The sequence below is a fragment of the Dipteris shenzhenensis genome, chromosome 22, assembly GCF_047967505.1.
Source record: "Dipteris shenzhenensis isolate YYH24624 ecotype China chromosome 22, Dip_SZ_1.0, whole genome shotgun sequence".
Classification (NCBI taxonomy): domain Eukaryota; kingdom Viridiplantae; phylum Streptophyta; class Polypodiopsida; order Gleicheniales; family Dipteridaceae; genus Dipteris; species Dipteris shenzhenensis.
This window is the reverse complement of record NC_141617.1, coordinates 46,087,687-46,231,865: the sequence shown is the minus strand read 5'-3', so window position 1 is coordinate 46,231,865 and position 144,179 is coordinate 46,087,687. Positions and strand designations below refer to the sequence as shown.

Genomic DNA, 144,179 nt, shown 5'->3' with positions numbered 1-144,179 from the left:
ATGTTGTCGGTCTTAGGGGCTTCTTGGGTTGGGTGACTTTTGGCCTTTTGCTTGCTACTGACATCGAGATAACTAGAATGGATTGAGAAAGTGCATGGGAGGGGTTGGGAGAGCAAGGGTAGGGTGGGGGTTGAGGGGCATGTGGGAGTGGGTGTGGGAGCGGAGAGATCCTAAAAGAATGGCATGAAAATGCAATCGAATTTCTTTATTTAAGGCCCAAAACCTAATTTTTAAAAGAAGAATAAAACTTTAAAGTGAAAACCTTGAATTAAAAACTTGTAATTAACATGCATAATCTCATTTATTTCCTTTCGTAATATTTGTCCATTAAACTAAATTCAAAGCCTCTAGACTAACTTTATTGTAGATCACATAACTAAAATTTAAAAAAAAAATAAGACTTATGCATGGGAAGATGCACACCATCAAGTTCATCTAACTCCACCTATATGGACAATGGACAAGGATGGCTTGTATTTGCTCCATGTGATACAATATACACATATTTAATAGTCTTGAGATCAGCACAACAAATGCAATTTTGCATAATTCGATCCAAAGCCCTTCAAGTAGCTCACCATTGTTATGATCTTTGATCACACTTGGGATATTGGTTTGGTCAAGGAACCAATTCAAATGTGTATGTGACTCTTTGTGCACCTACAAAACCAACTCATATTTTATTTCAAAATATTCTACGCATTTTAACTTGACCGTGTCCTGCACAAGTCTTTGAAAATCCATCACAAAATTGTTGTTGACTATGAGTTTTAATTCTCTACATTGTCCAACCTACCCTATCATAGTTATGTACTATGTACATGCTGAGGGTCTCCCACTAGAGCATGCTGAGCCTTATCCACATCGATTGGTTTTAAAAGCATGGCTTTAAATTTTGTTCCCACAAAATAACATGCATAAATATGAGTCGATATGCCCTTGTACTTTATGCTTGTAGTATCATAGACTCCCTATGCATTAATTGCATTAAATTATTCAACAACTTTGTTCATTGACTTAGATCTTGTATCTAATTTTAAACATTTGAATCTGGGATGTTGAATAGCAGATTCTTATAGTCTTTCCGTAAACACATCCGCTCATAGAACCAGAGTGTTCATCATGGATAAAAACAAGTTCTAAAACAATCCTACAACTCTCACTTGATGCTTTAAGTGACCACTTTTCTTGGATATTTCATCCATTAGATACAATTTCCTCTTATGAAGTCTTGGCCCATAGGAGTATCTTTCATGCATGCTAATGCTTTTGCAATTTTCTGATCTCATACTTTAAAGATGCATTTTTCTTCTATAAGTGAGTTGCATCTCTCCCAACTGAGTATCTAACGTTGGAATTTTTATTTGTAGTTCCTAAATTTTCTTCTTTATGCCAGCATATCGTGTTTTTTTCTCAAAAGTTGATTCCAAGACTCTAACATTAGAGTTTTACTGTCTCTTTTGTTAAAAAAAGATTGACATTGAGTGTGAAGGCTACTTGCTCCATGAGCATTTAACCTTTGGGAGTCTCCTAACAAACCACTCGCACTCTTACATATAGAAACTTAATAAAGTTGGATCCTGAAAAGAATGCAGCTACATATATCTTCCCATCTAACCACAAATCCATATGTGTTTTTCCTTGAATTTAAAGACTTACTGAATCACTTTCACTTGCTAAGGAGGATTCTTTCCTCTTTAGAAATGATGCATTCTCTGCATCGATTTGAAAATGAATGTCCATCTTTTTCTTACTTCTAGTGTCCTCCAAACAACATACAGACCTGACATGTTTCATGTTTGTATCAAATTAAACAAAAATAAAAACCCAATTGCATACAAAATCTACTAATTGAAATTTACATATTCAAGAACATATATACTTTGCAACAAGTAATGGAAAGTGTGTAGAGAAACAATAATTAAAATATGTCCATAGTGACAACAAGAAGAGAGAAAACAGAATTGCAGTGACAACAAGATGAGATTTATGAATGATCAAAGAGGAGTGATGAAAGATCTCAACTCTAGTAAGTTCATAGGATTAGTGAGAGGGTACAAGGATGACACTCGAGTAGAGGAACTTCAACGAGAGACCTAAGGAGATATCACAAATAGCTCTATTAGGCCATCCATGTTGCAAAAATAGATAATGATAAGCTAAGATTCAAGAGCTCAAGTTTTGGTTTGATATACTTGAAACTGGTTCCAAAACACTATAGCAAACAAAGAATGAAGGGATGAAAGCTAAGGTTTCATGACTTAGGTAGATGGGAAGAGGTGTCTCATATCCTCTTGTTCCACCTACATATCATAGAGTCAATATCCTCTTATTCCACCTACATTTTGTAGGGCCAATATCAACCCACTTGGCAACCTTGTTGCAGAGAGTAATCATTGATAGAGGATCTTCCATAGTAGGAATCTAATTTCCCAAACTGGGACTGCTTCTAGATGGCTTGATTAGCCTAGATCCACAGTCAACCTCCCCTTTGGAGGTTTCAAATCATGTTAAGTCCGATGGGTAGCTACTATAACTATCATCCTCAAGCTAGGACCTTTACTTTGAGGCCAACTGGCAATTGTATGCCACTTATCGCCTGCCATGCCAAAGATTTCTAAAGTAGATTTGCTTCACCAAGATTTAGCCTAAACCTTTATGTGGGATCATGGAAACAAACCCAATCAGCCTTAGCAATGCCCCACAGATTCTTCGAGATGCATATCTCTTTTTGGTATGCCTTGGAAATGTCCAACCAATGTAATGGTTGACTTCCCTTTCTTCACCACTTGGCCCCATTAAATATTTTTGGAATACTTCTATCCCCTCGAAAGCCCTTGTGATCTTTTGAATCTCCAACCAATTTGAAATTTTTAACCACTACTAGTGGGGTAATTTAATGGTCCTTCACCTTGAAAGGAGTTTTATTACAACTCCCTCCTTAGAGGTACTGCTATAGTGGAGGATTGGATTCTCCTTTGTGAATTTCTACGCATAATCCTAAAAAAAGGCTAATTGAGTTGGGGTGCTTTCATGGAGATCATGCTTTTCTAAGGGTCTTTACACATTGAGGCTCTGCTCACCTTAGACACTCCTCATAGCCAATGGGACCCATGGGCCATGGAGAGCACTCAGGCTTTATGCACTACCTACCACACTCTCCTCCTTGTGTCCTACTGGGTTGCCCCATGTCAATCCCAAAATCTGCCCATCTAAGGGTAGCCAAGGTTGGGTGACCATGGATGGGCACCTCCAATGGGTTTCTTTTGTGCTAGAAGAATCCAATAAATGGGCTCTCCCATTTTTGGCTTGCCCTAGTGGGGAAAGGCTTTAGTGAAGCATCGATTCCTGTGGAGATGGTAAAATTAATTGATTTTTTTTTGTTTGTTGCATGTAAATATTTCTATATTCTTCTTTAGTGAAAAGTAGTAGCAGATTTGCAGGGCCCAGGATGCTACAAATTGACGACGGCAGTTGGCAGTAGGACTTTAATATGAGGCTGAGCATGTGGGAGCCGTGCGCACGTTATCTATAGTGCAGAATTGCATAGTCTTGTGGCACAGCGGGTTTCAGATCTGCTATAGCGGTGCAACCTACTAGGCTACTACTACTCGGATACTCAGAGTCAAAGTTCAGAGGTGGATAAAAAGGGATAGCTTTGGGACTCATGTAATACGTAGTAAGCTTTTTCTTACGGAATGGTGGAAGGTTGCGTGCCAATTCGCCCTTCAAAGCTTTTGTGAAAGTACAGCCCAGCGCGTTCTTCAAAGCTACCCCAGATTCCTTGTTGGGCCATTGCCTAGAGCAGTGAGAGCACTTCTGCAAAAGAGTGCACAATTTAATTTACCTTGGGTTCTAGGATCTTCAAGGGTGACTTCTTGGAAGAAGAATTCAACGAATCGACGCCTTCGTACATTCATTGACCTGTAGGTTGCATGCACAGGCAAAGTTTAAAGCTTTGTAAAAGCCACATCATATAAGGTTTCCAAGACCCTAGAAAAAGCCAACTCGTCGATAGCTTTTCTACCCCTCTTCTTCCTAAGGTTCTAAAACTTTTTTACCCCCTTGTTCTTTCCAATCTTCCTAACCTCGCCAATCTCAAAGAAGAAGATTGGAGATTGGTTCGAGGAGTTTGAGATTTCAAAGCAAGGAGTTCGAGATAGAAGAAAGCATAAAAGTGGAATCGAAACTGAAGATCACTTGTGAAGTAAAGGACATGTCGATTTTGAAGACGAATCCAAGGCCTTGAACAAATACTAGGGAAGCGGGCATCACATTTTTCTCTCTGACATAAAGCACTATGCTTATAATTTCCTCTCTTGAAGAAAGAGGATTATAAAGGGGCCAAGCAAGAAAATCTTTGCATCAAATGTTTGGGCAAAGACCATGCTGCTTGGAACTGCCCTAAAAATAAACAAGCCAGAGCTAACGCCCCAAATAGACCCACACAAAAACAAGTGTCAAGTACATGCGGTGCAAGTGTTGTCGCTTAATGGTACTGAAAAGTACACTGAGGTAGAGGTCTAATATGAGGATAGCACCGACATGCATTGTCTATCATCAGCAATGTGGTAGCCCACCTTTGGTTCTCATGATTTAATAAAGTTTGGGACAGCATGATACATGGTGTGGAGGTGGATATTCAAGGTTATCAGTTATGCAAACCCCCACCGTAGAAAGTTGGAGTTTGAAGTAGATAAGAAAGTCTACCTTAAGATACCTGAATCTTCAAAATCTCGAAAGACAGGTAAATGTTTGAAGTTGTCTCCTAGGTATTGTGGACCATTCATAATACTTAAGAGGATTGGAGAACTTGCTTACAAATTAGCCTTATATGAGAGATGTAGAGTACATCCACTTTTTTATGTTAGTAGGCTAAAAAGAAAGTTAGGAGATGATGATAATCTCATTGGAAATCAAGTCCTAGTTGAACTCATTGAACTTGCATCTTTACCACATGAACCAGAAGAATTTTAGATAGACAAGAAAAAAGAACACGACACACAATATGGCAAGAATGTCTAGTTAAGTGGAAAGATAGATCTGAAGAGAGTTCAACATGGGAAAGGGTAAGCAATCTCTAGAGGAGGTTTCCCAATTTTGTTTTCGAGGACGTAAACCATTCTTAAGGGGTGGGAATGTTACGTCAACCATAATCCTGGAGCCATGCGGTGTAGTTATGGGGTGAGGCGGGAAACCAAGAGGGCTTGACACTGCAACGGTGGATGTAAATAAGTGTGGCTAGGCATAAGTGAGGCCTAGCATTAGAGAGGGATGCCAAGAAGGGGTAAAGACTAAGGTCACGAGTCACGAGAGACGAGCTCATGAGTAGAATCTGTGGCTGGGAGGATTAGCATAAAAAAGTCCTCTATGTTTGAGGTGATGCAACAGCTTCCCTATGATCCCATGTGTCTCTCTAAGTTTCGCAATGGGTGCTGCAGAAGAGGAGATGTGCACGTTTGCTTTTCACATACCCAAGAGACGATGCACGGAGGTGATCGACGTATAGGTGTCAATGTTTGTATTGATTCGCCAACGCTTCTCCACGATATTAAATGTGTTTTGGAGGTCTCCATGTTGGGCTGCGCTTGAATTGATCCATCGAAGTACGCAAGCCATGGTTTACATCAGTGTCAGAAATGTTGACTATAAAACGGACCAGGCTATTGATGTATCTCTCATCTACGCTCTTTTTGCATGAGGATTACCGAAAAGCGAGCGACCCAAAAAAAGAGATTGATACAAAACAATAAAAGATTTATAAATCCCCTATTAATTGAGATCATCAATGCAACCTTCCACACAAGTGGGGTATTCTAAAGGGCTTCTTAAATGCATTAGCCTAGATTACATGCATATGCATATGCTTATCTTTTTAACTCTATTGACACTTTGAACAATTCTTTCACTCTTACATCCCTCTAATCCAACCAATGTAGCAAATCGACCAAAAATTCATATTTTGGTATATGAAATTTTATAGATGGTGCAAAAAGACATGATAATCATCTAAATCACGCCTTGCCATTTGATGTGATATGTAACATGACCCCATTTGGACTTGTAAATCAAAAGATATAGGGATGTGAACATGTCATCTTTTGGGCCATAATAGGGAGCTAGTTAACGCGCTCCTTGTTTTGGTCCAAAAGATGATATTTTCACATGATTATATCCTTACAAATTGTCTAATTTTGGTTTTTTGGCCCAAAAGATGAGTTTTTAACATCCTTGCATCTTTTGATTGTCCAAAACAAATGGCATAATGTTACATATTACATCAAATAACAAGGCATGATTTAAATGAAAATGATGCCCTTTTACACCATTTTTAAAAAAAAAGTACATCAGAATATGAATTTTGTGAATTTTGGGCCAATTTATTGCACCAATTTTAAAGCAAGGTCTCCCATAATACGGAGAAAGAAGACACCGTCTATTTTGGCAAAAACAATAGGCAAACTTCAAAATCCTCTACCTTTTAATTCCACTCAAGGGGTCACTCTTCATAAACCCATAAAGCATATGTGAGCAAGCATGGGTTAAAAATTACCCCTACTCTTGCATTTTTACATTTTCTCACGTAATTGGATTAACCCTTGTACGTGTTTACATTGTCAAACTCAAAATTGTGATGCTCCTTCATGAATCTACATAAACAAATTACGTTAAGTTGCTATTTTATAATCCCCTCATGCAGATAAATGGCATGTAGGTCCCACCATTAGAAAAATACCCCTCGATGCACTAATGTGCTATGTTACATGTTTATGAATGACCCCCGGGGTAATTTTCAAACCGAAATAGGGTCATGTCAACATAGTCCTTAACTTTAGACGACTCAATTTTAAGAAATGTGACACCCCTACTTTCTACTTCAAGCAATTATTTTATGGGATATTTAACATTCTTTCTTTGCTTGCTTGATTTTCCTACTCCTTTAACAAATTCTCGCTCGCTCTTTTGGGCTTACTCACTTTTTCCCGCTCGCTCTATTGACTCTCTCTTTTTGCACCTAAACCCATTCAGCATCGTCCTCCTAATGGCCTCCAATTGACATGTCCCTGCTGAATCGATGGAAAGCGGTAGTATGAAGTTCGAACAGGGTATCCATTGCTTCGGCTTCATGTATTACTTCCTTCCTACTTTCTGAAATATGCTGGGCTTCATAGTTTGATACATTGTAAAAGTGCAGTTGTGTGATCTTTCTTTGCATTTGTTTTTTTGCAGAAGTTCTTGAAATCTACTCATGTTGGACTTGCTGAAGAAAAGTTGGAAGACACAATTGGTAGGATTGGACATATATGTACGATTGCGTGACAGAAAGATTATTGATTTTATAGCAAGATTCGTGCGTAGGACTGACATGAAAAAGTCTTTTGTGGTTGGCCAGGTGAACCATGTTCAGGCCAAATGAAGGAGGAAGTAGAGACTTCCGAGTTTGGCATGGCGGACTGTGAGGAATCCAACACGAATATGGTAGGCAAGATGGTGGAAGATAGCCATGAAAGTGGTAAGTGATTTTGATGTGTGCAGGTCAATATTTTCCTATGTTCTTTTCTTTGTTTTGAATTTGAGGCCTGACTTCATTCCATCCAGGAGGCTTTTCTGATCCGCTCTGAACTGCTCAACGGACTGATGTTTGTCTTGGGAAATGACCAATGAAGGACGAAGGACCTTCGTTCTGTGGGAACCAGTGTATGCAAGGTATAAACTGTGTTTCCTTGCATTGCATCTTTGCGTGTGCTGGGTCCAGTGCACTTCGCTACATGTTTCGCTAATTTTTGTCTGTTGTTGCAGCTTCTTCTACGTACTTCCATCTTATCCACTCTGTAGATGTGCTTGGGCATCCAGAAAATGGAGCTGGTTCTTCTCGACACATCAAAGCAGCCCAGCACAAACATTGCACGGACAAGAAGGAGAAGAAGACGTTGAAGAGGGCATTTCAGAGCGTGGCCAAATTCACCTATGAAGAAGGTATGTTCTACTGTCTTGCCATTCGTCGACACTTATTGGAGTTCCCCTGGGTTTTAGAATTAAAGACCTTTCTGCGAATGCTTTCTATTAAGCGATCTCATTGCCTGCAAAAAAACTGTACCCCCCGATTAGCCGATCTCGAATGCTTTCTATTAGGTGATCTCATTGCCTACGCAAACTCTCTAGCCCCGGATTAGGCGATCTCCTTGCCCTCACAAGTTCTCTACCCCCCCATCCCTGTTTGTCTTTCATTTGCAGGCTATTTCTTTAAGAATCCTCGACTGTCTGGGTACTATACGAAGCACAGTGGATGTTCTCATCTGTTGACTATTTTGTAACTGGGTGCAGGTGGCTGTGATGATCACAGGATCAAACGCATGCTTCTTCTGAATCTTGCGGAAGTATGGAAGTTAGGTGATTTTATTGGGCATTGATTGCATATTGAGGGAATTTACAAAGTTACTTTGTATAATCCTTGGAATTGTTATTAAGCTTGATGAATGTGAAATTGTTACGGAAAGAAAGATTGAAAGAGTGGCCATCATGCTTATGAATAGATCTCTTGATCCATACAATAACAAAAGCAGACTCTAGATATTTCAGTCTACAATCAGAGAAGCACATTTGGTGGTTGGGTGCATTTGAGGTAAGCACAAACTTGGACTTTAAATGGTTTTCCATATTTAAAATGTTTTAATGTCTAATTCTATTTATATTGCATTAATGCGTTAATAGAGATGGCTTTTCTAACTGCAAGTTATAACAGAGTACCAGTCAAAAGTAATTGCAGTGATTGTGTTCAGCATTTCCTATACATTTTGTTTACTTGATTCCAAATAACAAAGAGAAAGAACTCCAACAATTGTCCCTCAATTGTCATACTTGGTATTACAATTGCTTTTCTCATGAGCCAATTTTCCAACTTTGATGTGCTAATTCGTTAAGTTGGTCAATTGCTTCTTTTAAAATAAGTGGGATTTGTTTGAAAATTTGTTTTATTCGTTGGATATCACGCTTTTAATTCAATTCTTTTCCTAATAGAACTTTAGGGCAGCGTCTTACTTCAATTTCTTGTGCCCATTTCCAGAATCAAAAAGGCTCCAAAAAGGTCATGCATGAATATGGATTGCAGCGATGATGCAACTTCAAATGCACAAATTAGAGATAGGCCATCCAATAGACCACCTCTATATAGTGACCAATATAGTGCCGGACCCATTGTTCCTTTAGGGAAGAACTTTGTCGTTGGAGGAAACTCGCTTCCCATACTATCCATAGATATATTATGTGAGTTTATACATCATTGTTTTGCCTTTGATGCAAGTTGTTGTTGGCCAAGTATGGGACATTCAGAGCACGAAATCCAAACTACCCAATATGCATCCGTGCCGATCTAACTAATCAATGCAACTACGACACTATAACTCTTGTTATTCCGCACGCATTTGTGGGGCAATATAGGGAATACTTGGAGGTCAACTCTTTTAATGTATCGAGGGAGCCACTGTTCTCCCAAAGGTGACTCATGAGGGTGGAACAACAAGTTATTCTCTACATATTAATGCCACCAGAATGGTCATCCGTGGTGGGGAGCCCTTCAAGGGTAGTATTTCATTCCTACTAGAAACCACAATTGCATTGTATTTCCCTTCAGCTTCATCAACTATAAAGTTTGGTCTGGGCAATGTATCTACTGTGGTGGGGACGATTGCCTTTATTGTAATCAAAGTAGACTCAAAGGGTGGCTCAAACGATCAAATAATCAGTATAAATGGGCTCGCAATGAGGACAAAGCAGTTGTAAGTCCACTGAACTACGTTAATTTGTAGAGTAGCAACAACATTATAGTTTCTGCTCTCTATTTCATGAAAGCAACAAAAGCCTTTCACTTTGCTAACACTGTTTTTATGAATAGTTGACCTTCGCGAACGAACGCAAGAGTGTGCAAGCAGAGTTGATCCAGGAGTTTCATGATAATGGCATAGTCATGCTTACTCTTAGAAATGTTTCATATATTGGTGCACGCGATTCACTATGTGTGTTTGACTTCACAATCTGGGGTAATGTTCCAGAGGGCACTCAGAGAAAGGATCTAAAGTAGGTTTTCATCAATCAAGTGTTTGGTTTGGGATATTGGCGAAACTTAAGCATTGGAATGTTCTTTGCAATGGTTTAGGCATTTGTGGTTCACAATCTCACCTATATCACAAATTTTGCAGGTTCACAATATTCTACATGTTGTTGGGCTAAATGGGTAGTTGCTAGATTACAGTTGCTCCGTTTGCTTTGGAAATCGTGTTAGCAGAGACCTAGCTAGACCTTTCTATTTCACGTGTGATGCTCCACATGTAGTTCTATGCACACCATCGCTAAAGGGTAGAATTATTATGGAAGATGGGTCCGATATTTCAATTTAAATTAGAGGTTCTCATGTTGATGATGCCTATGCTTGGAGGTTCCACTCATCGCTCACTACAATGACAACATTCAACATGTTTGCCTGATGCTTTTGGAGTTAAAGCCCACCAGCCACTTCACCATCAATAGCTCTGGTCACATTATAGTTTTCGATGCAGAGTGATTGTATTTTCCATCGTTTAGTTTGGTAGTTTTGATTATGTGAGAGAGGTGTTGAACCCTTCATTTTGGCTTGCCTTACTTACAAGGTCTCTATTGTATTCATCTTTTGCTTGGTATGACAATAAAGAGGCTACAAGAACCTCATTTTGGCTCGGAAAAAATTTCTCCCACACACGCCATTACGTGCTTTACGTAAACTTTTGTGATGTTATCTTAACACATTTGAAACATGCAAAGATAAGATAATATTTGACATCGCTATGGAATACGCAAAGCAACTAGAAGAATTTGATCTTGACAAAACAAATGCATTTAATGATGCTAATGAATTTAACACAGATATAATCAAGTGTGTGCAACAATTCGTCCCAAACAATACATAAAAGAATTGTTCAGCATGTTGTGCAAATCAATTGCAAGGTCCATCTCATTGGAAAAATCACCATGGTTCTTACTTGCTAGAGTTCTTCATGAAATATAGCACATGTCCATTACATGACATCTTGTTGCACTATTTGTTTGTACGGCCTTATTATCTAGGTTGATAATTTATGATTCTCCTTTTCATTTGTCACAGCAATTGCACGTACACTTCAAAAGTAGTTGTAAATAGTCACACGTTTTGAGGTTGGCACATCGCTACTAAAGCAATCCCATGTGATTTTAGTTGATGAGTCAACACATCCTATGGCCATCTCTCCCCTCTTCACAAGAATCACTAAGAGGAAGTATGTGTTATGGGCAAGTGAAGATGAGAATCAACGCACAATTTCCCAAATGATTCAGCAAGGGATATAGTAAACAGATTCTTATTAATGTGTTCATGCACGAGCCACACAGTAACAGGAACAGTCAATAAAATATTTAGACTCAGAGGTAGTGGCACAAGTGCTCATCAATAAAATGGGCAGTACTTTCTGGGCTTTATCGAAATCCAAGAAGACATTCACTATGCTTCATTGCATTCCGTATTGTCCCTCATAGGATAACTCCCATATTTGGGAGAATGGAAACCTGATCGAAATGAGGCGGGCTTTGATGTTGTTTAATAATGACATGTAATGCATTTGTTATGCCAGAGTCATGTTTTGTATTACTAAAGGACGGAACCTTCTGCCTCTTTATTTGCTTTGCACATACTCCACACAAGTAATGTTTACTAGATGTAAGTTGAGCAGACATGGCATGATGTGATTGTAAGAATCCCCTCTGCGTTTCGTCAATGATGTCAATTTTCTTTGAAATGTCAATATTTTGCATCAAATACATTCATATTGAGGGGCATCCGCGACTTTTATTTTGTATAGTTTGATTTTAGACATTGTTCTTCTAATCCTCTTTGTTCTTCTGACTGATTGTTCAAGCAATTAGTCTGCATTTGTGTCTGCATGAGGAAGATGCAAAGACCATTTGTGTCTTCGAATTAGTTCATCTTATGCTTGTTGACCACAGCATTCATAAAGTCCATAAAGCAAAAATTAGAGCACAACCACCGCTACCTATGTGGACTTGTGCACCCATCCTTGACAATGCATGCATTGAAAGAGCTCCTAGGATCACCATTGTATGAGAAAAACCACATAAAGCTAAATTCAACTCGGTTGCATCACACCACTGAACAGAGGCATTTTGATGAAAACAACGAATGCAACATCTTCAACCTTTGCAACCAAACCAAGGATGACTTAGACACAGACACTCTTGTACATGGAATCTACATCAACAACCAAGTAATCAACTTTGAAGACAGATTGATCAATGTTGCACCTTCAGAGGGCTTCTCACCACTAGGCTTTTTTAAAGACACCCATTGCGAGGAACTTGCATTCCCAAATCTATTTAATAGACATCCTAGATTGTATACAATCACAACAACTACATCGTACCAAAGTATAGCACACTAGGAATTAAAAAATAAGGACCAAAGGTTTGCACTATCAATTCAGAACTTGTTCTTTAAAGCGGTGAAAATAGTGACGAAACAAGTACTGTCCTCCACATGGGTGAGAATGCGAAAGGACAGCTAAAAGGAAGAACACTGTGTGACACAAATATCGAGAAGCTGGCACAATCAAACATTGGATACAAGGACTTTGTATGCCTACGAACTTTGATGGACTACAAAAACAAATTAACGAAGAATCTCTTTGCGATGGGACTTTGTATGCCTACGAACTTTGATGGACTACAAAAACAAATTAAAGAAGAATCTCTTTGCGATGATACGACAATTGGGTGCACCCACAATTTTCGTCACACTATCAACATCGGAAAGGTTGTGGGATCCTCTAGTGCAATGCCTAAAACTTTTATGAAGCCCAAACACACCGTTTCAATCTCTCGAAAGCCCCACAGAGATAAGAGACTTAGTACATTTTGATCCCATCACCACAGCACAATACTATGTCCACCGCTTTGAGGCACTAAAACAACTCCTTCAAAAAGACAATGACATCATTAGAGAAGTAATGGACTACTTCTTTGTAGTAGAGTTCCAAAATAGAGGAAGTCAACATGACCATGGATTGCTATGGATAAAAGATGCACCATCTTTAAACAATTGCACAGTTGACAAACTCACAAACTTCATAGACCAATACATAACAAAAGGAAATCCAAACACAACACAAGCATAAAGAATCCTACTACCACTAACAAATGAGAGTGACACCGTTCAACATGCAGCAAACATGAAGTGAATTGCCACGGTACTAGAAGAACCTAATATACTTGATTTGGACTTTGGATCGTTTCTATAGCAACTAGTCTTACTTACGATCTTCTCACGATAATAAAAAACATAAAACTAAGAATACTTAATGTCTACAAACACCCAAAAACAAAACCACAAAAGCTTCTACAATGCTTTCAGGGAATATATGATATAAAAAATACAAACACAACAACTTACATCATCAACGACCTCAACATTGACTCCAAAAACAAACTAGCCAACGAACATTTCTAAAAGAATTCATGTGTCAAAGACAAATGAATCAAGTAATAAGTTCACCGATAACTATATATGGATCCTCTATAGACCACATCTAAACAAACAACAGCGCACAAAATTTAATCTCGGGGACAAACTTTGTGTATTGGTTCGATGACTCGATTATTTACACAACCCTTCCAACACAAATTTAATTAAAATTATGAGGGCAAGCCTAGTGAATATAATTCACCTTGTTAAATGCATGTTTGGGCAGGCAAGTATTTTGTAAAGGGGCTACCCATGACAACGTACCAGTGTTCACCGAAAACTTGCAAACCACATACAATGAACCTGCAACATTTTCATTTTCACACGTAAAATATATTTTCTCAATTCTATAAAATTTGCAAAATTTTAGGCAATTTAGCTAAAAAATCAGCAAATTCTTGAGAAAAACCTTAAAAATTTGAAACCCCAATTTTTAAGTGCCCAACAATGGGCACTCTTTACTCTTTTAGGAGGTATTAAAGCGTTTTTTGTCCGCACAAAGGCACGAACCATAGTTGTCCATGTCTACTGCCATGGTCGGAGTCATTGGTCGGAAGTTGCAACTGAAGAAAATTATACCCACATTCATATACTCTTGTAGCAAGAGCAGGCGACAGACTTCTGCTATGGCGGAACTTCGTGTTGCAGCCTCTCCAGTGGTTAAATGATGAGATTCAACAGCGTAAGTATCTCCTTGTTTCAATCATGAGACCATAGTCTTCATTACGCTTTGAGTGAATATGATATGATGTTCGTGGGTGTTGCAGAAAATTCAGAGGTACGTGGACTTCGTAGGTTGCAATACAAAGGCTCGACCGTGGCTTGAACTGAGGCAACCCGAAACACCATGCGGTTGGGTTACATGGGCACGATGTCCCCTTCAACTATGTGTGGAGCCTGGAAGCAATTCTATCGGGTATGATTGTCTAGCTCTGCAGCGAAATTGTCGGTCCCCTCTTCTTTCTTTGTGCAGCCACGTTTTGTGTTTTGTGATCTTGACGGAGCAGTTGATTTTGAAAATCCTCTTACATAGTACTGCTATTGCTATTGCTTGATGCTGCTTATAATGTTTGATTATAAGATTCAGTGGGCATTGTGGAGATTTTGGGCCTGCTGCAAATCTGAGCAGATTGTGCAAAGAAGGACGAGTGGACGACGCGTTGAACCTCTTGCAGAAGCGTGGGGCTTCTATATCGAGAGACGTCATTTATGCTCTTCTGCAGGGATGCACGAAAAGGAACGATCTAGCAGCTTGCAGGCGAGTGCATTTGCTCATGGTGAGCGCTGGACTTGATTCAGTTACTGTTTTAGGGGACCATCTCATCCGCCTGTTTACCTCTTGTGGGAGCTTGCGAGATGCCAACAAAGTATTTTATAAATTATGGAAACCGACAGTATACACGTGGAATGCCATAATCTCCGCACATGCAAAGCTCAGAGAAGGAAAAAAAGCTCTTGAGTTGTATTACATGATGGAGCAGAAGGGCATAAAGCCAGACAAAGTTACTTTTTTATGCATCTTAAAAGCATGTAGCAGCATTGGCGCCCTACAAGAGGGAAAACAGATTCATGAACAGATAATTAATCGTGGATTGGGGTCAGATACGGTCATTGGAAACACTCTTATTGACATGTATGCCAAATGTGGCAACCTACAAGAGGCACATAAAGTCTTTGAAAGATTGTTGGAACCGGATGTTGTATCATGGGGGGCTATGATTACAGGCTACATCCAATATGGACTTGCTCTTCCTGCTCTTACTCTTTTTGAGGAAATGCAACAGCAGGGCATCAAGCCAAGCAATGTTACGTTTATATGTGCATTGAAAGCATGTGGCTCTTTAGGTAATGTAAGGCAGGCCACGTTAATTCATGACCAATTGATTCAAAGTGGACTCGAATCGGATGTAGTCCTTGGGAACTCTTTGGTTGATATGTATTCCAAGCTTGGGAGTCTTGAGGAGGCATACCATGTATTTCAGAGGTTAACAGATCGTGATGAGGTATCTTGGGGTACGATGATCGCAGGCTATGTGATGCATGAGGATGGCCTTTCAGCACTGGAGCTTTTCGATGAAATGCAACGGCAGGGTTTAAAGCCAAATGCAGGTACACTTTCATGCATTCTGAAGGCTTGTGGCAGCCTTGGGGACGTAGGGCAAGGCAGGAGGATACATAATCAGATACTTGTAACTGGTCTCAAATCAGATTTGGTGGTTAGCAGCAGTCTTATTGATATGTATGCCAAATGTGGGAAACTAGAGGAGGCACGAAAAATTTTTAACGAGCTGTCAGGGAGAGATTTGGTTTCTTGGGGTGCAATGATTGCAGGGTACGCTGCAATGGGCAAGTATCTTCCTGCTCTTGAACTTTTTGAGGAAATGCAGAAGGAAGGTGTAAAGCCAGACAAAGTAATAATCTTGTGTAGTTTGAAAGCATGTGGCAATTTAGAAGACATAGAGCAGGGACGACTGATACACAATCAAATCATCAGCAAGGAACTGAAATCAGATGTGATGATTGGGAGCGCCCTTATTGACATGTATGCAAAATGTGGGAGCCTAAATGAGGCACGTGGAGTGTTTGGTGAATTGCCAAGTCCAGATGTGGTGTCATGGTGTGCACTAATTGCAGGATATGCTACACATGGGCATGGCCTTGTTGCATTGTCACTGTTTGAGGAAATGCAACAGCGCGGCATGAACCCAAACAGAGTCACATTTTTGTGCATCTTGAAAGCATGTGGCAGCACAGGGGCTATCAGGAAAGGCAGGGTGATACATGACCAGATCATCAGAAGTGGGCTTCAGGTAGATGTGGTTGTTGGCAACAGTCTTATTGATATGTATTCTAAGTTTGGGGATCTAAAAGAGGCACGCAAAGTGTTTGATGTTTTGCCAAATCAAGATATCGTCCCCTGGGGTACTATGATAGCAGGATATGTCTTGCATGGACATGGGCTTGCTGCTCTTGAATTCTTTGAGAAAATGAAGTCAGAGGGTATTAAGCCAGACGGTTTTATATTTTCATCCATGGTGAAACTCTATGGTAGCCTTGGATCCTTAGAAAAGGGTAGGGTTATACATGACCAGATCTTAGCACAGGGACTTGAGACAGATTTGGTTGTTGGCAACACACTTATTGACATGTATGCCAAGCTTGGGAACTTAGAAGAGGCATTCAGAGTGTTTGATAAACTGCTGAATCGAGATTCGGCATCATGGAGTACCATGCTTTCAGCCTACGTGACAGAAGGGCATTGTCTTTATGCTTTGGAACTTTTTAAGCAAATGCTCAAGGAGGCAATAAAGCCAAGCAAAACAACATTGTTCTGTAGCCTGAAAGCCTGTGGTAGTATAGGAGCCCTAGGACAGGGCCAGGCCATCCACAATCTGATAATCAGAAATGAACTTGAATTAGATGAAACCATTGGCAGCTCCCTCGTTGACATGTATGCCAAATGTGGGAGCCTAAACGAGGCACAAAGAGTCTTTAACAACCTCCTGAATCAAGATGTGGTTTCATGGGGTGCAATGTTTGCAGCATATGCCCGATGTGGTGACAGCAGGCTTGCTAGAGAATGTCTTTTAGACATGCAACAGCAAGGATTGAACCCGGACAGTGGAATTTTTACAAGTATTCTTGTTGCCTATGCTCATGCAGGCCTTGTACGGGAAGGCTGTTGGTTCTTTGAATGCATGGTCAAAGACTGGGGGATTATACCAGGTCTTCAGCACTATAGCTGCATTATTGACCTTCTTGGGCGCACAGGATGCTTCAACAAGACTGAGGACTTGCTCCGAAGTATGCCAGTCCTACCGGATAATATTGTCTGGATGTCTTTATTAACTAGCTGCAGAACTTACAGCAATGTAGAGCTAGGAAGACGATGTTTTGAGCAACTTCTTCGATCCGGCTCCAGCGATGCTTCTGCATATGTGCTTATGTCAAATATCTATGCAGATGCCTGCATGTGGGAGGATGTTTATGAAATTCAAGAACTTAAGAAAGACGTGGATGCAAAGAAGCAGCTCGGGATTGCTTGGGTCGAGATTTGCAATGGGGTACACCAGTTCATCGTTGGAGGCCAAAGCCACCCTCAAAGTGATGGTGTTGATGCAAAATTAAACAGCTTAGGTACACACATGAGGGAGAATGGATATGTGCCACAATTGGACCTGGTGCTTGATCCGATAATGGACAATATGAAGGAATATGGCTTTTCAAGATCTAGTGAGAAGTTTGTCATGCCTTTTGGGCTTGATAGCACTTTCAAGTGGATAAATGTTGCAATGACCAACAGTCTTGAAGTTTGTACTGATTGGCATAATGCAACGAAGGTTATGTCCAATTTTGAAACTGGAGATATTGCAATGATTGATGAATGCCGACTTCAACACTTTAATGATGGTTTTTGCTCTTGTGAATATGTATGTTTTTAGTTGTGTGCATGTTGAGATAATGATTGTTTGCAAAGCTTGGTTATTCTGTAAAACTTGGCATCCTTATTGAAAAAAGTTTACATAACTTTTATAGGGCTTAGGACTATAGTTGTGGCCCAGGCTTTCAGCTTCTATGCATCAGATATACCTCCCCTGACACCCCACCCAAGAGTGTTAATTGGCATGCCTCCCAAAAGAGGAACAATTGCGACTTTCCCAAACACCCCCTGCTTCCCTTTCCTCTTGCTCCCCTCATCCAACCACCCCCCCTCCTGTCACAAGGTTGACATCGACACGCCTCACACGCTGCCGTTTTCCCCTTCTCCCATCTTGAAGCTAACGTGTCTAGCCCAGGCACCATTTTCCCCTCACGCCTTGTGTGCTCATATCTCATGTACACCCCTTTCCCACAAAGAGCCGTTTGTGCATGTTCATGTTATGTTGATGTTTGCAATGCGTCGTTTATGGAGTGCTCGATGCTTAGTTCGGAATGTTATCGAGCATCGTAAGAGAGACTGGCGAGAGAGAACAAATGGCAGTCACATGATGAGACTTGGGTATAAAAGCACTATTGTATTGATTTCTTTGTTGAGTACATGGCCCTTTTTATAGGCTGGGCAAACCCTCTCTTATGACATTATAGGTGAGGTCATATGGACCTTCCACCTCAGACTCCTACCCAATCACGACTACCACAATGACGTGTGGCTCTAAAGCTCCCACAGATACTCTAGTGGGGGACATTCACTCTAGGATTTCACACACTAAGGCTTCGATATCCAACATGAGACACACTCGCATGAGACACACTCGCAGAAGCATAAACGGTGCGAAACAGCAAACTGTGCATATAATTGCGGATGGGGTTTTTGAGGATATGGCCTGTCGTGAGTGTTTACCGTGACCCATGGTGATAGGAGCTACTAGGCTGCCTCACGCCCAACGACTACTATATGGGGATTGGCTCGTCTGAAAGGTGCCCTGTGTATAACGGGGTGCTAACCTCGGTTTGACCCAACTTGGCCTGAAACGCAACGTTTGTTTTAGAGAGAGAAAATCATGCGCAGACCAAGAGGGCGGACTGAGGGAAGGCGCTCTAGCCTCCATTACCCGATGGGGAGAGTCGGGTGAAATCTGGCGTTTACAATGTAACCAGAATCAGAAAGCAAAATACAAAGTAAGTGCTTTCCATATGAAGAAGCTTGAGATGTGAGTCTGAGTTGCAAACTTTGCTTTTTGGACAAGTTGTACTCCGGCGCCTTGGGTGTCGCCTATCTACGCGCACGGTTTTTCTACATGCCCAGGTCCATTTGGTGCACGAAATGGCTCTGTCTCAACTTGTCTTAGTTCTCCTCACTGCCGGTGAGTCGTTGCCAGTACTCTGCTTGTGCTCGCTAGGGTAAACCAGTCTGGAAGTGCACAGCAGGGTCTTGGTTTGCCACTGTAGAGGTCTCTGCTCCTCAAAGTCGAATTATGAAGAGAGGTGTTGTAGAATGACCAGTCCCTCCTCTAAGACAATCTCAAAAGGCACCCGGATGGTCCGACGATGACTGTCCTCTGGTAACCGTCCACAGCTCAAGTTGACAGACATATGTGAGCTTCATACACATCATGGATGAGGCAATGCACCTCATCTCGTGACTCAAGCAGGTTCCTTTCAATTGCGAACGAATCTATTGGCATACCCTGAACGGTAGATCTCAATGCCAAATGATGTCTAGCCCACACACCGTTTTTCCCTTACGCCTTACGTGCTCACGTTTCATGCACCCCCTTCCCACGAAGTGCCGTTTATACCGTTTGTGCATGTTCATGTTATGTCAACTGATGTTTGCAATGTGCTGTTTATGGAGTGTTGGAAGCTTCGGAATGCACGCGACACACTCGCTGAAGCATAATCACGGCACTGTGCATATAGTTGCGAGTATGGTTTTGAAGATATGGCCTGCCGTTAGTGCTTACTGCAACCCGTGGTGATAGGAGCGACTAGGATGGGGGCTGCTTCATCTGAAAGGCGCCTGGTGCGTAACAACGTGATACCCTTGTTTTTAACCGACGTGATTTGAAATGCATCGTTCATTGTTGGGCACATGTTCCCTTCCGTTTAGAGAGTTGCCTCCCTCAAGGAATCACAATCATGGGCGCATGCTTGCCTGAAGTTTGTTGGATTCTGCCTCAAGTTTGTTGGAATTATGGGCACGTGCCCCATGAGAGCAAGAAGGGATGAGGGGCAGCTTCTCATGGGTTGCTAGATCCTTGCCTGCCCTTACCTGCCCATGCAGTCCGATTGCAAGGGTTAGGCAAGGTTTGGCATTCCGTTTGCCACATCAGCCAAAGCTGCCTGAACTTTTTGAAAAAGCTGTCATGTGCCCAAGGTGAGAGAGAAAATCATGCAACTCAAGACTCCATTGCACGAACCTGACAAAATGTTCTTATAATGTACCACAATCGAAAGCAAAATAGAAAGCGATTGCTTTCCAAATTAAGAAACTTGAGATGGGAGTCTAAGATGTGAACTTTCCTTTTCGGGTAAGTGGCGTGCTGGTGGCTTGGGTGTCACCTCTCTACGTGCCCTATGCATGAAACAGCTCCACCTCAACTCATCCTAGTCCTCTTCACTATTGGTGATCCATTGTCGATGCTCTGCTTGTGCTTGCCAAGTTGAACCAATCTAGAAGCGCACAACAAGGTCTTGGTTCGCTAGTCTAGATATCTCTACTCAACGTTGAATTCTGAAGAGATGGGTTGTAGAATGACCAATCCCTCCTCTGGGATGTGTGCCCTAGGATCTTGAAAGACATCCATTCACATGGGCACCGCTTGGGTTGGGTACTCCAAAACATTAGACATCGTTTCCGCTTCCTTTATCCTAGTGTTGTGTCAAGGAACCATCGTCTCAGCAGGTACATGCAGATCATGGGCACTCCATTGCCCATGTCGCATGGTGCCGACATGAACGTTCCATAACTCATGCTCACAATGCCGTTTCGTGAGCCCGCACATTCACGCTAGGCACTCCGTTGCCAAGCTCACATACACTAAGCTTGTGGGAGAGACGTATTATCTCCACGTTAGCTTTGGACACTTCATGGATGAGGCAATGCACCTCATCTTGTGACTTAGCTAGGTTCCTTTCTAGTGTGTTTGAATCTCTCTACATATCCTAAATGTTAGATCTCAATACAAAAAGTTCAACATGGATGGTAGACTCACCGTCAACAGCAAGCCCTTCAAAGCTCGCAAGTCGTTCCTCCAAGGAATTGACTTGTGCCCTTGTCTATACTAAATGCCCTTGTCTACATTAGCTAGAGGAAATCATGCATAGACCAAGATATCAAGAGGCGGAGTGAGGGAAGGCGCTCAAGCCTCCATTACGTGAGCTTTCCCGATCGGGGAAGTCAGGCAAAATCTGTCATTTACGATGTTACCAAAATCGAAAAGAAAAATATACAAGTTATTTCCTTATGAAGAAACTTGAGACGAGAGTCAGAGATGTAAACTTTTTTTTTGGTAAGTGGTGTGCCGATGCCCTAGGTGTCACTCTTTACGTGCATTATTTTGTGCACGAAGTGGCTTTGTATCCTCTCGTCCTAGTCCAACTCACACTGTCGGTGATCGTTGTCGGTCCTCTACTTGTGCTTGCTAGGGTAAAGCATGTAGTGGAAGTTGGTTTACCAGTCTAGAGATCTCTACTCCTTAAAATCGAATTCTGAAGAGATGTGTTATAGATATGACCAATCCCTCCTCTAGCACATGTCCCCTTGGCACCCTTTCACATGGGCACCCCTTGGGTTGGGTACTTGGAAACCTTAGGCACCTTTCCACTTCCATTAGCCTAGTGTCGATTGAGAGCACCTAGCCAATGTCATCATGTCAAGGAACCATTGTCCCGAGTATGTGTGGATCATGGACACTCCATTGCCTATGTTGCATGGCGTGAGCATGAAACATTCCATAGCTCATGCTCATGAAGTGATATGTACATATGTGTAGCCGTTTCAATGGTAGTGACAAAATTGAGTGGGCCGACATGTGTGGTGCTTGCCCTTTCAAACATCAAAACCATATGGTGTCCTCGTTAAACACCCCCCCCCCCTCGGCCCCTCCCCCTCCTACCAACCCACCTAGAGCCAAGTAGCCAACTATGTGTGACCTGTTGTACAAATGTTTGCTTGGTCTCCCCTCATCCTCCCTAGTGTTTGCCTGTTTCTCGGTCGTATGCAGGCATCACTTTATTTTCAAAGACCTTAGACATCCAGCTTGCAACTTCATGAGTTGACTTTCAACCACCTACTCCTTGTCCACCCCTTTTACTTTGCCTTCCTCTCTTCTTGATATGGCACTAAAATGCTTAGCCATGGAATAGCTTAAAGGTAGGTATAAGCAGTAGTTGAGATTGGGGCTGGCAATGATGGATTTGAAACATCTCTAAGGACTGACTTACTAGGAAAGTGATTCAAGACTACCTTTTAGTAGGACATTGTCCTAGCTTAAGGTGCGAAGGCATATAAATGCACGAGGGGCATTGTACTACCAACATGGGTTCTAGTTTCTTGGGCAATATGGCTTGATTGGATTGACCAAGCAATGAGAAATTCTCTAAATGTTTATTGTGTGGAAAATAAGCCTACAGAGTGTGGAGGGCAAACAACTTAACTTTTATATATAACACTCTTTAGGGTTAGGGCTTCACAGTCTTTACCACTCTTAAATGTGTTCTACATTAACACATGATGTTGAAAACACCTTTACTCCATATCAACATCATGATCATAAAGGACTGAAAATCAAACATGATCACAAATTCATGATTTACCAAAACCATAGAAACCAAGAACAAGGGAACAAGTGGGAGAGAGAAGAGAAAGAGAGAGTGACACTGAATGGGGTCCAATATGCCCCCCCTAGATGGTGGCTCTTGCTTCCCATCTAGAGTATTGAGAATTATAATTCCAAAAAGCAAAGAGCCAATACTAGTCAAAAGCATCCCTTGTCCATAATTAGAGGGGTTGTTCAACATAGCTCCATGAGCTTAAAATATCACAAGGCTTAATATGCTGTCATCCACGATTAATACAGTAAATTAACCTAGGGCTTAATATTCATTACTTTACAATATGGCCCTGGCCTTTGGCAACCATTCGATACTTTAATCAATCCAAATCACCTTCACCATCTCCATTCCTCATTATCCAACTCATCATATGTACTCAAGCTGCCAATTGTGTTAGTTGTTACAATCAATTGATGAATCATCACACCAACTAATCCCAACACAATTGTATGCTTGATTTATAGACATCAAAATACACACCTTGCAGCCAATTGCAATAACACCAGTAACACTAGTGACATTAGTATTGACATGGAATCACCCACAATATTAACCATCTAGCCTGGCAAAACACAAATACTTAGGCGTCCCCAACTAAACCTCATAAAGCATCCACTAGGACCCTCGTCGCGTCCAGTGCCCTCCTATGGAATACTTTGCCATAATCACACGACAAAAATAAAATAATTTCCATAGCGAGAAATATCAAAAATACAATTTCATAACAAATCTCCCCCAAATGATTTATGCGATAGGGATAATGAATGATTGGCTTGTTCTATTTTAGTTCCTAAATAGCAGGGTTTTATCAATCTTGGCAAGGTAACTTGATTTTGTTCTTGGTGGATATGTTTCAGCATGTTACTATTGTCCTCTTGGATTGAATATTTGTGCTTGATTTAGTTCACTTGTGTGTGTAGCATCTAACATTTGATTGTCTCTCGTGATCTTTGATCGATTGCTTGCCTTTGATGCATTGGATTGATCTCATATAAGTGTATTACTGAATTAGTAAATGTTGAATGTGGTAGAATTAATGATGGCACTATTTCACATATGGGTTGTATTACAACTTTGATTTGTTCTATATCCAAGATTTTGTGTTTGGATTGTCTCTAGTGTGCTTGGCTGATTTGCTTTTACAACTTCTCTTCCACACTACTATCGCTTGTGGTTCTTATTGATTGAGTTCTTCTCCTATGGTTTCTTCTTTGCATAATATCCACTTGTCTTGATAGTCTAAATCATGTTATACACATTGCTCCTTGTTGGATTTATTTGGGTGGGGTGGTTCTGTTGACGCCTACTTGGGATGCTACTGGAGCTACTAAAAGGGCATGCATGTCTTGAATCAAGACCTTGGGAGTGCATCCTTGCCTTCCATTCTTGCAAATGACGGGATGGAAAAAACTCTTGACCGATCCCTCGGTGTCCCGGCCTATGAATGCCACCACCCAGGTGGATGAAGATTGATTACTGACTACTAAGGATGGGGAGCTGTAATCCTTGAAGATGAAAGGGGAAGGAATCAATTAAGAAGCAGGCTACAAAGTTGCACTACGAAGCACAGAGCATCATGCAGCAATGCACGAAGCATGACCAAGATGAGACGACGAGCTGAACCACAAAGCACAAAAAAATGAAGTGAATAAGGCACAACTAAGATTCCACAACAAAGGGAATGCGGGCTGATGACACATTCACTCTATGAAGACAACGAGAGATAGCTTGGATCTTTCCTAGGCATAGTGACCTCTATTGTGGAAGAGAATGCCTTTCGTCCTTCCGTGCTACTTACTTTGTAGGTCCGAGTATTTCTTGAGACTTTGGATTTGAACAGGGTCTATGTGACTATTGAAGGGCATTTAGAGCTTGGACAATGCGGGGCTTTAGGCCCTTGAAAGACTCTTTGTGGGGAAGGTCCATCGAGAGGCGGGTAGGCAACCAGCAGCAATTGGGAGCCTACTCCATCGATTGATGTCTTCCCGGCCAGCAAAGGTAGCCGCAAGCCATAATTATAATTCCAATAGGTAATAATGGCAAATTCTAGAAGATTTTGCCAGTTTAGCCGATCTTTTCTAGATGACTGGCGACCTTGACGGAGCTTAAAGGCACTCCCACTCGAGAAGATAAGAGCCTTGCCGGGGAAGAGCTTTTGCATATGACTTTTGCTATTTTCACTACTCGTAAAGGTTTCAGCCAATGACCTTATATTCTCAACCAAAATTCGCCCATAAAATCCACTACTCAACCACACCATGAACTAGTTAGCCACCTACATGTGCCAACGTAGCCTACGCATGGTCACCATGTGTAACACACATATGTCACTCCCCTATTCGTGCATGTTATCCCTCATTACAACTCCACTCTCCTCTCCATGCACTCCACTTGTTAAGAGGAATGGTATGATATGGATTATTCTCACTTATGCGGTATTAAAAAGTTGGTTATTAATGGACTACTCTCACTAGGTGTTTGAAAGTTGGTTATTAATGGACTACTCTCACTAGGTGTTTGAAAAGGGCAACAGTAGATGTTGCAATTTGTTTACTATGACATTGAAAATTGGTCTAGTAGTATAGTAGGATAGATGTTTGATAGGCAAAACACACACTAGTATATCCATTGTAAGATAAGAAAAATCTAAGAAAAATCTTACAACTAATGGCTATACTTGGATTGATTTGTTTTGGCTGATTGAAGTCTCAAGCTTGATTGTGGCATGAGGATTATGGGACCAACCCCTTTCCTTAATTGCTATGCTGTGATGCTTGCACAACATCAAGTTATTGGATGCATCCATTGCCCATGGTGTGGAAGATTGGCAAAGAAATGCAATTCCTCTTCACATATTTGATATTCACATGAAGTCTCCATATGGTAGAGGTAATCTATCTACAAGCTCAGAATGTTAATTATCATTAGAAGCATGTTATTTTGATACTTGGGATTGATACCCTCGACCAACTGATCGAGCATCTTCCACTTGATACACTCTATGACTGTCCTCAACCTACCGGTCTAAAAACTCTTCCATGACTATGGAAATTTGACCACCCTCCAACAACTGGTTAGAGAAAATTGATATTTTTACTTACTTTTCACTTACTAGTTAGAAAGGATTAATGAGACACTGGTATATCCATTTAAGTTTATGTTTTAGTTTATGACTTAATCTAGGGTAGTAGTCCGACCCAATTCATTGTGATGGGCAGACTACTGCCCTCACTTGGATTTTGTGTCAGACCTACGGGAATGCGGTTGGTGGGAAACACACACACACACACACACACACACACACACACACACACACACACACACACACACACACACACACACACACACACACACACACACACACACACACACACAAACAAACACACACACACACACACACACACACACACACACACACACACACACACATCCCCTTCAGGATGCTTCTGATGTTGGAATTATCCACATTTGGATAACCCATGCAAACATTACTGGCTCTGACCCCATGTTGCGGAAAGAAATACCTATTAACTTCTCATGCCCTCTGATGGGATTAGGCTTATTGATAATGAAGCATGCAAAGATGAGGCCCAAGCTTGTAGTGAGATTGTGTTTATGCAACTGCTTGCAACTACGTATAAAAACGCTTAGTAGACACTTTGAACCAGTCAATCAGTTCCTTTTCTTCTCAACTTGCTATTCACAAAGGCAACATACGTTTGGGGAATGTTCCCAACACTCTTCTTCAGCCCTATGAACTCTAATAAGAACCTAAAGAATGAGAAAAGTTGTGTGTCGACCATTTTATAGATGAGCAATAACTACCTTCTTGAAAAAAATTGTCACAATGTTTGTTATTGGTGGGGAGTGGTAGACTCTTCAAACTTGGTAGCAAAATGAAAACATCCTAATAAAGCTCACGTGTAATAAGGCACATACCATCCATATAAGAAAAGGATGTGGTTAGCTATAGTAAGCTCTCCATTACATTATGTGCTATGGCTAGGTCCCATACTTCAATCCAAGTGAACTTTGCATGATTTTGCTTTAGGTCTTTGCCAGCATAAGGTCCACAGCGTGTGGAGGTGCAAAGTAAGAGCACTACTTATGCCTAGACAAAGCTTTTCACTAGATTTTGAGCTAATCAAAATTGCATATGGAAGGGCTCATGGTGATGTAAATGAGTGTTGTTGCTACAGGGAAGATAGCAGTGTGGGATGACAAAGTGAAGCACAATGATGCAAGAGAACTTTGATGAAGGGAGATAAGGTTTGGGCTTGAGAGGGATGAAGAAGCATTCGAAAGGGACAAACAGAGCATTGAATGCTTCATTGAGTTTGCCTGGCTCAACAAGTCATTTTGGAATGAGTGCCATCAAAATCAATGGTGCATGTGGTGCTTTGGAGCTTGTGCATGTCATTACCATAATCTTCCCTAGATAAGTTGCCATTAAGACCTATCTCTTGATGTGGACTTTGAATAGGCATGCAGGTTTTGGTTATTATGATCACTTAGTTCTTGGCTTGATAGGGTTTCACTTGGCTACTATTGGAGCTCTTGAGGATGACATGTCTCTGCAAATTCTCTAGTCATAATGTCCCATTGTCAAATACCTCAATGAGCTTCTATGGTCCATTCCATCCAAGCTTAAGATTGGGTTGGAGAGGTCCAATTACTTGGTGTTATATAATAGGACAAGCTTGCCTTCTTAAAGTGCTTGGAAACAATGTGCCTATCATGCCAAGCTTTCCTCCTCCTTTGGATCACTTAATCTCACCATGCTATTGCAATCTCTCTTGATTGCCTTGGGTTTCCCCAGTTGGTGCTATACCGCCACTCAAAGACTTGGGAATAAAAGGTCTAAAGGCAGCATTGCTTTCAGGTAGAATGCCATCCTAAAGGGAGTTAGATTTGTGGTTACTTTGAATGATGTCCGATATGCCCATAGTACAGCATGCAGCTTGGTGTCCCAATCTCATTGATGCATTCTCATTGTCTTGGTAAGAATAGACTTAAGAATTAGGTTAGTAGATTGGACATTGCACTAAGGATAATAAGTCGTGACAACTTGATGTATCACCATACCTATACAAACCTAAGTATTGAGAACTAAAAAACTAAAAAACCGATGGCATAAGGAGTAATTAAAATGATAAAACTATGAAGCTACTTGAGATTAGGTTTTACTCTTTTAGTTAATATAAGATAGTTTTTAAAGCAACATAAAAAAAATGAAAAGCTAAATCTAAGATAGTTTGAAAGCTAGTTAAATGTAAGCTAATCTAAGCTAAACCTAAAAAGATAAAAATAGACCTACAACTTTTTGTGAAGATAGTGGGAGAGAAGGAAGGAGTCTCACTTGCGGCTTTCTCACATACACAATGGGGGAATACACACAAAGGTGGAGGCTAAAAACAGTTTTCCTCTTCTTAGTTGTGAAAGCCAAAAGAACTCTAGTACAAAGAAATAGAAGAACCCTATATGTGGATCTCAAACCAAACTCAGCTAACTAAGGTGGCATACTAATTGAGCCACGAACTAGAGTACATAAGGATAGCTGTCATCCACCTATTATTCATGGGCGGTGTATCAACCGCAGCTGCAGCTAACAAGTCGGTGACATAAATGCACAATGGCCACCCTGGCATATCACGAGTGGAGCTTGATATCTCAACACTCCCCCTCAAGCTCAATCCCAATTCCTGCACACCAAGCAGGTCTTTGAACTTGCACAGCTTCTCTGCGCCTAATGCCTTTGTGAATATGTCAGCTATCTGATCCTCTGTGCTGACATAAACTAGATCAATAAGACCTAGTAAAACCTTCTCCTGCACATAGTGATAATGCACCCCAATGTGCTTTGTTCTAGCATGATAGACTGGGTTATTTACCAAGTGTATACTACTCATGTTGTCACAATATATGACAACTGGCCCATCTGTAGACTGATGCATATCATAAAGTAGCTTATGCAACCAAGCTACCTCACATGCAACCATTGCTACACCCTTGTACTCAGCCTTTGTGCTCGACAAGGCAACTGTAGGCTGTTTCTTGCTGCTCCAAGTGACTGCAGCACTCCCAAAAGAGAACACATATCCACTAGTAGATCATCTATTAGAAATACTACCAGCCCAATCAGCATCAGTGTATCCATGCAACTGTATCTGAGCTGTATCTGAACCCCAGTCTCATAAAATAGTCCATACTGCAATGTGGACTTCACATACCTGAGTATGCATCTAGCCGCATCCAAATGTGGTTTCCTTGGAGCCTGCATAAAGTGACTTACCAATCCAACAGCATAGCTCAAATCTGGCCTAGTAATAATCATATAAATCAAACTTCCTACTATGCGTCTGTACATAGTAGGGTCTTCCAGAACTTACCTGCATCTGTGCTCAGCTTCACATTCTGCTCCAAAGGAACTGAAACAGGCTTATAGTCTGTCATCCCATATTTGGACAGCATGTCCAATCCATACTGCCTCTGCAAGCGCCGTATCCCACTTGGTGATCTTATCACCTCAATGCCCAAGAAATAACTCAGCTCTCCCAAATCTTTCATCTCAAACTTCTGCTTCAATAGCATTTTCACATGAAGGATATCTTCATCACTATCACCTGTGATGATCAAATCATCAACATAAATGACAAGCAGCATAATACCTTTCTCTGTTTTTCTCAGATAAAGTGAGAAATTTGTCTTGGAAATCTGAAAGCCAATAGTGACAAGATATTGTCCTATCTTGTCAGACCATGCTCTAGGTGCTTGCTTCAAGCTATACAAGGCTTTCTTCAACCTGCAAACAAACTCAGGATGAACAGCATGAACATAACCTGGTGGCTCCTCCATAAAGACCTCTTCTTGCAAGTCACCATGCAAGAAGGCATTCTTTACATCCATCTGATGTAAAGACCATCCCTTTGATGCAGCCATAGTAATGAGTAATGACTACTCTTACAGTTGCCATCCTTGCAACTGGACTGAATGTTTCTTCATAATCAATGCCATATGTCTGTGCATACCCCTTGACAACTAAACTTGCCTTATATCTATTCACAGAACCATCTGCATTGTGCTTTATCTTATAAACCCACTTACAGCCAATTGCATTCTTGTCTTTAGGCAAAGGCACCAATTCCCATGTAGCATTTGCTTCCAAGGGATCCATTTCTTCATCCATGGCTTTCTCTCATTTGTCTTTTCCCATGGCTTGCTCAAAAGACGTGGGTTCTAGTTCTTGTATCACTTTGACCATATAGGCATAGTGAATGGTTGTAAATCCATCATATTTCAGCCTATCCACAAGATACCTAGCTCTGGTAGAACTACACAAAATAGGCTCACTTCTAGGTGCTCTCAAAACATCCATGGTCTTCCTTACTCCAGGTGTAACAACAGAAGGAATACCCAACTCATCATCAATGCTCTATTCTGAGCCACTGGATTCACCATCCACATAAGAGTGACTTGCATTCACATTAAACATGGGCTGATCTACCTTCTCGTTTCCTTTTTGTGATACCTGCATACCACTATCTACATTGCTTTGAGGAGATTCTCCTGATCTCAATCTGCCTGTCCATGGTGAAGCATGTGAACCACTGCTAGAGGACACTGCAGGTCCACTAATATTTTGTGATTGCTGCTGTGAATTCTGTGCAACATTACCATTATGTGCATCTACATCATCAATCACATTTACTGATTTATACCAGCTGCTCATCTCATCAAAAACAACATCTCTGCTCACTGGAAACTTACGAGTAGAAGGGTTATAGCATCTATACCCTTTCTGCTGCAGAGAATAACCAATAAAGATGCACTTCTTAGCTTTTGGATCCAACTTGGACCTCAACTCATTTGGCACATGAATATAGGCAATGCAACCAAAATTTTTCAAATGAGAAATATATGGTTTCCTACCAGTATACATCTCCTCTGGCGTCATGCCATGTATTGCTGTAGTGAGAGTCTTGTTCATTATGTAAACCGTTGTAGCAACTGCTTCAGCCCAATAATAATCTGGTAGGTCTTTTTCATTTAGCATGGCCCGAGATACCTCTTCAATATGCTTGTTTTTCCTTTCTGCAAGTCCATTTTGCTATGGGGTATGACTGCATGAATATTGCTGCTTTATGCCATGTTCCTGCAGGAACCTTGCAAACTCATTTGAGAGGTACTCTCCCCCTCCATCTGACCTTAGGCATTTTATTTATAGGCCTGTTTCTTTTTCAACCATAGCTTTAAAAGCTTTGAAATGCCCAAACACTTCACTTTTCTTTTTCATAAAATATACCCAAACTTTTCTGCTGTAGTCATCAATAAAAGTGACAAAATAATGACAGCCCCCAATAGATGCAGCTTGAGTAGTCCATACATCAGAGTGGATTAATTCCAATGGCTTCTTACTCTCTTGAACATGTCTAGGAAATGGTTTCCTTGCCTGTTTTCTAAATTGATAGGCTTCACATACCTTATGCATTTTTGCAACCTTGAATTTAGGCAATCTTGCAACAATATTTTGGGCCTACATTGATTTAAGTCACTGTACATTAACATGACCAATGCGTTTATGCCAGATATCAATATCTGCAACTACACCGGTCCCATGTGCAAACATTGCTGCACTCAATTCAGGCATTTCCACATCCAACGTAAACATCCTACCCTTCTTCTTTCCTTTTGCTATCAAGTGACGATTATTTTTCATATCCTCAACAAAGCATCCATGAGGATTAAATCTGACCTACAAGCCCTGCTCAACCATTTTACCAATAGAAACCAGGTTCTTGGTGATATTCGGGACATGAAATACATCAGACAGGTATTTCTTTTTCCGATCCTGCATAGACAAAGGAATTTTACCAATCTGCATAATAGGATGTGTAGTATCATCACCAGTCTCCAAAAATCCTGGTCTTTCCATTTTCCTTGCATCCTACATCCATTCTGCATGACCTGTCATGCGGTTTGATGCACCTGAGTCAACATACCACACATCATTGCTTTCTTCTGCACTTGTCACAGAATTGGTCATGTGTTGCACCATAAACAGATGCTCATTTTTGTCATCACCCTGTCTACTAGAAGATGCATAATTCCCTTGCTGCAATTTTCCATTCATGATGTCATTCTGCTTTTTATAGTAGTCTTTAGCCATATGACCCATTTTACCACAGTAGTAGCATTCAACATTGCTGTTTGCATTTTGGTCTCTCTGCCATCCACCACGACCTCTTTGGCTCCGCCTCCCTCTAGAGTTACCACGTCCTCCTCCATAGGACTGGTTTTCTTGAGTTTACTGCATATTCTGATTTTTACCATAGCCTCCAGATCGGCCTGCTCTACCTTTGCCTCTACCTCTTCCAGCATTTGAGTAGAAGACAGTTTCTTTTGAAGTTCCTCCTGAAGAAGATGCACCACCATTTCTCTGCTCTTCAGAAATTAGAAGAGCAATCAACTCCTCAAAATCAGGAAATTTTTCACGGATGGCAATGGATGTCTGGCACTGTGCAAAATCCTTTCCTAGACCATTCAAGGTCACATAAACTAAATCATCATCTTCCACTGGTGACCCAATGGAAGTAAGTGCATCTGCAATTTTCTTCACCTTCATATGGTAGTCATTGATGCTCATATTTTCTCTCTGCACATTGTGCAACTCTTGCTTGAGTTGCATTTTCCTGGCTTGCGTATTTGTGCTGTACATTTTTGCCAAAGTACCCCATGCCTCCTTTGGCATACTTGCATCCTGAATATGCACAATCATAGAATCTGAAATACTGATAGACAGCAAGTACATAACTTTTATGGCTCTCTCATGCCATCCTTTAAATGCTTGCCTTTCCTGTTTATTGGGAACATTAGGAAGAACTGCTTCTTCTTCATTTCCTGTAATGAACTCCCAATAGCCTTTTCCCATAAGGAAATTCGTCATTCTAAACTTCCATGCTTGGAAGTTGTTCTTGTCAATCTTTTCAGTGACAATCTGTGAAAGAGAATCAGAAGCCATTACAGAACACTGCAAAATATTCTGTCACTACAAAAAACACAGCTTCTGCCTCACAAGGGCAAATCTGCAAAACTAATGAAAGTGGAATTAGACCACACAGTCACTTCCTAGTGACGATTTTCCATCAACAGGCAATAAGGATGATTCTCTAACTCCTAATATCTCTGCACATAGGCATACGATGCAATTTCTACGACAACTTTTCACTGACCTACAGAGCAGTGGTCGCACAACAAAAACAGGGCCTTTTTCTCAGTGCTTGCGGAGAACTTTGGCCTCCAAAATGGGCCTCGAAATGGCCTCGAATCAAAAAAATAAAGTCACCAAGGGATTTGCACTGTCCCGCACCATATACTATCCTCTCGCCATATTATGAAGGGCGTGTCAATCTGAGACAATGCACTCTTGCACTTTCCGGCTGTGCTATCTACAGAGATTTGCTCCCAAACTTGAAAAAGGAAAGCAACATTGGTCCTCTTACCAGGACACCACAAACTTGGTTTGATTTCTTGAGCTCCTTACCACGAACCAGGCTCTGATATTATGTGAAGATAGTGGGAGAGAAGGAAGGAGTCTCACTTGCGGCTTCCTCACATACACAAAGGGGGAATACAGACAAAGGTGGAGGCTGAAAATAGTTTTCCTCTTCTTAGTTGTGAAAACTAAAAGAACTCTAGTATAAAGAAATAGAACCCTATATGTGGGTCTCAAACCAAACTCAGCTAACTAAGGTGGCATACTAACTGAGCCACGAACTAGAGTACATAAGGATAGCTGTCATCTAGCTATTATTCATGGGCGGTGTACCAACCGCATCTGCAGCTAAAAAGTCGGTGACATAAATGCACAATGGTCACCCTGGCATATCATGAGTGGAGCTCGATATCTCAACACTTTTGGGACTGATGGGAATGGAGATTTCAAATCATCAAAGTTTGATGCATACTACAAATGAATTGGGATTAAGCATCAATTGATGGTGGCTGAGGACATAGTAGTAGAATGTGTGGCAAATTGGAAGAATTGGCTCATTCTCAAGATGGAATTGAGAATGTTGAGGGGGAAGGATCTTGAATACTCTTTCTAGGAAAGGCAAACAATATGACTATGCATATCCCCTAAACAAACTTTAACAAAGGCAGTGGAAGGACACCTTTGGAGGCATATTCTAGAAAGAGACTAGTGTTTTGAGTCCATATTCATGGTGACACCAAGAAAAAGCTCAACCAATAGAGCTAGAAATGAATCCTCATTAACTATAGTAAGGAATACAAGGCTTATCAGTTGTAGAACCCAAAAATTAAAAATGATTATCAATTAAGATGTATTCTTCCAAGAGACTCAACTCCCCAAATAGTAGAGCATCCCCAAGATCACACATTCTATAGGCATGGGACCAATCCCAAAAGTAGACCCGAATCCACTAGGACAAAAGAAATAGAATCAAATATAAATCAAGGGGATTTGATGTTTGGATATGATACCTTGATTTCAAGAAAAAGTGCAACCAAACATTGTACCGTCAAAGATTAAAGTTTTTCACTACAGATTGATCAAATTACAAAATACAATTAATGCATTGTTCACAACTATTAACCAATGCATTGATCATTATCTATGGCATAACAACCATTAAGTAGCACTACTTACCTTATTATTTAGCACTACCAAACTAACAATCAAGCCATCCAAGAGGTATTAAATAGCAACCTAGGAGCTAGGGCATTATCTAGTTCAAGATATGAATATAAGGTGGCATAAACTAGCATTAAATAGTAGTCTTGGAGGTACTAAATACTAGCCTTGGAGATACTAGATACTATTTGAGGAGCTACCACTATGAATATGCGGTACTTGAAATAAATAGTAGTCTTTGTGGTACTACATAGTAGCCAAGGAGCTACCAATATGCATCAACTATTCTTACAAGTAATATGTGGCACCAACAAGCACTATCAATTAGCACTAATAGGAAACCTAGCACTGACTAGCATTATCAACAACATCATATGAGACTATTAAGGATGACGTAAATTTCCCTATACCATAAGGGAATAGGGTGAAAACCTAATCCTAACCCTAAGGGTTCATGATATATATTCACCTTTATGTTCAATAGAACATAGTGTAAAATTAGCTATCTTGTGCACTCCACTTTCTCCCCTTGATCCTCCAACATGGAATTAAAGAAACATATACTCTATCCATTGTGAGAGAGTGCAAGCCCTTGCCCTTTTAAGGTCCAAGCCCTCCTCCTTGAGGCATATTCATATCTTTAAGAACTCGACTTGGAGATTAATGAGGAAGATGTTTGCACCAAAACTAAAATAGAATCAGGGTGAGTCTGTCCAAGACTTGGTGTTGCAGATGCGAGCTCTTATTAATTAGTTGACTACTGTGCCACATGACAAGTCCATGAGAGCTTGGTTGATTATGGGATGCACTCAAGTGGACTTGTGCAAGCCGGAGATAGTAAATTTGACTAAGATATATGAGGAATTACTTGAGCGAGGTGCCGCTCTGTAAAAGAGTGAAGGCATTAAGGGCAAGATGAAGAAGAAAGATGCAGACAGTGACACTAAAGAAACCTTAGCAAAGAAAGATAAGCTTAAGTCTAAGCTAAAAACAACATTGAAGGAATTGGGCATTCGAGGGAAGCCAAGCAGTAATGAAAAATGGTGCAATAAGTGTTCTAGGAATGGACACTTAGAAGATTTCAAAACCAAGTATTGCAACACTTGCACTAAGTTTAGGAATGATGACTACTCGAGCTCTTATTAATTAGTTGACTACTGTGCCACATGACAAGTCCATGAGAGCTTGGTTGATTATGGGATGCACTCAAGTGGACTTGTACAAGCCAGAGATAGTAAATTTGACTAAGATATATGAGGAATTACTTGAGCGAGGTGCCGCTCTGTAAAAGAGTGAAGGCATTAAGGGCAAGATGAAGAAGAAAGATGCAGACAGTGACACTAAAGAAACCTTAGCAAAGAAAGATAAGCTTAAGTCTAAGCTAAAAACAACATTGAAGGAATTGGGCATTCGAGGGAAGCCAAGCAGTAATGAAAAATGGTGCAATAAGTGTTCTAGGAATGGACACTTAGAAGATTTCAAAACCAAGTATTGCAACACTTGCACTAAGTTTAGGAATGATGACTTGGATTGTTGGTTCAATGGCAAAAATTGTTAGGTATCTACCAACTAGATGACGACTGATACTCGGCCTACCAATGGCAAACCAGCACATCTCGAGTAGAATAAGGACAAATGTAAAAATTGTAAGAAGAAGAATATCGACCCTTCAAAGATCCAATGTTTTTGTTGTGGAGAGAATCATATTTGTTCTGACTGGTCCAATTTGGGTTGAACATGTGAAGTTCCTTTAAAAAAATATGGAATGAAAGGAAGTGGATACAGAGTGCTGAGCAGTCATAGCCAAGTTACCAGAAACAATGGAAGCCCAAGTGGTTACCATGTCGAAGGGTCCAATTGCAACCTCTATAGACAGTGGTGTTTTTGACAAAGATGTTAATTGGAAGGTAAAAAGATATTAATTGGAGATTTTCTACTAAAATTTCTAAGGAATTGAAGGGCAAGGCACCAATAGTTGAAATGCCTTCCGAGCAATTTCAACCCCTCTCCTTTGAGCTATATATATATATATATATGGAGAGCTATTACCTAACTTAGGTGGTTTGAGCACAAAGGAAACGGAGAGTGGACTTGGCCTCAAAAAACAATTCTTCAAGAAGGGGTAACTGGTGCTGATTTCCAATAGCCGCATGGGACGGATGCCAAGCATGTTAAATATGCAGTGGTCTAGCCCATTCTAGATTTTTTAGTATTACGGCTCAACTTCATTTTACTTGGTAGATCTTCAAGGCCGGGTGTTATTGCTTCCAGTGAATGGTTTCTATTTGCGGAGATATCATCATGAGGGGCACCTTCAATGCCCATTTCCTATGGCACGTGAGGTACTTATTCCTTGGATCAGAGTGGGAGCACAGTATCCAATGGATGGCTCTTGCAATCCATGTCATGATGGGCACTTAACTACTAGTGATATCTCAAGTTTAGCATCAGCCACACCATGCATGTCTCAACCGGTGCTTCAATCAGCTAAGCCCTATTCATCCTAGTGAGATCCTAGTGTTCACTCATAGTACCCCACACTTATGCTCCCTCATCTATTCTATCGTGCTCTCATCCTCAATGTTCTCCTCACCTCTTCTTCAGTCCTTCTCCTTTGCCTTCTCTTACCTCGCCTTTAGATCTCACCCTCATGGGCATGGTGTTGGTGTAGCTCAACAGCGTGACACCAATTCTAGCTCTCACTTATGAAGTCATCGATTGGTGGTTGAGCCAACTTTTCCTATGAAGTTTTTCCAGCATCGATTGGGTGCATATCGTTATCCACTTGTAGAAAGTTCATCTTTGCAATAGCTTGCACAAGGGGGATCGGATGCAGACATTAGATGGGCTATGCACTTTGATGGTGGAATTGATATACGAGCGACTCTTTCTACCCATGGACGAGGAGACACAGAACTTCCCCACTCTAGGATCAACGGCGATGGATGTGGAGTTTGGGTGATTGGTCAAAGGAGAGTATCACCTCAATAATCGCGAGAGCACACTGGTTCAAGAAGGCTACCATTGGATCTTATAGGCCTTGTTTCTAGAGGCAAAGGCGTATACGATCTCCATATATATATATATATATATATATATATATACATATATAGATATAGCTAAAAATATGGAGACTAAAGTGTGGAATAGGAGCCGAGCACTTCATCAAATTCTAGTGCAGAGCTAGCGGAAATATTCAAGAGTCTAGAAATCAACATTACATTTGTTAAATCAATGTTGATAGCCTGTAAATCTGTGAAATCTTTGCCCAGAAAATCAAAAAATATGTAAAGAGCAACCGAAGGAGATTGATTCTTTGCTTACTATTCTTGTCATTGATACACTTGTGGTGGATGAAGAAGTACCAGTTATCACTATTAAAGTCAAGAAGCAAACCATACCAGGTGGGCTGTAGTTTAAGGGTGAATATTATTTTTGAAGATATTGCAAAGCGGCTAAAGTTTAAGACATTCAAACCGTCTCCATTCCAAGTGCGAATGACAAATCAACAACCAGTTGATCCCAAAGGTATGTTACATGATGATGTTATTTCAATAGGAGGCATTTATTACACGGTTAGTCTTATTGTGATTTCCATGGAGCAAAATGCCTATCATATTGTGTTAGGATGACGTTGGCTTAAGAATGCAAAGGTACTACACAATTGGGGATCAGAGGACATGATCATCAAGATTGATGGGAAAGATATGTGCATTTCCACTAGCCCTAGGAAGGTACTGAGTAGTTATCAGCCTAAAGATTTGGAAGTTATAGACCCATTTCCCCAAGATGTAGAATCACGCTTGATGAATTACATATCCTTCTTGTCAGTGAAATTGATATTTTCCAAGTGGCTATTGATATTAAGCAAACATGAGCAAATTGCAAAACAAAAAGATATGTTTCCAAGTAGCTTCACTAAAGACATTGACGGAGAAAGAGAATTGGCAAAGACACCAGTCACTATCACATGCCTTGGAACTGAGCAGTTAGTTCAAGAACCAACTCAAGAACTCATCCTTGGCACAAAAGACAAGCCTACAATGGTGGTGGTTAGTGCTAATGTTTCTTTTGAGAAACTCCAGGTTGTCAAAGAACTTTTCACCAAGTACAAAGATGTGTTTTCCTAGAATTATACTAATCTTCAAGGAGAACCCCTTGAATTATGCCATCATAAGAATTCCTTTGGTACTAGATGCCAAACCGATCTGGCAACAAATGATACAGAATGAATTCGAATTGTGCCAAGCAAGTGAAAGATGAGTTAGATCAACTTCTTCGGGTAATCTTCATCTATGCTATTGACTGCAGTGATTGGTTATTTTCCATTGTGGTAGTGCCAAAGAGAAATGGTAAACTCCAAGTATGTGTGGATTATCAGAATAAATGCTCAAACTACTCTTGATCCATTTCCAATAACATTCGTAGATGGGATCTTAGATCAGGTTGCAGGACATGAAATGTATTCATTTATGGATGGTTACAGTGGCTACAATCAAATCACTATAGCTCTAGAAGGTCAATCTACGATTTCCTTTGTTATAGAATGGGGTGTTTATGCAACCCGAGTGATGCCTTTTGGTTTGAGAAATGCACCATCAACCTTTCAAAAGTTTATGATAGAGACTTTCAAAGATTATCTAACTGAACTTATGCCCATTTATTTGGATGATTTTTGTGTCCATTCTACAGAGAAAGATCATCTCTGCTTTCTAGAAAAAGTATTCCAGAGATGCAGACAAGTAGGGATTTTGCTTAATCTAGCTAAGAGTGTTTTCTTTGTCCAAGTTGGTATTTTGCTCAGACATGTGATTTCACAAGGTGGTATCAAAACCAAACCAAGTAAAATTCATGCCATATAGTAAATGCCAGTGCTTGAGAATTTGACCCAATTACATTCTTTTGTGGACTTTTTACACGTGATTTATAAAAGATTTTGCCGAGATCGTTGTTTTATTATATGAATTAACTAAGAAGGATACCATGTTGTATTTCAAGACTTGAAAAGTCGAGTTGCAACTACACCCATTTTAAGGCAACCTAAATGGGATATCATTTTATATGTACATGTTGCTTTCTTTGGATATGCGTTAGGATTGATTGGACCTTCGTTAGTTAAAGTATGGCAGGAGAGTATGCAGCATCAACAATTGCATGAGCATATCAATGGAGGCATAATCAAGCTTATACCCAAGAAAGGAAGCAAGGATGAGCAAAAAAATTGGAGACCTCTCACCATGTTAAACTGTAGTTACAAGATATTTGCAACACTAAGGATTAGGAGCATGAGCACTTGGATTCTTCAAGAACAAAAAGGGTTTATTAATGGGGAATCTTCTTGAAGCAATCATTAATCTATGGAAAGGGATTCAAGAAGCCATCATTGCCAAAGAAATTGGGCAAGAAGCTCTTGCACTAAGGATTCAAAGGAGCATGAGCACTTGGATTCTTGAAGCCATCATTGCCAGAGAACTTGGGCAATACATATGCTTCCTAAAAGCAAACTTTGATAAGGCATATGACAAATTGGAATGGGGTTTCCTTTTGCAATCCTTGCAAGACATGGGGCTTGGTCAAGCTTATGTATCTTATGTCAAAATATTACTCAGTAATGCAACTGTAAAAGCCTGTGTCAAAGGTGAACTGACTCATGATTTAAGCTTGAAGAGATCCATTAGACAAGGTTGTCCTTTAGCCCCACAACTTTTTGTTAGCAACAGATGCTTTGGGGTGGCTATTATAGGATGAGGTTGGAAAGGACAATTTAAAAGGGATTGCTTTGCCTTTTGGTAAGCAGCTTTTGTCTCAACAATCTACTGATGACACAAACCCAACTCCAAAGAACACTACTCAAGATGTGAAAGGATTGCTCAATTGCCTGAATATCTTCTGTAAGCTTCTCGATCAGTGCTAAATGACTCAAAAACAAGGTACTACACATTCAAAGGAAATGATTAAGAATCTCTTAGTCAATTGGGGTATCACACAATTCCCAAAGGAATTTTCTTTAGGTTGCTTGGTATCCCAATGGGTTTTAAAGTGACAATGAAGGACGGGTGGGACTAGTTCCTAAACAATTTAAAAGAGAAGATTGAGAGATGAAGAGGGTACTCAACAAATTTAGCAAGAAGAAAAATGGTATTAAACCACTGTATTTACCTAGTGGCAATCTTCTATCTTATCTATTAGTAACCCTCTAAGGTAGGACTAGAGAAGTTTATTAGAATCTACAGATCTTTTCCTTGGAGTGGGAGACAGTACCAAAAGAAGATATTCCAAGGTAAGGTGGTCCTTCTGCACAAGGCCCCAAGGAGGAAGGAGGTCTAGGTGTGGTGGATATTCAACAGGTTGCCTACGAGCATTCAGCTTCCTGGGTCATTAAAGCGATTCTAACCCGTGACATGGATTGGATTCAACTCCTACTAAGGAATTCTACCCAAGTTAGACCTACTAGGGCCCCCAAGTGAAAGAGCCACCCTAGACCCTCTACCCTATGCAACCCTAAATCCTACCTCACCAAGGAAAGTCAACTAATGGAGTCTATATGAAAAGCATATGAGACCATTAAGGCCCAGATTAGATTCACTACTAGCAAAGGATCTTTTATGATCCTAGAGTCTGTTTGGGTCTCTGTCAATTTTAAAGATAATCCCTTTAGAGATAATGGCCTCAAAGCTAGTTAGCTCTTTAAAAAAGGACTACAAAACTGGATAGCTCTTGATAAAAGAAGAGTTCATATGCAGAACTTGGTTGGAAATGAGAAGGAAATACAAACTCCAACAAAAAATAAAATTTGATAATGGGAAGGACGGGTTATGATCTGAAAGCACTCAGTGGAAAGGGGGATCTTCCTATGCTAGCTCGATAGAGTCTACTTAGATTTTTCAAATTATTACTCCCTCCAATGATATTGAGGAAGTACTCAGAGTGTTGAACACTAGGTGAAAGGTCTTAGATACTAAAGATAAGAAAAAAAATAGATTTATATATATCTAGGATAAGATACCAGAAAAGATATCCAACTTATTATGGTTAACTCTACACAAGGCTATCTGGACTAATTGCAAGGAAAAGGGTATAGGTAAGGAGATGGGATGTGGAGGTACACGAGGCATAAAGACGACATCTTTCACCTCTTTGTAGCAATGATATCCCAATGCCAAAAGGATCTGTAAAGAATTCAAATACTGGTAGAAGAACCCATTAAGTAAAAAGCTTTCTTTAGCCAAAAGGATCTGTAAACAATGATATCCCAATGCCAAAAGGATCTGTAAAGAATTCAAATACTAATAGAAGAACCCATTAAGTGAAAAGCTTTCTTTAGCCAAAAGGATCTGTAAAGAATTCAAATACTGGTAGAAGAACCCATTAAGTAAAAAGCTTTCTTTATGAAGATGTAAGAAAGGTCAAGTAGGACCTTTGGGTACAAATCACAGCATATGCTTTATAGTTTATCTGGTTGGTTAGAACTAATTTATAGTTCAATGGTATAATCAACCTAGTTAGGAATGCATTTTTGAATTCCTTTAGTTGGAATAGCTCATCTTTTATGTCTCGAAGTCTAATCTGAGTCCTACTATGTAAGGTTTTACTAGAACTATCATTACAAAAACAAGAAATCTTTAACTTCAATGATGCTCATGACTATCGAACCTGCCAAATCGCTTTCTTTAGTACACTTTTTTTACTAAGCCTTTTTGGTCTTTTTCGAACACCCGTTTTTAATGTTTCAAATGCCGTTTTGAAGGTTTTGACCTGCTTCAGGTGTGTCGATGATGTCAGAAGTACCAAATTATACTCCATGTGTCAGATATAATAAAGTAGATCAAGTATCCTCATTGAATGCAAACTTGACAATATTTCTTTTTTCTTTTTGATATTTTTTCGACGTTACGTTGACTCTCCTTTGATTGATGGACGACTATTTTCCTTCCAAGCTAAAACACCCAAAAATGAGTTTTCTTTTTTCCTAATGTCTAGACCAACACATCCTTAGAGGAAATTAAACTCCACTAAGCCAAGTGAGAGCCCTTGATAAGAATACTCAAGTAGTTCCTAATAGAGTGAATCCCTTCGGATCTATCATCAGTTTACGTTCATACTTTTGTTATTGAACAATCCATCATGTTAGTGATTCACTTGCAGAGTGCTCTCTTTTGGATCTAGGATACTTGTAGTTTACTTGTGTACACATGCCACCGTTTCAAAGTCACATTATTGACTATTTTTTGCATTGGTTCTTGCACATACATCAACCTTAAACAACCTCTTGGCTATTTTTGACACATTGTTGTTCCATCATGATTGAGGACTCATCCCATATTCATGCACATTGGAATATGCTTTACAAAACAATTTCTTTTCAGAGGGAGTATTCTAGAGTGTGTATCATAACTAAGCAAGCGAAGCACAAGCTCCACTAAGGCAACTCATGTTTCCTAGATTTTAGCACAACTTAGGTTTATGAATGCAAACATATCAACATTCATTCTTTACACATTCAATAACATTCCACATTAAAGCACCGTAGAGTTTCTCATGTCTTGACGAAAGATGGGTAAGCCACTAAGAGCCCCAGGGGTTCTTTAGCATGGAGCCACTTACATTTTGATGATATTCTAGTCATGACCCCAGAAGAAAAACTTGAATGGAAAGCACAACTATAGCAAGAGTTTCTTGATAAGGCTACAGAATTGTCCAGTACTCAAGTAATGACTCGGACACCATTGGCACGACAGCTACTATTGCAACATTCATCAACACAAATTCATTCTAGTAATGTACAACCACTATTGCCACGACACCTACTATTGCAAAATTCATCAACACAAAAAGCACTACATGCTTGCAAGGACCAAACTCCACTTTTTGATCATGCAGATCTGCAGGTATGTCCTTAAGGCCCTTCCATCTACATCAATACAGCTCGATTTTTGTAGTGATGTACACCAATCACATGCTTGCAAGAATTAACCTCCATGCAAGCACGTGATTGTCGTACATCAACATAGCTTGATTTTTGTAGTGACATACAACAATCACATGCTTGCATGAATTAACCTCATGCTGAAAACTGTCTTAACATGACATACTATGAAAGCATCATGTCTCCATAATTGTCTGTTCAACACAAAAACAATGAACAATACCAGGCATCTGTCATATGCTAGAATCTAGCAGCATTTGTCCCCTTGTAAGCTTCATTAACACACAATGTATACTCTTAAAAGGAATGGTGTGGGTATGACCTTACTGTTAATGCTCTCAAAGCACATCCTTTGTCTTACGTAAAATGCTTAAACATCAATTAGCTCTATACTTTCAGTATCTGGCCCATGCAATGGGATAATAAGTTGATTGCAATGTCTCTTTTTCTGGACACTATTTTTGACTTCAATGTATCAACACTATATATCTAAATGATATACTAAATAAAAGACATTATGCTGTATTCATTTTCTTTGTCGAATAAGCATGGCCAAACAAACAAGGAAACACACATATGTGAAACATAAAAAAGCAGACTACTTGCCAATGACATTATCATACAATGTTTATAACAGTGAATAATCAGCTAGAAAGTAATTTTTGCTGCTTGACACTCATCGCTTTCTTCAAAATCCCTTCAATTGTTGGTATATCCTGCACCAACAAGCCATCAAAGCCAGAACCTTGATTATATGCAATACATAAAGTGTTGAGAAAATCATCATCAGCAAGAAGCTTTAGTGCATGCAGTTCTCTTCTAACAGAAAAATTTGGAGCTGCTGCTGCTCCCTGACTCCCCTTGCTGCCCCCTCTCAGCCTCTCCCTGCCTCCCTCCCCGCCCCTCTCTCCTCCCTCCCTTCAGCCCCCTCCCTGCCTCCCCTCTCCCTCAGCCCCCTCCTTGTCTCCCTACCCCAGCCCCCTCAGCCCCCTTCCCCCGCCCCCTACCCCCGCACCCTCAGTCCCCTCCCCTGCCATCTACCCCCGCCCCCTTCCCCCACGCCCTCTCACCCTCTACCCCCGCCCCCTCAGCCCCTACCTCCACCCCCTTCCCCCGCCTCTCTCAGCCCCTTCCCCCGCCCCCTATTTCCGCCTCCCTGCCCCTTCATCCCTCTGCCTCACTCCTCCCCTCTCCTTTCAGCCCCCCCCCCCCCTCTTTTTTCCTAGCCTCTTCTAGCCTCTCTCTCAGCCTCACCCTCTGCCTTCACCCTCTTCTCTATCCTAACAGCTTCTTCAGTCGGACCGAGCTCAACAGTGTTCACGGCCTTCCCACCCCGATTGACGATGGCTCTGCCTTCAGCCTATCATCACCCGCTTCCACCAGCCGCGAAAACCATCACATTCTCAAAAGATGAGTTGCAGCAGTTCAGAAAAGATACAGAGCAGGAGAGCTCGACATTGCTCTTTGCTCGCATCAGGAACTAGATGCTCGCCGCTTTACCTGGAGACCTTGCAGGGTACCTCACAAATGTTCGCCTACTTGGTCGAGGTTTCTTTCACGTTGTTTTTTATTCCCCGGATGCAGCAGGTACAGTGCTTCAGGCCAGTCCTTTGGCACCCAGCTTCACGGGGATTTTCTTGACACCTTTCTCGTTGGGTTTTGACCTTGTGGAGGAGGATGGCCGGACGTTTTCACTCTTCCTCAAATTCCCCGGCCTCCCTCAGGTGTACCATCAACTCTCATCTTCCATTGGAGCCACTTTCGGGATGGTCACCGAGATCCCCCCCCCTTCTGGGGATACCTTCTTCAACAACAGAGACAGTCAGGTCGGACGGGGTACCACGTGTTAGGGTCGTCGTCTCTGATCCTAACATTATGGATGACCACATCATACTCTAGCATCCAGATGGCTCATTCTTTGGGCCGAGAGTTGAGATCGCTGGGAGACAAGATCAGCGTAGGATCGGCAGGACCCCTAGGCACCTTGCCAAAGACTGCCCAAGGAAGAGAAAAAAGAAAAGGCCTAAAAGATCCACGGGTGTAGCGCCTCATAGCACCACCTTGACTGAACCTACTTCACGATATATCACACATCCTACCACGTCTCGCACTGCTGGACCTTCCACCTCTCGCCCAGGACCCTCGGCTACAGCCTCTCGTCTTGGGCCTTCGTTTACAGCGCGAACGGAACCTTCAGCACGTCCTATTCTAGTTGTCCCCCGTTGGGTGTCCACCTCAAGATGCTACTGATGGCGCCACGGACCCTCCCTTACAGGCATGAGATATTCCTGTCCTAATTCCTTGTCTTGATGAGGTTGCTCCTGTCCCTTCAGATGTTCATGTGAAGGAGCTTTCTCCTATGGAGCAAGTCGTTGCTGAAACCCGTGCCTTACTCCAGGCTAATGCTACTTTTTTTGCCGAACTCCATCAGCAACAGCAGCCCCCTTTCTCTCTTGCTCCTACTTCTTCACCTCTTGATAGAGGCAAGGGGATTATCGCTTCTACTCCTTCATCCGCAGGGATCCTCCGCACACCCGCGCCAGGAGCATCATTCAAGAATTCTTTTATAGTTCTGGCAGACATGGCAGAGTTTGAGTTAGAGGAGGAGTTTGTACCCTCTACCCTTGTGGAGCACCTTGTTCAAATCACCGTGGATAGAGCTTTCCCTTCTGCAGGTGTGGGAGTGCTTTTCCCAATTGACTTCCCTCCTCTTGATAGGGGGAATTTTTCCCAGGAGAGGGATATCTCCATACCAAGTCAGGTAAGGTTTTTCATCCAGCCTCTTCCTCTCGCCGATGAGGATTGTCAATTGGAACGTTCAAGCCCTCGGAGGTGTACCTCATCGCCGCCGTAGGCAGCTGATTTGTAACCAACTTCATCCAGGTGTTACTAGGGACCCCATTGATATTCTCATGATTAACTAGATGTCAGGGATTGTGCCAAGTGGGGTAAGCTTCTCTCAGGGCATACTTTTTGGTCACTCGCCTTAGGCACCAAGGGAGGTACTTGCATTTCTGTTTCTTCTTCGGTGCTATCCTTGGTGATTGGACATGGGATCATAGTTCCCTCTAGAGCTCCGTGGATCATTCTTTTGATTGGTGGGCATAAGTTTGGTTTCTTAAACCTTTATGCCCCCAATTCAAGAGGGGACTATGTCCTTCTATGGAAGAAGCTACTTTCGTGGTCATGCATTGCAGAGTCTTGGATCATTGGGGGTAAGTTCAACATGGTTGAAATGCCCAAAGATAAAAGAGGAGGTAGGAAAGGTGGTATCCATTCCCTAGACAGAGCAGCCTTGGATGCCTTCCTTTTTCGGTACAATGGCAGAGATGCATGGCATGATGATGCTTTGCACACTCAGCCACAATCACTCATGTTTTCTTGGTCGAACAGGAGGTTGCAGATGCCTGTCCACGCACGGATTGACAAATTTTATGTGGATGATTGGGCTCTGAACAGAGGTGGGACAGTATGCATTACACCTAGGGTGTCCACTCAAGATTACTTTCCAGTTGTTCTGGTTTTCTCAGATCCTCATGTGAGGAGTCGCTCTGCCAGTATCAGGATTCCAAATACCTTGTACGCAGAGGAAGATCTCACAGAGGCAGTGTTGCGGACTTGGTTATCTCACATGCACGATGGAAAGCTTTCCCCGTCAAATATAGCTGCAATCCTATCAAATATTAGTGACTTTTATCATTCAGTTGCTCGTATCAGGAGAGGTGAGATCCTCAGGCGAGAGATAGGTATCCGCCAGCAGTTGGCTGCTCTTCAGAGGGAAGAACAAAAGAGGCCTACAGATGCTTGGGTTCAGGAGCGCCTTGCTGCAGCAAGGACTCAACAGCAATCATTGTTAGATCAGAGAGCATAGTATGCCAAACATGCCAGAGAGTCATTTTGGACTCAGACGGGAGGTAGGGTCAACAAGCAGTTCTTCTCTACTCTTGGTCCCCCATGCATGGTAAGGAGAGCGTTTCACAGCTTATTAACTCAGACACAGTTTTACAGACACATCCAAATGTCGTCTTGCAGGTAGCCACAGATTTCTATGCCTCCCTTCTTACAGCAAATCCTGACACACAGGCCAAAGATGATGCTCGAGTTGTTATTTGGCAGCACTTACCTATGTTGGTGACTGGAGATATGACAGTCTCACTTGATGCAGCATTCACCAATATAGAGTTCAAGATTGCTCTCTCTACACTTCACAAGGGCAAGTGCCCCGGTTTAGATGGGCTTACACCCTCTTTCTTTATTTCATTTTCGGATCAGATTGGGGATCACATTACCTCAGCCCTGCAGGGCGTTTGGGACTCGGGTGAGATGCCAGACTCACTAACGGAGAGCCTCATTCATCTTATTCCAAAAGGGGGATGCATGAATTTAGTGTCTCACTGGAGACCGATCACTCTGTACAAAATCTTAGCAAAAGCAATCAACCTACGTCTACATCCCTTTCTTCTAGATCATATACATGATACGCAGACGGGATTTGTGCATGGCAGGAGCATCTTCGATGACATCTTCTCATTTTGGGAGGCTTCTAACTGGGCCATGCATAATGGCCATAGGCTTGCCATTCTACTCCTGGACTTTGAGAAAGCTTATGACAGAGTAGACTGGGGCTTTCTAGAGGGTACCCTCGCTCGCTTTGAATTCACAGATGCATGGATCAGAGGAGTGTCAGCTCTCTACAAATCAGCCCATAGCCAAGTTCTCATTGGTGGAGTCAAGGAAGACAGGTTTCAGTTCCAGATCGGTCTGTCAAGGATGCCCTTTAACCCCTTTTCTCTTTATTTGTGGCCGAAGCTATGAGCTATTACCTTAGAGCTCAAGCTGATATTATAGGGCTGAGTATTCCGTTGAGGCATGAGGATGAGCTATTGGACAGTGAGTTGGCAGATGATACGGCTGTTTTTTTGGATGCCACACCACAAACACTTACCTCGTTCAAGACAGCCTTGGATTTGTTTTGCACTGCAGCAAGGGCTCAACAAATCCAATGGCTTAGTGATGAGGACACTCTAGACTAGGGGATTGACATAGGATTCACCTGGATTCAGAGGAGTGTTTTCATGAGGTACCTAGGATGCCAGATTGGGGTGGGCATCTCTCCAACACAGCAGTTTTCTCCCATGTTGGAGAGCATCAACAGGAAACTCATTTTTTGGAGTTCTGTCAGACTTGACCTTGCATCCAGAGTAGTGGTTGTGAATCAGGTGACTTCCTGGTTTGTTTGCTTATGTTGGTGCAGATCTAGAGGTTGTATATCTCAGCTCATGAGACCTATCAGGAACTTCCTTTGAAGTGGGTTAGATGGCACCTCAGATGTGGTAGCCAAGGTGTCTTCAGAGACCCTCATTCTCCCCACACGGGAAGGAGGTGTCAATATTATTGATCCGAACTTGCAGTGTATGGCCTTGCTCTGCAAGTTTATAGTGAGAGGATTGATGTCTGGACAGAAGGATTCAATCTCATTTATGTCAGTGAACTATGAAAATCTACTTATTTCAGTAAGTCAAGACAAAGCGAAGTTGTTGGATGCATATCTTCGTTAGGGATATAAGAGTCGTAGAGAATCTGAGGTCCTTTGGCATAGGTGGAAACCTTGAACCTAAGACCTTCCAAGGACACACAGCATTGTAGAGAATTCACTGAACAACCTATAAATAACACAGTAAATGTAGAAGAAACAACTGTAATACAAAGCTGTACCTGAGCTCCAGAAAATGAATAACTATTATCAACGATGAAAAAGGGAACAGAATCGATTTCTCTCTCAGATTTAGCAACTCTATCTTGCTCAATGACCTCCTTCTTCCCTTGATCTGACATCTGCATATAAGAAAGTTAGTTCTCGAAGGTAAAACCACAATGGGAAAACCACGATGGGAAAACTATCACAGAATTCATCAACAGGTCCAAGATCACGAGCAGATAGATACATACAAGAAACTCCCTTGCCGTAGGAAGTCCCAGGTCTTCAGCAGCAGAACACAGGACCTCCATGTCAGATATGTTCTTCCCTTCTTCGTAAGTCATTACAAAAAGCTTCTGCTTTGCTTCCCCAGATTTACCAACAGTGTCTGCAAGAAGCACTAGTCTGCAAAGCAAATACTGCATCCTCACTTATCAGTTATCCCCACATCCTTTCCCTAAAATCCAATAGCTTGCTAGGTAAGACGTTCCCACAAACAGAGACAAAGGTTGGCATCATGTGCCTTACTTTGACAGAATGCTTGATGCCTCATCGCCAAGACACTTTTTGGACTCTGATATCTTGTGCAGGAATTACAGAATGACATTTTGTATTTTGACCATAGTAGTAATATTTGCACCACGTTCTTGACACCCACACTATCATGGGGGTAAGACACATACAGCAGACACCCATGATTCATCCCCTCGGGTTGATGTTGTGGGAAGCATCAAACTAAAGGAGGGAGGAATGATGTGGATTGACCATAGTCGATACTGCATCCATGGCCACCCTTGGGTGGGAAAATGGATTTGTAAATGAATGGGTGAGTGTGATTGAGTGCATAATATATGAGCTGATGTCCTAACTGATGTATGGTAGCCCTCAGAATCAAGGAATTAGGAGCGTGAGGTGTGTGTGAGAAGTTGCCAAGTAGCCCAACTACTCTACGGAAAGGTCCTATATGTGTACCTCTTTGTAAATGAACAAACAAGTAGCATTTACGTGCATTTTTTGGTGTTCACTTGTGCTTTCACAGTCCTATTCCCTTGCTTGCTTCCTCCCATCGCCAGGAGTGTGTGTGACAAAGTGGGCTGGCTTTCCCAGCACACATCAGTTCAGGCTGCCCCAACCTGCTGTAACATACCATACAGTAACTGGCGACACAGTAAACCAAGGGTGGAATTTTACCAAAACAGATCTTCCTGACTACTCCACATACTATGTCCATCCCAGACATCCACAATAGACGAGCTAACCCTCACATTTTGTCAAGCTTGACGGGTGAATATCTGGTCTATGCTCTTTCACCCAGTGTCTTACAAGACACGTGAAAGTTGACACTCACCTATGTCAAGCTAGACATGTGACATACCTGTCCATAACCTTTCAGCCTGTGCTTGTTAAGATACTTGAAAGTAGACCCTCAATTGGGCTTCCATTCAATCTAAACATGTAAGGGTTCTTTTTCGTTTTTATTTATGAAAATTAACATCCAGCTGGATGTTCTTTGCCACAAGAAAGTACTTCTATTTCATAAATAGATACATTCACAAGATGTCCACAATCCAAGGTGATTACCACCTTGCTTAGTTATCAGACTAAGAACTCTGTGCAATAAAATTTTCAATTACCGCACAGCACTTGGAAACGTCAAGTAAACACCTAACTCTACAAAGTCTCTCACAAGAATATAGACCACTTAAAACAAAATGGTGGTAGCCCCAAAACAAAGAGGAAGAGTGAGATTCAACCAGCTGCACCAACAAACGCAAGGCAGATCTCTGCAAATCAGCAAAGGTATCAGACAGAGTGTTGGGACAAATTGACGTAATGGGTCAATACCAAGGATTACAAGGCCTATGGTTATGAGTGTGATCACATGAGTGAGAGTGTGAACACACGTGTGTGTGTGTGTGTAGGTGTGCCTGAGTTAGGTGTGAGTGATGATGTGTCAGTTAGTAGGTGTGATTGAGTAAATCTAGGAGTGTGATGTGTGATTGAGAGATACTGGGAGATAATTGTGGATCTAGACATGCTCTCTTGAGCTCACATATGATGTCACTCTTGGATGTAACCATTGTCTATTTAATGGCACTCTCTCTATAAATAAAGTGGCTTCATTTTCCATCATTGTGTCAAAACCATGTCTCCCTTGCTTCCCCAACATGTGGTATCAGAGCCACCACGCCCTCCTTGAGCCATTTCTAGCCACGTCATAATCTTCTTCCCCGTTTCTCTCCTTTATTCCCTCTTTTGCCACAATTTTTCCTTAAGCTTGTTCTCCCTCTCTGGCGCACTATTTCATGAGCCCTTCAGCTGGAGATTCCCCTCGATAGGGTGCACTTTTGCTTTAGAGGAATTAGCGAAATATTACCTACGCAGCCAGTGCTGACATGATTATCACCCGACGAACTTTCTGCAATTCTCCTTCAGTGCGTCGAATTTCCTTAATTGCTGGTAGCTGGAGTTAGGCGACCTTAAGAGGAGTTCACTGTTGAAATTTCAGCTCATTTGCTCCACTAGGTCGAGAAAAATTGACGAAAAACCAGTCGAAATTCAAGCAGCTCCAGTCGGCGACCTGACACAAATCTGTGCTTATCCTCTGGGGTGAAGTCCTCTAGTATATGTGTTCTCTTTTTGCTGCAAAAGCCCTTTGAAAGCTACTTATGATTGTGCAAATTTCGGCCTCCAATCTCTACTTGTTGCTGGATTCAGTTTTTGATAGTTTTGTGGTTTTGAGGTTGACCAAGTCAACTAAAATTCGGGGCTTTCTACTTTGACTGAAAGTTTTCAGTGTATTGACTGTGTTTGATCATTTTTATTCAGCCATAAGTCTTGGAAAGTTGAATGCTTGACTGATTTTTCTGTTTGCATATTTTCAAAGTGTGTGTATGCAAAGAAATAGTCATCATCTGAGGGGATTTTTGTCATAAGAAGTACTCCTTGTAAGGAGTATAGACAATGCCCTTGATTACTATATCAAGTGGTAAGAAGAAATCCATCCTTTAGAGATTATTCCTACTTGGTCGCCTCTATGGAAGAATACACTAAGCACAATGAAAAGTTGCTAAGATGAAGGATAAACCACATATGATTCATGAGCCTCTTCAAAGCATTGGCATTTCGACATCAACTTGGACTCTTTCATCTACATCAACATGGTGGTCAAGAGTATGCACCCTATTGAATATATCATTCTACATTTGTGGACCAGACACAATGATAGCACGGAAACAACGCTGGAAAAGGGTTGCTATCAAGGGGGGAATCTTCCCCACATCTCCAAAATGTTAGAATTTTTGTGTATGGTCAGTAAGGGTTATTTGCCCTAGGATGTCCCCCTTAAATGATTGTTAGTCTTATATGAGTTCTACCTCGTTAGATCTATGCGAATTTCCCATGCATAGCCATTGTCCATTCTCCTAGCTGTAAACCAAGAGCCATAACCAGAGTGAGTCACAGGTTGGGTCATGGGTGTGGTTACTAGGTGTGAACAAGCCATAAAGCTTCCCATGTACTACTGCTGTTTGTGGGGGGAGTATGATGGGACAATTTGATGTAATGGGTATTGCAATACCAAGGATTACAAGGCCTATGGTTATGAGTGTGATCACATGAGTAAGTGTGTGTAGGTGTGCCTGAGTTAGGTGTGAGTGATGATGTGTCAGTTAGTAGGTGTGATTGAGGAAAGCTAGGAGTGTGGTGTGTGATTGAGAGATACTAGGAGATAATTGTGGATCTAGAGATGCTCTCTTGAGCTCACATATGATGTCACTCTTGGATGTAACCTATGTCTATTTAATGGCACTCTCTCTATGAATAAAAGGGCTTCATTTTCCATCGTTGTGTCAACACCATGTCTCCCTTGCTTCCCCAACACAAAGATTTGTGTGTAGCAAAACCCGAAATCCTAGAGGGGTTGAGATCAGCTTCAAAGGATGCCCTCAAAAATCTGCAATAAATCTTCGAGGAGGCGTATAAATTCAAAATTTTGGAACGCCTACATCCACTCAGAGATAGAGCTGGATGGGTGAGCCTTTATCACCCTCTCCCCCTGGGCACACATAGCTAAAGTCTCCCAAAGGCATCCAGACCAAGAAAGGTGGCCATGCATGGTAGAAGGCATCAAGCCAACCAAGGTCACCTTCATCTGCATTTTGGATGTGTGTGCTAGTGTCATAGCCCTAGAAGATGGTCAACACATCCATGCTTCTATTGTGGTCAATGGGTGGGAGTGGGATGGTGGTGTGGGGAATGCTCTTGTCAATATGTATTGCAAATGTGGGAGCCTGGAAGATTCTAAGGCTGTGTTTGTAGAGATGCCACTCTGGAACGCAGCCTCCTGGAATGCTCTGATCGCAGGGTGTTCCCATAATGGGCATGGCAAGGAGGCCTTTTCTATAATCCCTGTCCGTAACTCTTTGAATCCCTTGGTATTCGCAAGTAAACATGCATTCCCTTAGAGGCTCTTTTAGGCGAACGCTATGTATCATCATAAAAACATGCTCTATCATGCAAACCTTGATAGATTCTCATACATCGCTAACATCTCTTGCATATCTTGCAAGAAATCTTTAGCTACACCCAACTGAAAACCCTTCAATCCAAACATCACAGGACACCTAGGTTGATATATGTACATAAGCATAAATGGACTGGTAGCCATATGCTTAGCACTGTTGTAGGCGAATTCCACCATGGAGACATACTTCTCCCAATCATATGGCCTCTTGGAGATGTATGCTCAAAGCATATCTTTTTTTTTCAATAGGAAAAAAAACGTTCTATTACTGTTTGGAAAAATTAACCATACAAGTCAGCTATCCCGAAAGCACCAACCTAGGGAAATACAAAAGCCTAGCGGAAAGAGAAAGCCAGCTTGTTTCGTGAGAACCCAACTCACTGCCTAGGGTATCTTAGGGATAGGGGCTAACAACTAGGGGGGAGGACTGTACAACCAACGAATCCCTCAGAGTTTGGCCAAGCTCCAACATAGAAGCTTCCGCTAGACAGTCTCCAGAACTGGGACAATCTACTACTTTGCTGAAATGTCAATCCCTACCTAGCATCCCAGGTTTCCCGCTGTCTGTCCCCAAGTAATCCATTGAAAACTAAAGGCAGCCCCCCAGTTTCAGACCTCTTGGACCTATGTTGTCCCTTGAAGAAGCCAATCGATTTGGTCCAATTGATCCAAGCCTCGGACACCTCGCAATAGATGACCAAAACTCCTCTGATTGCCTCAAGGCTCGCTGCTGATCCCTCTCCACATACAGTGCCGTGAATCCAAAATCTCCTCCTGTCGGATCGGCATCCTCATCCTAGTCGGTCCTGCAGCCTGGGAATGCAAGAAGTATCGTAACGCCTCGGCTATGAAGAGAAAGAGGAAAGGGCATAGAGGGCAACCTATTGTACCGATAGGGAGAAAGAGAAGGGTTTGCCCGTGTGACCACAAATAAGCACATGTAGAGCTGAAATCCCTCGGATCCATTGGTCTGAAAAGCCTAATCTGCACATGGTGCCCTCCAACAAGGACCACTCCACCCTATCATAAGACTTCTAGAAATCTAAAGAAGGATAGCTAGAGGCTGAGATTCCTCCCCGGCACGAACACCCCCCACGCTACCTTAGGACAGGCTTGACGAGCCAAGGCACCCTTGAGGAGGCGCAAACAGCCCGCTGGCTGGCTCACAGCCCCCCACGCAAGGGTGGCCTCCAAAACAGGCCTTTATGCTGCCCGAAAGCTCCCGCTACCAGCGCAAGATGGCAAGGAGGTCAATGGTGATGAAGAGGACACCAAGGGTAAAGAGAGTGTGTTACCCTTGACCTCAGATGGACATTGCCTCTGCATATGCCTCTTTTGCCCGCGGAGGAAGCAACAATCCTCCTTCACGTTTTCAAGAGTTTGTTCAGCTTTCTTAACTCGATTTGCACTCGCCTCAGCCAAAGTCTGTGAAAGACTCGGGGCTTGGGTTTGCATAGCCCTTGTAGGATAGAAGTACCTCTTCCGCCTAAAGTTCTTTTGCTCTAAACGTGTGGTAGGCTGAGATTTCTGCAATGAGCTTAGCCATGGTGTCATTGTAGATCTTTGCATATCTAATCGCATCCTCAAGGGTTTTACTTCAATTGTTCTTCACTTGTAACTTCTGTTCTTTCGCCCAACTGTTTATGAAGAATCCACACAGGGTAGTAGGATCCACATCGAGGCTTTGGATTTTAGATCTCTAAGCCAATGTAGATAGGCATCAGATGGCAACTTTTCCATATTTAAGTTTGTGAACTTAGAGATGAGATCAAACTCATCTTCCAGTTGAAGGAATTCTTCTTGGTTTCTCCTATAACTCATGCCACAAGGCTAATGCTTTACCCTTGAACATCCCTTGTGCCATTTGAAACTTAAGTGTATTGGAACAAAGATGGAAGGAGAAGTGTACCTTCCATGGGTTCAGCCATGCATCAATGCATTTGGGAATGCGCTCCTTCTTACTTGTAAAGGTCTTAAGTGTAAAGGATGGTGCTATGGGTACACTCCCAAGGCCTCTTGCCGCCAAACCCATAATGGTGCTTGCAGCACCACAATCTTCTAAGTTTGCATCTTGAGGCATGCTTCTTGGGTTTTGAATAGGTCCTTCAGTTCCTTCATTTGTGATTTGAAAAAAGCTTTAGGCTCTACGTGTTGCTCCTTCGTCACAAGGTTGTCTTCATCAAAATTAATCTCATCACTGTCTTTTCCGTCAGGCTCTTGGACTGGAGGCATGCTGGCTGCAGCTTCCTCATGCATCCGGCTCTCGTCAATCATAGTAGGAGAGTAGAAGAGGGGTGTGAGGTCGGTCTTAGCAAGCTCCCTACCTGCTCCCGCTACTTGCCCCTCCCACCATCTTCCTCCTCCCATTAGCCTCCTTCCACCTCCTCCTTCCCCCGCCCCCATTCTCCTCTGCCTCCATTCCCCCTCCTTCCTCCGCCTCCACTCCTTCTCCATCTCCCGCCTCCAGCCCCGCCCCCCTTTCGCCTCTCCTCGGCATCCTTCCCGCCACCTCCTCCGCCTCCCTCCCCGCCCCCTTCTCCGCCTCCCCTTCCACTTCCTTCCCCAAACCTCCAGCCGAGGGAGGACAGCCTTTAGAAGCAACCACTTCCCCCTCAACCTCTTCTCTCCCCCTTTTTCCACTTCCCTTCCTTCTCCCCTTCCACCTTCTTCCCTTCCACTTCCTCCCCACCTCCTTCCCCCCTTCTCCACCTTCTTTTCCGCCTCCCCCTCCACCTCCTTCTTGTCCTCCTTGTCCGTCTCCCTCCTCGCCCTCCTCTCTCTCATTCTTTCCTGCTCTTTACTCCCGTTTCCTTTTCAAAGGATCCTCTCTAGCCCTTCAGCCCTCTCTCGTCTCACCTCAAGCCTTGGGTGTGTTCAGGATTGGGAAACAGGGGCTTCTTCGAGGCGCCTCTTTTTTCAAGGGCTCTCCCTAGCCTTTCTTGGGGTGAGGTAGCTTCCCTACCCACCGTCCACGTGGCTCTTTGTTTTTCCCTTCCTCACAGCGGGAGTTTTTTTTGCTTGCTCGGAGAAAGGAAATCTTGGTGGTGACCCTTGGTCTAGCCAGAGGGGCTCTATGGCACCACCCTCAAATCCCACATCCGTTAAGGTTATCCTTTCTCCAATCGAGAAGTAAAAGGTGCAGCTTGTTGTCCAGTCACTTCACGAGGTCACCATCTACGAAAGAGGCGTCTTCTTCCTCTATCTCCATCCATTGCCACCCGCCCTGCTCCCTTCTTTCCTCCAACCCCTCTGCCTTTGCTCCTTCCCCTCCGTGAACTCTCCTCTCCTCCCCCGCCGGCTCATCTCCCTCCCACTCCTCCTCGCTTTCTTCCTCCCCCTTTAAGTGTTCTTATTTTCCCCTTTCCACCCCTCCTCTCCCTTCCACGCAGCTTGGCTTACGCCTCGGAGAAAGTAAGCTTGGTGGTGACACTTTTCTAGCCAGAAGGGCTCAAATGGCAGCAACTTCAAATCCCACAGCCGTCAACAAGCTAGATGCAAGGGGGGGAGGGGGAGGGAGGGAGGGGAAAAGAGAAAGAGAGAGAGAGAGAGAGAGAGAGAGAGAGAGAGAGAGAGAGAGAAAGAGAGAGATTAATGTCCTCGGAAGACCTCGCGGGTCTATGGGACAGAGTGATACAACATCAAAACAGATCTCATACAAGCCTCTGTGGGCTAGGGCAAGGGGGTGAGCTAAAGCCCCTGCCAAGTACTAATCTAGTGTCTAAATAGAATAGAATAGAGACAAAATCAGAGTCTGAATCAAGAGTTAGGAGTGTCCAAATCAAGTCAGGTCAGGTCTCTCCGCTGGGCCATGAAGATGTCGCGTATCTGTAACTGTCGAGCTGTCTCGCATCCAGGTGGTGGCCGCGGTCGCCTCGATCTCAGTACCCATCAAGCTGCGTCGATCGTGATCCCTCGTCTCTGGCTCTGGCAGTCCCCGTAGTGCTGTGATGGGACGAACCTCAATGGTGTGCGCTCTAGTAGTTCGAAGAGTCTGGTGTGACTGACTGCTGATCCAGGCTGCTCTCATGTCGACAATCTCCTCATCCTCAACTCCACTGTCTCCAGGAGCCATCTCGAAGGCATAGAAGTCTGTAACCTGTCTCTGAGCTGGGTCCGGCTCTATATCTCGTAGTCTGTCAGGTGCTGATAGTGCTCTGGCATGTCTCAGTAGTGCCTCTCGATGTGAGCACATCTCCATCAAGTACAACCCTACACAGACCTAGTCCTAGAAGTGTATCAACCGAGAGAGCGGGCCGAAGCTGGTCCTCTCCTCATAAAGGCAGTGATATCGCCCTCTTATCTCATAGTAAACCAGGCAGCTACATAGGAAGTGCTCCTCAGTCTCAAGGGTATCCATGTCACATAGTGTGCAGATCCTGTGTTCTCTGGGTAGACCTGCAGCTCGGCCCACCTCAATTCTAAGCTGATGGGAGGAAACTCGCATCTGGCCAATGGCAATCCAAAGTGCATGTGAGACTCCTCTGTCCTCTAGATAAGGAGGTCGGATAATGAAACCGTCATCAGAGACTCTGAGGAAGTGATCACGATAGAACTGCATCTTGGTGGGGAGCGGTTGGTCCCTCAACCAAGTCTGGGATGTGGTGAGCTGGAGGAGGTCTAACCGTATGATACAGTTAATCTCATCGCGCGGAAGTCGCTCAGGAGGGACATCCATGCTATACTGAAATGGGGGTAGTCTGTCCATCTGAATGCCATGGCTAGTCAGCCATGTGTCTGTGCGTGCATACCAGGTGGCTGCTCCCTCACCTGCTAGGCGTCGGGATGATTCCAAAGCTACCCTCGATAGTCTCCAATGAGACAGAGCCCATACCCTGTGAATGAAAGTCACTGTCTGGAAGATAGCATCGACATATAGTGGCGTCATGGCAAACTCTGCCTGTTCATGTGGAACTGAGGGCTTACTCCGTATCATCCTGGATCCCATTGAGACCTCTAGCCTCTCAAACTTCCTCCAATCTGCTACTGGAATGTCACTTGACCAGAAGGGCGCTGCATACATGGCGGTCGGCCATACTAGAGTGTCGAAATGTGAAGTTGTGTCGAAGAAGCGCTAGATGTGAGGTATTAAAGATCATGACCTTGGTCTTTCCAAGGTTGACAGTCAGGTCCCTCTCTCTACAGAATACCTCAAGGGCGTCCAGATGCTTCTGTAATCCCTCGACCGATGAAGATAGAAGAACTATGTCGTTGGCATATAGTAATATCTGAATCAGGAGGTCAGCCAATGGTGAGCCCTCTCCGCCCAGTCGATCTAGGAAGGATGTGATCTCATCGATGTAGAGTCCAAAGAGGGTCGGCGAGAGAGGGCAACCCTGCTTCACCCCAATCGTGCTCGGCGCCCAATCTGATATACCTAATGGGGCTCGGACTCTTCCTCTGACCGACTCATATAGGCTCATAACCCCCCAAATCAACGTCTCTGGGATCTGTAGCTCATGCAATCTCGTGATGAGACGGGCTCGTGGGACAATGTCAAAGGCCTTCCGAAAGTCTACAAAACAAGCGTAGACTTTCCGGTGTCAGGCTTTGGCTTCCTCGATGATGGTCCGCAAAGTAAAGATATGATCCAAAGTGGAGTGCTGTCTCCGGAAACCCGCCTGCCCTAGTGCTCGCTACCCATGGAGCTCTGTGTGGTTGTTAAGTACCCTCTCTAGTACTGACCCATAGATCTTGGCCAATGTGTGGCCAATCATGAGAGTGCGATAGTTCCCCGTGTCCATAGGATCCCCTGCTTTGTGTATCGGGACTATGGTGGTGGTGCACCAAGTATGTGGGAAGCCGTGGCATACTGCGTGATTAAACATCCGTGCTAGAATCGGGGCTAAAACCTCATGGCCATGTGCAAAGTGTTCCGTCCGTAGTCCCTCATGATCTTGTGCCTTCCAATTATTTAGCCATCGCAGTGCATCCTGTATATTCCATGTAGTGAATAGATAACAATGTGTGGGTCTCAGCATAGATGACATATCGGGCTGAGCCTGATCGGGGACATCATAAAGGGAGCATGCATAAGTGTGCCACATAGATGGGTCCGTTGCTTCCTCTCTATCAGGGTCCCCCATCCAGTAGTGGGGTCACCCCCTCGAAATGAGCTGATGATATCCTCCATTCTGTGTGAAAGGAAAGCTCGTCTCTTACGGCATGTCAGTCGTCGGAAGATCCTCTGTGCCTCATGTGTAGGCATGTGACCTGATGCCTGTTCCCGTGTAAGGTGTGCTCTGGCCGCCCTGCACTCATCATCAAACCATGAGTTCTGTGGCATCTTTCCCTCACGTGCCTCTGTGTGTGTGTGTGTGTGTGTGTGTGTGTGTGTGTGTGTCTCATTCTGCAAGTGGACATTGCGAAAGCATTTGATACTGTCCATTGGGATTTTATTTCTCAGACTATGCATAAATTGGGATTTGGCCCTCGGCTGGTCCATATTATTTACTGGTTCTATTCTCATGCCACTGCGCAGTGTTTGCTTGGCAGTGGGTTGTCAAGGACATGGACTATGGCCCGTTCAGTGAGACAGGGTTGCCCTCTTAGTTCGCTGCTGTATGCCATTGCTACTCATCCGTTATTGTTGCATATGGACCATCTTGCAGATACAGGGCAACTTCATGGCTTGCAAATTCCAGGGGAACAGCTGTTTCTTGCACAGGCATATGCTGATGATTCATATTTCATGCCCAGGAATTCTCAAAGTGACCTCTCTCATTTGATGCATACTCTGAATGATTTTGGCATAGCTGCTGGACTGCATATCAACTTTCAGAAATCGAATCTTCTAGCATTGAAAGAAGCTGATTGGCATGCACTTCTCTGGCCAGGCCACATTATTTCTTCCCATACTATTGTGAGGCATTTAGGGTATCCCATTGGCTGGAATATTACCCCTCAACAACAGCTCAAATGGGTGCTTCAAAAGATTAACAAGAAGCTGGAATACTGGCACTTGTCCACTTGGCCTCTACATGTTCGACTTCGGATAGTACAGTCTATCATTATGGCATATGTGCAATTTTATTTGCCTCTTCTTCCCTGGTCATTTAAGCATTTGGCTTCCTATATGTCCAAGGTTATGGAGATATTTTGGAAAAGAAAATCTCACAAAAAGGCTTTGCGACTACTTCCCATGCAGTCTCTTTGTTCTCCTAAGACTCATGGGGGACTGAATATTCTCAACCTTCAGCTTCATATGTTGGCAAGAAAGAGCACTATGATTGCTGATTTTTTTCAGCAAAAACAGCCATGGGCTATTATGTTAGTAGCTATGTGTGGAAACATGACGTCCCATGCATATGGGCATTGGATTACAGATCACTGGGAAGCAGTCATGACCACATTTCAGGGAAAATTCCTGGTTGTCCTGTTTCTACTGCTTTTATTCATGATTGGAAGAGAATTCTCTCTTATGCTAAATGGTCACGTGCTTCTTCCCATCATGGTAATTCTCTTCGCTTGGAAAGCATCCATTGGAGCAAGGTGTTTGAATTCCACAAGCTTGCAGGACATTCCCCTTGGGTTTGCATCATAGGCCCATTTGGAGAACACTTACAACTATGTTGCAGCCATTTGTTCCTGTTCCTCCACTGTTCTACAGGACAGATTACTGGACTGGAATCTGACTTCCTTATCTCCTGCTACCTGTTCTCTTTCAATGCATAATTTGGCCTCCTCGATGGTCTACAAATTTCTTCTTCCACCGCCATGGATTGATAAGCATGCCAACACTCTTTGGAATTTGGATAGGCCTTTATCTTGGTGGCAATCACAACTCAAGAAAATTTGGAAAGCTAAATTGCCATTGAAACAGAGGCTTTTCTTTTGGAGATGTATAGTGGGAGCTTTTTCCATTGGGGTGAAATTGGCAACACGTCGTATTGCTTCCTCTTCTTGCCCCCGTTGCTCTCATCACCGTGAGACAGTTCCCCATTTGTTATGGTCTTGCCCGGACTCTCGGATATTGATCAGTTATGTCTCTCATTTGCTGCGGCTTCGGTTTCCCTCTATCAGATTCGGGAAACTCTTCTGGATGTTTGGATGCTTCTCATCTCAGATGTCTCCATTCCTCCTTTTCTTCACTGAGCTCGTTTTTTGGGTGCTATGGACTATTTGGACATAGAGATTGCATTTTAGAATGGGACAACAGTTTCCTCAGGCATATGCTTTCTTCAGAATGTCCCTTAAGCAATCTTTATATGATAGTTATGCTGCGAGGGACTTGGATGCTACTAGCCTTGAAGTGTTTTCTGACTGTTTTTGAGTTCTTCCATTAGGCTCTCTTTTGGAGTCTAATGTCATGTACATTGATTTCATGTTAATTTTATAGTTACTCGTTTCACCCAAAAAAAAAAAAAAAAGGGTGTGTGTGTGTGTGTGTGTGTGTGTGTGTGAGAGAGAGAGAGAGAGAGCAGGTCGAGAGGCACCCACAGAGGAGCAGCTGTAAGAGCCCTTGGTTGGAGACCCCTCCCCCCCAACGGCAAGGACCACGATTCAGACAGAGTCAACAGGCCAGGGCCCAGCGCCCCCTCAAACAGGAGCAGTAGGAGTCTCATACCCCCTAGGTGACACCTTCAGAGGTTGTAGTGGGCACAGAAGATTGGCATAGAGCCAGTGTCCACCTTGGTACGCCGTCACACGGACACGGACTACTTGCCCTCCAAACCCTCCTCAAAGTCATAAAAGGCAGTTTTTCTAAAGCAGGCACCCACCCACAGGAGAGCCTTGTTTCCTACTTCCCCGTCCTCATGGGTTGGACCATAGTGAGTTGGAACATGCACGGACTTCACGACCATGCACGTAGTCAACCGCAGTACTTGATCCTTCGACAAGAATTGCAGAGGGCAGTGGTAGGGCGAGCAGTGGACTTTCTTTTGATACAAGAGTACATGTTCTCAGCATCAGACATCCGACAATGCCATCACCTTCTTGGGAGAGGCCCGGAGGTGTGGTCTCCTGCCGTATGATGATACAGAGGGGTCTGTATCTCAATCTCCTAGGTGGTGGCCCTAGAGGTCTACGATCAGGGTGAGCTTATCCCAGGGCGGTCAGTTTGGATGGGAGAATCGAGGATTGGGATCCTGAATGTGTATGCCCCAGTGTGCAGGCAACACCGCCCGGCCTTTTGGAGGAGGCTGACAAAGTGTCAGCCAAATCTGGATAGTTGGAGGAGGCTGACAACCTGGAGTTTGGGGAGGACAAGCAGGGAGGTGCCTCTTTTTCCAAGATGCCAGCAGCAGAGCAGAGCACTTGGGAGAAATTCCTCTTCACGATCAGTGGCAGAGACCCGTGGAGAGAGCCAAAGTTCAGCAGGATCCCTGGGGCAGGCTTCTCTTCTCATTCCGCGACATGATGGATTACTTGAGAGGTTGGATCGCTTCTATGTCAAGAACTACACTCCACAAAGGTGGCTCTACAGGGATTCTAGCAAGCACCACGATGTCAAACCACTCTCCACCAATATTATACCTAGAGCAGCCTCATCGTAGTCTTCCCCAAAAGGGGGTCCGCATTCTAGAGGACCTACTACAAGATGAGGAGATTCAGCTGGTTATTGCAGGGATTTGGCAGCAACCAAAGTCAGTACCTTGCGAGGGCTGGGCTTCATGGGTGGCAGATGCGATTCAGAGGAGCGGCAAGGAGTTGCAGTCTCACGCCCTTAGACGGAGGAGGGCCCTTCAAAAGCACGAGCGTGCACTGCAACGAGACCTCGCCTCCATAGAGAGGCACAAGGAACAGAACCCAAGATCCCAGTGGCTTAGTGATAGACATGAGAGTGCGCGCCTTGAACTCCAAGACACGGAGGTTCGGCCCACTGGGTTCAACAGGGGGATAGGATGACGAAGCAGTTTTTTCATACCACTAGATCTCAATCGGCATGCACGCAGCTATAGCCTTTACGAGATCTGTAGGGCACCTTGCACACTGGTCCACAGAAGATTCTAGAGCTGACCATGGATTTATACAGCCAGCTCTTTCAAGCGGAGAGGGTGACTCCAGCATGCCTCGTGGCCCGAGAGTTAGTTTGGGACAATGTTCCGATAGTATCTCGAGGGAGTTGTGCAGGAGACTGGGGGAGCCTTTCACGGAAGAGCCCTCACGACCCTTCCAACCCAGAAGTGTCCTAGCGAAGAGGGCTTGACCCTGGCCTTCTTTCGGAACTTCTAGGAGATCATTGCTAGCCCTTTCCGATCATCCTACCAGGAGATCTTCGACACGGGCTCCCTTCCTCAGTCTCTGAGCAAGGGGTGGATTTGCTTGATCCCGAAAGGGGGAGATAGGTCAGACATCCGGCAGTGGAGACCGATCACCCTGCTAACCGCATACAAGATCCTTGCGAAGATCTTGAGTTTGCGATTGCGGCCTCATCTGACCGACATCATCCATGATACACATACTAGCTTTGTATAGGAGCGTAGCATCCTGGACAACATATTCACGTTCTAGGAGGCAATGGATTGGGCCGAGGAGGAGTCACAGTCTTCGGCCATCCTTCTCTTGGATTCGGAGAAGGCTTACGACAAGGTGGAGTGGTCTTTTCTGGAGGGCACTATCCAGAGGTTGGGTTTCTCAGACAGATGGATTCAAGGAGTCTCTGCGCTCTATGCAGGGAGCTCTAGTCAGATACTTATAGGTGGACACACGGGCGAGGCCTTTTCTGTCTCGCGCTCGGTCCGCCAGAGCTGTCCCCTTGCTCCCTTTCTTTTCATTTTTGTGGCAGAGGCATCGGGCTACTATTTGAGATAACAGGTGGCGGGGCTCACAGGGTTGAGGCTCCCAATCGAGTTTGCAGATGACACAACCTTGTACGTAGAGGGCACCACAGTGAGCTTGGAGAGAGTCCGCGGAGCCCTCGCTATTTATTGTGAGGCCTCGGGTGCACAGATCAACTAGACAAAATCCATCGGTCTCGTCACAGGCTTTGAGGAGACACAGGAGCTTCGACAGTGGAGGAGTGCTTTTGGGTTCCACTGGATACCACGGGCCCCATAGCAAGATACCTCGGGTGCCAGGTGGGTCTTGATATTACAGCAAAGCAGCAAATCGCCCCGGTTCTTGAGAGTGTTCGGTACAAGCTCTCTACTGAGCTTAGCCAAACTCTCCCTAGCGAGCCATTCCTTAGTAGCAAACCAGGTCCTTCTTGCCACAGCCTGGTACATTGCAACCTGCTGGTGCTTTCAAAGAGGGTGCATTGCACAGCTCCGACGTTTGGTTTGGAATTTCCTCTAGGCAGGATCGTACGGCACGAGAAAGACCAGAGCCCGGGTCACTTGGCAGCCTGTGATCATGCCGCAGGCATTGGGAGGCTTGGGCATCATAGATCCGGAGATGCAGAGCAGAGCCCTCGGGCAAGTTGGTTGTGCACGGCCTCTCCCTTGGCACAAAGCCCTGGAAGCTCCTCTTGCAGCGAGGGCTCTCAGGAACACCCCACGCACTGGGGGGCAATGGCAGCATTCACACAGATGGATCTTTTCAGAGGCCCCCCCTACGGGGAATGGTTCCCCCATGATGGGGAGCCTCCATAGGGTCTGACAGAGATTAGTAGGGGGCCTCATCCAGGCTCAGCCCTGTTGCAGAGAGGAGTTCAAGCGCCAGCCCCTCATTTGGCACCAAGAGATCAGGGATCAGGATGGACTTATGCTCGGACAGTGGACTCAAATTGGATGGGCACAGTGGGACAGTGGCCTGGCCTATTCCTTTGGCAGATGGAGCAGATTACCCATGGAGGCAAAGGCGAGGCTTTGAGCCATAGCGCATATGCGAGGGGCAGCGCAGCGGATAAGAAAGATTGACCTAGCCATCCCCAAGTCTTGGCGCAGGGACTCCGCATGTGGATGGACAGCAGATGGTTAGGTCACTTTTCTCGGACTGAGGTCCGCCTGAGAATGATGATTCAGCGAGGCAGCACACAGCCTGGCTTCTTCCGTGTAGGGCTTGGCGGCCTACTCCAGGCATTCACTCAAAGAGACTCAGAGATGGACGGGAGTCTGGATGGGATTCATTGGCAGATGATTAGAGTGGTCGGCCGATTTGGGAAGGAGATGCACATTGATCCTCCCAACATCCTCTAGAGCAAGATGCCCCCAAACGGTGCCTCTGGCTTTGGGAAGGTAGGCCCTTGAGCGAGGTCCAGTGGGATCCGAGAGAGTGGTTCTGGCCCTCCAAGATCGGCCACACCAGTAGGTGGACAAGGTGCCCTTCTTTTCATACACCACTCGAATTGGCAAGAAGCTTCAGATGGACTCTTCGACTTGGACCCCTTCAAGGGAGAGGCATTGAGTAGCCCAGAGGGTGCTCAAGGAGGTCCGTTCCAGATTTTGGACACATCTATGGTCCAGTTTGCAAGCGATAAAGATCTCCTACATCTTTTGGTTGGCCGCCTATGTAGGGTTGCCCATAGGTCCATGGTTGGAGCAGATGCACATGGAGGGGCAATGTCACTGTTGCTCTACTGATTTTCTGGAGACGACAATCCCGCACTGCCTCTGGAGCTGTCTCGTAGCGCAATGAGGATCTGGATGGGAGCCCTTAGGATCATAACCCGCATGCAGAGGGACTACATGGCCCGGTTGACTGAGGGAGGACACGCGTTCCAGATCGATGAGGTCTCTCCAGCTTACCGGATACAAGGTCAAAGCATTTAGAGGATAGAGCTCCATGAGGCGGTCCCTCCAGATAGCCCGGATCCTCATTCCCCTCCCAAGGATAGCGTGTGGGAGGTAGTAGCCAATATCACGGCATGGAACATTTGGGTTGCTCGCTGTAGTCTCGTGATGGTTGAGCATCTGGTTCCACCCTCTGCTACCTTGGTCGCCATCTGGCAAGATATCATCTACAACCTGCGCTCCACCTGGGAGCATGGGACCCCGGGCTCTAGGGCAACTGTCACGAGACACGCACCATACTCAGCACCTTCAAGGCTGTTGTTTTGTATGAATTTTTTCAAGCATTAATAGAAGGTTCCTTTATTTGCAAAGAAAAAAAGCAAGGGGGGAATGGAATCCCAAATGGTGGTATGGCCCTACATCTTGCTCCTTGCCACAAAGGCCTCCTAAAAGAGACACTGGCTAAAATAGAAAGCTCCCATATAAGCAATCTCCACTTTGTACGCGTCCATATGGTGAAGCAATACATCGACGTGTAATTACGCTTCTTTATAATAGCTCTCCATCCAATGGCTACCTATTGGCCCCAAGAAACCATTGATGCGCAAGATATGTCCTAGAAATCCTTCAACATTGCCTCTAGAATTGCCAATCAAGCCACCAGAGATTCATCCCCTCTCCACGGATCTTGGGATAGGGGCCTCGGAAATGGTAGCAGAGGAGCAATTAGTCTTCCAAGTAAAGACCATGAAAGTTATCTGGCCTACATGATGCATGATCATGCTTGAGATCACACACAAAGCCTCAACTCCCACATAAACTCTCCGCGTCCCCCTTTTGTCCTACGACGACTAGGAGATGATAGCTAGCATCACAGCATATCGGTTGACTCTTGCAACCGAATTATGGGTGGTTAGTAAATTTGACCAACAGTCCTTTGGAGGTATTTCACTAGACATTCCCTAACCTTGTGATTCCTATAATCAGCAAGGTGAGGAGGAATCTCATAACATAGCTAAGCATTGTAAACGCTTTTGACAATGCATTTTTACTCCTAGATTGAGTTATTCACTAGCCCCCAATGGATTCCTTGCGGCTGACATGAGGTTCCTATAGGGTCCCAATTAAAAGAGCCTCAGCTTAAGAAAGTCCCATCTGCCCTAGCTGCCCATAGTGTACTAATTGTCATGCTAAGAGAGCCACCAAAACCATTGACTCCAACATAAGGTATCGACCCACCCTTGATTAGACCTTGGTTACATCCATCAGGATGTAACATTCTTGCCTTCTTAAACAGAATGGTTCCCATGGACTATTGAACTTGCTTTAATATGGATTCAATACCTTCGCCAGTATTATACAATTAACCCCTTTGTCTTGTCCTAAAATCTTACGCATGTAATCCCAAATTCCCTACCTCCATCAGGCACTTCCTTTTCATGTAAGGAATCCTTTTGTTCATATTTTTTTCTGTAAAGCATGTTGGAGTCACATCCAACTAACCGTGAAACCTAGGACATCGAAGTCATGTAAGCCATTCAAACTCACCAGTTCTACAACCCATTTCTTCATACTCATTTCATCAAGCTAGTAAGATGAAAGTTGGTGACGCAAGTCATTTGGAAGAGGGATCATTCAATGTGATCATTACAAGTCCTTGAATCTCCACACACTTAGCCCATGAACCATTCTTGTTATCCAAATCTTTTCAGTGCCCTTTCAGTCCAGCCATTTCATGAAAATCCGAATGAAGAGGATACAAAAACTAGCCAAACTTGGAATCATCATGCAGTGATAATTCTATTCCATTTAACATGGATGAAAGTAAGGGATCATTGGTGGGAGGAAGATTAAAAAAGCAGCAGTAGGAATTAGACTCAGTTCATTGAGGCTTTTCAAGGTTTGAGTCAATTTTATTACCCTGATCAAATCCTAGCCCAACTAAATGAGCTCTATCATCCCTGCATAGATATCGAGCATCAATACAATTTCAAGATGAGATGCTTGGAGACATGAAACACTACAAACAAAAAGTAAAGCCTTAGTTCATTGCTAGTCCAATTTTCGCGACATGGTATGGTTATCTTGATGAGAGCAAGAAGTTCTATATGTGCCTCATTCATGAAAGTCTAACCAATTGAAATCAAAACCCAAGAATTCTCTTCAGCTTCATGGTAGAAGCCGTTATGCACCGTAGACAACAATTCATATGTCTATGAAAGCATGACATGATACAGCTTGCATCAATGGACATCATTTTAACATTTAAATGTATTCAACAAGTTAAATTTGTGCATTTCTTCTGTACCTATACATTCCATACCAACAACAGAAGGTAGTTGCTGCCAAAAGAAAATGCAAACTAGCACATTGCTTCTCATGCATACCTGTGAGCATGTAGCGTATTCGGCCACCACTTCCAATCTTTGAATTGAAGTCCATCTCTTGCTGCAGATCTGCCCATGTTTACATGAAGAGGTTGGGATACCATGTATAGCTTACGATTTATGGTTATCATCCCAATTTGAGTCTTGTATCCAGATAGAGCTTTGCAAGAACAAATTAAACCCAACACTACAAAATTATAAACGTGACCAAAACAGTAGAAACTAATGTAAGAAACATTCAAACTAGAGAGATTATTACTTCTAACTTCACAAATTCACAAAATACGTAAGACGTGGTTTTAAAAAAAACTTGGACAAAATTTAAAAAAATTAACTCTCATAAGCAATATTTTTCTTGATCTCATAAAAAATAAAATTCAAGTGGCTATATGCATTTCAAACTATTCTAGGAATCAAATCTAATAGAGCCTTGCTTTAAAACTCTGACCCACATAGGAGAGTCTCCATAAAAGAGGGTAGAAAGCGGGGAAGAAAAGGGAAGGGGACTAGGAGAAAGAGTTAGAGTGAAGACAATAACAAAGGGGGGCAATATATATATATGTGTGTGTGTGTGTGTATGTGTGTTGTTGGAGATATCATAGCCAAAGAGTGTGTGTGAGATGTATGTGTGACGTGTTGTACTAGGAGCTCTAGTACTACTTCATGTGTGAGTGCCACGTGTTACTATGGGACTTATCCCATATGCACTTGGTGCAAGTGTGTGAGTGTGTAGCCTATATAAGGCTTGTACTTCAATTGTCGCATTTAGTGATGATGAATGAATGAAATCCTTTCACGGTTTCTACATTGTGTATTCTTCTTCACTCCCTAGCCTCTCTCTCTCTCTCACTCACACCATGTTTCTAACATGGTATCAGAGCAGATCAGCCCTGCCACATCATCATCATCTCCAGCCCTAACCCTAATCTGCCTATGCAGTCTCCTCTTCTCAGCCGCCTCATTTTCGCCTCCTTCTCCATAGCCTGCTACATTCATTTCCACCTCTCCTTGCAGCCATTTGCATTCATTTCCGCCTGTCTACAACATCCGCCTCTGTTCAGGCTCTCTTGGAGCACTTGGCGACCTGATTTTCTGCTGGTCGGCATGTTTTCTTGGAGGTACTTGCAACAAGTGGAGGTTTTCGACGCCCAAAACTGCTTCTGATTGCTGCTGCTGTGTAGTCGACCACGTGTGAGCATTCTCTGCAGCACTTCAAGGGTTTTGAAGGCTTTTTCCAACTGTTTTGAGGCTGTTGCATCTCCGATCTGTTCTAAGAGTCCTGCTGCAGAACCGCCTACAACAGCAGTATTTTTGGGGCTGTTCCTGGCTTCCAGCTCATCTACAACAGCCGCTTTTCATTGTGGTGATCTGCTACAGCATTCGGAGCTGTTCTAGGGAGCCGCCCTTCACTTCAGAGACCTGCTGCAAAACTCAGTTCTACATTTCGAGGCATATATTTGCTGCTCGTTGAATCAGATTCACATTTGGAGCACCACTAGGCATTTATATCTGCTCTTTTGCACACGAGGAGATTGCTATTGTGTTTTGAAGCTCGAGACCAGCCCATTCCTTTGCTGGTTCTTTATCTCAGCCTCCCGCCTCCATGAAGGTCTTTGCCATCATGACTTCGTTGTCTTCTAGTTCCTTGCTCGTGGAGAAGTTCAAGGGGAAGGTTTTCCCACATGGCAAAATACGATGCAGCTGCTCCTCATGCATGAAGGAGTTTGGGATGTTGTTGAGGACGACAAAGTTGATTTACTTGATCAGCAGCAGAATGCAAAAGCCATTGCCCTCGTTGGTCTTTGCTTGGCCGACTCTCTCATCCATCATGTGGACTTCAAGTCAATAGCTAAGGAGATTTGGGATCGCCTTGAGACGTTATTTGGTAATAAAATCACCAACTCCAGTCTTTTTGAAGCTCAAGTTCTATGATTTGAAAATGGAGAAGAGTGATGAGTTGAGTGATCGATCGTCTAGCGAAGTTTCAATCTCTTGTTCAACAACTTTCAAGTTTGAACAGCACGCCTGATGATGAAGATGAGATGGCTGTCCTTATGAAGAATATGCACGGGATATCCCAATTTGAGCAAACTTTTGAAGTACTACGCCTTGCCACTACCATGTTTGATGATATGGTGGCACTACTCATTGAGAAGGGCCGTCATAATAAGGAAGCCACTCTCACCTCCCCTGATGATCAAGCATTTACTTCCACAAGCAAATGGAAGACCAACCAAATGGCCTACGAGACGAAGTACAATTTATGAGATACTAGAAGGGGAGAGCCTAACTGTTCCTAAAAAGCAACGACTAAGTACAAAGTAACTCTACTAAAGTGTCCTAATAGCTTCAATAATCCTATGTCTGACAGCTCACACGATCTTAACACAAACAATCTCTTGGATGCCTCCATGGAGACTTTGCTAGTCAAGTGGCCTATAAGAAGGGAAGTGAAGCAATCCCAATGCCCGTACTAAAATCTAGCTAGGGCTTATGCTTAGGTTGACTTCCAATTAAGAAGGATACACCAAAGCTCCCGTAGACGAACTACCCAACCACTATGTATCTCATGCCACTCGAAGTTGAGGCCTAGATCATCAAGAGCTAAGTCACTCAATATGACAAGAACCATGCCCCATACCACAAGAAAACTCTAAGTGTCCCTACTCATGAGACCTACCTATCCTAAGGCAGTATATCCACTGTGCAGCACCTTAAGAAAATTCGTCTCCCAAAAATGACCCTTCCAGAGGACCTTGGCAGGTATTATAGGCTTGAATACTCTCAAAACCCCTTCTAGAGGAGCTTGGAAGGTATCTACCCTGTCGTAAGCCTTCTCAAAGTCCAAGAGAAGAATGGCCAAAGGTTGTGACTCCTCCCTAGCCCAATCCACTACCTCCCAGAATGTGAAAATGTTGTGCAGGATGCTGCGCTCCTGAACAAAGCCGGTCTGTGTGTCATGGATGATGTCGGTGAGATGAGGATGGACCTTGGCTGATATCTTGTATGCGGTATCAAGCAAGGTGATCGTTCTCCACTACCGAATATCTGATCTATCTCCCCCTTTTGGGATCAAACAAATCCACCCCTGCTCAAGGACTGAGGAAGGGAGCCCGTGTCGAAGATCTCCTAGCAAGCTAAGCGAAAAGGGGTGGAATTGATCTCCCGAAAGTTCCAAAAGAAGGTCAGAGTCGCGAGACTACCGTCGGAACATGGTCCCAAACTATCTCACGGGCCACAAGGCAGGCTGGAGTCATCCTCTCCGCCTCAAAGAGCTGGCTGAAGAAAACCGCGGTCAGCTCTAGAATCTCCTGTGGATCAGTGTGCATAATGCCCTGCGGATCCCGTAAACGCTGCAATTGCGTGCCTGCCAATCAAGGTCCAGCGGTATGAAAGAACTGCTTCATCATCCTGTCCCCTTGCTGTACCCAACGGGTGCAGGTGGAGTGGTAGGAGAACTCAGCCCGCCGAACCTCCGTGTCCTAGAGCTCAAGGTGTGCACTCTTATATCTGTCACTAAGCCACTAGATCCTAGGTCCTGCTCCATGAGTCTCTCAATAGAGGCGAGGTCTCGTCGCAGTGCACGCTTGCGCTACTAAAGAGCCCTCCTCCGTCCAAGGGCGTGAGACTAAAGCTCCTCACTGCTCCTCTGAATCGCATCTACCACCCACAAAGCCCAGCCCTTGTGAGGTGCTAACTCTGACTGCTACCAAATCTCTACCATAACCTGCTGAATCTCCTCATCCTGCAGAAGGTCCGCTGGAATGCGGACCCCTTTTGGAAAAGACCTCGATGAGGCTACTCTAGGTATAATACTGTTGGAGAGTGGTCTGACATCGTGGTGCCTACTAGAATCCCTATAGAGCCACCTCTGTGGAGTACCCAATCCCCAACATAGAAGCGATCTAGTCTCTCAAGCAGTCCATCATGTCTCCTCTAGCCAATGAGAAATGGAGGCTGTCAGGTATCATGCTAAACTCTGGTTCTCTCCACGGGATTCTAGGTTGTTGAAGTCTCCTCCAAAATCCAGGAGTCAACCTCTGACAGACACTCCGTCAGCCTCTACCAGAAGGCCGGACGGTGCTATCTACATGCTGGGGCATACACGTTCAAGATCCCCATCCTAGACTCTCCCATCCAAACTACCCGCCTTGGGATAAGCTCACCCTGATCGTGGACCTTTGGGGCCACCGCCTGGAAGACCGAGACGCAGACCCCTTCGCTCCGTTCTACGACAGGAGACCACACCTCTGGGCCTCTCCCAGGAGGGAAGAAGGTGATGGCACTGTCGAATGTCTAAAGCTGAGAACATGTGCTTCTGTATCAAAAGGAAGTCCATTGCTTGCCCTACCACTCCCCTCTACAACTTTTGCCGAAGGATCAAGTATTGCGGCTGACTCCGTGCACGGTCATGGAGCCCGTCCCTCACTATGGCCCAACTAATGAGGACGCGGAAACAAAAAACAAGGCTCACCTGTATGTGGGTGCATGTTCCAGAAAAACTACCTTTTGTGACTTTGAGGGGGGTTTGGAGGGCGAGTAGTTTGTGTCTGTGCGATGGCGTACTAGGGTGGATACCGTGTTGGTGAACTGAAAGGAAAGCATGGAGTGAACACAAACTGAGAATTCTTGCTTATAGAATGAAGAAAGGTGAGGTCCTTAAGTAGGCACCTCTTACATGATCATTGACATCATTGATGACCTCTGAGCTTCACAATCATCTCCTTAATCCGCTCCTAGATTCTCTCAATCATTCTATGTGGCTTCTACCACCACCTAACAGTGCTTATGGGCACCTAACTGTGCCTCCAGCACACACACATAGAAACCAAGGTGTGCCTGGGGCATACACCTTGAGATATCCCATCATACCCCCCCTCAAGGAATGCCTCAGGCTATGTCAAGGATACATCTAGTCTCATAGTTTCTCATGCCATCTCATGGTGGTCAAGGATAAATCTATGGCTAGGTTCTCATGCTAGCAAGGGGTTCCCAAGGGTGTGAAGTAAACAAAAGGGATACAAAATACCTTCCAATGGTTATCTCCCCTGCATGTACATGCACACAATGTCTGCATGAGGTACCATGGAGCAAAACACATACACATGGCCTACATCATATGGTGACCAGAGGTGTTTACAAAACACAATAGTTTATTTCATTCATTTTGGAGGACTATCCAGGCTGAGTACCTTGACTCAACATAAAAAAGGGAGATCTAGAGCATATATGGAGATGATTCAAAAAGAATAATCTTCATAGGGTGCCTCATCTTGTGGAGGCACATCAACTGAAAGTAGATTGGCAGTTTCTGACTTTGTAGTTGCTTCCTTTTTTGCTCTACAAAACTTTTCATGGTGATTGTTTTTGCCACAGTGTTTGCATGGATTGATCTTGAAGCAATCTTTTGAGAGATAATTAGTCTTCCCACAATGTTTGCAAGGTGAAAACTTGCCCTTCTGGATATTTATGGCATAGGCTGTGTCATTGCCTCTCCGGAGTTCCATGTGCCTTACTTCTTCTTGAAGAGCAGAAATAAGACCTTCAAGATTAGGATTAGAAAGATTTTTCAAAGTGGTAACAACATGATCATAATCTTCAGGCATACTCTTGAGCAACACTGCCATTGCATCATCTGTAGTGATTGGAGAGTTGATAGAAGCAAGTTGAGTCATGAGACTCCGCATGTAATTGACATGGGTAGCCAAAGGAGTGCCACTAACCATCTTCAATTCAAAGAAAGCAATCTTAAGTGACAATTTTGAGATGTGAGAGCTAGCACCAAAAATAATATCAAGCTTCTGCCAAGCTTCAGAAGGAGACTCCAAATCAGAGATGTGATGAATATAGTCATCTCCTAAGGCAAGAGCAATGATGCCATAGGCTTTCTCCTCTCTAGCAGGATCTCTTGCCGGGCGTGTCGGAGCTGAGGATTCTCCAGCATTAGAGGCTGTTGAAGAAGAAGTTGAAGCCGGCTTGACAAGCCCCCAGAAGTTTTCCCTCATCAATGCAAACTTAACCTTCATCTGCCATGTGTGAAAGCCCTTACCATTGAACTTATCCATATTCAAGATGGTAGCCATGAGAGGGTCTAACCCAGAATGGGCAGTGTCTACTATCTTACAAGGCTAAAAAGAGTTGAAGAGCTTCAAAATACAAGCATTTAAAGTAGCAAAGGCTTGCAACCAAAATCCATACTACAAATCAATGATGTTTTCACTTGAATGCTTCATAGAGGTGACTAAATGAAAGTATTCCAAGCAAATCCAGGTATAGCAACTTAAAAGAAAGTTGTAGCCACAGTTGTACTGATGCTTTTCAATACTTTAAAATCTCAGAAATGCTAAAGTAGCATCTAATGTAACATCAAACTCATAACCTTGTCAAAACTGTCCAAAACAGAGGCCTGAACTTGGAGGGCTTGTATCTCACTCTTCAAAGCAAAGAAAAAAGGGCTTTCTGAAGCAAAAGAAAGCTCATATCCCAGAGAAGATCCAGCGCAGAGGTTGGGCGAAATGGCACGTGATATTGCCCGGGGGAGTTGCTGCAGGCTGAACCTGTGTTTTGACGTTTTCTCCTTCGTTACTGAACCAAATGGGCTGCAAAGTGACTCAAAATGTTCGTCTTGAGGTCGCCCATCTACTCCTAAGAGGGCTCGAGCAATGGTGCAGCAGGCAGGGAGTATTCTGCAACAGAAAAATGACAAAAAAATGCACTGTTTGGGGAATGGCGACCAGCAGAGGATATAGTATAGTCAACTAAGTCCAACCTCAGAGACGCTCCTGCGAGCCCTCCTCCCTCCTTCCGTAGCCTCTACCTCCCTACCTTCCTCCGCCTCACCTACGCCCTCGCCTCGCGCCCCTCGCCCTTGCCCTCGCCCCCCCTCGCCCTCGCCTTACGCCCCTCGCCCCCCCTCGCACCCCTCGCCCCTCGCCTTGCCTCCGCCACCACGCCCTCACCTCGCCCCTCGCCCCCCGCCCCTCGCCACCACACCTCGTCCCTCCGCCCTCCGCCCTCGCCCCTCGCCCCTCCGCCCCTCGTCCCTCCGCCCTCGCCCCTCCACCCTCCGCCCTCGCCCCTCGCCCCCCCTCCGGCCCTCCGCCCTCGCCTCCGCCGCCGCCCTTCTCCCTCGCCTTTGACCTCCACCCTCCGCCCTCCGCCTTCCACCCTCCGCCTTCCACCCTCCGCCCCCGCCATCGCCTCCTCTTCCTCTGCCCCGCCTCGCTTCGCCTCGCCTTATCCTCCTCCGTCACACCCAGGCTCCATCCCTCGTCTATCTCCCCCCCCCTTTTTTGGTGGCAGCCTCTTCTTCATCAGAGGTCTTGCAGTTTGTCTTGGCGGTATGGTAGCTCCCTGCCCGGAACCGGAGGCCCAGCCGGACCCTCCCTCTCCAGATGCCTACCGCGTGATCTTGACAGAGCAACAGTCGTCTTGGGTACAACAGGTTGCCAATGACTTTGCCCTCACTTCCGTCTATGGCAGAGTCATTGGACACTCTCCCTCCAGACCAGCCATCAGGGATTGGCTCCAATCCACTCTTATGCTAGAGGACAGCCACATCGAGGAGGTGGCCCTTATGGGAAGGGGCATCTTCTGGCTTAAACTCTCCACTGCGAAAGCTGCGAGCAACCTGATTGCTGGTTCCCCCACATCTGTGGATGGAAAGATCATCATGATAGTCCTTGATACCGAGAATTCAGCGCAGCGGACTTTGATGCTTGTTTCCGCATACCTCGCCACCCAGTGACGCTAGTTTTTCCAGGCCTTGCTGCTGAGTTGCGAACGATAGTCAGGGACCTAGGTTCCCACTTTGGCTGGGTGATGCATGACACTTTCGTTGACGTGGTTGCTGCGGCAGGAGCTCCTAGAGTCCGTGTGGCTATGGCAGACCCTGCGTCCCTCCCTGCAGTGATTGAGATCGTGACAGATGCTGGCAGCATTACTCAGAGCATGGTAGTCACAGGACAGCCAGGTCAGTGCCTGAGGTGTCACGGCTTTGGGCACCTGGCTGCTGCTTGTCCACGCTTCTCCAACTCCTCTCGGCCCCCCCCGCCCCCCCTCAGCCCCCTCCCCCTCCCTCCGGGCAGCCACGTCAGGAAGAGCAGAGGCAGCCGGAGTCCGGTCCAGAGGTGGCTGGCGGCTGGACCGAGGTCAGAAGGAAAAGAGGAAAGAATAAGAAGACTTCTGACAGAGGCAAGGAGACAGAGGTTACCCTACCTGCAGCAGCACCTCAGAGACCTGACAGGCAGCCGCCCCAGGGTCCTGGGAGAGCTTCTTCTTCGTCTGTAGCCCACCCTCCGCAGCCTCAAGTCCCCCTCTCTTCCGATCCCCAGCTCCCTTCCACTTAGCCCCAACCCCTATCCCAGCCGCAGCCCCCTCTTCCCGACCCGCAGCATCAGCCCTGCCTCTTCCTCTTCAGCCCCCTCCTCTTCCTCTTCAGCCCCAGTCCCAACCCCAGCCCCATCCCTCCTCCCCCGCCCCTCTCAGCTCTTCCGCAGTGTCAGCTGCACCGGTGGTTCCTCAGCCGCGGGCAGCCCCCACTCCCCCTCCTCCGCCCCCCCCGCTAGTCGCTTCTGTGGAGTCTAAGTTGCCTACCCCTCAGCCTCCTTCCCCTTCCCCACCCCAGGCAGGGCATCCCGAGACTGCACCACCCCTGGAGCAGTCTTCCTGGGTGGTGCAGTCTTCCTTGTCTGCTAGCCCGACCCCCTCAGTTGCAGACTCTGGCGGGCCTCAGCTCCAGGAGAGAGAGCTTCCTCGCGACTTCTACAGATCCGGTCCCTGGGATTACTTGGATGTGGCCGACCTCGAGACCTTCCCAGCTTGCCTCGACATCAGTATCTTCCTGCTCCGTAAAGGGGCGGATGGGAAGATCGCAGCCTTGGCCCCGAGGGATGGCCCCAGCTTTGCTTTCACCTTTCTCAGCGACGGCACCGAGATTTGGACAGACGACTCGGTCTGGGAGGCTCTCAGAGAGCAGAGGCATGCTCAGATTTGCTCCTAGATAGGCCCGTCGGGTGGACAGCTTCTCGAGACTCAGTGGTCCGAGGGTGACGTGCGCCTGCGGTGGCGTTGCGCCGCCAAGCGTTTCAGATTGATTGTGATCCTCAGGCCCCCTCTGTCGTGGCCCCTCCCCCAGGATGTCAAAGCCTAGACTCCTCAGAAACTTCGCGCCTTCTACGGGATGACTACCTCAGAGATCTCGAGTTGGCTCGAGAAAGCGTTTGTCCATGGCACCAAAGGCCTCACGCCTTTGCTAAAAGTTTTGAAGAACGGGCAGGATCACCCCGCCTCCCCCTCCAAACCCTCACAAAAGCGTCAGTGCCTTCATTCCGAAATTTCAGCCTCTTCATCGACCTCAGCCACGAGCAGACAGTTGTTCGCATCCTACCAGTCCTCATCATGAGTTTACACCTTGTCTCCTGGAACGTGAACGGGTTTCATTCTTCTGGCACCCGTGGTCCTAGGAAGCTCATCTTGAGACAGGAACTTCAGCCAGCAGTGATTGGTCGCTTGGATATACTCCTGCTCCAGGAGCATAAGCTTTCAGTGGCTCATTCCCGTAGCTGCAAGAAGATCCTCCCTGGACGCTCTCACACTTATTGGGAGCCCTCAATCGGTGCACAGGGGAGGAGTGGCGGTGTCTACACTTCCGTTTGCGAGTCGTTTGCCCAGGGAGTTTTTGGCCATGGTACGTTGATCCCAGGTCGTGCACTTTGGGTTGGCCTAGAGTTAGAGGGCTCCAAAATAGGAATCCTCAACATCTATGCACCCACAGACCTCCAATGCAGAGCCACCTTCTAGAGGACACTCACAGAGATTCTCCCAGACATGGATTCGTGGATTGTCTTTGGAGGACCAGCAGGGCAGAGGACCAGAGTTTACAGGTATAGCTCAGGCGGAGCAGTCCGCTTGGGACTCCTTTATCTTCGCGACAAGAGGTAGGGACAGCTGGAGAGAACCGTCCTTCCGCCGATGGCACGGAAGCTTGGACTTCTCGTGGGGCTTCCGCAGGGAAGGAGGCAGACTCCTGGAGAGACTGGACAGATTTTATGTCAGTGATTGGGCCATCAGCAGAGGTGGTCAGGTGGGTGTAGTGCCAGGGACGACACTCTCCGACCACGCGCCAGTGCTCTTATCACTAGACTCGGCAGCTCAGTCCCTTCCTCCCCGTTCGTGCAGGATTCCTGATTCCATCTTCTCTAGGGAGGAGGTACGCAGTAGTATCGGTAGCCTTTGGGACAGAGATTGGGGCGAGTGCGTGGATCTGGTAGAGTCGGTGGCGCAGGCTCTGCAGGAGTCCAGCCAGATTTGCCAGCTCGCAGCCCTTCAGGTTCGCCAGGAGTGGTGGGGCAGAGAGAGAGCTCTTCGTAGGGACCTCGCCTCCATTCAGCGACTCCAGCAGGCAGCTCCGGGTTCGGAGGAGCTTCGGATCCAGGCCCTTCGAGCCAGAGCCCTTCTTGAGGAGACTCTCCAGCGTCGCTCAGGGTTTTCTTATCACGCCTCCCTCTCCTACTGGGCTCGGAAGGGCGATCGGATGAGCAAAGAGTTCTTCAGGACGCATGGCCAGAGGGCAGCAGGTGACCAGCTCCGGAGTCTTAGGACAGCGGAGGGGCACATCGTTACTGATCCGGAAGAGGTCTTGGGGTTGGCTACCAACTTCTACAGGACTCTTTTCCAGCAGGAGCAGCTTGCCCCCCGTACTAGACGTTCCCGCGAGGAGGTGTGGAGGCACATTCCAGCCCTTGTTCAGCCTAGCATGCAGACGACATTGATGGCACCGTTCACCACTGTCGAGATGCAAGAGGCCTTGATGGCCATCGATGGGCAGAAATGCCCTGGCGAGGATGGGCTCTCTCGCGCTTTCTTCACCTCTTTCTGGGATCAGATCCATCAGCCCCTCCTAGCAGCCCTCCAGAGGATTTTCAGCAGCGGACATATGCCAGAGAGCCTCTCTTCGGGATTGATTTGCCTCATCCCGAAGGGAGGAGACCGACAGGAGATCCGTCAGTGGCGCCCGATCACTCTCCTCACCACTGCCTACAAAATCCTTGCCAAGATGATCAGCGCCAGAGTTCGGCCACTACTTCCTGACCTCATTCATGACACTCAGACAGGCTTTGTGCAAGATCGCAGTATCCTGGATAATGTCTTCACCTTCTCAGAGGCGACGGAGTGGGCTCAGCACAGCGGGTCGCACTTAGCCATCCTACTTCTCGACTTTGAGAAGGCCTACGATCGAGTGGACTGGTCCTTCCTGGAGGGTACTTTGGAGAGACTGGGATTCCCAGTAGGATGGATTCAGGGTATCTTAGCGTTATACAAGACAGCTTCCAGCAGGGTCATCATCGGCGGCAGGATGGGAGAGCGATTTTGATTGGAGAGATCAGTGCGTCAGGGTTGCCCCCTCGCTCCTTACCTGTTTCTCTTCTTCGCCGAGGCGATGACATACTTCCTTTGGGCGAGGTCGACCGGGATCCGAGGTGTTCGCCTTCCCATCAGGGAGGACACGGAGCTCCTGGACTCGGAGTATGCAGATGACACAGCGTTGTATGTTCAGGATGATGAGATGATGTTGGAGAGGGTGAGGCTGGCCTTAGAGGTCTTCTGCTCGGCAGCCGGTGCAAAAATCAACTGGAACAAATCAGTTGGTTTTCTCACAAACCCTGGGGCATGCTCACAGTGGGGGAGGTTTTTGGGTTTCAGATGGATCCCGCGGGGGCAGACAGCTAGATATCTCGGCTTTCAGGTCGGCCTGGACATCACGCCAGCTCAGCAGTTTCTCCCGGTGCTAGATTCCATTCGACGGAAGCTGGCTTTCTGGAGCACTGCTAAGCTCTCTCTTGCAGGTCGTGCTCTTGTAGTCAACCAGGTTCTCCTGGCCACGGCCTGGTATGTGGCCTCTTGTTGGTGCTTCTCGAGATCCAGCGTGGCACAGCTCAGGAGGATGGTCCGGAATTTCCTGTGGTCTGGGGGGGATGGTCTCAAAGATACCAGAGCCAGGGTAGCCTGGCAGACAGTCATTCTTCCGCAGGCTGAGGGTGGCTTGGGGGTCATTGATCCTGAGCTTCAGAGTCAGGCCCTGCTGGGCAAGTTAGTTATCCGCGGTTTGACCCCGAGGGGGCAAACGTGGAAGATGTTACTTCAGCAGGGGATCAATTCTTGCGTCCCGCGCCGAGGTGGAGAGTGGCTACCGTCCCTCCGGTGGATCTTCACCTCTGCACCGCTTACTCACCCCCTGTTAGAATTATAGACATAATTCAGCAGTGACCAATGTAATACAATAAGCTAGTTAGGGGCACTTTTCCCTCATTAAGAGGTTTTTCCCCCTAACCGCAGTTAGTTCACTAACTAACTAAGGTTTTGTCACTAGGACAAAACCTTATCTTTTCCTTCAGTGTGTTGTACTCTCACTCTATTCTATTTGCAACTAAGCTTACAGCTCTCACACTCTCTCTTGCTCTCTCTCACTCACTCTATTACTCACATTTGGTATTAGAGCGGGTTCAAGAGCCTCGGGCTCCCTGCTCCCTTTGTGGCACCCCTTTGCTTCACGTTTTCAGCTTGCTCCAAGTCGTCCGTATAGTCCGTACGACTGTACGGAATTCGACGTACTGCTGCCGTACATTGCCCGTACTACCTCCGTACAGCTCCCGTAAAGACTTCCGTACAGGTCCGTTGCAGCGCCGTACACCATCAGTACATCTTCCGTTGCTTCCGTACAGATTTGCCGTACAGCGCCGTTGCTTCCGTACAGATTCGCCGTACAACGCCGTTGCTCCAGTACAGATTCGCCTGTTTGACCGTACCTGCGCCATCACTTCCGTACCGTACCGTCCGTTCCGTACTTATCGTACAGTCCGTACTTACGTACTGTACCTTCCGTAGATCTGCGTGGAGTCCTTCAGTACCACACGTGTGGCAACAGTCTGTTCATCCGTACAATCTGTACTTGCAGATCTGTATTTGCAGATTTGCACGGGTTTCCTTCAGCCACAGGTGTTCTTTGGCAAGCACATCTTGCAGAAAACCATAGTTTGGTTCAGTTGTTTGGGAGTACATTTGGGGCATTTTATATATTGCAGACATTGCAATCATTGTGCAGTTTTGGAACTACATCTGGAGCAAAATTGCAGATCTAGTCTGAAATTTGGGGCTTTTGTTTAAAAATTGCAGATTTGGGGCTTTTAGTAATTTTGCCCCTTTCTAGCTGCAATTTCTAGCCACAAATTGGGGCTTTTGTGTTGAGAGAGCATTTTTTGGAGTATTCAGTACATACTGCCTTTCTTGGAGTGTTTGAAACACTTTTGGCAGATTTTGGAGAGTTCTTCATGCTTGGACAGATTTCTGACAGCTCAAGTACAGAAATCTAAGTTGCATATACAGCCCGTGCTTGGCTGTGTTCTTTGGAAGTTGTGCATTCCATTCCCAGTAAGGGAATTCAGCTCTGTATCTGCTTCAATCTTTTTCTCAATAATGGCCCATCAAAATCAGAATGAGTTTCCATTTGGTGGTCTTTCACAAGAAGACAAGTTGGATGGTACCAACTACTCTCTCTGGAGTTTTATGGTACGTAATATTCTGATTTCTCGGAATCTATGGGATTATGTCAATGGGGATGAGATCCGACCAGCAGATATTGCACCTGCTACCCCTCCTCAGCAAGGAGGTGGAAGAGGTCGTGCACAGGGTGCAGCTGCAGGACAAGTTGTCGGTGCAGCTACAGTCAATACTCCAGAGCAGAAGAGATGGGATTCACGGGATGCCTTAGCTTTGTCATGCATCTCTCTTTCAGTAAAAAGATCTATCATTCCGCATATCCGGTCGTGTAAGACCTCCAGGGCAGCGTGGGATATCTTGGAAAGCATGTATGCAGCACGGAATGATGCCAGGGTATCTTTCTTAAAAAGAGAGTTAAGCAATACACATATGGAGGAGGGTGACTCCATGTCGGTCCACCTCACAAAGCTACAGGATCTCAGAGAGCAATTGTTAAACATAGATGAAATTATTCCTGATTCAGAGATGATTACAACCACTCTGAATTCTCTTCCTGAGTCTTATCTCAGCTTTCACACTTCGCTGAACTTATCATTGAGGGGGGGTGCAAATCCCCTCACTTTTCTTGAGTTGATAGGACTTCTGCTTCAGAAAGAGCAGACCAGGAAAAATTTGGCTTCACGTGCAGGTGAACAAGCCATGCTCTCAAAATTTAAATAAAAAACAAAGGGACAGGCAAAGACAGCAGCAAATCAGCCTTCCAGTGGGTCAGGACAGCCTTCACAAAAGGCTAAAAGTGATGCAAGTAAGCCCAAAAAGAAGGGTTTTTGTCACTACTGCAAAAAGCCAGGTCATCACATAGCAGAATGCAGGAAAAGGATTGCAAAAGAAAAGAAAAACAGCTCAGGTATGGCTGTTTCAGATTCAGCCCCTCGTGCATCTGACAGTGGGGATGCTGCAGCCAACTTTGTTGGTCAAGATTATGCCTTTTTATCTTGCATTTCAGATTCTAGATTGGCTGTTCCAAATGCTCGGGATAGTACAGCCTCTTGCAGTGATGATACATATGCATTTTTGACTTGCAGCTTTGACTCTTCTACAGATGCATCTGCTTTCAGTGTTAATGAAACACTGAACACATGGTATTTTGACAGCGGTGCATCCAAGCACATCACTTCTAGGAAGTGTCTTTTTACTTCCTTGCATCCACCTCCTGTTGGTAAGAAAGTCACTTGTGCCAACAACTCCTCATATTCAGTACGTGGCACAGGAGAGGTTGAGCTCACTGCAATTGATGGCTCAATTTTCAGACTTTCAGATGTCTTATATGTGCCTGGCATAACCAAAAATCTTCTTTCAGTGTCCACTCTTAACAGAGGGGGATTTCAGGTCATCTTTGAGGATGACAAATGTGCTGTCCGAGACAGGGAAGCTAACTATGCCTTAAGGTTATCTGGTACTCTGCTGCGTGGCCTTTTTCAGCTTGATATTTTTGAGAAAAGAGCAGCTCATGCTCTGGCAGTTTCTACCCCTACAGCTGCCATGCAAAATGCAGAATTATGGCATGCCAGATATGGCCACATGCATTACAACAGCTTAATGACACTTCAGAAATTTTCAATGGTTGATGCATTGCCACCTCTTGAGATACCTCCTCCACATGCCTGTGAAGGGTGCATTTTAGGTAAAATGCATAGATTCCCCTTCAAGAAGGATGGTTCAGTTAAAGCTGTTCGCAAATTGCAGCTTATACACAGTGATGTCTGTGGTCCCATGAGGACTCCGTCATTGGGTGGTCATCTCTACTTTGTCACATTTATTGATGACTACTCCAATTTTACTTGGGTTTATGGGCTGAAAAAGAAATCTGAAGTGTTCACGGTGTTTAAACACTTTTCAGCCATGGTTGAAAATGAAACCGGACTCAGGATACAGACATTACGCACGGATAGAGGTGGAGAATACCTATCTGCAGAATTTAATGCTTTTCTCAAGGGCAAGGGTATTGTGCATCAGCTCACAGTTAGGCTGACCCCTCAGCAAAATGGCAAAGCTGAGAGGAAAAATAGAACCCTCATGGAAATGGACAGATGTATGCTGAAAAGCAAACACATGCCTCATAAATTCTGGCTAGAGGGTTTGATGTGTGCCAATTACATTTTGAACAGGGCTCCCACTAAGGCTTTAAAAACAAAAACTCCTTTTGAGGTCTGGAATGACAGAATGCCTTCAGTGGAACACTTCCGAGTCTTTGGATGCCTTGCCTATGCACATGTGCCAGTTGAATTTAGGCACAAATTGTCAGATAAAGCCATCAAATGTATATTTGTTGGATACAGTGCAGAAAGCAAGGGGTATCGTCTCTACAATCCTGCTACACGCAAAATCATTCTAAGTAGAGATGTGATATTTTCTGAAAATTCAGCTCACACTCAGGCTGAATTTCAATTGCCTTTGTCTTCAGAGGATGTCTTTGAAGGGTTGCTACCCATTGCTTTGGGTTCCCCTGCTGATTTTTCTGATCCAAATCAGAATTTACAGCAACCTCCAAATGCTTCAGTTCCGCCACAGGATGTCTTGCCCCCTCCACAGGCAGCGGAACAGGTGGTGCAGCAAGAAATTGCAGACATACATGCAGCAAAAACAGTCCCAAACTGGCTGTTACAAACTCTCAGGGAGAGTAAACTTGATGCTCCGTTACCTGGTAGGACTCGCAGTGCAGCAAGGCACATGGAAGGTGCTAATTCAGTGGAATCAGCATATGCAGGTACTCTCCTTGATGAGGAGGAGCCTGCCACATTTGAAGAGGCAAAAGGTAATGTGCATTGGATGAATGCCATGCATGATGAGTTACAGTCCATTGCAAAAAATCAGACTTGGGATGTTGTGGACTTGCCACAGGGTAAACATGCCATTGGCACACGATGGGTATTTAAAGTCAAACGGAAGCCAGATGGCTCCATTGACCACCATAAGGCCAGGCTGGTTCAAATCTGAAATTTAAAAGTCCACTCTCTACATGCAAATACTAAATTACATGAAAAACACCTCCGATCCATGGTCCACCTCCACACTTCCTGGGCGCGAGTGCAGCTCCACAGCAGCTCCACAGGCAGTGTTTTGGTGACTCCTCGTCCTCATGACAAATCTGACAAAGTCCATCCTGACCAATCTGCCGCAACCAGCTCCCCCTGTGGGCGAGTAGCCAAAGGAAGTAGGAAATCTTCCGCGGCCGCCAGCTCTCCCACAAGGCCTTCCAGAAGGCCTGCAAAAATAGCCTGGAGATACCCTGAGCATACCAACTGGGCCGCTAGGTGGGCGGGCGGCTCTGTATCCTCCCGAGAACTCTCCTGCCCAATGTCGTGCTGTAAGCGAAGAAAGGGGTCGGCCCCTGGCCTGCCACAACCTCTGGCCATCTCCACTCACCTGGGTCCCAATCAAGCTCTGACAGGGCCCGCCCCTCCCAAAGCCAGAGTCGCCATAACTGCAGCTGATCCTGCTCTATACTAGGATCGATCCGCCAAAACTTCCCCACGAGGCCTACGACCCGAACCCTCTGCCACGAGAGAAGGGGGTCGATGAGCACACCCTCTCTCCTGAGTCGGCCGTCCCCCAAAACCGCGAAGAAGGAAACAGAGGTGTCGTCCATCCGGCCTGCAACCACCACTGGGATGCCACGGGGGGTGAACTGTCCAAGCCAACGGTCATCACCAGGCATGAGGATCTAAATCTCGGGTGGAACCAATCAACCGGCAGGAATCGCTCCGTCTATCTCTGTGCGTCTCGCCTGAGCTCCACAGACACCTCCGGCTGCGGCTGCTAGAGCAACGGTCTCCAAGTGTCTGTAAGTGTCCCTCCAAACTCGAAGGGATCGGGCTGGCCCCCGCATCCAACCGTCCCACAGGATATGTGACCTCTCCCCCAGCTGAAGGCCCAAGGTATCTTTGACCTGATCGTTCCAGATGAGCGGCTGGCGGTCGATCTCCTCCTGACTACTAGGAGGGGACTAGAGGAGACTGAGACGGAGTCGCCTCCAAACCGTGAGAAGGCTACGAATGAGCGGGGAGCGGGGGTGTGAGTAATAGAGTGAGTAGTTGTTCCAGGCAGGCCCGCAGGACCCCATGTTCCTTATCACACAGGGGACTTGGGGGCCGCTTGAGGGCATCCCGCCGCACTTGGCAGAGGCGGACACAGGATCTCACGAGAGGCAGCCAGTCTGGGAGATTATTAGCAGCATCGTTGGATGGCACATTTGGACCTCGCGCTGCGCGCAGATCCTCGGTGGTACCTCTCTTTCGACTGCCCAGGTCATGGCCGACATCTGGAGCGAGATTATACACACACTCAGAGGTCAGTGGGACCAGATACAGGGAGATTCCCGGGCTGGCCGGGAGAAGCGGAGACGTTTCCTCTGAGATTGGGATACGCAGGGCCTCTTCTTTGAGCATACTTCTCAGGGCCTTCAGTGGCGCTATTCACCACCTCTCTGGCTGTTTATTCACACCCGCCTGATCCCTCCGTGAGAGAGAGCTTTTTGTTTCCATTTAGGGCTGCGTCCGATTTGTGAACGCAGCCCCGTCAGCTGCAAAACTGACCTCATGTATCTTGTTTTTTCGAAGTAATATAATCAGCACTGTTTTTTCGGCCAAAAAAAAAAAAAAAAGGCGAAGAGCAGAGATGTCTTTTCTTCAATTGCTTGCAGGTGGAAGTTCACCCAAACGAGGGGTATCTCCAGCAGGAAGGGCTTGGAGAATGGCGGAGAACTGAGGGAGAACAAGCTTTAGCAAGATTTGGGAAGAAGGGGAAGAAATGGTGAAGATGAAGAAGAAGAAGATGGGGAAGAAGAAGATGATGTGGCACAAGTGGGCTCAAGGAGGATCAAAGTGCTCTGATACCATGTTGGTGAACTGAAAGGAAAGCATGGAGTGAACACAAACTGAGAATTCTTGCTTATAGAATGAAGAAAGGTGAGGTCCTTAAGTAGGCACCTCTTACATGATCACTGACATCACTGATGACCTCTGAGCTTCACAATCATCTCCTCAATCTGCTCCTAGATTCTCTCAATCATCCTATGTGGCTTCTACCACCACCTAACAGTGCTTATGGGCACCTAACTGTGCCTCTAGCACACACACATAGAAACCAAGGTGTGCCTGGGGCATACACCTTGAGATATCCCATCACACCGGCTCTATGCCAATCTTCCGCGCCCACTGCAACATGAAGGAGATATCCACTCCGAACATCTCAGCACACTTCTGGATTGACCAATAATGTGCTAGATTGATCCTTGCCTCAGGCAGCAATCTGATAACCCCTACTATCAAACCATAGATTGGCTTCTCCCGTGTGAAGCTCAACTGAAAGTCCACTTCAGCACCATGAGCGTGTCAAAGATCAAGTCCCGGCGAACCCATCCACTCGTCCATCATGCGTGAGATCTGATCCCCCATCATAGCATCGAATACCCCTGGGTTCCACTTCTCCATACCTGTGGAGGCAAACTGGAATCGCCAAACTGGATGAGTCTGGGAGCCCACTACGCTAATCAAACCCCCTTTCTGGGGCTGCAAGATCATGAGCCTCACCTCCAGTGGTAGAGGGTAGGATACCGGGATCTCCAAGTGGTTCCAGGGCCCCAATCTCAAAAAGTCTCTCGGGAGAGGGCACCTGGGCTGAAGTTTGGGAACTGCTAATCAGGAGGACAAGCCCCTTCCCTCTGAACCCCCCCGAAATAGGATGGCTGAGAAGGGAGGGAGACACGCCGCGAAGACAAGGAGGCGGAGGGGGGTGTGCCCTTGCCTACTGGCAGGGTTGCCGAGGCAGGGCTGATAGAGTGGGAGGGGGGGAAGCTGAAGAAGCTACTATGGGGGGGAGTCCGGGATGGAAGGAGGGGGAGGCGAGGAGGAGGGGGGAGGGGAGCGGGTGGTGAGGATGACCATGGCGGGAGTGGTGAGGGGGGGAGGAGAGAGCTCGCAAGGAGGGGGAGGGCGTGGAGAGGAAGAGGGTTCCAGAGGGGGAGGGGGGCAGGAGTAAATAGGGGCAGTCTCAGGCCTTCTCTGCTGATCAGGCACCCCTGATCTTTGGGCCCCTTCTCCTCGACCGCTGCTTGGCTACCCTCTGCAACTTCTGCCATCGCAACGTCAAGGGCTCTTGAGGCACGCTGTTGGCGCAAGGGTGACTGTGGTCGTTGTACCTCCACTACTGGAGTATCCCCTTGCTGCACCGTGTTCCCTACTGCTAGGAGGAGGGTCTCCAACCAGAGGCTCCTGCTGTTGCTCCTTCGTGGGTGCCTCTCGTCCTGCTCCCTCTCTCTCCCTACGTCTAGCCCATTGTTTGCGGCGCTTTCGAGCCAATTTGCTTCGTTTCCTTTTCTTTTTTCCAACCTGGGTCCACTCTCCCTCTGAAGGTGTCACCCAGGGGGGCTGGGACTCCTACTGCTCCTGTCTAGAGGGGTGCTGAGCTCTGGCCTGCTGACTCTGCCTGTCCTGCGGGGGAAGGGGGGGGAGGAGTCCCTCCCTAACCACAAGGGCAGTTTTGGGCTAGATGGCCCATTTGCCTACAAAACGAAGACACTGTCTCGGTAAGCCAAAGATCTCTACTCTCTGATGAAGTGTACCCCCCTCGAGGGTCTCGAGGAGGATCAGCTCTGGGAGGGACTCTGGACTACTACCAATCTGATCCTAGGAACCCCGTTGTCTGCTACCACTGAAGCTGTCGAATCTGGTGGGGACTCCAGCACCGTGCCAAACGCTCTACCAATAGAGGAAAGGATGGATCTGTATTCCTTTGGAAGCCCCAGGAACCGGAGCATCGCCGGGACTCGGGGAACATGGTGTGTTGTGTCCATGTCCTCCACTGTGAAGCCATGGTACCAAGGGAAAAGGTACACCAGATGCAGGCCAGGGAGAATGGGGCTCTGCTCCACAAGTGTCAAGGCGATAGTAGGAGAGCTCAGGTGGATGAGAAAGACGCCTCTTCGTAGATGGTGACCTCCTGAATGTGGTCTCCTTCTAGTGCTAAGCTCGCTTGGATCCAGTCTCTCACCTGTCTCCTTGTGGGAGTGAGGTCTACTATTCTGACCACAACTGCCTTGTCCTGAAGTGACTGGACTACATGCTGCACATGTTTTCTTGTCTGTTGGAGAAAGGATCACCTTGAAGGTTGTGGGACTTGAAGGTGCTGCCATTTGAGCCCTTCTAGCCAGACAAGTGTCACCACCAAGCTTACTTTCTCCAAGCGTAAGCCAATTAACCCGAAGCTGCGCGGAAGGAAGAGAAGGGGTGGAAAAAGGGAAAATAAGAACGCTCAAGGGGGAGGAAGAAAGCGAGGGGTGGGAGGGAAATGAGCCGGCGGGGAGGAGAGGAGAGTTCACGGGGGGGAACGAGCAAAGGTGGAGGGGTTAGAGGTGGGAAGGGAGTAGGGCGGGCGGCAGTGGATGAAGCGCAGAAGGGAGGAGGAGCAGCGCAGGAAGGAGGAGGAGCAGCACGGGTGGAGGGGCAGCAGCAGGAGCTACATGCGGAGGCGCAGGAGCGCAGGATAGGAGCAGGAGGGCGGGAACAGGAGCGGAGGGAAGGAGCGGGAGGGCGGGAGCGGAGAAGGAGCAGGAGAGGCTGAGTGGCGAGGGAGGAGGTTGAGCGGCAAGGGAGGATGCAAGCGCAGGCGGGGAGCGGGAGCGGAGGGCAGGAGCGGGAGGGCAGGAGCAGGAGCGGAGGGCAGGAGGGGAACATAGAAGATGCAATAGATAAGAGATAAGATACAAAACAAGAGTGGAGGTGGCTTTGTCTAAGTGACAAAACCATACTAACCCACTAACTGTGGTTAGGGAAAAAACCTCTACAGAGGGAAAAGTGCCCCTAACTCACTTATGGATTACATTGGTCACTGCCTAGAATATGGCAATAATTCTACCACTCGCATCTCATAGTAAACAGAGCACCTGAAGATGAAATGCTCCTCCGTCTCAACCTCCTGTATGTCACACAATGTACATATGCGCATCTCCCTAGGTAGGCCCTCTGCTCTGCCGCTCTCGATACAAAGTCTATGTGAAGAGACCCGAAACTTCCCAATAGAGATCCTCAGTGAGTGGGGTAAGTGGATCTACGTGTATCCTGATGGGTCAATAAGCCCCTCCTCTGTGATATGCAAGCAGTGATCCCTGTAGAAGCTGAGCTTCACTGGAAGCTCGCTCCCACCTTGGTCCGAAATGTGTATAGCTGTAAGAGATCCTCGCGTTGACCTAGTTGACCTCATGTGGCCGGAGGGGAGAAAATGAAGCATCCATGCTGTACTAGAAGGGAGGCAGTCTATCCATGTGAAGCCCTAGTCGCTCAAACCATCTCTGTGTGTGTGCATACCAGCACCTTTGGTCCCCTCCTGATGGTTGATCTCATGTGGCCTAAGGGGAGAAAACGGAGCATCTATACTGTACTAGAAGGGAGGGAGTCTATCCATGTGGAGCCCTAGTCGCTCAAACCATCTCTGTGTGTGTGCATACCAGCACCTTTAGTCCCCTCGTACTGAGAGAGCCACAGAAGAGGACAATGCTAACCATGGTAGCCTGCTACATCCAGAAGAGTAATCCCCATACTCCCTGACTCGGTACAGATATGTGATGACCCGAAATGCAGCATCTAGCTGTAATGGGGATGACCCAAACTCAGCCTGAATGATCTGGTGAGGAATGGATGGCTTACTGTGGATCATCCGTTAGCGTGAGAACCTGTAGCCGCTCTACATGAGCTGCCATACATCCCCACTGGTCGGACCAAGGAGTCAAAAAGTAAACCCTTGGTCCGTGGATCCTGGAAGTGCGAGCGAAAGCACGGCCTCTCTAGTCTAGCTAATGAAGCGTATCCTCTCCTCAAACAGGCATGCATCACGGGTCTCATAGTGAAGATGGGTCCAGAGAAGACAACCCCAAGATACGTGTATGAAACTATCTCAACAGGTGACCCATCAAACATAAACTGCTCCCGACTCATGACGGCTCCAAATGTGTTGAAGATCATAACGTTGGTTTTACCCAGGTTGACCTTCAAGTCATTGGACTCACAAAAGGACTGTAGTGCGTCAAGGTGTCTCTGGAGCCCCTCTGCTGAGAAAGACAAAAGAGCCACATCATCTGCGTACAACAATATCCAGATCAACGTGCCAACAAGAGAACATCCATCCCCACTGTGTTTGCAATATTGTCAGGTGATAAAGACACCCTTGTTTGACCCCAATAGTGCTCATGATCTCATCTGTCCACCCAGATCCCACTCAGACTTTGTATGAGACTCTCTCGTAAAGCACCATTACAACCCAAATGATCTCCTGGTCATAACCCAAATCCTATCCGGATGAGGCGGGCTCTCGGAACCGTATCAAATGCTTTACGAAAATCCACAAAGCAATAGTAAACCCTCAGCTTCCGTGCCCTCGCCTCCTCGATGATACATCTGAGCGTGAGAATGTGATCCATGGTTCCATCATCACGCCAGAACCCAGCCTGTCCCGCTGCTCTACGTCCTCTACACTCCACAAATCAGTTGACCTCGGAATCAATCACTAATGCATAAATCTTGGACATGACATGTCCAATCATAATGGTTCTGTAATTCTCCGGGCTCATGGGATCCCCTGCCTTGTGTATGGGTGAAATAGTGTTAATGGTCCAGGTGCGTGGAAACCCCAAACAGACAGCTTCATTAAAAAGCTTTGCTAAGATCAGGGCTAGGAGGTTAATCCCATATGCGATGAACTCAGTGCATAGTCCCTCATGATCCTTCGCTCGGCCATTATGAAGTTTCATTACAGCATCCTTCACTCCCCCCTTAGTGAAGAGGGTACAGAAAGTGAGGCGTGGCAAATGTGAGAGGTCAGGGTCTGGCTGATCAGGGATGTCATATAGTATGGATGCGTAATTATACCAAACCTGAGTGTCAGTGAGTGGTGAGGGGGACCGTCCCTCAAGAAATCTCCACCAATTGTCCTTAGAGTTGTTACTAAAGAAAATGTTTAGTAGTTCCTCCTCGTTCCGACGAACGAAATCTAGTTTCTTCCTACGTACCAATCGACGATACTCACGTATCGTCTCTAGTTCGTTCGAAAGATTGCTTTTGGTTTGGAATTTGAGCTGACGGTGTAAAGCCTTACACTCATCATCGTATCAACAATTGCAAGGTACCGTCCCAGGTGGTGGTGGGCGGGTGGAGCGAGTGGTGTGAGGGAAAACATGGAAGACAACTTCGAGTAGTGAGTGGGTGATCAGGGCAATGGGGTCCTCTAAAAGGGATATGAAGTCAATATAAGCGGGAAGTATGTACAAACGGCCTGAGTAAATAAGTGAGTGATCGCACGGTCGAAGCGTATATCATTATAGGTGGAGTAAGAACTTGAGGGGGTGGAGGGTGCTGTGCGACGCGAGGTGGAAATGCTAAAGAATAGGTAGGTATAATCAGCCCCTAGAGGAAGAGGTGCTACAGTAAAATCAGTGATGCGAGATGTGAAGGCAAGGGATCCCAAGATGTAATCAACAACGCTAGAACCTCCCCCATGTGGAAAGCATGTGAGACCACCTGAGGCGGGCCATTTGTCAAGACCATTATAAATAATGAGATCATGCATCCTGCCGAGGTCCAGTAGGGCCTGCCCATGACCTCGTCTGTCAGCCGAAACCCATAGTATACCTGCACCCTCAAGGTCAATATCTGGCAGTAGAATGGAATCATCCCTGAAATCGAGGAGCGGTACTTGGCGGGCCCCTTTCCTCGCGTTCAAGTCTCTAACTAGGAGGACTTCTCCGCGGCTCGAGAAGTCAACAATGGACTAATAAAGGGCTGCAAATGGAGATGTCTCAACCTCATCTCGAATATCCCTAGCAAAGTGGGATGTCTCAAGAGGGAAATAGCATACTGCGACAAACAGATCCCGGCTGTCCACGTGTCGGATCCAGATCCAAAGAAACCTGGAGTGTGTATCCCTCTGCTCTACTAAAATGGTCCCCAGAAGGGTGGATCTGTAAAGAAATGCTACTCCTCCTGATCCTTATACCCCCCCTGTGTCTCTAGTCTCATCTCTGTAAGTAGACTCCCAAGTATACCCGCTGACAACTGGTAGTGGGCACTCTGGACTCTGATGTGTCTCTGTGTAAAAGACTATGTCTCGACTTGTGTAGGATTCCGTGAAGTTCCCTGGTTCTAACCATAAGATACCATTATAGTTCCAAATGGTATAGGATAGGGTCTTCGAGATCTGAGTCTCATAGACCCCGCCTCCCTATGTGGGAGGAGGGGTGGGTGCCCAATGGGGAACTGTAAGAAGTCGTCCATCTCGTACTACTACCCACTATCCCTCCTTGCAGGCCTGATCCCACTACTATAACAGGAAGCGCCTCTCCTCAACCTATAGTGGAGTGAGGTTCTCATCCATGGAGATCAATGGCTAGTCTCGTAGGGCTGACCTGTGCCATAAAGCCGAAAGTCATGCCTGAGCATCATGGAACCGTATGATCAGGGGCTACTCTCGGTTGGGGTCTCTCCCCACCCGCCATGCTCTCTCGATCCTGTGCTCAGTCACCCCCTAAGTAGTGGCCACGAAGGCCGTCGCATCTGTCATCGATGTAGCCTCAGTGCGCAAGATCCCACGTACTCTGATGTTGAGAGCCTTACTGGCTCTCTGTTGCTGCTCCATGAGGGTAGCCGAAACGGTTACCCTTGCAAATTCCCATTTGGCCACGTCGACCCATCTAGATGTCTCCTCAATTGCAGATTGCATGCTCGCAATCTGTGCCTCAACAACTTGAGTGTTCGTCCTACTCCTGGGTGAAGTGGACCTGCTCCTGTGCGAAGCGTGTCACCTCCATCTCGTGCTCTCGAATACTGTGTACCTCCATCAGTAAGTTCTCCCAAGCCTTTGATGGGTCAGCCTCTCTGTGTCCTAGCTGAAACTGGAAGGCCTGTGGCATGAAAGTGTGAGGGTGAGGCTGAAGGCTGGGTGGTGACTGGGTGAGCTAGGTATGATATGGAGATGATAGTGGCATGGATGAGGCAATCCCAACAAGGTGTCGGAGCGTAGGCTGACTAAGAGGCTGACTAAGAGGCAGAGGGGAGAGAAAGGTCGAGGCGTAATGCAGAGCAGTGTATGACTCCTCCAAAGTAGGTGTCATAATCGGTGAGAGAGCTGTGGCGGGAGAGGAAGGGAGGGATGGGAGGGATGAGATCAGTGACAACCCCTATCCCAGGGGAGAGTTGCAACCGATGTCATGGGTATGGGTATGTCGCTGGCAATAGCTGTAGCTAGGGATGTAGAGGCTGTAGCTTGAACTGAAGCTGAAACTGAGGCTGAAGATGAGGATGTAGCAGAGGCCGAGACTGAAACTGAAACTGAAGCAGGGACTAAGGCTGAGGTGGACCCCGCCTTTGCTTTGCTGTCAACTCCGAGTCCACTTCGGTTGTAGCGCGTGTTCACATCCTCAAGTTTCAGTTGTGTTTGTTGCTTCATCTTTTTTGTCGTCTTTCTTGGCTTTTTCTGTATCTTTTTCACCTTTTCCCATTTCTTTGGACTGATCTCTGTAACCTTGGTGCAGGTCTTAGTGCAAGAGCAGGAGCAGGAGCCCCCCCATGGCGAGAGGCACACCCAAGCCTGGGGCCGGAGATCAATGAGGAGGCAAGAGGCTATGGAGAGGCTAGGAGGGGGGGGGGGGGGGGGGGGGGGGAGTTGGAGGCAAGAGGCTAGGAGCGCAGCAGGGGCAGGGGGGGGGGGGGGGGTAGGTTAGAGGCTAGAGGGGGGGCTGCGTGGAGCGTAGGGTGGTCAGCCGATGGGGAGGAGCAGCAGGCGGAGGAAAGGGCGGGGCAGCAGGGGCTGTGGCAGGGGCAGGGGCAGGGGGGCTATGGCTGAGGCAGAGCTGGAGCGTGCGGGCGGGGTAGCAGTAGAGCGGACAAGGGGCTGCGAGGGCGGAGAGGCCGCCAGGCGGAGGAGTTGCACAGGCGAAGGAGGAGCTGCAGCGGGCTGGGGAGCTGCAGAGGGCGAAGGAGCTGCGAGGGGAGCTGCGAGGAGAGCAGGTCGGGGTGAAGCAGCGGGCGGGCGGAGCAGTAGAGTGGGGGGAAGAGTGGGAGCGGGCGGGCGGAGCAGCAGAGCGGTGAGAGGGGCGGGCGGAGCAGCCGAGAGAGAGAGAGAGAGAGAGAGAGAGAGAGAGAGAGAGAGAGAGTTTGTGCGTCTGTATGTGTCTTTGCACACACAAATGTATGCTTAATCTCCTCTCCCCTTGTGGGGAGGGAGAGGGGCATTAGGACAAAAATAAAAGTGTAGAATTGGTAAAAGAACAGTAATGCCTTTTGAGTTTAACAAAGTCCTCTCTGTCTAGTATACCCTTCGTTGTCTAGGAGAAAAAGATAGGGATAGGTATGCAATGCCTGGTCTTTCTTAAATACATTTGCACCTTCTCGATTTCTTCTCACACTTGGGCTTGAGCTATGTGTGATAACAACCCAATACAAAAGAGTGGACCTAACCAAGGGTAGAGGTTAGCAAGGCTGAGAGCTATGAGCCTAACGAGCAAGCTGTCGCAAGGAATGAAATGTTGTCTATGACAAGTCATTAGGCATATCAAGATAGCTCCTGTTGATCTGTTTGAAAAATGAACAATATCAAGGACTCCTAAGAGATGGTAGTGCTTTTTCTTAATATAACAACTCATGCCCAAAGGAAGATTCACTCCGCTTCATCATGTATATCTCGCATGCATCATGTCTCCCATGTTCCTAAAGATGCAATGTCACCTCAAACTTAAAATTGATGTGAGAAGACCATAGTCTGCAATGTAGCAAGGTTGTATTATGTGGCTAGTTGAGGCATAGGGAGTGCTCTAGATAGAGTTGGAACTTCTCCCTCAAATGGAGGTGATTGTTGTACTTGCCTTGACATGGGAGTGTGCATTAACACTTCAGTGCTAACCACATAAGCATACACAATATTAAGGATTAAGCTCCTGGAAAAAGAAGAAAGAACTATGCTCCCATGCCCAATATTCTCAAAAAGCACTTCAATATTTATATCCCGCCTATCTCTCTAGTCTCATCATGATAAGCCAACTCCCACGTATATCCATAGAACAGCGGTACTAATGAGTCTCTTTGTAGAAGACAACTCTGAATGAATCCAAGAAGTTCCCTAGCTCTAGCCACTAGGGTACATTACAGTAGTCTCATAAATATTGTCTTCCTAGGCAAGTAGGTGCGTCAATGGCATCCATCTAAAGGACCAATCAAGCGTCATTAATCCCATACCACTAACATTTTCCCCTCCTCATTATGGGCAGCATCTGTCACGAGGACGTGAAATTATGGGACTTTTGATTTGCAACTCCCGTAATTTGCGCGTGACTACCTTGAGCCTCTCGGGCGCGAGGGTCTGGCCATGGGACGGGACTTGGGGAACTAAAATTCCCTAGTGGGCCCTTGGAAATAGTGAATGTGCACCCAGTTACTAGGCAATTAATTCCTAGGGCCAAAGTGTGCAACAGGGGGGCCAAAAGAGTGGTGCAATTAAAAATTGCTATTTTTAGCACAAGACCACAAAAAGGACCCAAAGCTCTTATTTTGGGTTCAGTTGGCCAAATCAGTTCCAAAAGGAGCCAGATCATCAGTTGTGAGCTGCCAGAGCCTGCCAAATGTTGCTAGAGCAAAATCACATATTACCAGGAGCTTCCGAAGCCTGCCAGAGGAAATCGTCACCAGCTAGGGCTTGTACCAGTGCACCCAGGTCTTGCCAGAGGAAAACGCACCAAATCCAGAGTCTGTTGCAGATTGTGATTTCTTCCAGGGGTGTCTTCTGCAAATTGAGATTTTGTTTCCAAGTCCTCCGCCGGGCTATGCCAGGTGACTGTGTCCTGTTCTGATTCTGTTTCCGTTTCCACGTATTTTTGGGCTGCTACAGAAATTGCGATCTGTTTTTAGGAATTTCCAGGCTGTCCAAACTGTCCCAGGGAAATTGTGATCTGTTTCTAGGCTGTCCAGGCTGTGCAGGGAAGACATTTGATTTCTAGAGGCTTTCGGGCTGTGCCAGTTGATTTTGGTAACTTTCAAGGCGTGGGTGTTCAAGTCTAAGCTGCTTTTGGGGCTCTCCCAAAGCAGAATCAACTTATCTCCGAAGGATCTAGGGTTTTCCAGCCAGGGTGACCTTTCTTCTGTGGATTCCGGGTAGAAGAAGGCTTGTCTTTGCCTGCTAGTTATTGTGTTTGGGTTTCTTTCCTCGCCAAGAAGGGTTGATTTATGCTGTTGGGCAGTGGCCAGGGAGGCTATAGATTGAGGCAACCCGCTGGGAAGTGTTTGGTTGTTTTGATTGCACCAGTGCCAAATTTTTACACACACGTTGAGGGCTTTGTCTTGCAGTTGTTCAGCCGTGTTTGGCTGGTTGGGCACTAGTTGTGCGATTGCAGGAGTGGCTCAGACAGTGGATGCTATTGGGGTCTCTGTTGCATGCTTTGGTTGGCTGAGGATACAGGATTGTCTAGTGATCGGATGCCGTTCACCGTTTGAAGTTGAGCACGGAATTACAGGGTGGGCTGGACGGGGAGTCTGCGGGCGTTGGTTTGCCTGGGGTGCAGCTTCCAAAAGACCTTTGTAATCAGCCGCTTGGTTTCAAATGAATGTTAAATAAATACCGCAAGGGGCGCCAACGTTTGGGGTCAATCGGTGTCCTTGTTTCTGAGTAGGAGTGCTCTAACTCCCCTGTGATTTGTTTTGTGGTGCATATTTACTTGTCTATTTACTGTGTATGCTGTAATTAAGTGGATCCTACCACCCTTTACGTTGTTGAGGCCGGTTTCAGCATCCCCTTGGTGTAAGACAGTATGTCTCTGCCCTTTTTGCAGAGGAGTAAGATCCTCATCCGTATGGACTTGTGGCTGATCTCAAAGATTTGCACGATTGTGCAGTGCCGCCAACTGAGTCTAGGTATCTTTGAAGCATATCACCAAGGGCTGGCCTTTATTGGGGTCACATCCTACACATCAGGGCCCCCCAATCCATGCTCTTACACCCCACAAAATGGAGGTCATGAGTGGTGGCATCTATGACAAAACAAAAGGGGCTTGCGGACTTATTGACTCTCTGCTGCTGCTCAAGTAAAGTGGCTGAAATGGCTGCTTTTGCAGGCTCTGGTTTCACTACATCCACCACATGGAGGTCCCCTCAATGAGAGACTACATCGAAACCCCTCCTAGCAAGCCAAATTCTTACCCTCTAAGCCCATGTTTTGAGCCGACATTTCGACGCTTAAGAACAAAACTAGTGGCCCAGCGGTAGCCTGCATTGATCTGTTACTCAAGCTTCAAATCCTATTACAAACTTTCCTGAGTGTTTTGTTTTCTTTAGAGTCTAAGATCAGGCACCTAGAGCTTGCTTACTATGCCAGCATATGCGTATGATATAACATATGTTGACTTCAGGGGTGTAATGTCTGTGAAAGTTGGAAGAATTAGCATATAACTAGATGAATCCAGGAACATTCCCAAACTCATCCTCTAAAAACACAACATAGTGCAGTTTCAATCTCACGTTAGTCACTCATAAGATTGAAAATCATAAATTGGTAGAATTAACATAGCTAACATCACTTACGGACAGGCTCACTTTAGCTTGCTAGTGTAGGTTTGCACAGCTTGAAAACGGATTACTTAACATGTTTACAGCATGTTCTTGTGTTTCATATGCTTTATATGGTGTAAGTTGCAATAGCAATATGTGAGAAAAGGCACAGGGTAACTTTAAACCAGCCTTCAGGTCATCATCACATCTGCGGCAGAACTGTCATCAATATCTTACAGAGACATGTGCAGGCATCTCACAACCAAAGAGACGAAATACTGACTTTAATATCAAAACCCTTGAATTGAAAACTCTTGTACAGATGTAGAACAGAGTCTCAGTGAAGCCAGTAGATAGCACTAGAGCCTAGAAGCCTGGGTATAGAGTTTATCTTTTCTTTAAAACCTGCCCACATCTAGAAAAGCGTACTGGTGCCACCAAATGTGGCACTACAGAACTAGGTTGACACTGTGAACAAAGGATTTGACTCAAGTACTTAGAGTTAAGATACCTGTACTTGGGGAAGGACAAAGATATAATTCATGGTCTTTTACATCTATTTTTCTTTCCCATTTCTTTCAAATTGCATTTGGTTGCAAGGGATCAAAGCCCTTTGCTTTCTGGAAAAACACTCTTTTAAAGTCCTAGTTGCCATAAGCACTCTTGCCTTCTGAGAGATCCTGTCCAGCCATCAGAACCCCATCTGCGTTTGTTGTAAGCCAGGTACTCCTCGCCTGCAAGGTTTGTCTTCATGTCAATCATGTACGGGTGCCTACACACCACAGGAAGAAATGTTTTTGGGAAGGAGCAAGAAAAGCAGACAATCCATGCCTCTTCATGGAAAACTTCAGATTTAAAATCCTCATGGCAAACCTTTCAATCTATCCACATTCCACAAATGAGGATTCAACTTATTCCACAATTATGCAGAAACTTTGTTCATGCAGGTAAAAATTACCCAAACGACTCCAATAGCAAGAATAACTGCATTTCTACGCGACAAATCTCATGAGAGCTTTCAAATCATTTTTTGCCACGAAAAGACTTCTATTAAGTAACCTCAAGAGCAATTCATGGAAGAAATACATCATCAAAGCATGAAAAAACAAAATACCCTGTACCAGGGTTGAGGCTGAAAATGCCACCTCAAACCTCTGGTGGACTCCAAGAAAAAAGTGGAGCCACTCCACTTCCTAAGGAAAATAGTCCGCCCAGCAAAGGCCGCTTGGGAAGACCCCTGCATGCTCATCCAAATGGCCATCAAAGTGCCATTTCATTAATTAATTAATTCATGAGTGTGTGTGTGTGTGTGTGTGTGTGTGTGTGTGTGAGAGAGAGGGGGGGGTGTGTGTGTGTGTGTGTGTGTGCGTGTGTGAGCGGTGGGAGCGACGGAGAGCGTGAGAGCGTGAGAGAGAGGGGGGTCGAGACAGACAAAGGTTCCCGCACAGTTCCCCCTTCCGTCCGTACATCTGTACGGACGCCGTACGCTTACCGTACGGCTGTACGGTAAGCCCCTGCTCATCCCTGCGCAGCCCTCAGCAATCCCGCTGCAGATTTCCTCGCCATCGCTGATCCCCTTCTGAACTTCCCTCCGTACGTCCGTACATCGACATCGCTGATCCCTTCTGAAGTCCCTACGTGCGTCCGTACATCCCCGCCTCTCCGTACAGTCTAGCCTCCCTGCCCTCCGTCAGCATCTCTGCCACAGTCGTTTTGTTCCGTACAGCCTCTATCTGTCCCATCAGCAATCCGTACAGTCCGTACGCTCCTGTCTGTCCATACTGTACGTACAATCCTCATTTGTCCGTATTGTTTTCCCTATTTCTCTCGTGCTGTTTGTTCTGCTCAATCCCTGCTGTACAGCTCTAGTTCTCTCTTCCTCTTCATCAATCTTGCCCTGCTTAACTTCATGGAGGAACATCTCAAAAGCTATTCCCGGAAGGACCTGTCCCGGGACTCCAAAAGACAACAAGTTGATCTACTTCAGCCTCTGTAGATGCTCACTATGTTTTCGACATGCTCAAGGATGAATTTCATCACAGCCGGAAGGAGTGGGCCAAACCTCCCCCGGCACTTAAATACAAGCTGAAGCTGCCCTCTTTGGTCGCTCCCCTCCGAAAGTTTTCTCAGCAAGCAGTTATCATTTTCTTTACAGGGAAGCTACCCTCAGCAAATGATGTAGCTCACTGGGTTAAGGCTTTGTTGGGAGGTTGCTTTGTTGAAGGAGTATATTTTGCTTCTCAAGGTTTTTATGAAGTGCACTTTTTGGATGCCTCATATCGTCAGCAGATATTGGAGATGTCCCCTCTATTCTATGGCAGACAAATGGTCCATGTCATGCCATGGTCGCCAAATAAGGATTATCACAGTCTCATTCGACATCACTGCCCTGTATGGGTTGAGGTCGTAGATTTTCCAGACTATATGAGGGCTGAGTTACCAAGCCTGGCAGCTACTTTGGGGCAAGTTGTATGCCCACCCCGTCCTTCGGGTAATCGAAATCGGTTTTGTGTTCTTTGGGATACAGATCACCCCACCCCTCCCTCTATTGCGGTAGAGGTGGAGGACGTCCCCTTGGGTGAAAAATATTTTGACTTGAAATGGGGAGTATTTGCAGGTGCTTGCTTCACATGTCATAAATTTGGCCACCTTGCTTCACAGTGTCCTGCAGTCCTGCATCAGCTCCCATCCACAGCTATTGCTCCAGAAAATATTTCCCCTTCAACTTATGGTCCGGGGCCTAAGGCTATGTCTAGTAAGTCGGGGGATATCGCATCTAAATCTGCCCCACCCAAAGAAAATGTGGTTCAGGTTCCAGCAAAGCAAAAGGATAAGGGAAAGGGCAAAATTTCAGAATCTCATGCTGCTCCTCAGGGTGCCTGGCAGCAACCCAAAAAGGTATTTGCGCTCAAGCCACGACCGTTACAATCTCGCCATTGGGATGCCTCTACTTCCACCCCTGGTCAAGCCTCTACCCCTGCTGATAGCCTCACTTCTCAACTGTGGGTTGATGTGCTCAAGAGGGGCATCCTTGTATGTGATAATGATGAGGATTATAGAGCTACTGATCCAAGAGGCCAAGTGGATGTCGATGTCATGGCTGAGGCCTGACAACTTACACCTTCACTATGCTTTTTGGCTCGGCTGTACATACTTTCTATGTCTACTTCAATTACTTGCATTTCATACTACGTTCAAGGTCTTTGCAATGTCAATAAGTGGAGACTTTTTTGGCACTATGTACATAAAATGCTACCCTGATGTAATTTCTTTACAAGAACACAACCAACACTTCTTGGCTGGCCAGCAAGGCCATTATGCTGGTTATGACATCTTTTATGCTGGTACAATGAACTTTTCGGGGGTATGCATGCTGGTGAAACATGATATGCAGCCCACAGTTGCTTACAATGACCCCCAGGGTCGATGGATGGTGATCAGATGCATCTGTCAAGCTGATCTTTATGAAATAGCATCTGTTTATGCCTCTCAAACTTCTGCGACGAGAGCTCAAATGTGGGCCTCCCTCAAACAATATCCTTGGCTGTCCAATGCCTTTTTGTGTGGAGACTTTAATAACTCGCCAGCCATCCAAGACAACACCACTCATCGTTCTCACATTATCCCCACTGAGCTTCGACATTGGGAAGATATGCTTTCTTTCTTGCATGCAGAAGATTTATGGCTCTCAACAAGGGATAGAGATATGGGTTACACATACCATCACAATGCCTTTACTCATTACTGGGCTCGACTTGACAGATGGTATTTGTTGCATGCTCAGCAGTATGCTAGATTCACATGTGCAATTCACATGTGCACTATGGGTTGATCATTATCTGATCACTTCCCAGTATGCTTGACATTATCTTTAGCACATCTGACAGATGATATGCCTTTTTTTGGTCGTCGCCTGCTCCATGTTAATGGTGCTTATTTGCTGCATCAACAGTTTCAGAACATGGTGAGAGTGGCTGTCCGTCCCCTCCTTTCACATGCTCAGGAGGACATGGATTTCGCCCGGATCAGTCTTGCCCATCGTTTGCAGGCTGTCATTCAAGATTATGGACGGAGTTACATGAGAACCCTCAGGCTTAAGCTGAAATGGGCTCAATCTCACAAGCAAAAAATGGATTTAATCAGCTCTCATAGGCAACTTACCTCCTCTGAACAGGATTCCTGTGCTTATGCGGTTCACATCATTCATCAAAATGATCTTCACAAATATAAGGAGTGGCAAATCCGAGCTCGCATGAAACCCCTTTTGGATAAGGGCTGCTCCTCCAAAGCTTTCTTTAAAAGCCTGCATGCGGATAGGCGAAAGGAGGATATTTGCAGAATCAGGCAAGATGATGGCACCTGGACCACATCCAAATCAGAATTGGAATCGAAATGCTCTAGTCATTTCCAACGTCTCTTCTCTCCTCAGCCTGATCATTCAATGCAAGTGAATGCAGCTAGGTCTCAATTTCTGATGCATGTTCAGCCCATATTGTCCCTGGAACGGGCTCGTGCACTGAAGCAGCCCTTTATGCTTAATGAACTGGATGATGCTCTGAGTCACTTACGTAAAGGCAGCTCTCCTGGTTGGGATGGATTGACTGTAGAATTCTTCCGTGCATTTTGGGGTGATCTCAAGAACACTCTGCTTCTTATGATCAATCATGCTTAGGCAGAACAATCTCTCCCTCCTTCTTGGAAACATGGCCTGGTCAAATTGATCCCCAAAAAAAGGTTGTGTGAGACAATGGCTGATTAGCGACCCATATCTCTTATGCCAGTCATTTACAAACTCATTGCCAAGATGATTGTTCTCAGGGTTCGATTTATCTTGCAAGCAGGACTTCATCCTAGGCAGAATGGGTTTGTGTTCCCAGAAGACAGATTACTGATAATATCTCCAATGCTTTGCTTGCAATTGAGTATGCCAAATATTCTAAACAAGATGTTCTCATTCTGCAAGTCGACATTGCCAAAGCATTTGATACTGTCCATTGGGATTTTATTTCTCAAACTATGCACAAATTGGGATTTGGCCCTCGGCTAGTCCACATTATTTACTGGCTCTATTCTCATGCCACTGCGCAGTGTTTGCTTGGTGGGGGGTTGTCAAGAGCATGGACTATGACCCGCTCAGTGAGACAAGGTTGCCCTCTTAGTTCGCTACTATATGCCATTGCTACTCATCCATTATTGTTGCATATGGACCATCTTACAACTACAGGGCAGCTTCATGGCTTGCAAATTCCAGGGGCACAGCCGTTTCTGGCACAGGCATATGCTGATGATTCATATTTCATGCCCAAGAATTCTCAAACTGACCTCTCTCACTTGATGCATACTCTGAATGATTTTGGCATAGCTGCTGGACAGGATAGCTCTAGGTATGGACTAGCTCCCCCTGAAAGGAATTAGAGAAGTATGGAGTATGCTGAGAGAAAACGCAGGAACAGAGGTCGACGAACTGCGTGTAATGGCGACGAAACGAGCGCATATTTCTTTGATTCCTTTCAGCCAGAGGTTCGCCCCTTCGAGGTGGATCTTCAGCAGGAAGGGCGTGGAAAATGGTTGAGAACCAGAGGAGAACAAGCTTAAGCAAACTTTGGGGAGATGACACATCCCAGCACTCCTGAAACCCCTGATTTGAAAAAACAAACACACACCACGTGAGAAACTGAGCAGGCTGCTCACCACCCAACCATGACATCTACGGGATGTGATCCCGAATCAGGAGATGTCCCCTCCGAGCCACGAGCTGAGCTACTGGCACGAACTCCCAATCAGATCCAAACCAGCCTGGTGTCCCATACCACCAGGTGGCGCTGTGAAGCCCTGGATCTGTCACTGGGCCTTGGGCTACGCTAAGATGCAAGCGCGCGTCCGCGACTCAATCCAGGATCAGACCTGGCACCTGGGAACGAAACTTGCTCCCAACTGCACACCAAGAACTGAACCCCCTGGGCCCCTTTTATAGACTCGGGCCCCGAGCGCCAAAAATAGCAAAGACCTATAAATAGTTCGTACCCTTGCCACTCAACCCGAGAATCAAGCCTGCCTAGCTCTAAGCCTCCCCAGGCTACCTGAGCTAGTCCTGTGTACCTAGTACACGTCAGATACCAATCCGTGCACATGACATACTCCCCCTCCTCTAAGAACTCACTCCTGAGTTCGCTAAAAAACCCGTAAATGTTCTCTGGAGATTTTGTAATGTCTCCCATGTTGCATCCTCCTCAACACGATCCTTCCACTTGATCTTGTATTCCGTGATAGTTCTATTTCGAATCTGTCTTTCACGAAATTCAAGAATACACTCAGGTTCGTGGGGAATAAAAGTCAAATCTGTAACTTCTATTATCTCGTGAGGAGAAACAAGTTGATCATCTACACCCAATACTTCTTTCAGTCTACTGACATGAAAGACTAGATGTACTTTAACATCAGGAGGCAATTCTAGTCGATATGCTACTGGTCCAATTCTTTTAATGACCTTGAAAGGACCACAGTATCTGGGGGATAATTTCGGAACCAAACCAGTACTTAGGCTCTTGGATTTCTTAGGAATTCGTAAATATACCATCGTTCCTTCAGAGAACTCTCTAGGTGAACGATGTCTATTAGCATAAAATGAAAGGGAAGGAGAGGAGAAGAAGAGCAACGGAAGGGGAGAGAGAGAGAGAGAAACTCCAAATGTGCGGGTGTGAAGTGATGAGCCACACCACAAACTCTTATGTTTTATTAGGATTAGGTTTTACCCTATGACTGTCTTAAGACAGTCATAGGTGTCATATCTTTAATAAAGGGGTGGCAATGTGCCTTTACCCCAACAACCTCCCACCTAAAGGCCAATGTGCCTAAAGGGGAGAAAAGAATAAAAATTATAGCAATATACAGTTACTGTATACAAGACCATACAAGAATGGTCTCATCCTAATCCCATGATGTGGCGGCAATGTGCAAACCGCTCTGTAGGCAAGCTCTTAGCGAGCAAATCTGCAGGATTATCATCAGTGTGCACTTTCACAAGCTCAAGTCGCTTGTCTTCCAGTACCTCCCTGATATATTTCACATCTATGTGCTTGGTCTTTTGATGAAAGACCGGATTCTTTGCCAACATGATGGCACTCTGACTATCACAATGCAAAACTGGCATATCTCCTGTAATGCCCAAATCTCCCACCAGCCGAGTAAGCCATATTGCTTCCTTGCAAGCCTCAGTGGCTGCAACATATTCAACTTCAGTAGTTGACAGTGCAACGCATTTCTGCAACCGAGACACCCATGATATAGCACCTCCTGCAAATGTGAAAATATAACCGGTAGTAGACTTCCGGTTATCTGCATTCCCTGCATAGTCTGAATCTGTAAAACCATGCACCAATGCATCCTGCCTACCATAGCATATGCACAAGTCTTTGGTACCCTTGAGATACCTCAAGACACCTTTCACTGCTTCCCAGTGCCTCTTGCCTGGATTTGCCATATACCTGCTGATGACTCCCACCGCAAAAGCAATATCCGGACGAGTGGCAACCATGGCATACATCAAAGAACCAACTGCAGATGCATACGGAACCTTGGCCATTTCAGCCTTATCATCATCTAATCTGGGGCTGTCCTTACTGCTGAGTTTTAAATGTGGAGGCAACGGGGTACTAATAGACTTCCCCCCCTCCATTTTAAACCTCTGCAGTACTTTGTCAATGTACTCCTTCTGTGACAAAAACAAAAGTCCCTTGGACCTGTCACGAGTAATCCGCATGCCAAGAATATGGTTTGCATCACCCAAGTCTTTCATGTCAAAAGACTTATGCAGTTGTTTCTTCAAAGCACTAATCTCATGCTGAGATTTACTGGCAATCAGCATGTCATCCACATATAGAATGAGAAGCATCAAACTGCCATCCTTTGCCCGTTTGGTGTACAAGCAGTGATCGGTCTCACACCTATGATACCCTTGGGACTGCATAAAGGCATCAAACTTCTTGTACCATTCTCTTGGTGCCTGCTTGAGTCCATACAAGCTCCTCTTGAGCTTACACACAAGCTGCTCTTTCCCTTTAACAGCATATCCCTCTGGTTGACTCATGTAGATCTCATCATGGAGATCTCCGTGAAGAAAAGCAGTCTTCACATCCATCTGACATAAATCCATGTCATCATGAGCAACAAGAGCTAACACTGCTCTCAAAGTAGTCATCTTGACTACAGGGGAAAAGATCTCATCAAAGTCAATGCCCTTCTCCTGCTTAAATCCCTTGGCAACCAATCTGGCCTTATACCTCGGTAAAGCATTTGAATCCACTTTGACTTTGTAAACCCACTTGCATGGCAAAACTTTTCTGCCTGCAAGTAGCTGCACCAAGTCCCATGTATCATTTTGAAGTAGGGAGTCCATTTCTGACTGCATGGCTTTCTCCCACTTCCTTTTCTCTATTCTTCCCATAGCTTCCTTGAAGCTGGAAGGCTCACCACAATCTGTCAGCATGATAAAATCAGCCACATTATTGACTCCTGGAACAAACCTGGCAGGAGGCCGTTGTACACGGGTACTCCTCCTAACAAAATGTTCCGGATTAGGCTGCTGTCCAGCCTGTTCGTCATGCATGACGGGTGGCTGTACCACCATATCTGGCTGTTCTACAGCCCCATCTGCTGGCATATCCAGTGGTGCATCATTGGCAAAATTTTCTGGCTGATTTTCAGCCTGTATACCCTCTTGAACAGGGTTATCTGCAGCAGCTTGCTGCTGCATATAAATGGGCATTCTTTGCTGTCCAACATCATCATAAATAACCCTCCTGTATTCCACAGGTTGCACGGGTTCCTTGTGTACACTATCCTCTTTAAAGATGACATCATTGCTGCGTATAATCTTCCGTTTAACGGGATCCCATAACCTGTACCCCATTTCACCTTCGTCACCATAACCCATGAAGATGCATCTGAAAGACTTTGGCTCCAGTTTGGTGCGCAGTTCTTTGCGTATATAAGCAAAGCACTCGCAGCCAAACACACGTAAGTGCTTATATGAAGGTGGCTTGCCAGACCACACCTCCTCTGGCACTTTCAACTCCAAAGCCTTGTTTGGCGACCTGTTAATAATATGAACTGCTGTTTGCACGGCTTCTGCCCAAAAGCCATGGGGTAATGCAGCATAAGACAACATACATCGAACCTTCTCTTGAATAGTTCGATTCATCCGCTCACTTACACCATTTTGAGATGCATTATGAGGGGCTGTGAGTTCCTGTTTAATGCCCTTAGCTTCACAAAACTGTACAAAAGCATGTGACACATACTCACCCCCATTATCGGATCTGAGGCATTTCAGCCTGCGACCTGTCCAATTCTCAACCTGAGCGACAAACTTCTTGAAAGCATCTAAGGCATCGCTCTTATGCTTCAAGAAATAGACCCACACTTTGCGTGTGGCGTCATCAATGAAAGTAATAAAATATTTTGCACCCCCTAGTGATAACTGTGGCATCTCACACAAATCAGTGTGCACTAGATCAAGCGGTGCTCTAGTCTGGGGAGTTCTCCTCTTATGAGGAGTCACAGAATGTTTGCCAAATATGCAATGATCACAAGTAGGCAAATCTGAAAAAGAAAGAGACGGCAGATAACCCAAACGTGACAGTTCTTGCATTCCTTTAACAGACATGTGTCCCAACCGGCTATGCCACAATGAAACCTTTGGCAGCTCGGTTATGGCAACAACATGATTACCCACACTGGAAACATAAAGAGGGTACAAGGTATCACTCTTATAACCCTCAGCCACTACAACCTGGCCATCAGTAATCACCCATTTGGAATCCCCAAATGTGGTGTGGTAACCACTGTCATCCAACAAGCCAGTGCTAATCAAATTTTTCTTAATTTGCGGCACATGGCGGACACCATCAAGCATAAATATGCGTCCATCAGGGAATACTATCTGTATACTGCCAATCCCTGCAATCTGACATGCATAGTTGTTCCCAAGATGAACAACTCCATGAGTACCTGTGTAGGAAGTAAACCACTCCCTATGAGGAGTAACATGAAAAGAAGCACCTGAATCCAAGAGCCAGGTGTGCATGTCATGGCCATCAATAACCAAAGTATGTGCAATTACAGCAGAAGAGCATAAAACATCATGTATGTCACTGTCACTATCCTCTGCTGCAACATTCACTGCATCCAAGTCATCTGCCTTGGCCTTGCCTTTGCCTTTGCCTTTGCTTCCACTGCCTGCATCCTTTGTTTCAGCCTTCTTGGCTTTCTGATCCCGTATGAACTTGAAGCACTTAGACTTCACATGTCCCTTCTTGCCACAATAAAAGCATTAAATATCCTTTTTGCCACGGGACTGACTGCGGGATTTGGACTTACTAGCAGATCTCCCTTTCTGCTGAGTCCTGCCTCTATCCTGTACCTGCAAAGCATTTAAAGACTTGCTGCCCATATTATTTTTCCTGCTCATCTCCTCCATAAGGAGAGAGCTCTCCACATCAGCATACATAAGAATGATATTTGAATTTGACAGGGTGGTCTTGAAAGTGTCCCAACTCTCAGGGAGGGTACACAACAAGAAGGTAGCCTTGAACTCCTCATCAAGGTTCAACCCCTGTGCAATCAGCTGTGTAAAGATGGCATTGAACTCACTCAAGTGTGAGGTCATAGTTGTACCTTCCTTCATGCGAAGATCAACCAGCTTCTTCAGCCAATAAACCTTACTGGCTGAACTCTTTTGGGCATACAACTCTGCTAGCCTCTGCCATAGGCCATAAGAGGTCTTTTCAGCCTGAACATTGAGCACAAGAGTATCAGAAATAGTAAGCATGATAGCTGCCCTTGCAGACAAATCAAGCTCTTCCCATTCATCATCTGCCATGTCAGATGGCTTGACACCCTTCACCCTTATGGGCTTAGAAATCTTCTTTAACAGAAGTACATTCAAACACTGTTCTGCCCATAATGCATAATTGTGTGCTCCTTCCAATTTCTTTATGTTCAAAATTGATGATTCACTTCCCCCTGATGCCATATCAGATAAGGAAAGTTCCTGACTCCCTGTAAGACAAAAAAGGACTGAATAAAATTCTGATTTCTCAGAAAAAAAAAACCTGCTCTATCAAGAGCCAGAAGCACTCACAATAGTGCTGTTTTTACTGTCAAAAGAATCTGCAGCAAAACAGTAAATTTCCTCCAGTTACTGTACCTTCTGACACACTGTACCGTGCTCAAACAGGCATAAAATTCTGATTTCTCAGAAAAAACAGTAATTTCAGAATGCTGCAGTTGCTCCACAAGTGCTTTAACAGTGCATCATCAGCTGACAAAGCACAAAACACTGCTGTCCTGATCACTTCTCCCACCTCAGATGAGGTATTGCACTGATTTAATATGCATAAACCACTTGGCATACACTTTACTGAAAAAAAAAGTTCAGACACTTCAGCCTGTCACAAAACCTGCAACAGAAAATGGGATAAATCCCAAGCAATCACCCTTCTGCCAAGGGGATAAAAGGCATCTGAAGATCTCTGACAGTAACCCAAGTGCTCTCAAGCAAAATCTGAGCAAAAGCCCCTTGATCTGACACTTGTACCAAGTGAAAACAACCTCAACAATGAGGGATAAGGCATACAATGTGCGAATCTCTCTGACAAAATCAACTAACAGTGTAATGCATATACTGCCCTGTGTAGAAATGACATACACAGATCCCAACGTACAAACACTCAATGAGGAACCTTTTGAGCACTGTCAACGATGGACAGTTAGGGACCGAGTAAACTCGATGCGCCCTGGCCAAGCGTGGCTCAACTGAGGTTCTCTGAGTGTTGCACAAGAAATGTGACCTGCAAGAAAATGTCACCTCCACACTGCGGAAATCGAGACAAATGTGTGCACTCTGGCACCACAATACCTCAAGGCATACAAAGCATCAACTGCCGGGCAAAAGCCCTATGATCTGCTCACCCGTAAACTGAGATTCAAACCCAGTAAAAGAATATATCCTCTGTCAGATGCATAAATCCCGATATCTGTGCACAAGTCCTCCAAGCAGGAGGGAAATAACTGAGAAAGTACTTGTTGTACTTCATGCAATACAATGCACCTCGGGTAAAGTCCAAATCTCCTCGCTGTACCTGCTGTACTTTTGAAGAAAATCGAGATTTTCTTCTTCTTCCTCCTCGAATGCCACCTAGGCCTGCGTGCCTGGATGCCTGACGCTGCTCCCTGAAAAAAAAAAAGAACACCTCCCTGTCACAGTTTCCAAGGAAACAGTACAGCGACGTCCGTACTGTACGGACGCCTGTACGGAGTCCGTACGACAGTACGGATGGCCGTACGTCCGTACAGTGGCTGTACAGTGCGCAAAATGTTGCGCACACGCAGCTAGCAGCAGCTAGCTGCTGCTGCGACTAAGGCGCGCTGCCTGCGCGCCGCCTCGTTGCCCGCACTGCCTGCGCACTGCCGCCGTCCCACGCCGTCCCGCGCCGCCCTACCCTGCTCGCAGACCAGCTGCTCACCCGCGTGGGCTGTACGGTGCGCTGCCCTTGCTGTCCCGCTGGCCCTTGCTGCGCTGCTGCCCTTGCAGAGGCTAGGTAGAGGTCGAGTGGGTGGGTAGGCTAGGGTAGAGGGAGAAGAGGCTCTGATACCAGTTGAAAGGGAAGGAGAGGAGAAGAAGAGCAACGGAAGGGGAGAGAGTGAGAGAGAGAGAAACTCCAAATGTGCGGGTGTGAAGTGATGAGCCACACCACAAACTCTTATGTTTTATTAGGATTAGGTTTTACCCTATGACTGTCTTAAGACAGTCATAGGTGTCATATCTTTAATAAAGGGGTGGCAATGTGCCTTTACCCCAACATAAAATCTGTCCCGATCTTGGGCACTTCTAATAGAGTCCTTGGCAAACTGCAACATTTCCTGCAAGCAAGAAGTTCTTAGCAGCATCATTTTGAATCCCTTTTAATCCAATCATAACTGGTGACTTAGGTTGAAACCCGTACATAAGCATAAAAGGACTGTATCCAGTACTAGAATGCTTTGCACTGTTGTAAGCAAATTCAATCATAGGTAGATAATCTTCCCATGAAGACTGTCTCTTAGATACATATGCCCGAAGCATGTCTTCAACCAACTGGTTAACCTTTTCTGTACTGCCATCGGATTGTGCATGATCTGAGGAACTCATACTTAGAGTAGTTTCTAACTTCTCAAAAACAAGTGTCCAAAAGTTACTTGTAAACTTTGAGTCCCTGTCACTGACTATGTCAGATGGCAAACCATACAGCTTAAAGAAGTGGTCCACAAACTCGTGAGCCAGCTGAACAGCTGATATAGTTGTTCTAGTAGGTAAGAATCTAGCCATTTTTGTCAAACGGTCGACTATGACCCAAATGGAGTCATGACCCTTGCGCATTCGAGGCAAACCAGTAATAAAATCCATGGAAATACTTTCCCATTTATTACCTGGAATCTGTAATGGCTGTAATAAGCCCGCGCTTCTAAGGCGTTCGGCCTTAGTAACCTGACAAACCCGGCAACCTACTACATAGTTCTCAATAAATGAACGCATCTTAGGCCAATAGAAGGTATGCTTCACAAGAGACAGAGTCCTATGTATACCCGGATGTCCAGCACTAGGAGCATCATGACACTCCCAGAGAATCTTGGATTTAAGGTCCAAAACATCTGGCACACAAATCTTTTCATTCCGGAACAGCAAGCCGTTCCTAATCATCCACTGACCTCCCGCCGCCTGTACCGTAGGTGACACAATCCTTGAGTCCTGGTCAACCATGGAGCTCCCATCCTGGACTCTCTGCCAATAAGAACTAAAATGACTATCAGTTGCGTATAGCCCTCTCAAGGATTGAAATAGGTCGGAGGATATTTTCGTAAATGACAGAGCATTTACAAACTTAACTCGACTTAAGGCATCCGCCACACTATTCAACGAACCCTTACGATAACGTATTTCAAAATCAAAATCTTGCATTAATTCTGCCCATCTAGCTTTTCTTCCCCTCAATTCTGATCCATCACACACATACTTAATTGACTGATGATCAGTCAATACAAGGAACTTTGAACCATACAAGTAGTGTCTCCAAACCTTAAGAGCATACACTACAGCATAAAGTTCCTTCTCGAGTGTGGGCCAACGATATTGAGTGTCGTCTAGCTTCTTACTCTCGAAAGCTACAGGTCTGCCCTCTTTAAAAAAAAACTGCCCCAATCGCATAATCACTCGCATCGGCCTCTAAAACATAAGGCCGGGTAGGATCGGGTAATGCAAGAACGGGTGCTTCCTTGATAGAAAACTTCAAGGTTTCAAAAGCCTTGTTCATTGCATCATTCCAAGAGATCGGCTGGGTAGACCTACGTCCACGACCTTTCAATATGTTTGTCAAGGGTGCCGTGATATGTGAATAATCAGGCACAGACTTCCGAAGAAATACCGTAAATCCTAGGAAAGAACGAAGTTGTTTCACAATCTGAGGGATAGGCCATTCTAAAACCTTCTGGATACGATCCAGATCAATGCTAATACCTTCAGAAGAAATCTTGTGTCCTAAGTAAATGATCTCCTTCATAAAGAAGTCACATTTACTCATCTTGGCATAGAGCTTATGCTGTCTTAGAATAACTAAGACAATCCGGAGGTGTCCTATGTGATCCTCGAGTGTCCTGCTATATACCAAGATGTCGTCTAAGAACACTACAACAAATTTGCCCAGAAAATCCCTGAACAAATCGTTCATCATCTGCTGAAAAGTAGCAGGAGCATTGGTCAAACCAAAAGGTAATACAAGAAACTCGTAGTGACCATACCTAGTTCGGAATGTGGTTCTATCTATGTGTTTAGCATAGATACGAATTTTGTGATAACCCGTACGCAAATCCATTTTAGTGAAATACTTCGCTCCGGCCAAACGGTCTATCAAATCATCGGAACGAGGTAGAGGGTATCGATTCTAAATTGTCACTTTATTTAATCGTTTATAATCTATACACATTCTCCAGGTAGAATCTTTCTTCTTTCTTAAGAGGACAGATGCACCCCAAGGTGATTTACTTGGGCGTATATAGCCCATATTCAGGTAATCCTGAAGCTGTAAAGCTAACTCATCCTCCTCTACCTGGCTCATCCTATAAGGTGGTACACTAATAGGTTGAGCCCCTGGGACTAAGTCTATGCGATGATCTACTGCCCGTTCTGGAGGTAAACCTTCCGGCAGTTGAGCAGGGAATACATCCTTAAAACTATCTAACAACATTCTCAATTCACGGTGTTCAAACACACTTAAATCATTCTTGTTAATTACAGAAACAACAAATGAAGAAAGCGGAATCAAAACACACTGATAGACATCATAATGAGAAGTGTTTAATATATTCCGAAGCTGCATCGCAGATACAATAGGTCCCTGAGAAGAGGGAATTTTATCACACTGAATAGAAAATTGGGTGTCCTTATCTACAAAAGAAAGCGTATGCTCTGTCCATCCAATCTGAATATTGTGGGTTTTAAACCACTCTATTCCAATCAACAAGTCTACATGCTCCAGGTGCATAACATAACACGTAAGAACCCCTGTGTAGGCTTGAATCCGGATAGTGAGCGCTTCAACCTTGCGATCCCAAAACTGCTTCCCAGCTGGAAGCTGCACCTCATAGGTGTGGTCGCTAGGTACTGTGGACAGCCCCATCTTCTGCACAAATTTGTAATTAACAAAATTGTGAGAGCTGCCCGGATCAAAGAGAATGTGAACCTGTTGGTCCCTAACTTCTCCATAAACTCGGAAAAGATCATGGGAACCAAACAACGAAGTATTGAAAGTGCAATTACAAGAAAGTGGGCAGGTAATGACATTTACAGAAATACCTGTCATCGAGACTTGGTTCGCTCCCTTGGCTTTGGTACCAGTACCCGCCTGGAGCTTCGGTCCAAGCATCAACTTTTGGTTCTTGCGCTTTGGACACTCATTCTTGGTGTGGCCCCGCTCCTCGCAACAGAAGCAACGTCCTTCTTTCTTGAGCCTCAAAGTACGAAGGAAACGGGCTTTACCATTCTTTGCTTGAGTCAAGTTTTTCTTGGAGGCGTTGTCCGTAGACTTCGTCTCCCCAGTACCAGTCGTAGGCTGAAAGAACTTGCGTTTGTTCTTTCCACTCGTGTCGGAAACTGTAGTTGCTTTGGCACCGGCCATGGTATCATCATAAATGCGCGCATAATTCATGGCCTCTTGCAACGTTGTGCATTTGTTGTTCTTTATTTGCAACTTGTATGAATCTGGCAAACCATCCACGAAGAAACCTAACAAGGTCACTGGATCCATCTTTGTGGCTCTGGTTTGCAGATCCCGAAATCTTTAAAGATAAACTTCAAAGGACAAGTTTAACTTTGACATATCGAGGGCTTTAAGCTTGCCAACGATATCATAATCATCCTCCTTCTTCAGGAACTCCTTCCTGAAGACCCCTTCGAAATCTGTCCATGTATCTGGCTTAGGCTGGAGTTCCTTCCACCATAGCAACGCTTTACCTGACATGAAACCCGCTGCAAGCTGGATCTTCTTCTCATCTGGGTATGGGTGGAACTGAAAGTGTACCTGCCACTTGTGTAACCAAGTGTCAACTACCTCCTTCGTTCGAGACTTTTGATCTCCCGGAAAAGGGTCTGGAGTTATGTTCGGGCCTAGCACTGAAGCCATGGCATCCACATGCGTGAGTGCCTGCACCGTGCTAGCCAGAAGAGTGAGAGTCGCCAAAATCCCTTGGAGTTGCTGTGTCAACCCCGTTTGATTTGCATTAACCTGCTTGAATTTTCCATCCAGAGCAGTGGTAAATTCACTGAAGGCCTTTTTTGTAATCAGGTCATCATAAAGACCCTGATCCTCCTCTCCCACAGGAGTGTAATCCAAATCCTGCTCTCCCATGGTAAACTCGGGATTTGCAGAATCAGACATAACTGAAATGTGATTTGAATATAGACTGAGAGAAATAACTGACTGAGTCGAAACGAAAAGGAGAATGGAGCAGAGGGAAACCGTCCCAAGAGATGCTGAAAACTGGCGAGCCCGGAGGCGCAACAGTCCCGGAGTCTGGCTGAAAACGATGCCGGATGCAGCGTACGGAGTCCTGCAGCAATCCCGGAATCCTGCTGACCGTCCAGGTGCCGCAGCAGTACGGACAGCTGACGTGGCTGTACGGCTGCTGACGCAGTCCGTACGGTGGCTGACGTAAGCCGTACGGCTGCTGATGCAGGCCGTACAGCAGCTGACGGAGGCCGTACAGCGGCTGACGCAGGCTGTACGGCGGCTGGCGCAGGTGTACGGACGGCTGGTGCAGGCGCAGCTGTACAGATGGCTGGTGCAGGGCTGGCGCAGGTTCGATGGCGCAGTGAAGGCTCTTTGCAAGCTATGGCTGATGGTTGAAGCCCTGCCCATATATATAGGGAGCAGGGCAGCCTAATTAGGAAGCCCTGCTTCCAAAAAAGGCCCACCCTCCCAGCTTTGGAGGGTGGTGCTTTTTCGAAAAAAGCAACCCTCTTCGCAGGCTGGCCGCACCCTGTTCCTGCACATCGCGCCTCTCTCTGCCCTGGCCGTATTTCCGTACCAGCCCTGGCGTCCAATCTCCGCCTCCCCCGCAGCCCTTGTCAGTCCCCTCGCCTCTCTTTCCTTCTTCTCTGCTCTCTCTTTGCTTCCTACATCCTTCTCTCTCAGCCCCCCCTTCAAGAATTTCGAAACTCTCCCTCCTTTCTTCTACCTTTTCCCTACCAACTGTCCACCCTTGATAACCCAGGAACCACGCAGAATTTGCAGCAACAAATTTCGTATTTTAGGGCATACCTGGAGAAAGAATTCGTCAAAAATTCTCGCATCAGAAGTTCCTACCTCAGGAGCTGGCTCTGATACCAACTGACACATCCCAGCACTCCTGAAACCCCTGATCTGAAAAAACAAACACACACCACATGAGAAACTGAGCAGGCTGCTCATCACCCAACCATGACATCTACGGGATGTGATCCCGAATCAGGAGATGTCCCCTCCGAGCCACGAGCTGAGCTACTGGCACGAACTCCCAATCAGATCCAAACCAACCTGGTGTCCCATACCACCAGGTGGCGCTGTGAAGCCCTGGATCTGTCACTGGGCCTTGGGCTACGCTAAGATGCAGGCGCGCGTCCGCGACTCAATCCAGGATCAGACCTGGCACCTGGGAACGAAACTTGCTCCCAATTGCACACCAAGAACTGAACCCCCTGGGCCCCTTTTATAGACTCGGGCCCCGAGCGCCAAAAATAGCGAAGACCTATAAATAGTTCGTACCCTTGCCACTCAACCCGAGAATCAAGCCTGCCTAGCTCTAAGCCTCCCCAGGCTACCTGAGCTAGTCCTGTGTACCTAGTACACGTCAGATACCAATCCGTGCACATGACAGGAGAAGAGGGAGAGATGGTGAAGAAGAAGATGATGATGTGGCAGAAATGAGCTCAAGGGGGATCAAAGGGCTATGATACCATGTTGGTAAGCTGAAAGGAAAGCAAAGAGTGGACACAAACTCAGAATACTTGCATTATAGAATGAAGAAGAGTGAGGTCCTTAAGTAGGCACCTCATACATGCTCACTGACATCACTGATGACTTCAGAGCTCCACAATCATCTCCTCAATCTGCTCCTAGATTCTCTCAATCATCCTATGTGGCTCTCCACCACCTAACTGTGCTTGTGGGCACCTAACTATGCCTTTAGCACTCACACATAGAAACCAAGGTGTGCCTGAGGCATACACCTTGAGATATCCCATCAAACCTCACTTATGAGGCAGCCTTGATGGTGGGCAAGGCCGATAGGAGGAATTACTCAACACCTTGTATAGCAACAACTCCAAGGACTTTCGGCGGAGATTTCTAGAGCGACGGTCCCCTTCACCTCTCACCGACACTAAATTTTGGTATGATTATGTGCATAACGTACACTATACGAAATCCCAAACCAGCCAGCTCCCGACCTCTCACATACACATCATCCCACTTCCTATACACTCTTCATTAAAGGGGGTGTTAAGATCATAATGGCCGAGCGAAAGATCATGAGGGTCTACGCACTGAATTCATTGCATATGGGATTAATATCCTAGCCCCGATCCTGGCAAATGTCTTCAATGAAGCTATTTGCCTTGGCTTCCCACGCACGTGGACTATTAATACTATCTCGCCCATCCACAAGGCAGGGGAACCCATGATCCTGGGGAACTACACGACCATCATGATCGGGCATGTTATGTCCAAGATTTATGCATTAGCGCTTGACGCTGAGGTCAGTCGATTTGCAGAGATGCAGGGGCTTAGATCATATGGACAGTCCAGCAGATTCCGACATGATCATGGGACCATGGATCACATTCTCACACTCAGATGTATTATTAAGGAGGCCAGGGCACGGAAGCAGAGGGTTTATTGTTGCTTTGTGGACTTACCGCAAAGCCTTTGATATAGTTCCAAGAGCCCGGCTATCAGGTGCTTGCAAGATTTGGGTTATGATAAGGAGATTATTTGGGCTGTCATGGCATTTTACGAGAGTCTCAGGCAGAGTTCGGACAAGGTCTAGATGGACGGACGAGATTTTGAGTACTATTGGGGTCAAACAAGGGTGTCTTGTTTGTCCTCTATCACCAACCTTGATTGGCCTCTACATTGATGAGCTTGAGACAGTTATGCAAACACTAGGGGGGGCTGGTTGCTCTCTTGCTGGCACTATGATTCAAATCTTGCTATATGCAGATGATGTGGTACTCTTATTCTCCTTAGCAGAGGGCCTCTAGAGGCACTTAGTCGCGCTACAATCTTTTTGTGAGTCGCACTATTTGAAGGTCAACCTTAGTAAAACTAAGGTTATGATCTTCAATACATCTCGGGTCACTATGCATCGGAGCAATTTACCTTTGATGGGTCACCGGTAGAGGCTGAAGAGTGTCAGTGAGAGTGTGGTCATAGCTCTATGTCTAACAAGTGCGACTGTGACCCTTGTCGGTCGCGCTCCCACTTTGAACAAGGAGGGAGTGTTGCCAAGCATATCTGTGCGTCAACCCTCTGCTTGAGCTGTCGTGTCATTGGATTTGGATCGTGTCTAGGGCCTATGGAGTGGGACCCTGTATGGTCTCGTTGGAAGAACTCCATGATCATGCTCTGAGAAGAGTCTACCACGGTATGCTCCTCCTCTCTGTGTGATCGAAGTAGATAGACGCTCACGATGTTTGACTGCCTCATGAATGAACGTGGCCAAGCATCTCTGATTTGGAAAAGAGAGAAATCGGGATAACAATCCGGAGTCATCTCTGAATAGACAATAGAAGCATTCCCGGATCTCAGAGTACATTGGGTGTGTGAAAACGAAATGCTCCTCATACTCATTCTCCTGTAGACCACATAAGGTGCATGTACTACTCTACCTGGGTAAACCCTCTTCTCGGCCACTCTCTATATGGAGTCTATTTGAAGAGACCCGAAATCGCCCATTAGAGATTTTCAATGAATGGGGTAAATGAATCCGTGTATATCCTGGTGGGTCAATAAACCCCTCATCTGAGATACATAGGCAATGATCGCTGTTGAAGCTGGGCTTCACTGGGAGCTCACTCGGTCCAACCAGGTCCGGAATGTGTATAGCTGCAGAAGGATCCTCACGTATGACCTGGTTGACCTCGTGATATCGTAGTGGGGAGAACGGTGCATCAATGCTGTACTGGAAGGGGGGAAGTTTGTCCATGTGGAGCCCCAGTCGCTCAAACCACCTCACTATGTGTGCAAACCAGCACCTCTGGTCACTTCATCTGATAGAGCCATAGAAGAGGATAGTGCTAGCCATGGTAATTTGTTGCGTTGAGAGGTGCAATCCCCCTCGATATAGGTAGGTGATGACTTGAAATGCTGCATCGAGCTGCAATGGAGATGATCCAAACTCGCCCTGGATAATTTGGTGAGGAACTGATGGCTTACTGAAATCTTCTGTGATATAACGAGTTCCTGTACTCGCTCCACACAAGCCCACGTAGTATTTGACAAATCTGGCCCCCACTGCCATACATCCTCGCAAGTCAGACCAAGGAGTCAAAAAGTAATCAATAGGTACGAGGGTCGTGAAAGTGTGAGCGGAAGCACTGCCTCTCTAGTCTGGCCAATGAGGCGTTCCCTCTGCTCAAGCGAGCTTGCATTGCCGATCTCATGGTGAAAATAGGTCCAGAGAAGATTGAGATCACGACTTTCATTGATCACCTAGGAGGGATGGGATCATTGCTTGCTAATTTGATGATATTGATATTGTTGTACGCAGATGACACCGAGGCCCTAGAGGTGTTTTGTAGAGAGGGAGAGCTGACAGTCAACCTTGGCAAGACCAAGGTTATGATCTTCAACACCTCACAAGTAGTACTTCACTGACATAGCTTCACTTACCGAGGGGAGCTAGTTGAGATCGTGCAATCATACACTTATCTAGGGTACTCTTTGCAAGGCCAGTTTTCACGATGACTCGGGCAATCTGAGCACGATGCACACGAGGATAAGGAGCTTTGGCTCGACTAGAGCGATAGTGCTTTCAAGCGCACTTCCACGACCCTCCGACGAAGGGATGGCTATTTGACACACTTGTGAGACCAACAGCCATGTCTGCAACACCCTTCTCGAGGAGCGACCTATCGGCAAACAAACGGCAGAGATTCGAGAGGTTACAGGTGATTTGGTATCCAAGATGATCCAAAGTAAGCACTCAGTCCCACATCAAATCATACAGGCATAGTTCGCTATGACACCACTTCATCTTAATGCCATCTTCTAGACAGTCACATATCTTATCGGGTATGGGTCTTGCCTAGCTGGAGGCTACTGAGGTTGGCATTAAAGTCATCTAGATGACTAGTCGAGATGGGGTTAGCACAACCTGATACGCAAACATATCCAGATGGTTTGACAATCTAGGTATTCAAATGGACCGCCTTCGCCCCTTTCAATAAAGCTTGAATGTCCTGTCCCTCCAAAGGCCACGAGATGAGATCAACCATATCATACGGTTGGATCTACTCTAGCTCTATACATCACGGATTTGGGAGGAGTTTCCCATCAAGATATGATTCTTCCATGATCACTTCTTAAGAGTATCAGAGGATGGAGAGATTACCAAGCCCCATACCCGAAGGACAGATGGGTCTTCTCACATGCACTAAGGGATGCCATTGAACAAATGCAGGTCTCGTCCCGTTAGCTGAGGATTGAGGCAAGGAGAGCCACAGGCACACCTAGAGAGCAACGGATTTTCCGGCTATGCACATTGCCGTCTATGCACATTTGCCGGCTATGCACATCTTCCAAGAGGGACACGGGTTTTGGTCACTCTCTGACTGATCCACTTCTATGACTGGGTCTACATTGACCTCTATTTGATGGAGGTGCGGCGACACAGAGAGGCCTTATTGTAGCGGATCAAACAGCACGAGGTAACAATACCACAGGAGACAAATCGAGCACAGCAACACGTCAACCACTTCTATGCCTTTGAGTCAGCCCTAGGTGTGACCCAAATCAGATGACAATCGTAATTCACTTTGGCACCGTGGAACAGTTCACAATCAACGCGGGACTCCTTTAGAGCAAATTGCATTACCCAAGGGGGCAGGATGCCTGGTGCTGGAAATTTCGTACACTCCTTGGCAAATGTGCAGAAGCTGTGGAAATCAAATCGCCAATAAGATAGAGTGCTAGGAGAGAAGGGTAAGGGGCAAAACACAGCACTAGGGGCTAGAAATAAGGGCTGGACCCCCCGAAGTTCTTTATTGCAATAGAATTAGGCTTTGTACAACTGGCTCTCACAAGAACATGGATTGGGTACAATCTCCGTGTTCTAGAGCTATGAGGCTCTTCTTTTATAGACTTAGCCTCCAACCCCAAATCAAGAGCTTTCTAATAAGCTGGGGCTAGCTTTCAGCTTTTTCTTGAGCCTAAAATAGGCATACTTTTCTTAGAAAGCTGAGCTTTCCCTAAAATCAACTTTAGCGGGCTTTTCTTGGAAATTGTGCTGGAATTCTTGCTGATTTGGCCTTGTTGGCTCCTCCATAAAGTAGGTGCACACACCTTGGTGCTTTTTGCATTGTACTTTAGTAACACCAAGTCTCTTTCTTGGAGATTCATCTCTCTCCGGTTCTTGTCTGCTGCCTTCTTTTGCTTTTGTTAAGATCTTCCAATTGCTGTCTGAACTTAAGAGAAAGTTGTATCTAAGTCGCGGGCATACTGGTCGGCTGCAAATATCTCGTCCTTTGTTCTGAGGATAGGTGGCAAAATCACCTTCGAATGGGGCTTTTCCTATGGAGCTATGAATAGTGTTATTGTATGCAAATTCCACAAGCAAACAATACTTTTCCCATTTGACCTTCTACTCGGATGCATAACACTTGAGAAGATCCAATACCGTGGAATTGGCACCAAATTCTCACCTTGTCCGTCTGACTGAGGATGAAAAGAAGATGAGAAGTCCAACTTCGTACCCATCTTTTCAAATAATGCTCTCCAGAATAAACTAACAATCGACCTAGGCATCCTATGGTGCTTGAAAATCTATGCCAAAAACAATCTAGCCATGTGGTCTGCCTTCATAGTTTTTCTTACTGGAATGAAATGGGCCTGCTTGCTGAACCTCTCAGTGATGGTCCATATCCCATCATTCTCGTATTTGGATCTAGGAAGATCAAAGATGAAATCCATGGAGATACTTTCCCATGGTCCCTGCAGTATGAGCAGCAGCATGAGAAGTCCTCGAGTCTTGTGCCTATCATACTTTACCTTTTGGCTCGTAAGACATTCAATTACAAACTTGTGAATGTCTTTCCGCATCCCTAGCCAAAAGAAATATCTCTCAATGGCCTGAGTAGTAGACAAAATACCTCGATGCCCTGCATAAGGAGGACCATGACATTCTTCCAAAACTTTGGCTCACATGTCTTGGGTTACACGAAGATGATCATCTTTCATGAGAAATACGTCTTTCAGTGTATACTAGCTGGATGACACTCCCTGCTGAATATTTCTCATGGTCTAAATCTGGATCCTATAAATAAAGCTCTTTCATGGCCTCCAAGTCCCGCTGACATTATTCACTTTAGGCCTTCTAGATAAAGCATCCACAACTCTGTTCCGAGCTCCTGGAGTATAGACAATCTGAAAATGAAACATGGACAGAAAATTTGCCCACTTCATCTGCTTTTCAGATATCTTGGTCTAAGTCAAGAAATACGAGGCTCTGGTGGTCGGTCGTGACTGTAAAGTCAACTCCAAGAAGATAATGCTTCCAGATATTTAAAGCATGAATAACTGCTAGCATCTCTTTCTCATAAATACCCGAAAACATCTCCGCATCACGCAGCCTCCTACTTTCATAAGCTATAACCCGACCTTCTTGATGGAAGTCAACTCCCACACACTCTTCACATGCATCGCAGTCCACATCAAACGGTTTCTGTAAATCTGGAACAACAAGAATAGGCTCGGTCATTAGCTTTTCTATATCAGCAAAGTGTCAAATGAAGAGTCTATAATAGGAACAAAGCCCAAGAAAGCTGTGTACTTCATGTACCGAGGTGAGCTCTAGCCATTCCTGTATAGCTCTAATCTTGGCTGGATCCATCCTTGGAAATAATGTGTCCAAGATCATGAATCTCGTCAAGAAAGAATTCACTCTTTTTGGCATTTATGGAAAGCTTATGATTTCTGAGTTCTTGAAACACAGTAGCCAAGTGCTCTTTGTGCTCTTCTTCTGTCTTAGAAAAGACAAAAATATCATCAAAGAAAGTGCCTATAAAGTGCCAGTAAGATCTGAAAATCATGTCCATCATACAATTAAAAGTGGCCGGTGCATTAAAAGGCATCACCAAAAACTCATAAAGTCCAAAAGTGGTCCAAAAAGCTGTCTTATGGACATCTTGTGGGTGGATCCTTATCTGATGATATCCACTTTCTAAATCAATACGGCTGAAAATTGTGGCCCCTTTCAGTCTGTCCAAAATATCATCTATGCAACGGATTGGAAACCCGTTCTTGACTATCATTTTATTAAGAGCTCTATAATCCACACACATACGATAAGAGCCATCCTTCTTTTGAACTAAGAGCACCGGTGAACAAAAGGGTGAGGAACTAGGCCTAATAAGTCCTTTGGAGAGCAAATCCTGTACCTATGCCATAATTTCTTGAGTGTGGTCTGCGCTCACACAATAAGGTGGCCGATTCGGGGGCTCACTTCCTAGAAGGAGCTCTATAACATGATCTTCAGGTCGTTCTGGAGGAAGCTCTCCTGGTAGCTAAAGGACTTATTCCCATTTGAGGTTCACCCTCTTTCTCTTTAACAAAGACCATATTCGCAGAAATTGCAAGCTTTATTGATTTAGCAATGGAAATATTTGATACAACTGGAATGGTCTCGCCTTTTCCCTTGGCCAAAATCTTGTGTTGCTTATTCCGATGCACAAAACTGAGAGTTCTTGCTTTAGAATCCAAGACTACCTCCTTTCTATGGAACCACGGCATACCGAAAATAGCATCATAATGCTTGAGCGATGAAACATAAAATCTTCGTGGTCTACATAGTTTCCATGCTTTTGCCTTCGTCTCCTGTGAGGCTTCGAGCTCCTCCCTCTTTTTCTTAAAGTATGATGCTTTTGGTGTGACGCAGGACTCCGTGAACACTTCCTTGAAGAATGTGAATGCTTAGAAAAGTATTTTGATGGAGAAGTAAGAGAAAGCTCTTGATCTCCCTTTTCTTTTGGCAACGTTGAAACTTACTTGGTCATCATCTCCTCGAATAGATGCTGAAATCGAGGCTTTCGCTTCAGAGACTGAAACTCCCTGATCTTTGCTTTCACAAATCCTTCACTAAGGTCATCTTCAGATCCCTTAGAATGCTTCTTACTGGATCGTCTAGAGGCTGAACTAGGCCTTTTGGTAGCTGAACTACCATGCTCCGAAACCATGATGTGGGAGATGGAAAATTAAACCCCCCAAATCAACTTAAAATAAAGAGTGATATATTCCATTCAAAACAAATCATACAAGTGGGAGAGAAAGTACTCTATCCCTGGCCTCAACAATGTGGCAAAAAAGCCATGGAGGTGGTCTAAAATGCCACAACATCCCAAAAGGGGTTAAGTGAAAAAATAAAGAGCAGTCCCATGTCCTCATGAAGGATAGAAGTCTCCCACGAGCTGCCAAAGAAGTGCCTGTACACCTCTCCCACTGACTCCTAAGAGTGAAGATCCAAATGGAAGCGACAGTGTCAGCCTCCGTGCATAAATGGTCCCCAAGGACAAAAGAACATCGCGAACACCATATCCGCCATAGGGTAATGCTAGAAATCACCTCCCAGGCTGACCCTGCAGCTGAAGTAGGCATGGAATCCTGTACTGGTACCGGTACCAAAAGTAAATCCTGCGGTTCCATGATGCTGGCCTCCGTGGGACCCCGTCTCTGGCGACGCTGCACGAAGAAACCCAGGTCTCCTGGCTTTGACTCAAAGAGAGTAAAGGCTCCAAATCCTCTCCCCCAAAGAGCAGTGCCCCACGTCATCAGAAAGGACTCAGATGTAACATATGAGAACAACCTGAAGATACCTGTCCATACCACTCTAGAGCTGGTGCAACTCCATAAACAATGCTTGCTACATTCCTCCACAAGCTGACAACGCATACACAAGGAGGGTAACCCATCTGCTGGAGCCAAGTACCCACAGGTATGCCCCTATGTATAGTGAGCTAAAGAAAGTAGGAGACTTTCCTGGCTCTACTGATGCCCCAAAAGTGAGTCCAGTAGCTCAACAAGAGCTCTGCAGTAAGTCCCTATGCGTGCCAATGCTGGGAGGCAGATGGAATGTGATGAGAGTCTCTCTGCTGAAGCCTGTAACCTGCCCTCGTCGAGTACTGGAAGAAAGAAAGAGGACGAACCCCTGCCACCGGAGCAGGCCATGCCTACTCACCTGGGTCCCAGTCAAGCTCCGCAAGAGGTCGACCCTGAAAAATCCAAAGTCTCCATCTAATATCCTCTGCAATGGTCAACCTGGAAGGATCTGTGGCCCATGCCTTACCCAAGCAACCAATGACCCTGACTCTCTACCAAAGAAGCTCCTGACGATCCAGGGGCTGAGTGAGATACAATCTGTAAGAGGAGTCAGTCTCAAAATAAGTAAACGGTGCCGGTCCTAAGCGAACTCCAATACATAGCCCAGCCTCACTAAAACAACCTGACCAAGTAGAAATGGGATCAACATAGGCTGGATCTGTAAGTACATCCCTCCACTCCTGAGGAATAGCTCTCATGATCAGTAATTTGGTGGCAGCAATCTGTCCAAGTGGCCCATGTCTATCTCTGATCACCTCCTCTGACATCTCTACACCTTCCCTGAACCAATCTCCGACTGTCACAACCCCCTGAGCATGCCATCTAGCCAAGGGAGTCCTAAGTTCTATACCAAGGGAAGATCCTTGGTACCGAACTAGGGGGTTATGGTAAAGTGGCTGTCGGGCAATTTCCTCTCTGGAGGAGGGAACTGCTCTGATGAGGTGCTGTCGAAAAAGATCCCATATCTGAACAAGCCTTTTCACAAGTGGTGAGGAAGGCTGAGAATGCTGGTCCGTCAGGAAGATCCAACTGACTCTACCTGCCCACTGACCTGCTGCTCTGGGGGTGCACTGGTGAATCCCATGCAGTAGGAACTGCTTCCACGACTGATCTCCTGGAGTCAAACCTCTAACTGGAGTCAAACCTCTAACAAGAAGTTTGACTAAAAGGGCTCTGCTCTGCATCTCCGGATCAAGAACCCCAAGTCCTCCCTATGAGAAAGGTAAAGTGATAGTATCCCATGAAACTCTGGCCCTTAGTGTCCTCAGAACCATCCCCACCACTCCACAGAAAGTTCCGAAGCAATCTCCTCACCTGACGAATCGAGTCAGCATGAAAGCACCAACATGACGCAACATACCACATAGTCGCTAGTAGAACCTGGTTGAGTATCAGCGCTCTTCCGGCCAAAGAGAGTCCAGCCGTACTCCAGTAGGCTAGCTTTCTCCGGATACTCTCAAGAACTGGGGCAAACTGTTGTGTCGGGGACACCTCGATGCCAACCTGGAAGCCTAGATATCTCGTGGAGGTGCCTCTGGGTATCCATACAAAGCCTCTGTCTCCTCCCCATGCTGGGGTATCCTGCTGAGCTCTAGTCCAGATGCCTTTTGATTTGTTCCAATTGACAAGTCCCCCTGAGGCTAGGCAGAACTTGTCAATTGCATCCGCAGCAGTAGCAAGACTATATGCATCTCCTTTGACTGTCAGTGCCGTATCATCAGCAAACTCAGTGTCCAGAAGCTCCTGCTCCTGCCGGATAGGCAGATGAAGGCCCAAAGTGCCATGACTGGTAGCCTGCATAAAGTATCCCATAGCTTCCGCTACGAAAAGGAAAAGGTAAGGTGTAAGCGGGCATTCCTGTCGTACCGATCTGGATAGCTGAAAAGCCGGTCCTCTGCCTCCACAGACCACCATCCTGCTAGAAGAGTGAGAGTAAAGTGAGGAGACCCATAAAATCCATCTATCACTGAAGCCTAGCCTCCTCATAGTGCCCTCCAAGAAACCCCAGTCCACCCTGTCATAGGCCTTCTCAAAATCGAGAAGGAGAACTGCAATCTCCTGCTGACTCTCCTTCGCCCAGTGAGTGGGATACTCCTATCTTGGACAAATCCTGTCTGAGTAGCTCTGATGATATCTGGCAACATAGGCTTTAAACGAAGGGCCAAGGTCTTTGCTAGGATCTTATAGGCTGTCCCTAAAAGTGTAATGGGTCTCCAATTACGTAGGACTGTCTTGTCTCCCCCTTTCGGGATGAGACAAATCATACCTGTACATAATGCCTCACCCAAAGATCCTGTATCGAGAGCCTCTGAAAAGGCAGAAAGTAGATGAGGTCCAATCGTATCCCAGAGAGCTCTAAAAAGAAGGGGTGACAGACCGTCCTCCCCTGGGCATCTGTCTCTGGGCAGCTCATGTAACGCATCTGTGATCTCCACGAGTGATAGCAGGCTATCCAAAACATGACTCATCCTGTCTGAGACCATCTGGGAGACATGACTCCAAATCTCCTCTCTGGCTCTGATCATCTCCTCGGTGACTGGATCGGCGGTGTAAAGAGTGGAATAGAAATCAGAAGTGATCTCAACAAGACGATGAGGATCCGTCTGAAGAGACCCGGCCTCATCCACAAGTCTACGAAGACTGTCCGAAGAGTATCTCTGACCCACTGCCCTGAAGAACTCTCTAGAGCATCTATCCCCCTTCTGTATCCAGAAGGTCTGCTGGGAGTAAAACCTAAACTGGGCCCTCTTGCCATGAATCTCCTCTAGTCTCTCCTGAGCCTCTGAAAGCTGCCCTCTGATGAAAAGGGAATGAGGAAAGCTCTGAATCAATCTCTGAAGTCTGGATACCTCCGCTCTTGCGTTCCGATCTCTGATTTTGAGCTTTTCCTTCTCCTCTTTTGCCCTAACTAGCAGGCCATGCCGACTCTAGCAAAAGCCCCCTCTACCCACATCAACAAGCCCTGATCCTCAGGAGTGTCCTCTGTCAACCAAGCCTCTCTCAACCGTTCCACGAACTCTGTGTCCTGAAAAACAAAGTCCGGAACTCTCACAAAGCCTGTGCTCTCCAATCGAGAGGTAGGGAGAATCTATAACCTGTGTCGTGAAATACCTCTCTCTCACTGGACTGCTGTGAAGAGGCATCCATCACCGTGTCCGCAGCCTGAGCAGTCTCCTGCTGGATAACTATCTCAGAAACCAATAAATGAACGTCCGGGGTAGAAGTGTCAAGAGTCATCAAATCCTGAGCTAATGTCTCCTGCACAGTGTGAGGCCCTGCCTGCGTACGGTCCTCTGCATCTCCCCTTTCTGGGGTCTCCTGCACGTGTGTCTCAACTCCCTGAGCTACCATCTCTTGCACAGTGTCAAGACCTGCCTGCGGATGGTCCTCTGTATCTCCCCTTTCCGGGGTCTCCTGCACATGTGTCTCAACTCTCTGCCAATTGTGAGCTCGTACCTGGGGCTGCTCGTACCGCTGACTCTCCCTCTGTCTCCGTCTCCTCCGAGCTCTCCGTGAAAGCTGTTCCGCTGGAGGCACTGGAGGCTCCCCCAAAAAAGTCTCCTCTCGCTTTGCTGAATAAGTCGAAGCAAGCTCAGAGGCCCCTGGAGGCTGCTCATACTACTGACTCTCCCTCTGTCTCCGTCTCCTCCGAGCTCTCTGTGAAATCTGTTCCGCTGGAGGCACCTCCAAATCCTCTGAGTTCACTGGAGGCTCCCCCAGAGGAATCTCCTCTCACTCTGCTGAATGAGTCGAAGCAGGCTCAGAGACCCCTGGAGGCTGAGCTGTAGGTTTTGGGTCACTTGGAGGATGAGATGTATCCGGAGTCTCTGATCGATGCCGACGACTGGGGCAATCCCTAATAAAGTGACCTCTCTTCCGACAGAAAAGACACTGATCAGGAAGACCCTCGTACAAAACCCTCTGCTGCATCTGGACCCCATCTCTAGTGGAGTACGAAGTCAAAGTAGGCAAAGGTCGAGGAGGGGGGAAATCTGAAATGAGTCTGACCCTCGTAACCCCTGTGCCAGTAAGTGATTGAGCATAGGAAAGTCTAGCACCTAAAGGGATGACTGTACCTGCCACACTAGCCATATGCTCCACCGCTCTGCGACAAGAGCTAACCTCATCAGGAAGTCCAAGGAAAAGGATCCAAAAGGAGACCTGTCTCGGTCCAGGGGAAGTAGAACTGAAGTGCTTCTGCCAAGGCCACAAATGGATGACTCTACTCTGAAACTGAATAGGTGAGCTCATAAGTACTCTTTGAGCCTGCTCTGCAGACTGAAGGCCAAAAGAAAAGTACCCTCTGCCAAGCAATCGGAAAACCGTAACTGAGACACCCAAAGAGGCCATGCTGGTGTACACACCCAATCACGTAACTGTTGGCCTCTACCGGGTAGAAAGCCAATGATGTGTGTCGAACGAAAACCCTCCTCTGCTACCTCAATCATCTGCACAATGTCGGGAGGAAAAGAAACTGTGACTTCAATCTCCTCAGGTTCGGCGACGGGAGTGGCATTAATGTCCTCCATTGTCTCAGCTTACGCTGTCCTGAGGGGAGGAGCTACCTCTGCTGAAAATACCCACCAAGAACTCGCAACCAAAAACAAGTAAAACCCCAAAGAAACCTGTAAAAAAGAAAGCTCCGATCTTCAACCTCCGTGTGATGCAAACAGGTCGCTCAGTGCTGAAGCAGGCAGCTCCGCCAATGCCTGGAAACAGCCCAGGATCTCAGCTCCCCGGAACACGAGGCGAACAGTCCTGGAGAGGGCCCTGAGACTGCCTAACCTGAAGCAAGGGAGGGGCAGGCAATCAGCAAGGGAGAGGGCCTGAAAGGCGGCCTGGCGTGGCCAGGACAGCAGGCTGAAGGGGGGAGCACGAAATTCAGGCTGAAGTGGGGGGGCGACCTGAGCAGGACACTGCCTAGGGGGCCTGCGCGACCGAGGCAGCAGGGCGCAGGGCCAAAGGCCTGCACGGCCGAGGCAACAGGGCGCAGGTGACCTGTGAGCTGGGCGCTGCCAAGGGGCCTGCTCGGCCAGGCAGCTAGGGAGCGAAGTGCTGCCTGGGGGCCTGCGCGGCCAGGCAGCTAGGGAGCGGGGGCTGCCAAGGTGCCTGCGCGGCCAGGCAGCTAGGAAGCGGGGGCTGCCAAGGGGCCTGCGCGGCCAGGCAGCTAGGGAACGGGGGCTGCCAAGGGGCCTGCACAGCCAGGCAGCTAGGGAGCGGGGGCTGGGCGGGCAGCAGCAGACGGGGAGCTCCTCCTACGAATTAGCTTTCGGTTCACCCCCCCAAATCAACTTGACTGTGCCTAAAGCAATCAACTACAAAGCCCCTACTCCTTTCAAGGAGGTAACTGCTTACGGGTGAAGACGGGAGCCAGCCCGATGCACGATGAAGTATGGGTGGGTGTGGCTCTTGGTTGTATGGTTCAACCACTAGTCCAGGGTATAGGCCAATATTAAAAATAATATATACAGTTTTCTGTTGCCCCACGCAGCAAGCCCGCTCTGCGTGTCGTGCAAACCGACAACGGCGATTACCGAGGTCTCCACCTGCTGAGTGCCGTTTGCCTAACGGATGCAATTACCGAGATCTCCTGTTATCCACTTGCAAATCAATGCGATTTTCGAGATCTCTCAATATGCGCTTGACAGATGTCTTTGCCAAGTCTGTGGACCGTTGCTACCAAGGAAAGTAGCAAAACCACGCTCTGATACCACTGTAACCCAGATCTGATGAAAATCGCATTCACTTTGGCACCATGGAACAGTTCACAATCAACGCGGGACTCCTCTGGAGCAAAGTGCAATACCCGAGGCAGGATGCCTAGTGTTGAAAATTTTGTACACTCCCCGAGAAACGTGCGGAAGCTGTGGAAATCAAATCGCCAATAAGATAGAGTGCTGGGAGACAAGGGTAAGGAGAAAAACACAGCACTAGGGGCTAGAAATAAGGGCTGGAGGTCTTTATTGCAATAGAATTAGGCTTTGTACAACTGGCTCTCACGAGAGCATGGATTGAGTACAATCTGTGTGTTCTAGAGCTATGAGGCTCTTCTCTTATAGACTTAGCCTCCAACCCGAAATCAAGAGCTTTCTAATAAGCTGGGGCTAGCTTTCAGCTTTTTCTTGAGCCTAAAATAGGCATACTTTTCTTAGAAAGCTGAGATTTCCTAAAATCAACTTTAGGGGGCTTTTCTTGGAAATTGTGCTGGAATTCTTGCTGATTTGGCCTTGTCGGCTCCTCCATAAAGTAGGCACCCACATCTTGGTACTTTTTGCCTTGTAGGACCTGCTTTTTGCACTTTTCCCTTAATTCTAGGGCCTCCTCTTGGTCCTACACATTGCCACAAACAAAACCAACACCCCATGAAAGGTTAGACTAATGCATGCATTCTACTTCTTGGACTATTTATAATCCCTTGTGGACGTCCCCACAGTTCTCTTTTTACCAATGCAAGGCAAAAGTAAAAACAATAAAACGTATTCTTGGTTAACCAACTTCACCATTCTTTAACCGAAGTCAATTCTAATAAAGATTACTCTTTATTTTCTTATCAGGAGAAGTCCCAAATGGTGACACCATGACACATTGGGGTAGAGGAGGAGATAGCCAACATGAGGGCAACATGGATCAGTAGGAAAAGACGGTGGACCCAGAGACACAGAGACAACGCACGATGGAGAGGCTGACCAGAGCACGCACAATAGAGGTCCATCCCATCACTGCTCTACTCAGAGGAGACCGCCCGAGCCGAGACGTCACTCTTGATCTGGCCCACCGGATACAAAGACCACGCCCCCTACCACAGCAGCGAGACCATCACTATGCCAGGCTTCGGTTTCTGAGTCCTAGCTCCGAGATTGACTTGATTAGTTTGTACTTGATTGATTATGATTTTGCTAGCATAGATTAGTAATCCGCAAGGGCCCTAGTGCGCCCTTTGCTCCAGCCCACTGATGCTTGTATGAGTCTACTTTTTTGTGCACTTTGTCCCATAGGCCGGCGAGGCCTCCCGCGGACGTTAATACATCTCTCTCTCTCTCTCTCTCTCTCTCTCTCTCTCTCTCTCTCTCTCTCTCTCTCTCTCTCTCTCTCCTGCCCCTCCCCACCTACTCCGCATCCTCAACCTCTACAATATTAAGCGCAACTCTAGCCACTATCACAGGACAAGACAAGTTTCATCTAGACCTCGTGTGATCGTGGCTGTTCGCAAGATAGGACCAGGTCTCGTCTAGACCTCACGTGAAATCCTAGGCTACTGGTCTAGCTACACAACTACCATCTGCAACCACTAGGTCACGCCTAGGCTCCGTTTTGTTGGTAAGAGCGGCCCTAGGCCTTGCCTAGGCCCCAAAGAACACAGTGAACAGCAACTTAATGGGAACGGAGTGAGCGGCGAAAAACACCAAGGCCTACCCCCAGACATTCACATTCATGTCGTGTCCCTACAATGCATCTAGACTTGTGTTCCAGGACCCCTCAGGGAATGACGGAACTGTTCCAGGCTTGTGCGTCCCCAAAAGGTTGCGCCCTAGTGCATTCGACCCCTCAGAGGGCAGCGGACCTACTCCAAGCATGTGCGCGCGCCCCTGCTCAGTCCCCCCCCCACACACAACAGGGCCCTCCAGCAAGACCGCCAAAGTCATCGGGTCTACAATTGACTCTTTTGGGGCTTAGAAAGAAAACAAAACAAATCATAGATTAACCAAATCGACACATTTGCAAAAATTCAAGTCGAGTCAGACAAAGCCGAGTAAAGACAGCTCAAAGAACACACGAGAGGACCATTGGCTCCGAAATCAGGGCCTGAAATCAAGTCAGATTGAATGTGAGTCAGAACAACTTCGAATCATTGATAGAGCAGATGCAAAAAACTGTACACTGTGGAAGATGCCAAACTTTTGTCAAATCTGAGATGAAGTTGTTTATGACAAATAAAAAATTCCCTGACATCTAAGCTGTAGAAATGGCAAGAGAAAGATGATGTTTACCCCCAAGAAAATGGTGTTTACCCCTAAGAAAATGCCTGGCAGTAATATGTCGCCATATGCAAAGTTCTACAGTCAACAAGTAGGCAATTATATGACGTTATGATACAACACCACAAGGCGATGGAAGCTATGCAAATCATGGGGTGGCACAGAGAGGGAATGAAGTGGATAGAATCATGGGGTATAACAGCCGCTGATATACTAGAAGCTGCATGTGAAATAAGATAGAGGAGATTGTGACACAGGAAATGCTACAGAAACTAGCTGGGGAGGAAAATGCAACTCTACAAACAGGAAATCAACTCACTGGACAGCTACGGAATGCAGAAATACCTCAGGCAAGAATATCAATATTTCAAAGGCATCTAATCTGTAAAATCAGAACTACTTCACAGGATCTCAAGGTAGAGAGGGGCAGGTGGGCAAGACCTAGGATCCCCAGGGAGGAAAGAACATGCAAAATCTGCCCCACAGCTAGTTCACATGATCTCGAGGTAGAGAGGGGCAGGTGGGCAAGACCTAGGATCCCCAGAGAGGAAAGAACATGCAAAATCTGCCCCACAGGGGAACACCGTAACAAAGGTATCACTATCAGTTGATAGTGATCACCAGTCTCATAGATCCTAAAGCGTCTCATGCAGACTTTAATACAATCCAATCATATCATATCCTCTCTCTCTCTCTCTCTCTCTCTTCATGCTTCCTGCTCAATCTCGCCTTTCCACATCTCTTTCACTTTCACCTTTGCTGATCTTTAGCCCTCTTCTCTTCTTCTACATCCCCCAATAACCATCCAAAGCAGAGAAACTTGACAAAGATCATACATTATCTACATGAAGAAGTGAAAAAAAATCTTCCATCCTCTGGGCTCTTAAGGATGGCATTGTGCATCAACCTAGTCCTATAATTTTTCGAACTGAAGCAACCAAATATACTCTCTTCCAAATCCACCTCATCAATGACCACACTATCCGATACTTGCCTAGCCACAAACTTAACATGCAGTATCCGAGGAGGACTAAGAGATTCGTAAAATCAAGTATGGATCCTCTTCAAGTACCCTCAACAAAAAAAATCATGCAGGTTCATCAAAAAATGCACTTGGCCTTGTGCTAACGGGCGTGCTTCAAAGTGAGTGGACTCGAATGTGCTACCATGTGTGCGAAAACGATTGTGTATGTGCAAATATTGAAAAACGATCTTTAAACAGCTAGAGAAATGTTTAAAAAGAGTAGAAAAAGAGAGGAAAGTCCAAACAATCTTTCTTGCTAAATCATGAAACACTAAAAGAAAATAAACCTTTGATTATGCCACTTTCTATTTATACATACCATTGAACAGAAACCTGCACTGAATGGTTGGAATCTAATTGCACCCTTTCAATGGCTTTATCCAAACGAGCCTTTCAAGAACCAAATAGCATTCTTATTAGATAATATCAACTACTTGCAAATGAAAAACTATGAAGTCCAAACATAAACTATTTGTCCTTTTAGCATTATAATAAGGAATACTGTAATACCAAGTGCTCATATAAAGTTGAAGTTGGATATTCTTTTCTAGGATTTTTGGCTTAGATTCTTCAATTCATTATATTGGAGACCAGAACTTGTGCTTGGGGTATTTGCCATACAAAAATGTCTAGCACTCAACAGAATACAATTCCTCACATGCAAACGGGATATTGCTAAGGAAAAAAATGCCACAAATGCAAAGATCAACCTCTAGAAAATTAATGTACCCACAAAGATCATCTCCATTTTGACCATATGCCATAACAGCCTATTGTTTTGAGTTATTTGATCTAATAAGTAAAGACATAGAAACACCACTTTGGATGTTTGGACACCAAAGATGTTGTATCATCGTATTAACTAGTACAAACATGCAAATACCACCATAAATCTATATGGCCGTAACACTTGACATTCATGGGGCGAGCTACAAAGGTTTAAGTCGATTAATGACTTTACAATGACAAATGAGTGAAATTCATGACTGAGATGATAAATCAACTTGAATAAACCCAAAAATGTTGAAATAATCTTATTAATCACCCAATCATTGCTCATGGCATTCATATATAAAAACCAGTGTGAAACCGGCCTTCGGAACCCCAAGGGGCGGTAAACCACAACTAACTCTGATTACACCGTCAAATACAGCCACTTAGCATCCATTTAAACACACCGCATCAGATAGCATAAAAGAAAGTACAGGTGAGGCTAGAATGCCCCTGCTCAATGATCACACGGTGACACCGATTAGCCCCAAACACTTGGCGTCCCTTGCCGTATTTCTTTATTCTTCTTTAGTGAAAAGTAATGGCAAAATTACAACCAGGGCACACCCTCAACTGTTCCCACTGGCTATCATTGTTCACCGGCCCACACTAGGCACACACTGCATCAAACTGGCAAACTCTGCATCCCAACTTCTAGAGCAAGGCACAGGCATCCTCTAACCTCAACACCCTAGTATCAACCTGGGTTCACCCTCTGTAACTGGGTGATTGCAACAAGCCCAGGGAATCCCATAGAGAATCTCAAATAGAGAACTAGAAATAAATCCAACAGAGACAAGGAAAGAGAAACTGGGCTGGAACTCCGGGATTGCGTGCCCACATCACGGGCTGCAACCAAAAACACCTGCTTCGCACTAGAACAGGTTCCCGTGGTATCCAGAACCCCACCAAAGACCTCAAAACAGAGATTCGCAGCCAGAAACCCTAATTCACAGCAACAAAGTCCGCCTCGATCTGCGTGCAAGTGCAAAACACCTGCAACAAGGTCCATACAGTCCATACACAGTTCCCACAGCCTGGAAAGATTCCGTACAATCTGTACGGACTGCTTGTCAGTCCGTACAGCCTGAAAAATCCGCCGTACAGCAGCAGATCAGCGCCAGGTTGGGCTCCAACGATTCGCAGATCGTGCTCCCTGGCTTGGACTGCGTGCACAGGACTAGAAAGCAAGGAAATGATGGAAAACAGCGACCAGATAGCAACCAGCAGCCTGCTGAAGGTCTAGCGCAGCAAACAGGAGAAGAAGGAGATGGCAAATTCTAGAACAGGCTCCAGAATTGGACGCCAGCTGCCCTAATAGGAGAGAGATGCTAAAGTTGGAGCTGATGGGCTGCATGCCTGACACGTGGCACATTAATGCCCCTAACCCCCTATACCAAGGAAACATTGGTTTCCTAGAGGCAACTTTTAAAGGCTCTAACCCCACTAACCAATGACAAACATTGGTACTGTCTAGGGGCAACCTTTTAATCCTTTTTTAACCCCTCTTCCCACGTGAAACTTGGGAATCCATCTAGGGGCAAACTTCCTAGCTCCGTCACACCCCTCCGCGAGGTCAAAGTGATGCCATGCCTTGATTCTAATAGTTAGGTCTAGCCAATGTGTCCAGTTAGATGTTAACACTAGGGGCTTTCAAGAACTCACAGCTCCTCTCGGCCAGTCCCCCATGGCCAAACTGGTTACAAACTTAGTCATAGCTTATTTGCTTCAAAATTCACGTCCCCGTGACAAGTGCATGATACTAGGCATCAAAAAACCACCAATTGATGAATACAAAAGAGCACATGACTAGAAGTTAGCATAATAAATTTACCTCGGCCGTCTAGACCCTAATGCTTACCATATGGCATATGATTAAGGTTTGAATTACTTGTTTGGTATAGTCAAAACACCCAAAATCCTCCACTACTGTGATGATTCTATGGCTAGCCATAGACCTTATGTGGTGAAGGGCGAAGTCATAAATTCGGAGAAGGGGTTAGCAATAGCAAAGACAAAGGGAAAGAAGGGGAAAGAGTGGATAAAGAGAAGGGGTAATGGAATATCCACTACAACACCATGATATTAATTTGGCAATTTAGGTTAAAAATTTCTTGACTGATCTAATATGCTTTGACAGAACATGGAGTCGAAAAATGTGTTGTATGAAAAACCTTGCAATGTCTGGAGCTTGAGCACTCTCCTTACAAGGGATGAAGTGTGCCATTTTCGGCAACCAATGAATGATTACTATAATCTATGCAATACCTTTGGAGGAACCAGCGATGGTTCTAATGAAATCCATGGCCCATCTTTCAATTTGAATAGGAGGCGGCTGAAGACGTCCTAGTAGCAGTCTTATGCTTGCTTTCATTTATTGGCAAGTTGAGGCCAATAATAAGAGGCACTGAGTAACCTATATGCTTGTTGATGCTTAGGTGTGCTGAATATGAAATTACATCGTGCTAACAAATTCGGCAGAGAAAGAAACTAAACCTTGCATCCATGCACAAGTTCATGACCACCAAATCTCCATGCACATCTCCACAACTAGACCTAACCCATGCTTAGGTTTGTTTCACTCCAACACACACTTCAGCACAAAGGGTTCTGTCAGGGCTCCCGCACGATCATTTCACCGCTGAGGTGCCAGGGGATGGTAGCCTGCCTCTCAAAGGTGAGGCATGCTTTCACAGAGGCAGTATCTCCTACTTACCTAGTGAGTAGGGAGGCATTAGCAAGTCAGGAGACCCGCAATGCCACTCCTCCCTCGAAGCAAGGCCCTCAATTTTTCCAAATGATAGTGCCTAGGAGACTGTTGCTAGCAACATGTGTGCTCCCACCGGATCATTCACCGCTGAGGTGCACGGGGATGGTAACCTGCCTCTCAAAGGGGAGGCAGCTTTCACAAAGGCAGTATCTCCTACTTACCTGGTGAGTAGGGATGGTAACCTGCCCTCAACTTTCCCAAATGATAGTGCCTGGGAGACTGTTGCTAGCATCACAGGTTGGCAGATATGGATAGCATGTTGCATCCTTGTATTGGGGGACAGCAGACTTGGCCCTTTTGGCCAACTACTCACTACCTTCACCTTGGTGAAATAACCATTCACTGACTTCCCCTCCATTTTTCTTTGTGAACAATTGATTCAAGGGCTTCAAGGTCCTCATAGACCTATTAGTCTCATACCTATCCTTCAATATTGCCTGAGCTTCGAAGTCCGCCTCTGCAAGCTGAATGTGAGGGAATCCTCGTCGTCCCAATGATATGGGACTGCCTCAGAGTCCTTCTCACACTCTTCAAATTCTACCAGGTCCATATGTCTTACAATCTTGCCTGTGGCATCGATTGTGGCCTTGGGCTTCGGCTCCAAACTTGTGGTTTATATGATGAATGAAACTAAGTACTTCATGGAGAGAGAATTAAAGCATGTAAAAGCATGAAAGACCCACTTGGCAAGATGCGAGAAGCCCAAGGGGAGACATCAATGAATAGAAAATAGCGTTCCATGGTGGGAGAGGGTGGATGAGGTTACCTTTTCATCTACTCCAAGGGCTTCATGGATGTTTTGTTCCCAAAATTTGAGGGAGTTTAATTGAACGGGACCAATTACATATTGTGGAAGGCGAAAATACTGGTGGCTAGGAGAATTTGGAATGTGAGTTTCTTTTGAGAAGACTTCAAAACTTCAGAATACAGCTCCTATAATCGCCAAGGCTTTATGTAACGTCTTAATCTATGAGGAATGGGTAAATGATTCCAATGTCTTAAAAGGAAAAGGTACGGAACGGTCCAAAGAGAACCCAAAGATAGCGTAGTGGTCGATTGAGAAGCTACGTGAAATCAACCTTGTTCTTTACGGCAATAGCCTTGGAAATCAACCTCCTTTCTCATTGCAATATAGGAGTGAAAGAGGGTGGATGTTCATTCCTTTGATTCGTCAACTAATGCTGAAGAACATTAACAATCGAAAGACCTTGAGCAGCAGCAGAAAATCCACCGTGACCACGACTACAAAAGAGTAAAGAACCGGGCCCGAACAGAGGGACCCAGCGCGGCCACTACATTGGCACTCACTAGCCCAAGATATAGCACGAATCTGCTTGACTGAAGACTAATGGTTTCCGAACATTGTGCCATGGGACGATAGCCAAAACGCGCACCCTTCGTGACATGTTGTTTCACTAACAATTACCCAAACCATTGTGATAGAAGATAGCTTGGATATCTGGGTTTAATGAAGATCGTACCCCTCGACAAGGGATCGTGGGCTTTCCCCTCGAAGCTCCAAAACGAAGTCGTATGATGGAGATGATTTGTTCTAATTCGATTCCTTCGAGAGGATACTCAATTATTCGAGAAAATTCAAAAGATGGATGCTCCTCACCTTGCCTACGTAACACCAAGGGCAAGCGAGGTCGCTCCAAGCGTCCACGCGAATGACGAGACGTGCAGACATCTCTCGTCCCTCTTCTTTCTGCATTCAAGGTCGCCCACAAAGGAGGACGAAGGAGTAAAAACATGGCATGAGACACGGCATAGGGTCCATTGAACCTGATCCTCCTTGGGAATGTCAAGGGTGGTGATTTATTACTCACTTGGTAATGTCATGATATTTGGGAAGTTAAAACCCAACAAATACATGAATTAGGTGATGCTCACAAGAGTTCATAATTGATCCTCCTTGGAGTCTATACAATATTATCACGTAGACTGCAACCATATGCATAAAGGTACTATTATCCTTCAATGTTGCATTGGCTTGGATTTCTTTGCTCCCTCACATTCGGAACATGCATCAAAAGAGAGGAACGTTGTAAGAATTCAGATTGAAACAAGGAATTTTGAATGGACGAGTAATTAAAATATTTATATGATAATATATCAATAATTATTATAACCACACATAGTGTGGGCGGGGAGGTGGTGCGCTTCCTTCCCCAAAGAGTTATAATCCAAGGGAATGGGCCCTTCCTCGTGCACCGAGAGTATAAGCACCGAGAATATAAACGCCAAGAATATTAGCATCAAGAATAAGTATCGCATATAAGATATTGACATATTACCTACTCATCTCCTTGCTCGTACATAGCATCGTTGATTTGCCTCTTGAATTCACAAATAAGCCCCTCCCTCATTAATTTTTGTTGCATTTTCATGGTCGCTCTGCTATAGATCACAATTGCAATACCCTTTGTGTTTTCCAAGTTTCAACCTATTTCGAGAATTTCCTTCTACTTTTACTCATCACATCAACATTACTTTGTCACAAGCGATCAGTTCCTCGTATGCAAACCTCACTCTAGTAGCATTAGTAGTTGAGAACTGCAACTAGCTGGAACCTAGAAGACAAGAATTATCATCCAAAGTCTGGTCAAACATGTCTTTTGCTTAAAGCATATATACATAATTGAGAATGACCACATTAAGATTAAATAGCATGCTTCTATAAGACGAACGAAGACAAATTAAGGGGAGTGAAACTCTTTGCTAGCTATCCTCCAATATACCTTGCAGAATGTGGCGTTTTGATCAACACCTTGGGAGATAATGCAACTTGGTATCGGGGACTTGAAAGCGAAGTTAAGTGTACCATTATGTAGCATGAGTTGTGCTTTGTGAGATTGTAGTGATTCTCTCCTTGTGCCCCTTCTTGGTTTTATTTGAAACTGACCGTCATGTCTATGCCCACCAATGCTCAAGTTTCTAGCATCCTTCTGAGTATAGAGGGACCTATCTCTCGGATGGATATGATTAGGAAAGTTAGATATGGCGTGAACCATCAATAACTTCACATGGGTCTACTTGAGGTGTATAAAATGTAGAGGCCGCAACAATCCTTTTTAGTCAACACAACTTTTCAACTCAAAAGTCCTATAACACTTTGTGCCTTAGTGATGATGCAGTTGATCTTCCTTCTCCCTTTGCATTCTATCTCTTTTGGGAGCTCGAGTTCTCCTTTTGAAACTTGAAATGGCTTTGTGTTACCAAGTTTTCTTGTATCAACGACTCGTGAGTAGGTTGCGTACCTTTAGCTTTCTCTCCACATGTCTTGGATTGTTTGATGTAATAAATCACGAGATGCATTAAGCACCTGTGGGACGATGGGAAGCATTGGCCTTTATGGAATTCCTTCTTGCTTGTTATTTGCATTTCATAATTGGGGAGCGATAGATTTCTAGTTATGGTATTGGTGCTCTCGAGCGTAGATGCTTAACGTGATCAGAGAAGTTTCAAAAACAAGCTGCGATACGACGGAATTGTGGAGAGCTTGTGCTCACGGGAAGTGGGTCTCAGATTAGATGCTTCCATCATTATGGGTGATGGATAGTTGCTGGAACGATGTAAGAATCTCTCCAATCAGCATCATTATGGGTGACGGATAGTTGCTGGAACGATGTAAGAAGCCCTCCAATCAGCATCACCAACTCACACTTTTTGAACGGTCTCATAAGAGATAGGCTTAAAGCAGCATACAGTAGATCGAAGCTATTATCAAGAGGCTTGAAGAGTAAGATGTGTATGGATAAGGAAGAGGCTATCACTACACTCAAGAGGAGAATTTAAGAAAAGCAAACTGCTACCAACAGTGACGATTACTCCCGCACTCTAGTCCTCAAGGAGTGGAGGAAAACAACTCCGAACGAAAGCCAGCAAAAAGCTGAGCATCTAGCGACACCTGGGTGGAGGAGCTTTGAGAGATGAGAACGCTTTATGCAATTCATCAGGACAAAGTGGTCATTGCATGATCTGAGCAAAGCAATGCAAAATCAATTCTTAAAAGCTTCAATCTTCAATTAGAGATTGTGATACACAATAAAGCATATTATATTGTGATGCGGATGAAAAGCATAGAAACGACAAGATTGCGCTCCAGAAACTTTAGAATGTATTGTGTGTGCTTTAAAATGTGCTTCGGTTCTGCCTTTGAGACCCAAGACTTTGATGCTCACTCTGACGCTCAGCAACATGATAATGAGTAGAATCTTATGAAATCTAAATAGCCACTACCAGAAGCTACTTACCGTGTTTATATAACACTTTTTAAAGCATGTATGTGCTTTTAGTGATCACATTTTGTCATATGCTCTTGGACAAAAGCTTCACTGTTGAGATAAATTTGAATCAATCGAGATCAAGGGCTTATATTAATGACACATAGCTAAAGGAGGTCCGAGAAAACCAAAACATTCCTTTAGGCTACCTATCATAAAAAAGAAATCTATTAATTAATTTCCTACGCTCCTTGCCCGCTTATGAGATAGTCGAATTAACCTATGCAAGGAAGGACAAATTATTTGTCCCTCACTCACCCAGTCACCCCCCATGTAGTCTCTCTCTCTCCCCTCTCCCTTCCACCTTCCCCTTCCCTCACCTTACAGCCCCACTCTATGGTCCTTTATAGCTCCCGAGAGGTGGTTGAAGGAAGCATCTGGAGGGCTATGGAGATTTTGTAGATTTATACCTCATGATACATGGTGAGACACAGTCTAATTTATACCTCGTGATATGTGGTCAAATCGCTTAGGACTAATGTGATTAATCGAGCCCCCTTCACATGCCACCCTCCCCTCCACACCAACGAATTAATTAATACCTACTTTTTTCTCACAAAGGACGGCCTATTTCAAATTGAGAAGAGAACACTACTTATGGATGCTGAGAGTTCAGGGAGCACATCTTACTTTTTAAAGAATCATATGATTGTTGTTATTCATGGTAATTAGAATGATTGTGACTTACATGAGTCTTTGGTATTATTCTCTGTGTGTGTGTGTGTGTGTGTGTGTGTGTGTGTGTGTGTTGCCTATCAAACATCTATCCTACTATACTACTAGACCAGTTTTCAATGTAATAGTAAACAAATTCCAAACATCTACTATTGCCCTTTTCAAACACCTAGTGAGCGTAGTCCATTAATAACCAACTTCTCAATACCGCATAAGTGAGAATAATCCATATCATACCATTCCTCTTAACAAGGTATCAAAGTGAGAGTCAATTATTATACTCACATTTATATCAGTACATTTCAAAAAGTACAATGATACTGATGATTAGTCTCCAATAGAGAGTTCAATCTTAATTAGAGGTACTTGGAGGAAATCCACAGTAGAGTGCTCCTCAAAGTTGCCAACACTGTCGTGTCTTCATGCCTTAGATTTTCTAATGCAAACTTGATGGAGAGGTATGTCGACTCACCGGCATCCATCCACAAACATAGCACATTAGAACATGCATACTATGAATTGTGGGACTACAGGCTTCAATGCCGGCACACAGTTGTTATCCGTGTCACTCGATCTAGATTAGCATAATCAAATCCTGGCATTTTACTATTCTTAGAAGTGGGCAATTAAAGATACGAAGAAATACATATAAAATGTTAGTGAAATCCAAGTAATAAGTGGGAATCTCAAGTAAACCATAAATTTGGGTACTCCAACCAAGTTCAAGAGAATCCCTAAGGTCAAACAATCCAAAAATAACCTCAATATACTTATATCTTTCTTTGATCTCCTGTTGGCACTTTCCAATTATCAGTATCATAATTAAATCTACACATCAAACTGTGATAAGGTCCTTAAGAATGTCAAAATTGAAGGACTGACTCCATGCTACATGGCCTTTTCACCTTTTTACACATAAAGTCTTATAGGCAACATAATTTATTTAGTTTACATTGGCCAAAGTAATTGCTGGATATCAATGCTCCACTCTCGTGTAACTATGTGGGAACCAGCTAACTCTACTTGTAAGCCCCCCATATGAGGAGAAGGCATTTGAGTAGCTCGGTTATCCGATAGGTCCTGGTTTGGACACCAGATGGGGGCCATGTGTGGCCTTATGGCTGGACGGCTTCAGATAGAGTTGGCACACTGCCAACTAGGCTACATGCAAGTACGGGAAGGCATCCCTTGACTGAATGCACTAAGGGTAGACGGAGCATTTCCTGGGGCAGCCCACTCTTGGGTTACGGGGCCCGTTTGGAGCCTCAGATGATCCCGGATGGCTGTGGGCCGAATGGAGACCGTAGGTTAGTTGCTCTGTTTTGCACAC

The 144,179-nt window shown here is 45.5% G+C and overlaps 3 protein-coding genes across 6 annotated transcripts; 2 read left to right on the top strand and 1 right to left on the bottom strand.

The window, feature by feature from the left end:
- Window positions 1-6,982: 6,982 nt before the first annotated feature.
- LOC147888178 (uncharacterized) lies at window positions 6,983-10,521 on the top strand. 4 transcript variants are annotated; one of them, XR_015543154.1, is made up of 7 exons: window positions 6,983-7,128; window positions 7,231-7,288; window positions 7,394-7,513; window positions 7,600-7,707; window positions 7,801-7,977; window positions 8,326-9,776; window positions 10,197-10,521. XR_015543154.1 is itself a non-coding variant. In XM_087393835.1 (6 exons), exons 4-6 carry the CDS (start codon window positions 7,662-7,664, stop codon window positions 8,409-8,411), a joined length of 309 nt encoding a protein of 102 aa, XP_087249961.1. In that variant the 5' UTR covers window positions 6,983-7,128; window positions 7,231-7,288; window positions 7,394-7,513; window positions 7,600-7,661; the 3' UTR covers window positions 8,412-10,521. The 4 variants fall into 4 exon arrangements, 3 of the variants coding, with proteins under 3 accessions (XP_087249961.1, XP_087249963.1, XP_087249962.1); XM_087393835.1 differs by having other exon boundaries at window positions 8,326-10,521; XM_087393837.1 differs by lacking the exons at window positions 8,326-9,776; window positions 10,197-10,521 and adding an exon at window positions 8,134-8,193.
- A 3,523-nt stretch (window positions 10,522-14,044) lies between these two features.
- On the top strand, window positions 14,045-17,982 carry LOC147888177 (pentatricopeptide repeat-containing protein At3g13880-like). The gene is made up of 3 exons (XM_087393300.1): window positions 14,045-14,222; window positions 14,308-14,456; window positions 14,628-17,982. The coding sequence occupies exons 1-3, from the start codon at window positions 14,205-14,207 to the stop codon at window positions 17,980-17,982; spliced, it is 3,522 nt and encodes a 1,173-aa protein (XP_087249426.1). The 5' UTR covers window positions 14,045-14,204.
- A 25,392-nt stretch (window positions 17,983-43,374) lies between these two features.
- Window positions 43,375-139,650, bottom strand: LOC147888176 (uncharacterized). Its single transcript, XM_087393787.1, has 7 exons — window positions 139,507-139,650; window positions 134,667-134,737; window positions 99,358-99,462; window positions 68,617-68,685; window positions 49,345-49,498; window positions 49,111-49,230; window positions 43,375-44,111 (listed from the first exon to the last, which is right to left on the bottom strand). Exons 1-7 carry the CDS (start codon window positions 139,600-139,602, stop codon window positions 44,040-44,042), a joined length of 687 nt encoding a protein of 228 aa, XP_087249913.1. The 5' UTR covers window positions 139,603-139,650; the 3' UTR covers window positions 43,375-44,039.
- Between the last annotated feature and the right edge of the window lie 4,529 nt (window positions 139,651-144,179).

Excerpts from the sequence above, each read along its gene's own strand:
- LOC147888177 (XM_087393300.1), top strand. Across the intron at positions 14,457-14,627 it reads CCTGGAAGCAATTCTATCGG|TGGGCATTGTGGAGATTTTG; the intron begins GTATGATTGTCT and ends TATAAGATTCAG.
- LOC147888178 (XM_087393835.1), top strand. The coding sequence starts at position 7,662 with ATGAAGGACGAAGGACCTTCGTTCTGTGGGAACCAGTGTATGCAAG. Across the intron at positions 7,708-7,800 it reads TGGGAACCAGTGTATGCAAG|CTTCTTCTACGTACTTCCAT; the intron begins GTATAAACTGTG and ends CTGTTGTTGCAG. Across the intron at positions 7,978-8,325 it reads CAAATTCACCTATGAAGAAG|GTGGCTGTGATGATCACAGG; the intron begins GTATGTTCTACT and ends AACTGGGTGCAG.
- LOC147888176 (XM_087393787.1), bottom strand. The coding sequence starts at position 139,602 with ATGCAGAAAGAAGAGGGACGAGAGATGTCTGCACGTCTCGTCATTCGC. Across the intron at positions 68,686-99,357 it reads TGGACAGGATCTCTCAGAAG|ATCTGCAGCAAGAGATGGAC; the intron begins GCAAGAGTGCTT and ends AAACATGGGCAG. Across the intron at positions 49,499-68,616 it reads AATACGCTACATGCTCACAG|ACTAGTGCTTCTTGCAGACA; the intron begins GTATGCATGAGA and ends TTTGCTTTGCAG.